The sequence below is a fragment of the Sylvia atricapilla genome, chromosome 28 (genome assembly GCF_009819655.1).
Source record: "Sylvia atricapilla isolate bSylAtr1 chromosome 28, bSylAtr1.pri, whole genome shotgun sequence".
NCBI lineage: Eukaryota > Metazoa > Chordata > Aves > Passeriformes > Sylviidae > Sylvia > Sylvia atricapilla.
Window position 1 is genome coordinate 842,064 of NC_089167.1, and position 121,896 is coordinate 963,959.

The 121,896-nt window shown below is 61.0% G+C and overlaps 9 protein-coding genes and 1 long non-coding RNA gene across 13 annotated transcripts in view; 6 read left to right on the top strand and 4 right to left on the bottom strand.

Moving 5' to 3' along the window:
• The window catches only part of STAMBP (STAM binding protein), a 13,731-nt gene extending 12,397 nt beyond the window's left edge, over positions 1 to 1,334 (top strand). For all 3 annotated transcript variants that reach the window (XM_066337132.1, XM_066337129.1, XM_066337131.1), the window contains 2 exons: positions 296 to 395; positions 825 to 1,334. In XM_066337132.1, coding sequence (XP_066193229.1) covers positions 296 to 395; positions 825 to 881 — 157 coding nt within the window. In that variant the 3' untranslated portion in view covers positions 882 to 1,334. The remainder of the gene's footprint in view (positions 1 to 295; positions 396 to 824) is intronic.
• Positions 1,335 to 5,893: 4,559 nt separating this feature from the next.
• ACTG2 (actin gamma 2, smooth muscle) lies at positions 5,894 to 8,857 on the top strand. Its single transcript, XM_066337133.1, has 8 exons — positions 5,894 to 6,066; positions 6,153 to 6,281; positions 6,363 to 6,473; positions 6,998 to 7,082; positions 7,164 to 7,325; positions 7,421 to 7,612; positions 8,335 to 8,516; positions 8,613 to 8,857. Exons 1-8 carry the CDS (start codon positions 5,941 to 5,943, stop codon positions 8,754 to 8,756), a joined length of 1,131 nt encoding a protein of 376 aa, XP_066193230.1. The 5' UTR covers positions 5,894 to 5,940; the 3' UTR covers positions 8,757 to 8,857.
• Positions 8,858 to 9,682: 825 nt separating this feature from the next.
• Positions 9,683 to 12,876, top strand: DGUOK (deoxyguanosine kinase). Its single transcript, XM_066337134.1, has 7 exons — positions 9,683 to 9,820; positions 10,503 to 10,615; positions 10,702 to 10,883; positions 11,274 to 11,421; positions 11,685 to 11,800; positions 11,881 to 11,980; positions 12,495 to 12,876. Exons 1-7 carry the CDS (start codon positions 9,742 to 9,744, stop codon positions 12,576 to 12,578), a joined length of 822 nt encoding a protein of 273 aa, XP_066193231.1. The 5' UTR covers positions 9,683 to 9,741; the 3' UTR covers positions 12,579 to 12,876.
• Positions 12,877 to 31,180: 18,304 nt separating this feature from the next.
• Positions 31,181 to 46,542, top strand: TET3 (tet methylcytosine dioxygenase 3). The gene is made up of 9 exons (XM_066337236.1): positions 31,181 to 33,468; positions 35,643 to 35,733; positions 36,009 to 36,102; positions 36,476 to 36,684; positions 36,810 to 36,960; positions 37,332 to 37,421; positions 37,524 to 37,661; positions 38,002 to 38,338; positions 38,656 to 46,542. The coding sequence occupies exons 1-9, from the start codon at positions 31,290 to 31,292 to the stop codon at positions 40,392 to 40,394; spliced, it is 5,028 nt and encodes a 1,675-aa protein (XP_066193333.1). The 5' UTR covers positions 31,181 to 31,289; the 3' UTR covers positions 40,395 to 46,542.
• Positions 46,543 to 47,450: 908 nt separating this feature from the next.
• On the top strand, positions 47,451 to 49,498 carry BOLA3 (bolA family member 3). Its single transcript, XM_066337316.1, has 4 exons — positions 47,451 to 47,544; positions 47,970 to 48,093; positions 48,258 to 48,346; positions 49,367 to 49,498. The coding sequence occupies exons 1-4, from the start codon at positions 47,515 to 47,517 to the stop codon at positions 49,430 to 49,432; spliced, it is 309 nt and encodes a 102-aa protein (XP_066193413.1). The 5' UTR covers positions 47,451 to 47,514; the 3' UTR covers positions 49,433 to 49,498.
• Positions 49,499 to 49,562: 64 nt separating this feature from the next.
• Positions 49,563 to 54,207, bottom strand: MOB1A (MOB kinase activator 1A). Its single transcript, XM_066337315.1, has 6 exons — positions 53,797 to 54,207; positions 53,327 to 53,493; positions 52,467 to 52,560; positions 50,852 to 50,985; positions 50,610 to 50,773; positions 49,563 to 50,151 (listed from the first exon to the last, which is right to left on the bottom strand). Exons 1-6 carry the CDS (start codon positions 53,808 to 53,810, stop codon positions 50,074 to 50,076), a joined length of 651 nt encoding a protein of 216 aa, XP_066193412.1. The 5' UTR covers positions 53,811 to 54,207; the 3' UTR covers positions 49,563 to 50,073.
• Positions 54,208 to 54,680: 473 nt separating this feature from the next.
• On the bottom strand, positions 54,681 to 55,185 carry LOC136372625 (uncharacterized). The gene is made up of 2 exons (XR_010745519.1): positions 54,948 to 55,185; positions 54,681 to 54,868 (listed from the first exon to the last, which is right to left on the bottom strand). It is a non-coding gene; the product is annotated as an uncharacterized lncRNA (long non-coding RNA).
• A 4,655-nt stretch (positions 55,186 to 59,840) lies between these two features.
• FER1L5 (fer-1 like family member 5) lies at positions 59,841 to 86,308 on the bottom strand. The gene is made up of 40 exons (XM_066337088.1): positions 86,224 to 86,308; positions 86,043 to 86,098; positions 85,873 to 85,964; positions 85,685 to 85,793; positions 85,463 to 85,594; positions 85,003 to 85,377; positions 84,685 to 84,735; positions 84,347 to 84,377; positions 83,858 to 83,973; positions 83,643 to 83,754; positions 82,884 to 82,963; positions 82,728 to 82,796; positions 82,580 to 82,623; positions 81,913 to 81,983; positions 81,742 to 81,818; positions 81,086 to 81,199; positions 80,860 to 81,004; positions 80,066 to 80,190; positions 79,179 to 79,270; positions 77,185 to 77,383; positions 76,577 to 76,753; positions 76,083 to 76,196; positions 74,987 to 75,089; positions 74,532 to 74,689; positions 72,983 to 73,218; positions 71,787 to 72,003; positions 71,226 to 71,384; positions 71,008 to 71,145; positions 69,313 to 70,502; positions 68,621 to 68,882; positions 67,616 to 67,975; positions 67,433 to 67,524; positions 66,822 to 66,992; positions 66,057 to 66,205; positions 65,388 to 65,527; positions 63,496 to 63,584; positions 62,546 to 62,641; positions 61,351 to 61,492; positions 61,174 to 61,273; positions 59,841 to 60,323 (listed from the first exon to the last, which is right to left on the bottom strand). The coding sequence occupies exons 1-40, from the start codon at positions 86,306 to 86,308 to the stop codon at positions 59,860 to 59,862; spliced, it is 6,732 nt and encodes a 2,243-aa protein (XP_066193185.1). The 3' UTR covers positions 59,841 to 59,859.
• Positions 86,309 to 87,160: 852 nt separating this feature from the next.
• On the top strand, positions 87,161 to 116,044 carry KANSL3 (KAT8 regulatory NSL complex subunit 3). Of its 2 annotated transcripts, XM_066337238.1 has the most exons (21): positions 87,161 to 87,437; positions 88,742 to 88,912; positions 90,802 to 90,892; positions 91,470 to 91,655; positions 91,793 to 91,924; positions 92,719 to 92,835; positions 94,360 to 94,461; positions 94,584 to 94,655; positions 95,371 to 95,445; positions 96,545 to 96,702; positions 97,120 to 97,183; positions 98,248 to 98,448; positions 99,349 to 99,499; positions 101,524 to 101,601; positions 103,799 to 103,981; positions 106,415 to 106,487; positions 107,360 to 107,493; positions 108,328 to 108,434; positions 111,148 to 111,337; positions 112,712 to 112,836; positions 115,894 to 116,042. In XM_066337238.1, the coding sequence occupies exons 1-21, from the start codon at positions 87,205 to 87,207 to the stop codon at positions 115,894 to 115,896; spliced, it is 2,646 nt and encodes an 881-aa protein (XP_066193335.1). In that variant the 5' UTR covers positions 87,161 to 87,204; the 3' UTR covers positions 115,897 to 116,042. The 2 variants fall into 2 exon arrangements, with proteins under 2 accessions (XP_066193335.1, XP_066193336.1); XM_066337239.1 differs by lacking the exon at positions 107,360 to 107,493 and having other exon boundaries at positions 115,894 to 116,044.
• A 1,369-nt stretch (positions 116,045 to 117,413) lies between these two features.
• On the bottom strand, positions 117,414 to 121,095 carry ARID5A (AT-rich interaction domain 5A). The gene is made up of 7 exons (XM_066337104.1): positions 121,057 to 121,095; positions 120,784 to 120,883; positions 119,287 to 119,482; positions 119,136 to 119,188; positions 118,950 to 119,047; positions 118,740 to 118,875; positions 117,414 to 118,655 (listed from the first exon to the last, which is right to left on the bottom strand). Exons 2-7 carry the CDS (start codon positions 120,844 to 120,846, stop codon positions 117,573 to 117,575), a joined length of 1,629 nt encoding a protein of 542 aa, XP_066193201.1. The 5' UTR covers positions 120,847 to 120,883; positions 121,057 to 121,095; the 3' UTR covers positions 117,414 to 117,572.
• Positions 121,096 to 121,896: the final 801 nt, after the last annotated feature.

Sequence of the window (121,896 nt, forward strand, 5' to 3'; positions counted from 1 at the left end):
CCTGGCCTGTCAGCCACCCCCTTCCTCTCTCAGATTCCTGGCCTGGGGGTGGAATGTCACACGTGGGAGTGGACAGTGGGAGTGGACAGCTCAGTGAGCGGGTTCCAGGGGCTGTGGGGTTGCCCACCCCTGAGGGGAGGTTCAGAGCTGGGGAGAGCATTTTCCCTGCAGTTGGGGTGTCCCTTAGCCTCAGTCTCTGCTCCTGCTGGAGATGAGCAGCCCCAAACATGCCCCAGGGGAATGTGGCTGGGCCTGCAGAGGCTCAAACTACAGAGCTGCTGTTCCTCTGCTGCAGGACAGGGTTTTTCAAGCTGACAGAGCACGGCCTGGAGGAGATCTCATCCTGCCGGCAGAAGGGGTTCCACCCACACCCCAAAGACCCCCCTCTCTTCACGGTGAGCGCCCTGGGGGCTGTGGGGAGGGGAGTTGGTGTGTTGGACACTGCTCTTGAATTAAATCCACCCCGAGGTGCTGGGCTGTGACCGGGAGGCTCAGCCTGACAGAGGCTGTTCTCCAGCCCCCAGAGTGGAGGTGCAGGAGCTTCCCAAGATTTTTTCCAGGTGTTGGGAGCGTGATGCAGAGCTCCTGGCTGCAGGAGCAGGGTGAGGCAGCTGCCCAGGACTGTTTGAAGGGGGAATTTGTGTTTTGGGGCTGCCCTGGTCGCTGTGTGGCACTGGGCAGGGCCAGCAGTTGGGGTGATCAAGGAGCTGCACCCAAGGGCTGCTCTGGGACAACCCTGGCTGCTGAGCAGGAGCTGGAGGAGACTCACCTGAGCTGTGGGAGCATCTAAATAACCCCCTGTCCCCTCTTCTGCTCTCTTCCAGACCTGCAATCACGTGTCAATAGTGGAGAGAGACGTGGTGGTGATGGATCTCCGATAAAGCCTCTTGCCTTGTCCCTTCACAGGAACCACCCACCTTCCTTTAGGCCTAGGGAATGGGTTTTCTCCTCCTGTGGCAGATGATTTCTGCCGTGTAGTGTGATCCCTCCCCTCCCTCCCCTGCGGTGGAATCGGATCCCTGCCCTCAGTGGAAACCCCTGGAACCTCAGTGCCTGGGGCTGGCAGGGGCTCCAGCTCTGGGGAGAAGCCAGCTGGGAGCTCAGAGACAGAAGCCAACACTAAAAGCAGTTGTTTGACTCTAATCCACGGCTTGAACGACCTCCTGGGGAAGTTTCCTCGTGACTTGCTGCAACACTGAGGTGTGGAAACCTCTTCAAGTGCTTTTGGGACTTGCCCAGTTTAACCCATGCCCCATTTTGTCCCTTGTTCCGGGCTGCTCGGTCTCAGCACAGCTTCCAGGAGCAGATAAATCTTTCCTACATTTTAAAATCAATCCTTGCTGACCACTCTGACCCCCACACGAGCTCAGTGCTGCTTCCTGGTACTCAGGTGTCTGCCTGGGGAGGGAAGGGGGCCCAACCTCCTTTGGGATCCCTCTTCCAGCATTTCAGGGCTGAAGATCCTGGATGGGGCCCCGCTTTGCATCCCAGCAGTGTTCAGGGGGTGTCTGGGCGCTCCATCCCCTTTCCTGGCTGGGGGATGCTGCCCTGGTGTTCCCAGAGGAGCTCAGTCTCCTGTCGGAGCCGTCGCCACTCCGGGATGGAATTCCAGCAGCTCTGACCGCTTCCATCCCGCTCCCAAGATGGGATTTCCAGCAGCTTTGACCACTTCCACCCTGCCAGCTGCCCGTGCCTCGATGGCCTCTGCACGTCCCAGAGCGGCAGGAAGCCTGTCCCTGCCAAACCCGAGCGCTGTGACGCCGCGGTCGTGCGGGGACCCTCCTCGAGGTGCTTTAGTCGGGTGCCAAGCCAAGATTTTCCTTCCCCCGTGCTCCAGGCCTCGGTGGGGAGGGAAGCAGCAGCATTCCAAGGTGGAGAGCAGCTGTGCCGAGGGCTGCGCATCCCCGCGGCGGGGCGGGATGGTCGGCACATGGCCCGGGGCCGCCTTTCCCACCTGGCATGCAAAATCCTCCCCGTGCTCATGTCGTGTGCTTGTACAGCCAGCGGCACCCCGCGGCTTTCCCTTTGACAGCACACGGATGGCATTATCCGGGCCCTCCTGTGCCACTCGTTGTCTTGGAGCTCTCTCTCTCTCTCTCTGGGTCGGGATCCGTTTCTTTGCCGCGTTTGTGACAGCCCCTGCGTGACAAGTGCTGCTCCCAGCTCTTCCCCAGTCACTTTTGGGAACAGGCTGGCCCCTGGGAGTGGAGGGGCCTTCGGGGCGTCTCTGGGAACTCGTTTTCATCCCTAATTAATTGAAGCCATGCTCGGGAGGAGGGTGCAGTTTCCACACAGGGTTTGTTCATCCCGAAGCTCTCCGCAGCTCCTCACCCCGAGGAAAATCACGGAGTGGAGCGTCACATCCTGCAAAGCAGCAGTTCCTTCAGGTCTGTGGGGAATGTCCCCAGGGATTGATCCCAGCTCCACGTCCCTGCAGGTCTCAGGTGTGAGCTGGCTCCAGAGAGGAGCACGTCACCAATTCTGTGTTTGTCCCAGTGACTGAGAAACCTTTCCAGGGAATTTTCCACGTTCCTTGGAGCAGGGAGTTCCTCAGGTCAGGGCCCAGCTGCCACCTCCATCCCAGCGCTGAGCTCCCAGCTTTTTCATCCCGTTTTTTCACCCCAAGTCCCCGAGTCCTGCCTTGGTGTGTCAATGAATGTCCCACCCTGCCTCTCCCACCCAGCGCCAGATGTGACTGTCACACCTTCACACCACCCAAAATCGGGCTGGGTTTGGGAGGAGCTGAACCCGAGCACAAACTGCACTCGGCAGGAATGATTTATTATTCGCTGTAACAACGTGGGCTGCGTGTTTTGGGGGATGCTCCCGCAGGCAGAGAGCGATGCTTCTCTCCACCTCAGCAAAGGGAACGGACCGAAATGCCTCTTCGCGGGGCTTTGCCCATCCTCAGCGGCATCCCCAGAGGCTGCGGGCGTGAACATTCCCCTCCCGAGGGCGGTGCTCGGGGCTGGGCAGCGCCGGGAGTTTTGAAACGCCGAGCAGGGCTGGTCTGTGCCGTGGGATGCCTGGCGTTCCTGGAGCATCCCGGGCCCGCCGCCGGCTGGATTGGCTGCGGGGGCCAAACCTTGCCTTTTTAGGCTGCGCCCGGGCTCCTGCTGTGCTCCGGCCCCGCCGAGGGCCGGGATGTGCCCGGGATCCCCCCAGGGATGGGGCAGCCCGGAGCTGAGCGGCCCCACCGACAGGGATGAGTCCTGGAGCTGCTGAGGCGGGTCTGGGGGTTTGCTGGGAGCAGCCCAGGCTTCGGGGATGTCTCTGGGCTTTGGGAATGTCCCCAAAGCCCGTGTTGGGATGGGATCCTGCCACCGCCTCCGTGCGAGTGCTGCCACAGCCGTGCTCCCTCCACATGGGGCTCTGCAGCCGCTGCCAACATCAAGCCCCTTTCCCCACTCTGCCGGGGTTGGGGAGTCATTTATTTTAAAGTTTTTTGGTGGTTTTTTGGGGGTTTTTCTCAGCATGTCCTAGATGGCAGCCTTTCCCCTCGGTGACCTCATGTTGGGCAGGGACCCAGCCAGGCTGGGCTCGGAGGTGGCAGCAGGACCCCGGGGCTGCGGGGGGACACCAAGGGCAGGGCCAGGGGACAAACCCAGCCCCTGTGAGCTGTTCCACAGGGAAAGGGAACAGCCTGGCACAGCCATCCCTGGGGGCGCTGGGATTGGCAGTGCTGGGGGACACCACGTCCCCGTCCTGCTCTGGGGGGTGACAGTCCAGGTGGGACAGAGCCATCCCTGGGGCAGTGTTGGGGACACACTGTCCCTGTCCTGCACTGGGGGGTGACAGTCCAGGTGGGACAGAGCCATCCCTGGGGCAGTGTTGGGGACACACTGTCCCTGTCCTGCTCTGGGGGGTGACAGTCCAGGTGGGACAGAGCCATCCCTGGGGCAGTGTTGGGGGCACACTGTCCCTGTCCTGCTCTGGGAGGTGACAGCTCAGAGCCCATTCCCTCCCTCTGAAGTCACGGGGAACACCAGGACCTTTGGGTCCCTTGCTTGTGGTGGCACCCTGCAGCTCCGTGTCCCTGCTCCAGGGTGGGGATGTCCCTGCCCCGGGCACAGCTCGGGGTCAGCCTGGGCTCCCCGTGCCTCAGTTTCCCTCAAGCCCCTCCAGCTCCAGGGGGGGACTCCGGGGCATTTCTGCTGCCTCCCCCAGGTGCTCCGGGACACTCCATGGTGAGGGCCCGTTGTCCTTAAAAAGGCAGCCAGGAGTTTGGGAGCTGCTGGTTTGCCTCTGCCAGGGCCAGGGGCCTCTGCAGCTCTGCTCCCTGTGCCACGGCTCAGCCACAGCCCTGGGGGTGCAGGACGGGCAGGGGGACTTGGGGACGGCACCCACCGTGTCCCATGGGGGGTCTGAGCTCACCCCACCTCCAAAATCCCCCCAGCAGGGATCAGAACTAGGCTCACCCTCAGTGCAGGGATTTGGACCCACAACCCCTGGCCTGGCTCAGGCCGAGGGTTTTTTTTTGGGGCACGAGGGGCTTCGGGATAGCAAAAACCCAAAACTGGGGGCGGAGAGAGAAAAGCACAGGGAGAGGCATCCCAGCAGTGCAGGATGCCAGGGCTGCAGGGGGGAAGCGAGGCCGGGAGGAGGCGACGCACCAGCCCGGAGTGTCTCCAGCATCTCAGCCACGCCACATTCCCACCCTGGCTGCGGGGTGTCCCCACGGCAGAGCCCCAACACCACCTCCACCCAGGCTCCCCAGCAACTGGAACCACTTCCACCTCCTTTTTTTTTTTTTTTTTTTTTTTTTTACCCAGCCCGTCGCTTATAAGGACTTGTGTCTCACTTGTTTATGGGAGCGGAGCGTAAAAGGAACAGACTCACGGCTGGGCCGTTGCCTCCCAAGCATCCCTACCACACATTTTCCTACAATAATTAACCGTGCCGGGTCCTACCACCAGCCCAAGGTCAATTTAATGAAATAAAACACCTTATATGGCCATATGGCCAACACACCATCACTGAGCCTATTTAGGGTCTTTGTTTAGAGAGGATCCGCCTCTGAGGTTCCTCGGGCTCGCTGGTATTTATACCCTCGGCACATCGGGGCTCGGTCCCAGAGGAAAGGAGCTCCCGCCTGTGTGGTGAGTACTGCACTGCCCAGCTCTGCTTCCCTTCTTCCTCCGAGGAGAGCAGGCAGGAAAAAAAAAACCCATCCTGGTGGGGTTTTCAGGGTGCCCCAGCGTTTATGGGGTGCTCCTAGCTCGGTTTGCGTGGCACAGAGGGGATGCCAACCTCGGCACGACCTCGCGGCTGGGGGCCTCGCTGGAGGTGATGAGAGCTGGGCTGAGGGCAAAGCAGGTTGTGCTCTTGCAGAAATCCCTGTGATTTGGGGTTTTTTTTGGTGTTTTTTTTTTTGCTTTTTGGGTTCCTGCAATGTTTTGGCTGTTTCCCTCTGGATTTGGGAGCTCATCCTCTGGCGCAGGGGGCACCGCCTGGGAAGGGCAGTTCTTTTTTTTTTCGCCCTGTTTTTGGGAGTGGATGCGAGGTCAGAGCAGCAAAAGGCTGCTGAGACACAAGTGGAGAAGAGGGCATCACCTGGCACCCCTCTGCCCGCTTTTGGGGGGCACCAGCTGGGCATGGAGCACCGGAGCCCCCAGGGAGCACAGGCAGGAGGCTTTGGCACCAATTTCGGGCAGCGGCTGGAGAAGGATGGAGAAGCAGCAGCAGCGTGGAGCAGCACCCCGGGGAAACAAGCTTCACCCTCTCTCAGCATCACCACACCGGGGTCAGGCCGTCCCTGGAGGGCAGAGCCCACGGAGGATTTTGCAGGGCCGCCCATCCCCGAGGACTCTGACGCTTCTGAGCTCGGCCGCAGCGGCGCGGGACAAACCCCGTCCCCCGGCTGCTCTTTAACACCGCTTTCCCCCCTCACCAGCTTTTCCCCCAGGTCCCCCTGAGCACCAAAGCCCTGCCAGCTCCACCATGTGCGACGAGGAAACCACTGCCCTGGTGTGTGACAATGGCTCCGGCCTCTGCAAGGCCGGCTTCGCCGGCGACGACGCCCCTCGAGCCGTCTTCCCCTCCATCGTGGGGCGGCCCCGGCACCAGGTGGGTACCAGGGGGGGCCAGGGGCAGCCCCCACCCGGCTCTAATCACCAAAACGTGGCTAACGAGGCCTCTGTCACCGGCGTTAGGGTGTCATGGTAGGCATGGGGCAGAAGGACAGCTACGTGGGCGACGAGGCGCAGAGCAAGAGGGGGATCCTCACGCTCAAGTACCCCATCGAGCACGGCATCATCACCAACTGGGATGACATGGAGAAGGTGAGACCCTCCCGGGGCGGGCAGTGGGCGTCAGCCCTGCCTTCAGTTTGGGCTGACCTCCCGGTGCTTTGCCTGCCCTAGATCTGGCACCACTCCTTCTACAACGAGCTGCGTGTGGCCCCCGAGGAGCACCCGACCCTGCTCACCGAGGCGCCCCTCAACCCCAAGGCCAACCGGGAGAAGATGACCCAGGTACGGCACTGCGGGACCCCCGCGGATGGGGCTGGACCCCCCAAACCTGCGGGAAGGACTGGGGGATTTGGGGCTTTTGTGGGGTGGCTGAGTGAGGGGTGCAGTGCAGGATAAGGGCAGAGATCCCAGCGGGAAGCTCCTGTGCCTGATGGCCCCGGAGGTGTCTGGGCAGCTCCTGCAGGGTTTGTCCCACCACGTGTTCCCCACTCTGTGCACGGCCCCGTGTGGATCTGTGTGATGTGCCTCACGTTTCTGTGCCATCCCTTGACCCACGTGTCTCCCAGAGCGGCCAGCTTTCCTCATCCTCCTCTGTGCCCTGCACTGCCCCTCGTGTCCGTGCAACGCCATCATCCACGTGTTTATTCCGTGCCCTGCAACCATCCGTGTGTTTTTCCGTGCAGTGCCCCGGCCCCAGGAGGGCACAGCCCCCAGGGGTTGGGGTGGGGTGTTCTGGAGACCCCCATGCCCACCCCTAACCCCCTGTCCCTGTCCCTGTCCCTGTCCCTGTCCCTTTCCCCCCCCAGATCATGTTTGAAACCTTCAACGTCCCCGCCATGTACGTCGCCATCCAAGCCGTGCTCTCCCTCTACGCCTCCGGCCGCACCACCGGTGAGTAGGGGACAAGGTGACATCGGTGACGGGGACCAAGCCAGCCTGGAGTGTCCCGCCTCACCTCCTCCCCTCTCCCAGGCATTGTCCTGGACTCCGGCGACGGTGTCACCCACAACGTGCCCATCTACGAGGGCTACGCCCTGCCCCACGCCATCATGCGTCTGGACCTGGCCGGCCGCGACCTCACCGACTACCTCATGAAGATCCTCACCGAGAGGGGCTACTCCTTCGTCACCACCGGTAACGGGGCCGGGGAGGCGGCCTGGGGGACGGGGACCTCGCGGTGCCACCCTGGTGCCACCGGCTCGAGCCTCACCCGCCGTGGTGTCCCGCAGCCGAGCGGGAAATCGTGCGTGACATCAAGGAGAAGCTGTGCTACGTGGCCCTGGACTTCGAGAACGAGATGGCCACGGCCGCCTCCTCCTCCTCGCTGGAGAAGAGCTACGAGCTGCCTGATGGACAGGTCATCACCATCGGCAACGAGCGCTTCCGCTGCCCCGAGACCCTGTTCCAGCCCTCCTTCATCGGTGAGCCCTCCCCCAGTGCCCCCAGACCCTGTTCCTGCCTTCCTCCATCAGTGAGCCCTCCCCCAGTGCCCCCAGACCCTGTTCCTGCCTTCCTCCATCAGTGAGCCCACCCCCAGTGCCCCCAGACCCTGTTCCTGCTTTCCTCCATCAGTGAGCCCACCCCCAGTGCCCCCAGACCCTGTTCCTGCCTTCCTCCATCAGTGAGCCCACCCCCAGTGCCCCCAGACCCTGTTCCAGCCCTCCTTCATCGGTGAGCCCACCCCCAGTGCCCCCAGACCCTGTTCCTGCCTTCCTGCATCAGTGAGCCCACCCCCAGTGCCCCCAGACCCTGTTCCTGCCTTCCTCCATCAGTGAGCCCACCCCCAGTGCCCCCAGACCCTGTTCCTGCCTTCCTCCATCAGTGAGCCCTCCCCCAGTGCCCCCAGACCCTGTTCCTGCCTTCCTCCATCAGTGAGCCCACCCCAAACGCTCCCTGGGAGGGGTTGGCCCATCCCCTCCAGTGGGCAGACAAAAAATGGCCCTTTGTGATGGGCCATTTACCAGCTCCCGTGGGTGCCCCATGGAGATGTTTTGGGGCTCCCCCATGGAGATGTTTCGGGGCTCCCCCGAGCCCTTTGCACCATGAATGGTGGGACAGACCCACGGGTGTCCCTGTGGCTCTTTTGGGGAGCCCTGAGGAGGCAGAGGTTGGGCAGGGAGGTGACAGCCCCATCCCACCCCAGGCATGGAGTCCGCTGGGATCCACGAGACGACCTACAACTCCATCATGAAGTGTGACATCGACATCCGCAAGGATCTGTACGCCAACAACGTCCTGTCCGGGGGCACCACCATGTACCCCGGCATCGCCGACCGCATGCAGAAGGAGATCACCGCGCTGGCTCCCAGCACCATGAAGATCAAAGTAGGTCTTGGGTGACCCAACCGTGGCCACCAGCACCCCTAAAATCCCCTCCCGGGTTTTTTGGGGGGCCGATCCCACAGGCCGGTGTCTCCGCAGATCATCGCCCCGCCGGAGAGGAAGTACTCGGTGTGGATCGGCGGCTCCATCCTGGCGTCCCTCTCCACCTTCCAGCAGATGTGGATCAGCAAACCCGAGTACGACGAGGCTGGGCCCTCCATCGTCCACCGAAAATGCTTCTAAGCCCCTTCCCCGCCCCGTGCTCAGGCTGGGGGGTCCCGCTCCTCCTCGGACCCCGCTGCTCCTCCCCGCTGCCCACCGCGCAATAAAAAGCCTTTTCTCCAGGCTCTGCCCCTTTCCTGAGAGTCCTGGGGCTGGCAGGGGCTGGGGGGACTCGGGGGGACTCTGGGGAGAAGGGTGGAGGAGTCCTGACCTCCTCACATTAGTGCCGTGTCCTGCTGGTGGCCTTGACTCTGCCCCGATGCCTCCAGCCCCATGGCAATGCCCTTGACCCCACGTTGGTGACCCCAACCCCACACTTCCCACCCTCAGGGGAAGCCTCCAACCCCATTTCAGTGCCCTTGACCCTGAGCTGGTGACCCCAATCCCAACCCCCTGTTGGGAGACCCTGGTGTGGTTTTGTGTCCCCAACCCCACATCGATGTCCTTGGCCCCCTGCTGAGGACCCCAATGTGGTTTTGGTGACCCCAATGTGGGTTTGGTGACCCCAATGTGGGTTTGGTGACCCAAACCCCACGTCGATGTCCTTGGCCCCATGCTGGGGACCCCAATGTGTTTTTGGTGACCCCAATGTCAGTTTGGTGACCCCAGTGTGGGTTTAGTGACCCTGGTGTGGTTTTGGTGTCCCCAACCCCATATCGATGTCCTTGGCCCCCTGCTGAGGACCCCAATGTGGGTTTGGGGACCCCAATGTGGGTTTGCTGACCCCAGTGTGGGTTTGGTGACCCCGATGTGGGTCTGGTGACCCAAACCCCACTTTGACGCCCTTGTTTGTGTCCCCGACCCCCCTTTTTGTGCCTCACCCTCTCTCCTCTGCCCCCCTCATTCCCTGGCCGTGCTGTGGACAGCGTCTCATTTGCATAAATTACCATATCCCCCCAGTCCCCCCCCCCCGTTCCGCCCCCCCGCTGTTTCCGCCTTCTCCCCCGCCCACTCCCCGCGCGTTGACGTCACGGGACGGTGGCGCTCATTTCCATGTCATTAGCATATGACGCGGGAAGGCGGAAGCGGTGGCGGGATGGGGCGGTGCGGGGCCGCCCTGCGCCTGGCCCTGGAGGGGAACATCGGTACCGGGGGGACACGGGGGACACGGGGGACACGGGGGGATTTGGGGGGCCGTGGAAGGGAGCGGGCGGCGCAGGCTGCAGCATCGCGGGGTGCCGGCTAATGTCTGTAATTATCTTAATTATCGCTGCTGGGGGGGGGGCACGCCGAGACCCCGAGCTCCTGGGAGTTGGGAGGGGGGGACACAAAGGCTGGCCCTGGGTCACGGACACCCAGGGACACCCCACGTTCCCAGGAGCCGGGGCGGGGGGGCTCAAGCTCACCCCAAATTCCTGGGAGCCAGAACAGGGTGAGCTCACCCCACATTCCTAGGGCCAGGGACGGAGACACACAGATTTACCCCGTGTTTTCAGTAGCCGCAGTGGGGAAACTCGAGGCTCACCCCAATATTTCCGAGATTTGGAATGGGGGGGACGCCCAGACTCACCCCGTGATCCTGGGATTTGGAGCAGGGAGATGCTCAGGCTCATCCCACGTTCCTGGAAGCAGGGATGGACACCCGGGCTCCCCCTGGGATTTGGAGCAGGAGGGCGCCCAGGCTCACCCCGTGTTACTGGGCTTGGGGTGGGGGGACACCCAGGCTCACCCCACCTTGCTGCGATTTGGGGAGGGGACATCCCCCATTCCCAGAGTCCAGAGCTGGGGCACACCCAGGCTCACGCTGCTCTCCCTCCGCTCCCACAGCCGTGGGGAAATCGACCTTCCTGAAGCTGCTGGGTGCCACCTTCCCGCGATGGCACCTGGTGACGGAGCCGGTGGCACAGTGGCGCAAGGTGCCCGCCGGTGGCACTGCCCAGGTAATGGCGATTCCGGCCACGCCCCGGCCCCGGGGACCCCCCATCGCCACCCCGGGACCCCCCTCATCCCTCCTGTCCCTCCACAGGCGGCTGTGGGCTCTGCCAACCTGCTGCAGATGATGTACCAGGAGCCCGCCCGCTGGTCCTACACCTTCCAGACCTTCTCCTGCATCAGCCGGCTCAAGGCCATGCTGGAGCCACCGGACGAGGGTCCCCCCGAGACCCCCCAGGCCGTGAGGGTCTTTGAGCGCTCGGTGTTCAGTGACAGGTACCCCAAAAAGGGGGGTGAAGGGATTGGATGGCGTTGGGAGCGTCCCCAGCAGCTGGGTTGTGGTGTTTTGGGTCCTCAGAGTGAGCAGAGCCTCTGTCCCCCAGCGACACCAAGAGTGATGATTAATTACAGGGATGGGATTTTGGGGTGATTTGGGGGCTGCCCCACCCTCACCTGTGTCCAGTGTGGCAGCCTGAAGCCCTTGGGGTGATGCCAGGCTTGGTGGGCACTGCACGTGCCCCACGTGAGGGATTTTTGCCTTAATTTAACCACCAGCAGTTCCTCGTCGGTGCAAAAACGAAAAAGCCCAAACCAAAATGTCCTCGAGGCCACCTGGGCGTGGGGAGTGCCAGAGCTGCCCGGTGCCCTCTCTCCATCCCTCCTCAGGTATGTCTTTGCCAAGAACCTCTTTGAGGCCGGGCACCTGCAGCCCCTGGAATGGGCCATTTACCAGGACTGGCACGACTTCCTGCTGCGGCACCTGGGGCCCCGTGCCACCCTCCACGGCTTCCTCTACCTGCAGGCCAGGCCCCAGGTGGGTGCCAGGTGCAGGAGGCCTCCAGGCCCAGCCTGGATCCCGGCAGAGTCGGTGGAACGTTGGGATTTCAGCAGCAATCACCGCCCCGGGGGAGCAGGGCCTGCTGCTGTCCCCGTGGGAACGCGGGCGGGAGTCTCGCCTCGGATGCCAGGGTGGGGTTTGGAGAGAAGGGGCTGCAGCACACCCATCTCCTGGGTTTGTGCTTCCCACATTCCTTCCCTGCCACTGACCTTCTCCTTCATCCCCCCGTGTGTCCCCAGACGTGCCTGGAGCGCCTGCGGCGCAGGGCCAGGAGCGAGGAGGGCGGGATCCAGCTCGGCTACCTGCAGCAGCTCCACGCCCAGCACGAGCACTGGCTGGTGGACAGGAGCACGGAGTGAGTCCCAGCTTTGGGGTGAGCCCCTGGTTCGCTTTGGGGGTGGTTCTTTGGGGTTAATCCCTCTCTCCCTCCTGCAGGATCCACTCTGCGGCTGCACGGAACGCGCCCGTCCTGGTGCTGGACGTGGACAAGGACTTTGAGCACGATGTGGCCGTGCAGGACGTCCTCATGGCACAGGTGGGATGGCACTGCCTGGTGGCCCCCGGTGCCATCAGAGCCACCACCTCTGTGCAGTGTCCCTTGGAAACAAATCACTTCCACGCCGTGGGTCCAAGGGGGTTTAAACCTCAGCTGTCCCACGGCCGTCCTGGTGCCACCTCGGCACAGTCCTGGTGCCACCCCAAGTCCGTTCCTGCACCATCCCAGTGCCACCCCAGTGCCATCCCAGTGCCATCCTGATCCCACCCCAGTGCATTCCCACACTGTTCCAGTGCCATCCCAGTGCCATCCCAGTGCATTCCCACACTGTTCCAGTGCCATCCCAGTGCCACCCCAGTGCCACCCCAGTGCCATCCCAGTGCCATCCTGATCCCACCCCAGTGCATTCCCACACCATCCCAGTGCCATCCCAGTGCCATCTCAGGTATCATCCCAGTGCATTCCCACACTGTCCCAGTGCCATCCCGGTGCCATCCTGGTGCCATCCCAGTGCCATCCCAGTGCCACCCCTTCAGGGAGGTTGTCCTTGCAGGTGGAGGCCTTTGTGACATCCCTGAGTGCCGACACTTTGCCGTCACATCCCGACCCTCTCGGAGCCGAGGCAGCATCTCCCTGAAGATCCCAAAGGACAAGGGACACATCCTGGTCCCCAGCTGCTCCCTCAGCCCGTTTGTCCCGGTGTAGGGGGCAATTTGAGGTGGATCCTCAGAGTTTTGGGGGGCAGGTCCTTGCTGTGACCCCTCCCAAGGGGATCTTGAGGGATCCCTCAGCTGGGGACAATCCCGGAGGTGGATCCCAAGCGCTGGCTGAGTTCTGATGGAAAATCCCCGTGGTAGGGGTGACACCCAAACCCCCATATTTTGTTATTTTGTATCTGATTTTTTGTTTTTCCCCCTTAAATTAAGAGCAAAGCCCCGCGGAGCCGCTCAGTGTCTGGAGCCGGGGCGCGGAGGGTCGGGGCGGCTCTAGGGGAGACACGGGGTGACATTGTTCCATTATTGCCCCGGTTTGGGGGTGTTGTGCCGGGGGGACGGCAGTGCCCTGGGGCTCTGCCAGGCTGGGCTGGACTGGAGGGAAAACCACGGGGATTTGGCACCTTGAGCGGCTGTGAGACCCTACATAAACACGGGTGGGGCAGTGCCCCGTGGGGAGGGCGGGATCGGGGCGGGGATTTGGGAGGCTGTGGGGTGGCAGATGGGGCAGGGAGCGGGGCGTTTGGGGGGGCAGTGGAACGGGAGATCGGAGGTGGGCACAGGAGCCGTGCCGCCACCCCTCGGGATTTTCTCCGGAGACCCTACAACAACAACACGGAGCGAGACCTGCGCAGCCCCTGCTGCCGACCCTACAAAAACAACAACGGCGGAGTCACAGCTGACGACCCTACAAAGCCAACACCCCCCAAACCCTCCCCTCGACAGTCCTATACACACGACCCGCACTCGGCGACCCTACAACAACAACAATCACACCAAACCCCCTCTCCGCTGAGCTCCGGCTCGCCCCCAGCCCCAGCGCAGCCCCCGGCCCGTTCTGGCCGCGGCTCCCCGGGGGCGGGCGCTGGCCCGGAGTCCCCCGGCCGCCCGGCGGGTCCCCCCGAGCGGGCGCTGCAGAACAAAGGAAAGCAGCAGAGCAGGAGCGGCGGCGGCAGCAACAACGTGCGGCAGCTCCGCGGGTCCCCTCGGGGTGCCGGCGACATCCAGAGCCACCCCCCGGCCCCTCCCGGCTCCCCCCTGCCGCCGGCAGCGCGCCCAGCCCCGGGCCGAGCCCCCGCAGCCCCCCGCTCCCGAGGAGGGGAGCCCGGAGGTTTTATTTCATTTTTCCGGTAAATGGTTTTTTGTTTTTTTTTTTTTTTTTCTGTCGAAATTTGGGGAGCGGGGAGCGGGGGAGGTGGAAAAGTTGCCGGTGCGCGGCTGAAGTTGTGAAGTTGTGTGCGAAGTTTCGGGGTTGAGGCGGGTGGGGGGGGTGAAAAAAAAAAAAAAAAAAAAAAGAAAAAAAAGAGAGAGAGAAAAGGAAAATGGGGTTGGGAGAAAGAAGGGGTGGGGATTAAAAGCGGCGAGGCAGCACCCCGGGTTTTGGGACGGGGGGGTTCGGGGCCACCAGGGGCAGGGGTGGGGAGTCAGAGCGGCCGCCCCCGGCCCGGGGTGGAATCGCCGTGGAAATTTAAAGTCGCGGTCACTCGAGGCTCGGCGCTGTCCCCGCAGAACTCCGCCGTGTCCCCAGGGCGGGGGACACGGTGACCCCGGGATGTCCCTGTCGCCGGGCGCAGCGCTCGGCCAGCCCGGGCCAGCCGCAGCCCCGGCGGGGGGAAAACCCTAAAATCTGACTCTGCCCCCCGGGATGGAGATGGAGAGGCGCGAGGGGCTCGGCAGGGAGGTGAGCGATCCCCAAACTCGTCCGTCCCCGCTCTCATCGCCGCTTCTCCGCCTTGTCGGGGTGATTTGGGGCCCCTTTGGAACGTCCCCGGCACTTGGAGGGGGGCTCGTGGCCGTGGGCAGGGAAAGCCCCTCCTTGGCTGGAGGACGGGGTTGGTTTTGAAAGGGTATTTGCGTGGGAAATGGGACTTTCTGCTGCCTCAAAGGCCACTTTGATGCCTTAATTCACCCCCAAAAAAAGCATTTCAGCTCGTCCCTGGGGCATCCCCAAAGCAGCGCCGCGGGACGGGTGGAACAAAACCCACCTTTAAACCGAATTCCTTGGAATTTCTTGGCGTGAAAGAGCAAAAGGCTGCACGAAACCCACCCGGGTGCTGTCCCGAGGGGGTTTCCCCAAAAAGAAGGGGGTGGCAAGGAAGGGGAAGGCAGAGCCGTGCCCGGGACGAGCATCTCGGAGTTAACAAGTCGCGGCATTTTTCTTCACCCAAAAAATCCCGACGCTTTTCCTTTGGCACTTCTGGTTTTACCGGCCGGGGTTGTTGTAACCGGGATCTCGCGTTTTGTGCCCACGCAGGAGCCAAGGAAAAAAAGGGGGAATTGCTCCAGCTGGGAGGGGTCTCCAACGTGGGAGGGAGAAACATCTGCTTGGCGTTGGTTTTTGGTGCTTCTCACGGCCCTCCTCCCCCCCCCCCCAAAAATATATATAAAAATTGGCGCTGCTTTGCTTATTTTTGTGGTATCGGGGGGTGATGGGCTGCCCTGCCCATCTGAGCTGCTTCCAGCGGGTTTTCCCCTTGGAATGGCTGCGGGAGGGTGGCATGGGGACGTTGGCACAGGTGGCCTCGGCGAGGCACGGGAAGGACTTTGCCCTTGGCAAAACGCCGGTGAAAAGTGAAAACTGACGGCGAGGAGGGGTCGGTGGTGCCCGGCGCTTTATCCAGGCGGGATATAAAGGGGAAAAAGCTGATTTAGTGGGATGATTTCAGGGCAGGGCAGGCGGCGGTGGGATGCTCAGGAGACCCCCGGGGATGGTGCCGGGGGCCCGGGCCGGGCTGTGCGGCAATTCCCACGTCCCGCCGCCTCTCCCGGCGTGCCTTGGCAGCAGGAGGCGGCCGGGCAGTTCTCAGCCCTTGCCCAGCACCAGTTCCACCAGTTCCTCCGGCTGGGCCAGGCCCGGCAGAGGCGGCTCCGCCTGCAGCTCGGGGTGGCCCTTGGGGGCTGATTTCCTGCCGTGTCCCCATCCCCGAGGGGCCGCGAGAGGAGGATGAAGGTCTCAGAGGTCAAGGTTTAGCTCTGTGCTGCCGTGCTGCGGCTCTGGCAGACCCTCTGCTGCCTTCCCCGGCGGCTCTGGGTGTCTTTTCCCCCTTCATTTGCATAACTAATTAACGTCTTGGGAAGCCGCTCATTAGCGCGGAGCTCCGCACGGGGTGTCCACCCTGACCAAAGCAAGGACGCTCCCCCTCGGCTCTGAGGAACAAATCCTAAATAAACCCCGCAGAAAACCCCGTTCCCAGCAGGGATGGACACACCAGGCCCCCGAACCGCTCCGTTGGGTGGTGGGGATGGGACACGGCCCGGCTCAAGGTGTCCCTGGTGTGTCCCCGGGGCATTCCCGGCGTTCAAAAATTCACGTTCATCCTCGAAATTAGAGCCCCGAACTGAATTTGGCAGCCAGGCTCGGGGCCGAGCGCCGGCGATTAGGGATAATCTCATTTAAAGCATTACTAATAAAAGTTACTAAATTTGTCCATCTCTCAGCCTTTCCCTGGAGGGTTGAGGTGGGATTTTTTTTTTTTTTTTTTCCCCCACCACCATCAGCGTGAAATCGCTCCAAAACGTGCCAGGCATCTCCCAGAAAATAAAATAAAATCATGGGGCTGAAGGACAGGCTGGGGTTTGGTTCGTTGTCGCTCAGCACGTGCCGGTGTCACCTGCGGGATGTCACCCGCCTGCCGGGGGCTGTCCCCGCCTGAGCCGGAGGGATTCTCACCGTGTCCACGCCTGGAAAATGGAAATATTCCCAGCCTTGGCTGTGATGTGAACGGCTCAAAGGGCTCCAGAGCAAATCCCATGGATGCTGGCGCGGGAGGGAAGAGGAGTCTGTCGGAATTAAATCCTCGCCGAGCCGAGCTGGGCTGGGCAAAGAGGGTTTGTAACCCGCCGTGCGTGGCTGGGAATTTGGGGAAAACCCAGTTCCCGGCACGGGGGATCCCATTGATTCCCGTGGGAGTTGCGTCTCTCGGAGCAAAAGGTCGGCTCCCGGAGGGCTCTTGGCTCACGCGTGGCGTTTTCGGGAAGAAAAAGGGAATGTTGCTCCGGGGAATGTCGCGGGGATGGGGATGTCAGGTCGGGGCTTGCACTTCCACCTGGACTCGGGTTTATCCAACGCAGTGGGCACTTCGTGGGCTCCTCAGATCCCCGCGGAAAGCAGCTTTCCCGGGAAACCTTCGGGAATTTTGAGTTTGTAGCCGTTTTGGTGGTGATTTAGGTGAGAATCGGCTTGGAAAACTCTTCCAGGAGCATCACCTCCAAGCCCCAGATGAAAAAGTTTTGGGGGGAATTTGGTTTTTCCTTCTCTCTCTCCTCCCCCAAAGTACGCCGGTGCATCACCGGGAGATCTGCCAGCTCCAACAGGGCTTGGAAAAGCTGGAGCTGAATTCCACCAGGACTTTTTCAAGGATCCAGCCCCACCCTAACCCTTTCCAATTCCCACGGGACGGTGCCTGCATTCCCGCTTTCTTCAGCAGGGCCTGGATTTTGGGGAAAAGGGGCAGTCAGATGATGTGCATGGGTTTGTTTTTTTTTTTTTTTTTTGTGGAGGATTTAAAGGTTTCAAAGGTCTGATGTCCCCAAATCCATTAAGGGACCTAGATTAGTGATGTCCCCAAATTAATGATGTCCCCAAGTCGATGAGGGCCCCAAATGATCAATGCTCCCGAATTAACCCAACCAAATCAATGTGCCCAAATTAATGGACGAAAATTAACGAGGTTGCCAGGGGTTTAATGGCACACAAATATTGGGGATGAGGGGGAGGTGTAAAGAGCATTTTGGGGGCTCTCACACCCCTGTGGCCTCAGTTTCTTGGGGGACAATGACACAGCGACCAGGGTTTGGGGTCCCGTGACCCCGTTTTGGGGTTGTGGGGTCGCGTGTCTGCGACCCTGCCCACGCCCCCCTTGTGTGCCCTCGTGTCCCCACATCCACCTTGTGTCCCTTTCTGTGTCCCCGCTGGGGGTCCCCTCTTGTGTCTCCCTTTGTCCCCCCTCGTGTCCCCTCCCGTGTCCCCCCTGTTTCTCCCCAGATCCACGCCGTGTCCCCTGTGTCCCTCGTGCCCCCATGTCGCTCGTGTCCCCTGTGTCCCCCGTGTCCCCCATGTCGCCCGTGTGGCCGTGGTCCCCCCCCGTGTCTCCCTGTCCCCTGTGTCCCCCGTGTCCCCCTGTGCCCCCCGTATCCCTCTGTGTCCCCGTGTCCCCCGTGTCCCCTGTGTCCCCCGTCCCCTGTGTCCCCCGTGTCCCCCGTGTCCCCTGTGTCCCCCGTGTCCCCCGTGTCCCCTGTGTCCCCTATGTCCCCTGTGTCCCCCTGTGTCCCCCGTGTCCCCTGTGTCCCCCCGTGTCCCCTGTGTCCCCCGTGTCCCCCCGTGTCCCCCGTGTCCCCTGTGTCCCCCGTGTCCCCTGTGTCCCCCGTGTCCCCGTGTCCCCCGTGTCGCCGTGTGGCCGCGGTCCCCCCCCGTGTCCCCTGTGTCCCCCTGTGTCCCCCGTGTCCCCCCGTGTCCCCGTGTCCCCCGTGTCGCCGTGTGGCCGCGGTCCCCCCCCGTGTCCCCTGTGTCCCCCTGTGTCCCCCGTGTCCCCCCGTGTCCCCGTGTCCCCCGTGTCGCCGTGTGGCCGCGGTCCCCCCCCGTGTCCCCCGATGTCCCCGCTCCTGCGCAGCGCCGGGAGCGGGCGGGCGGTGCCACTGCGTGGGGAAGGGGGGGGGCTGCGCGTGGGGGGAGAGGAGGAGGAGGAGGAGGAGGAGGAGGAAGGAGGAGGAGGAGGAAGGAGGAGGAGGAAGGAGGGGGGAAGAAGAAGAAGAAGAAGAAGAGGAGGAGGAGAGGAGGAGGCGGGGGCGCAGGGATGCGGCGCTCCTTCCCCCCGCGGGCGGCGGCGGGGCGGCGGTGAGGGAGCGAGCGGAGAGGGAGACAAGATGGCTTCCTCCTGAGGGCCGGAGCGTGCGGGGCGCCGGGGGCTGCGGGGGCAGCGCGGGGCAGCGGCGAGGTAAGCGCACCCCTTCTGCTCTCAAGCGTCCCCTCGGAACCCCCCCAAAACCTTCCCCAAACAAAAAACACCCACCCCAAACAGCGCCGCCCGGGTTTGCGGGGCGCTGCGGGGGCGGCTCAGGCCCCCCCCAGGCCGCGGCGCTGGCGGCCCCGCGGGGCCGAGAGGACAAAGCGGCGGGGCCTGGGGAGGGCCGCACGGCCCGCGCCCCCCTTTGGGGCTCTTTTCCTCCTTTTCTCCCTTCGCTTTCCCTCCAGCATCGTTTCGCGGTGGGGGGCAGGGAGGAGGGGGGGAAACGGTATCGGGGATAAGGGTGGGAGGGCGATAAGTCGTAAGGTGCAGCCCCCCCGCCGCCGCCCGCCCTACACACACACACACACACACACACACACACGCGTCCTTCTTCCCCCGTGTGCTTTTCGCCTTTTATTAGTCATTATTTGTGTCAACGGATGCCGGCCGACCCCAAAATGTGCTGAGCTCAGAGGTGCCGCGGGGTGATGCGAACAAGGGCGATGAGGCTCCCCGCCGTGACGTCACGGTGACGTCACCCGGCCGGTGGCAGCTGTCATCCCTCGCCGTGACGAGGACCCGCGGTCCCCCCCGCTTTTCGTCACGGCGCCACCAAGGTGGGCAGAAAAAGCAGCTGATCCTCCTCAGGGGCGCCTCGCTCGCCCGCCCAGGCGGCGGGTTCGGTTATCCCGGTGCCAAAGAGCGGCGAGGTTCGGCAGGTTTGGCGTCCGAGCGGCTGCGGGCGCCGGTGGCTCCAAGGGACGTCGCCCCAGGTCGAGGGGGAAGAGCGTTGCCGAAAACGCGCGGCCGCCCTGAAGTTTGGAGCCGGCGGTGAGCGGCTTTTGGCACCACGTGTTTTTCGCAGGGATGGGGAGATGCTTCGGAGCTCGCAGCCGGGGATGCGCCGGCGCCTACACCCGCCAACGCCGGAGCTGCCTCCGGAGCGGCGGATGCCGTGCAAAGGGGAAAAAAAAAAAAGATATAAATTAAGAAATCGTAGATAGAGCCGGTGGCAGGTGCCGGGGCGGTGGGTTCGGCGCCGTGCCGGGATGCGGTGAGCGGCCCCGAGGTTGCATCATGCTGGGAAGGGCTGGGCAGAGAAGGAGCAGAGTCCTCGCAGGTAGTTACGGTGGGCCCATAAACCAGCCCCGCTCTTGGCCTTTGGCACCTCGTTAGCTGTGAGGAGGTTTGTTTTAAGGATTGCCCGGCATGGATTCTTTCTCACAGGTAATTAAGGGGGAAGGTGGCTCTGGATCTGGGGAAGGCAAAATGTGTGTGTTTCCCCAGCATTTTGGCCTTTTCTTTGAGGGGCTTTGCTGACCCAGCTGGGAATGGGGATGGCAAAGTGGTGGCACGCTAGCTCTGGGACACATGGTTGTGCTTTGGGTCTGTGTCCCAAAAAGCTCTTGTTGAGGTGTCCCTGGTGCTGGCACACTGGCAGTGAGCTGTCCCCATGGCATTGAGGTCCCCAGTCCCCTGCCTGCATGTGCTGAAGTCCCCAGTCCCTGTCCCCATGGCACCAGGGTCCTTGGTCTTGGTTCTGCATGTGCTGCAGTCACCCATTCTTGTCCCCATGGCATCAAGGTCCCCAATCGCCTTCCTGCATGTGTTGCAGTCCCCAAATCTTGTTCTCATGGGGTCCCCGGTGGCCTGTCTGCATGTGCTGGGGTGCCTGGTCCCCATCTCCACGCCGTTGGTGTATTCAGACTCCTTCCCACGTGTACCGGTGTTCCCAGTGTCCATTCCCACATTACCAGGGTCCCTGGTCCTTTGCCTCTGTGTCCTGGGATCCCTGGTCCCCATCAGTGTGACACTGGCATGCTCAGTCCCCTGCCTGTGTGTGCCAGGGTCCCCTGGCCCTGTGGCAGTGTGGATCCTTGTCCCCATGGCGTTGGAGTTTCCTGTGGGAGTTTCCCAGTCCCTATCCCTGTTGCATCAGCATCCTTGGTCCCCTGCTTCTGTGTGCCAGTGTCCCCCATCCCTATGGCAGTGGTGTCCCTTGTCCCCCACCTGTGCATGCTTGGCTCCCTGCTCCCTGTTTCTGCAGCGTTGGCATTCCTAATCCCTTCCCTGCATGGGCAGGGTCCCTTGTCCCCATTCCCACGCCATTGGTGTCCCCAGTCCCTTCCCTGCCTGGACAGGGCTCCCTTGTCCCCATTCCCCTGGGGTCCCTCCTGCCTGTGCTGGGCTCCCTTGTTCCTGTGACATTGGGCTCCTTGGTCCCAGCACATGCCAGCTTTCCCTGTCCCTGTGGCGCTGGGGTCCCCATTCCCTGTCCCTGCCATGTCCCTGGCTCCATGTGTGCTCAGGGGGTCCTCCCAAGGGGACGTCATGGAGGAGCCAGCACCAAGCCCCACTGTCCCCTCGCTGTCCCCACTGCGGCTGGGGGTGTGGGCTGGGCTGAGGGAGATGCCCCCACACCCCTCCTGGGGACAGCCCCCTGCTCCCTCCTCTGCCAGCACTTTAATCTCGGTGCTTTGAGCTCTGTGTAAAAGGGTGCCAGACCATTTCTGAGGATGAAAGAGCTTTTTTTATTTATCCCCCTGCTCCCCGGGCCAGCGTCCAAGGGGAGATGAAATAAAAACGGGAAGAGGCTGGAGGTGAAACAGCTGCGATCGGCTCCATCCCCGCTTCACATCTGCCCGCCACACCACTGCCAGCCCCGCAAACCCAGCTCAGCCCCGATTGTCTCCTCTGTCCCAGGGCCAGAATCCCCTTTTCCTGGGCGGCAGGGTGGCCTGGGATGTGCAGGCGGGGCTGTCGGAGGGAGCCGTGTCACGGGGACAATGCAGCATGTTTGTTTGCTACAGCTAGAATGGCAGTTCTTAGGAGGAGAGAAAGAGAGCGTGAGCGAAGTGCTTCTGCACATCCAGTCGCCGCATCTTTTGATTAAATGAGATTTTGCTGTCGAAGGGGGGAGCTGGGGACCACGAGCTCCTGAGCCTGCAGTTCCTATCGCAGCCAAATGAGGGGAAAAAAATATTCCGAAGTGCCCCGAGCCCTGAAAATGCTGTTAAAAAAAAAAAAAATGGATCGGAGGAAGTTGTAAATGCTGCAGTTGTCAGCGAGGAGGCCGGGGATGCCGTGGGGTGGCCGGAGGGTTTGTTGCCGCAGGGCTGGAAAGGATGGAAAGGATGGAAAGGATGGATGGAAAGGATGGCTCTGCTTCCCAGCCTGGCTGGAAAGGATGGAGAATCATCCTGGGAGCTGCAGCCTGACGTGCTGGGATGGAGCAGGGAATGGGGAGCAGGATGAGGAGCAACGGAGTGACGGGCTCCAAAGACCCTGAGCTCTGAGGAACCTGGTGGTGTTGCAATTAGAACCTCTGCATTTAAGGCTGTTGCATCGAAGCCACTGCAGTTAAAGCTCAGGCGCCTAAATCTGCACCAATTAACACCGTTGCAATTAAGGCTCTGGCACCTGGTGGCAGTGCTGGTGTGTCCCAGCCATGCCAGGCATCTCCATGAGCCTCCCTGGTTGGCACGGTTGGTGTTGGAGCACACTGGGAAGGCATTGCTGGCCTACTGGGGCGCACTGGGAACAGCCTGTCTGCCAGCTGGAGCACACTGGGAGTGCAGTGGGAGCATCCTGCCTGTCCTCTGGAGCCCACTGGAAGCATTGGTGCCTGCCCTGTGGATCACACTGCTCACTGGATCACTCTGGGATCACACTGGGATGACACTGGGAGCACACTGGGAGCACACTGGGAGCACACTGGGAGCACACTGGGAGCACGCCGCCTGCCCTCTGGATCACGCTGCCTCCCCTCCTGGCTCACGCTGCCGGCCGGAGCACGCTGCCTGCCCGCACATGGCTTTTTTTAGGTTTACAAACATGACAGCCCCGTGCACGCTTCTCCCCCTCCTTTCCCCGTGAGTCATCATCAACCCCGTCACCGGGGCCGGGGAAGCCGGAGGCGGCGTCGGCGCTGTCCCCAGTGCTACTGCTGACCCCAGCCAGGGGGGGAAAACAAAAGCCAAAACCAGACCTCGTTTTTCCGTCCTTTTACTGTTCCTATTTTATGCTTCTGGCGAGCAAGATGGGCAGGATGCGGGCGGTGACCGTGGCTCTGCCATCCCGGCTCGTGGGTGGTCTGTGGTGATGTGTTTTTGGAGAGGACCACGGCGCCGGTTGGAGGGTGGGAAGAGTTGAAATGTCGCTCCTTCTCTGGCTTCCTCACCCTTTGTTGGTTGTGTTTCTGGAGTGTTGGATTTAGATCGGTTTGGGGTTTTTTTGGGGGGGGAATGGGTGAGATAAAGCTGGCGAGGCCCCCAGATGTTGGCAGAGGTGTTGGCAAAAGGCCACTGAGGGCCCGGCGATGCCGGTGAGCGTGGAGATGCCAAACCCCCGCGCTGAGCTCATCGGCTGAGGTGGCCCTGGTGACTCAGCAGTGCCAGTGCTGACTCAGCAGCCCCGGCCCCCGGGGAGGCAGTGGGATAGCGGGAGAGCTTGAAATTTTTGGGTAGAAAAGGGAACTTCTTTGTACAGAGCACTTCAAGCCAGTATCCGTGCTGCCGACGCCTTTTCCTCCCCGTGCGCCTTCCTCCAGCTTTGGAAACGGATTTTATCCCAAGGGGTCGCGTCTCCCACTTGCCACAAGATGCTTTTCCCCCACGGGCAATGGGTTGTGGCGGCGAAATCGGCTTCCAGGTTTGGCAGGGGCGGCGTTTTCCCTGCTCCCAGCTGGGGCAGGGCCCGGCTCCCACTCGTCTTCTCCCGGCTCCTGCCCGCCGGCCGCCGACTTGCCCGTGCTTGCCGGGTGGGAGGGCGGCGGCACGCTCACTTCTCCTCCTCCTCCTCCTCCTTCTCTGCTGAATGCCGGCGTGAGGAGCCCCACGTCCCGGCCAGGGGGGGCACGGCACCATCCCCAGGTATGACGGGATGGGAATGACCTGGAGGGGAGCCAAGCACCTTTGGGTGCTGCCTGGCACATCCCTGACTTGCACCTGGGCACCAGGAGGGTGCAAGGAGTCCTCCTCTGTTCAAAGCCGGGGAGAAAGCCTTGAAAGCTGGGGTGCAGTTTGGTCAGTGCATGGCTGTGGGAAACCTGTCCTCCTTGCTCCTCAAAATCTGTGTTTTCCCCCTGATTCGCAGTGCAAAACAACTGGCAGGGTGGAAATGCCCCCACTGGAGACCATGGGGGCTGGAGTGGCTGAGAGTGACAGAGCCTGGTCAGTCCTTTAGGGAATGCTGGCATTGGGGATGTGGAATTGGGCTGGAGTGGGATGGGAAATGCAGCTGGGCCACGTGAGGTGGGGAGAAGTCCCAGGCCTTTCCCACACAGCCCATGCGCTTCCACTTCCTTCCCATATGGATCCTCTTCCTTCCCTGCCCCTGTCGCTTTTCTCCTTGCCCCTTCCCCATTCTTCCCCTTGTCTCTCTTTGTCCTCATCCCCATCTTCCTTTCCTATCCCTGCTTTCCCTCCTTGCCCATCCCCTTTCTCCTGTTCCTTCTCTTTTTCACCTTTCTCCCTATTTCTCTTCATTCCCTTCTCTTTCCCTATCCTCCTTTCCCCATCCCCTTCTTTCCCTTCCCCTTCCCCTTGCCTTTCTCCTCCTTTCCCTTCATCTCTCTCTCCTCATCTCCTTCCTCTTTGCCTTAATCTCCTTCCCCTTATTCTCCTTCCACTTCCCTCTTCTCCTTCCTCTTTCCCTTCCTCTGCCTCCTCCCCTTCCTCTTTCCCTTCTTCACCTTCCTATTACCTCCTTCCTCTTCCCTTTCTCCCCTTCCTCTTCCCCTTTCTCTCCATCCCTCCTTTCCCTTCCCCAGGGAGGGAGCAGCCGCGGTGATTCAGCCCTGCCAAGCCGGCCCCGGTGCCAATCTGGGAGCTGGCACGAGGGGAGCCAGCTGTGTTTAAGGAAAAAAAACCGCTTCAAGAAACAAAAATAGTCCCGTGGGGTTTTTCGTTGATTTTTTTTTTCCCTCCTTCTTTTCCCTTTCAAGAGCTCGGCTCCCTCCCTGCCGAGGCTCCGTGCTGTGCCAAGCCTTTCCCCCTGCCCGCGCCAACTGGCGGCTCCCGGCTCGGCTCCACGCCGCGCTGGGAAGGCTCAGAGGGCTGGGAGCACACGCCGTGGCTTGGCCGCGGCATCTGCCTTCCCAAAAACTGCTCCGCTGGGAGCAGCTGCTGAGGCAGTGCTGGCCTGTCCGCAGGGCTGAGCATCCCCGGGTGTCCCTGCTCCAGAGTGTCCCTGCTCCAAATATCCCTGCTCTGGGTGTCCCTTCTCCAAAGTGTCGCTGCTCTGAGTGTCCCTGCTCCAAATATCCTGCTCCAAATGTCCCTGCTCCAAATGTCCCTGCTCCAAATGTCCCTGCTCCAGAGTGTCCCTGCTCCAAATATCCCTGCTCTGGGTGTCCCTTCTCCAAAGTGTCGCTGCTCTGAGTGGCCCTGCTCCAAATATCCTGCTCCAAATGTCCCTGCTCCAAAGTGTCGCTGCTCTGAAGTGTCCCTGCTTCGAGTGTCCCTGCCCCGAGTGTCCCTACTCCAAATACCCCTGCTCCAAAGTGTCCCTGCTCCGAGTGTCCCTGCTCTGAAGTGTCCCTACTCCAAATATCCCTGCTCCAAATGTCCCTGCTCCAAATGTCCCTGCTCCAAAGTGTTGCTGCTCTGAAATGTCCCTGCTCCGAGTGTCCCTGCCCCGAGTGTCCCTGCCCCGAGTGTCCCTACTCCAAATATCCCTGCTCTGAGTGTCGCTGCTCCAAATGTCCCTACTCCGATTGTCCCTGCTCCAAGTGTCCCTGCTCCAAATATCCCTGCCCCAAGTGTCCCCGCCCCGAGTGTCCTGACCCCAAGCATCTCCACTCTGAGCATCCCCCTCCCAAACATTCCAGCCCCAAGCCTTCTCCAAGCATTCCTGCTTCGAACATCCCCTTGCTGAGCCCTCCTGATCCCCAGAACCCCAACCCCAAGCATCCCCACTCTTTGAGTATTCCCACCCTGAGCATCCATTCCCCAACCGTCCTGACCCCAAATATCCCCACTCAAGCATCCCTTCCAAAAGGGAAAATACTTTTCCTGGAGGAAACGAGGCGGTTGGAGGTGGGAACAAATTTTTTTTTTCTACCTTGAAAAAAATCCTCCATCTCCCTTGGAAACCCCCAGTAGTCGTGGGATGCCAGTGCAGGAGCTGGGAGTGGGACTACATCACGTTTGGCCGGCTCATCATCCCCCAAAGGAGGAGGAAATGGGGATGGAAATGTTGCTCCCGTGCCGTGCAGAGAGGGGTTGTGGCCATGGGGGTTCTCCAGAGCGCTCCTGGGACTGGAGTAAAGCAGAGCCGGGCTTCCCTCAGCGTAAATCGGCTCAGCTCCCTCAGCATCACCGTTATTCCGGCTTTTCTCCAGGCTAAATGAGGACAGGAGCGAGCAGCTCAGCCCCAGCGCCGGGGTCAGCCGAGGCCATGGAAACAGCTTGGAAAACAAGGCGGGAGAGGCGGCCGCGGGGGAGGCAGCGGGACCACGAGCTGGAGCCGGGGGTGCCCCAGCCAGGGGGAGCCGGAGGGGAACTGGGGGGCTCTCAGCTCTCACTCGGCACTTGGCCTTCCCAGAGTTCCTCGATTTTCCCTTTTCAGGGGCGTCAAGTTGGATTTAGGTCATCTGCTCCTCTCCGGCCTGCCTCCCGCTGGCAGCTGGGGACTGTGGTGGTGGGTTGGGACTGGGGAGGGGTTTCCCCATCTCTTGGGGTGTGGCGGTGCTCCCCAGGAGCGTCAGTCCTGGTGGGAATGTGTGTGTGATCCCGGCAGCGTTCCTGTCCCTGGCACAGCCCTTTGGCGGCACCAGCTGAGCGGGTTGTTATTGTAGGGTCTCCAGCGCTCAGGGATGCTTAGGGCTTCCCCCGGCGGTGCCCCCAAGCCACCATCCCAATGGAGGATCCCCCGGGGTTGTTGCCAGAGGAGGAAAACCACAATCCGAGTGCCGGGGCTGGCCGGGCTCCACCGGAGTGGGGCTGGCAGCCAAGCTCCCTCTTGGCCGGGCCGTGCCGCCGGCTGGCAGCGGCTCCCGCTGACCTTCGCGGCTCCTGGCCGTGCCCTCGCTGCACACGGTGTCCCCACAGCCACCCCGCTGCTGCTGGGCAGGGCTCAGCATTCCCACCGAGCTTCCTCTGGCCCCCAAATGCCCCGGTTTTATTCAAATTGCCTGGGTTTTGCAGCGGGATGGCATCAAGTGTCTGCTCTGTGTGTGTGTGTTGATTTGCTCTGTTCTCTGCAGCTCCTGACCCGTTTGGCTCCTGCTGAGGGGTTTAACAAGCTCCCAAAACGTTTATTTTGGGGACTCTTTGGGGCTCTTGTGTAGAGAACCAGGTGTTTTGAGAGGATGAGGAATTTTAAATCTGTTTCCCTGATGGCTTCGGGTGGGTTTAGTTTGGTTTTTATACCGGCAGAGGGTTGAAAGGAGTAATCTGAAAAAGTGAAAAAGGGGGGAAATAAAGGGGGAAAAGCAGGTTTGGAACTTGGGCTGGAAGGAGGATGGATGGATGGATGGATGGATGGATGGATGGATGGACGGATGGACAGGGTGTCTGTCTGTCCCACCAGGCACCCAGCTTCTTACTGGTTTTTGGGTCAGTTTGTGGCTGCTTAGGGCTTTGGATGTATAGGACTATAGAATAGCCAGGTTCCTGGCCATATAAGGCTATTGGATGTGTAGGTCACTGGATATATAGAGTTGCTGGGTACATAGGACTCAGGAATTTAGGGTTGTTTAAGACTGGTGGATATTTGGGAATGTGGAATATCTGTGCTGCTGGATATATTGGGTTCCTGGATTGCTGGATGTATAAGATTGCTGATTTTATAGGGCTGCTGGATGTATAGGGATGCTGGATAGATGAGGCTGCTGGATGTGTAGAGCTGCTGAATATATGGACTGCTGACCATATAGGATTGTCAGATGTGTAGGTCCCATGCTTGGGTATATAGGACTCGGATTTTTAGGATTGCTGAGTGGATATGTGGGACTGTGGAACAATTTTAGGTGCTGAATGTATATTAAGTTGCTAGATGTGCAGGTTGGTGGAGGTGTAAGAGATTGCTGATTATATAGGGCCGCTGGATGTATGGTTGCTGGATGTACAGGTTGTATAGGTTATATAGGGCGGGGAGATATATAGGATTGCTGGATATATGGGTCACTGGATCTATAGGGAAGCAGGACCTACAGGCCATTGGGATCTATGGGGCAATAGGATCTGTAGGGGAGTGCAACCAATAGGGCAGAGGAATCCTTAGGGCAGAGGGATCTATAGGGAAGTGGATCCATAGGGAAGAGGGATCCCTAGGGCAGAGGGATCTCTAGGGCAGTGGATCTCTGGGGCAGAGGAGTCTCTAGGGCCACTGCTCGTGCTGCGGCAGCCGGAGCTGTGGCTGTCCCTCCGCCGGGTCCCCCCCGTGCTCCCCGAGGGGGTCGAGGCGGCTCTCGGGGCCCAGCCAAGGCTGGCGGGGCTGGCGTGGGGCCTCTGCTGTCCCTTCATCTATCTGTCCCTCCATCCATCTGTCCCTCCATCCTTTCCTCCATCCCTCCATCCCTCCCTCCATCCCTCCCTCCATCCCTCTCTCCATCCATCCTTCCCTCCATCCATCCTTCCCTCCATCCCTCCATCCCTCCCTCCATCCCTCCATCCTTCCCTCCATCCATCCTTCCCTCCATCCCTCCATCCCTCCCTCCATCCATCCATCCTTCCCTCCATCCATCCTTCCCTCCATCCCTCCATCCCTCCATCAATCTGTCCCTCCATCCTTCCCTCCATCCCTCCATCCCTCTCTCCATCCATCCTTCCCTCCATCCCTCCATCCCTCCATCCATCCATCCCTCCGTCCCTCCATCCCTCCATCCCTCCATCCCTCTCTCCATCCATCCATCCCTCCATCCCTCTCTCCATCCCTCCATCCCTCCATCCCTCCATCCTTCCCTCCATCCCTCCATCCCTCTCTCCATCCATCCCTCCACCCCTCCATCCCTCCGTCCGTCTGTCCGCGCTCCGGTCCATACGTGCGCGCGGCGCCGGCGCTAATGGCTCCTGCGGCCGGTTTGGCGGGGGCGGGGAGTGCCGGGGCTCCCGGGGCCCCGCTGGGGCTTTTCCTCCCGGCCGGTCCCGCCGCCGCCCGCCGCCCCTCCGCGTGTCAGTGTCACGGCCGGTGGCGTCCCCGAGCCCCGGCACCGTGTCCCCGCCGCGCTCCCCGGCGCTCTGCCTTACAATCGGCTCCCGGCTGTTCCCAGGGAGCGCAGCCCAGGCTGGAAACGCTCCAAGCCGGGCTGAGACTGTGTGGTTATGTTTTTTTTTTTCCCCTTCCTTCCCTCTGTTTAAGGCATTTAAACTCGGGAGGACAAGTAAAAAAAAAAAATAAGGAGGAAAAACTGATTAAAAAAAAAAAAGGTTTTGATCTCACGGGGGATTTTCTCCCCTTTTATAGTGTCCAGAGCTGAGTTAACCCGCTTGGTTTTATCTTTATTTTAATTTGTTTCTTCCCCTCCCCTCCCGCCTCCCCTCCCCAGCTTTTATCCTTTCCCGGCGTGAATGGAAGGAAGTTTGGGAGGTTTGGGCAGGTAGCGCTTTTTTCGAGGAAAATCGGCGGAGGAATTGGTGCCCAAGGCAGTGAGGGGGGATTGCTGTGGATGCAGCCAGAGTGTGTCGGGGTGAGGAGAGGGGATCGATTTTTGGGGAGAAGCTGCGAGGTCTTTTCACCTCCCAGCCAACAGGACCAGGAACAAAAAGAGCTGGATGGGAGAGCCAGGAAAAAAAAGGTTTTCTATATCTCTGTCTGTCTGTCTATCTCTGTGCATGTGTGTGTGTGTGAAGTTTTTTTCCTCCACTGATTTGGGGAAGGTTGTGGCTTTCAGGTTAACTCTTTAGGAGCAGCGGGGGATGCTTGCTCCTTCCTTTAGTTCACACGATGGACTATTTTCCTACATTCCCAGCCCAGTTCCATAACCCAGTTTATGGGATGGAGCAGCCCAAGGTGCCTCCTTGGCCCTGCGGCTGATTTTGGGGCTTCCCCTGCGCTTTCCCAGCAGGTTCCTCCCTGGGGAAACCCTTGGGGCTGCTCCCCACGCGGAGCAAAGCAGGTTTGCCATAATTTCTCTGGGCTGGCATCACCGCTGCGACACTTCGGGCCACCAGCGTGTCCCCCCAGGCCCTTGACGGGGGCACTTGGGAAACTCCCCTTTGGCTGGGCAGGAGGAGGAGGAGGAGAGGGAGGAAGATGAGGGCGTAGGAAGGACGGGCGAGGCTGTTCCTTGCTGGGTTTGCAAAGGAGAGCGGAGGCGTGCTGTCCCCACCCTGCTGGGGCTGTGGGAGAAGCGGGTTCTCCCCAGACCTGCCGGACCGGTCCCTTCGCCCGCGGCGCCGCCGATGCCCCAGAGGCACCAGAGCCCCTCTGAAAACCCAAGGCAACATCGGGGTGAAGCCAGAGCGACCCACACCGGCACTGTGCTCCCCTGGGGGTTTTCACTGCTGGGGAAAAGGGGTTTTTTTGTTGAAAAGAGTCGTGCTGGGAGTGGTTCCTGCGAGGTTTCGCCGGAGTCAGCAGCCTCCTTATCTCTCCAGCGTAGCGTTCTTATCTCTCCAGCGTGGCTGTGCTCACGCTCTCACCGAGAAGGGTGAAGGACTCTTGTGTGGAAGCTGTGATGCCTGAAGGGTTAAAGGGTCCGTTCCACACACGGACACTTGGAACACGGGCTTAACTTGGAGCAATAACTTTGTATTTTGGGTCTCCCCATGAATCTGAGCTGCGGATCCTTCCCACAAGCCGCTGCCGGCACCGTCCAGAGGCAGGAAACTCTGCCCACAGCCTCTGCTTGCTTTGGCATGGTTTTTCCAGTGAACTTTGCTGTATTTTTAGCTTGCCGGAAGCTCCCCCTGGTTATTGGCAAACGGCTCGATGCACTGCCAGCACTCAACACTGAAATCCCCACTGCTGAGGTGGGACAGCTCCACGGGAAACAGAAAGCCCCCTCCATCCCTGGCAGAACCCCCTGGAGGATCTTAATCAGGGTGTCCAACGCAGAAGTGTTGGGTTGCCTGGGTGCCGTGGCGTGGCCATGTGGGTTTGGTGTGTCCCTGGCACGCCAGCGGTGCTGCCAGCACTGCTGCTCAGCGCTGGGCAGCCGTGTTGATACAGACGCCGGGTTATTTGAGGTGAAAGCAGCCCCTGGCACCAGCGTAGCCAACTCGTCAGCTTCCTGCTGTGCCGTGGCCCCCGGCGAAGGACGGCTGCTCCGGGCCGGGATGTTCTCTTCTGGCACGGCTCCAAAACCCCCCTCTCCTCCTTGTGCCGCTTCTTCCACCGGAGGCAAACCGTGTCACCGCAGCCAGGGACGCCCTCCCTGTCCCACCCCGTGCGTGTCGCCCTCGGCGGGTGATGGAAATCCCAAACAGTCCCATGAGCAATTTCGAAAGCGGGCCGTGGGGTGGGGACGTGGGTGGCACAGGGCCGGTGTGGTGGAAAGCTGCTGCCTTCTGAGCCTCACTCAGCCGGGCAGAGCCCGCGTGCCTTTGCCGGCGGCCATTAGTTTCTCACATGGCTGGTCTGCATCTTCATCCCTGGTTGGAGAAAGAGATGGGGAAAGGGAAACTAAACAAAACAGAGGGAAAAAATAGGGTTGGGGGCGATGACACGTGGGGATGCTCACATCTCTCTCCCTCCTAACAGACAGGTTCAGCAGGCGACACAGTTGATGGACCCAGCAGAAGCCAAATGGAAGAAGGGCCAATTAATTATGTGGAAGAAAGGCGGCTGAACGAGGGCAGCGGGCTCGGCCTGGCGAATGGGGGCCGGCCGGAGGCGGGGGGTACCGTGGTGATGGAGCCCAGCGGGTGGTCACCGGGCCAGCCGCCCACCACTGCCAAAGCCCACTTGGAAGACGTCCGGAACCTGGTGGCCTTTTCAGCGGTGGCCGAAGCCGTTTCCTCCTACCGGCTCCCTCCTCCAGGGTCGCCGTCGCTGCTGTACGAGAAGTTTGACTCGGAGATGAGCCGGGGCAGGCTGGGCACGGCAGACGGGGTGCCACGGGGAGAGGACCTGCACGCCCTCAAGACTGCCCTGGCTTTGGCCAAGCACGGTGTGAAACCCCCCAACTGCAACTGCGACGGCCCCGAGTGCCCCGACTACCTGGAATGGCTGGAGCAGAAGATCAAGACGGCTCTCGGAGAAGAGCTGGCGTCACCGCGGCCCCGCGCCGCCGCCATCCCCCCGCCTCCTCCCCCAGAAGGTGCTATCGACCCCCAGCCGGTGCCTGAGGCTGCCGAGCCGTGCCCGCCCGACGGCCTCCCCTTCTCGCAGAGCGCGTTGACCATCGCCAAGGAGAAGAACATCAGCCTGCAGACCGCCATAGCCATCGAAGCCCTGACGCAGCTCTCAGCCGCCCTGCCCCAGCCTGCTGGCGATGGGCAGCCCCCGCCACTGCCACCACCGCAGCCCCCCGCCGTCCCCTTCGGCCCCGGCCCCCTCGGCCCGCCGGGGGCCGCGTGGCAGCGAGGGGATGAGCCCCGTTACCCGCCGGAGCCGGGAGCAGCACGTGAGCCATTTTTTGGTGCGGCACCTCCGCGCGGGAACTTCTCGGCCACCTGGGGGTTGGAGGCCGAGGGAGCAGTGGGGGCTGGAGACCCCATGGCAGAGCTGGAGCAGCTGCTGGGTAATGCTGACGACTACATCAAGGCGGCTTTCAAGAGACCCGAAGCAACAGCCGGCAAAGCGACAGCCCCCAAAACTGAGCCCCCTGAGCAAGCACCCAGCAAAGAAGCACCGGGCTTGCCGCCGGCACCGCCGGAGCCCGACCTGCACAAGAAAACGCAGCTGGTCCTGCAGCAGCATCTCCACCACAAGCGCAGCCTCTTCCTCGAGCAAAGTCTGGCAGCGGCGGCGACACCCCCGGACCAGCTGAGTGGCTGGTGGGCTACCAACGCCCCGGCCGCGCCTCCCAAGCCCTTAGAAAAGCAGCCCAAAGAGAAGAAGAAGAAAACGCCGCCCGAAAAGCCCCCGCCGGCCAAACCTCTCCGCAAGCAAGTGCAGATCAAGAAGGCGAAGCAGAAGGACTCGCAGCCGCTCTTCCCTCCCCTCTGGCAGATCAGCCTGGAGGGGTTTCGGGCGCCCGCCGAGCCCCTCGCCGAGCCCCCCGCCGAAGCCCCCGCCGAAGAGATGCAAACAGAACCAGCGCTGGCCTTCCCGCACCAGCCTCTTGCACTACCCCTGCCTGCCGCATGCCCCCCGCCACCAAGCCCCCTGAATGGCGTCCCCCCGGCTTCCGACTCTCAGGAAAGGGGTGCCCCCGGGGGGGGCCCCCAAATTCACTCGGCGCCAGCGGGCTTGACTGGCTCGGAGGAAGCACCGGCTCCCCCGCCGCCGGCCACCTCAGCTCCCATCATGGTGGATGACAAGTTGGAAGAGCTCATCCGACAATTTGAAGCCGAATTTGGGGAGAATTTCAACCTGCCGCCCCCCGACACTCCTGCTCCGCTCGGCCCTGGGGCTGCCGAGGTGCCGGGGGGGCCAGCACCAGCCCCACAAGGGTCCCCCACCGCCGCCGCCACCACCCCAGCTCCGGGCAGCGCTCCCCAAACCAGACCCAAAAGCATCTCTCCAGGGAAAGGGCCGCTGTCAGAGCCACCCTTCACTGCCCGCTCCCCCAAACAGATCAAAATCGAGTCTTCTGGTGCTATCACTGTGGTGTCTACCACGTGTTTTTACTCTGAGGAAAGCCAAAACACAGATATGGGCAACGTCGACAGAACACCCACCAAGGACGAGGTGCCGCTGACGCCGACCTTGAGCGGCTTTTTGGAGTCTCCGCTAAAATACCTGGACACGCCGACCAAAAGCCTCCTGGACACCCCGGCCAAGAGGGCACAGGCAGAATTCCCCACCTGTGACTGTGTTGGTGAGCAAACAGCCGTGCTGGGGGGTGGCAGAGGGAGGAGGTGGCTTTGCAGAGTGGGATTGACCTGGGTGGATAATGGAGTGTGAAGAGGCTAGCAAAGTCCTGGTTTCTGGGGAGATAAAGCACTCATGTGGTGAAACCCCAGTGCTGTGGAGCTCCCTTTTGCTTTCTCTTCTCCTTTCTTATTTTTACAGTTGGATGGAAATCCCAAGTGCCTGCCTGTGTCACCGTGGGGGTGGCACTGGTGCCACTGGCTGTGCTGGGGGTGGGAGGTGTTGAATGAGCAGCAAAACCAAAGGACTGTTGGGTTTTCCTTTCATTTGACCTTAACCAGCTGAATCCCAGCAATCCATGGTGGCCCAAGTGCCAAAATGCACCTAAACCTCCCTCGCCTGGTTATTCTTGGTATTTTCAGCTAACTAAATTAGCTGGTTCAGGTTGCTTTGAGTAACTTAAACTTTGGCTTGATACTTATGCTTATCACTGGAGAAATACTTGCTGCTGGAATGCTGCCTTGTTTGCTGGCCAGACCCATCTGGATGCATTGAAAAATCACCAAACTCTTGGATTTGTGGGGTTTTTGGTGGTTTTTTTTGGTGTGTATTGGCATTTGTTAGACTTTGCAGCAAGCGCTAGAGAATTCCTACCCAGTCCTTTCAGTCCACCTCCAACTGGGTATGAGGAGCTGGATATTCCCTTCCCAGTATTTAGACTGGATCTGTGCGCTCCTCTGGGAGCAGCAGGGTGAGAATTTGAGGCATTCAGCTGGAAAAAAGACCCCTGCCACTGCTGGGAGAGGAGGCCTGGGCTAAGCACAAGCTGCACTTTACTAGTGGGGCTTATGATTATTTATTTACTTGCTTGTAAATGGCAGCAGGAATGACGCCCAAACTCCATAGAGAGGAGGAAAAGCTTTTCTGAAGCCACTCAAACCCAACCTAGGAGTTTGCCAGGAAAAGATTTGTTTAGGGGCTGGGAGAGGGGGGGATTCCCCCCCTCTTCCACTTCTATGTTTTCTCAAGGAAAAGCTGTGGGAGAAAGAAATGCAGCAGGGGCCAGGCTTGGTGCTTTATTGGGTGCGGGTGCTGCTGGAGGCTGTAATAAAATGAGCCTTTTCCACGCGTCCTGTATTGATCCCTGTCTGGACAGCTGCAGCCCAGCTGAGCCCTGCTTTCTCCTCGGCCTGGCTCCCGGCCAGCTGGACATGACAGGAATGAAAATCAGGGCAGTGAGAGCAGAGGGATGCAAAGACAGATCAGCCCTGGCCGTGGTGCCTGATGCATCCCACTCGGTGGCACTGGAACATCCCCGTGTGCTGGGGATCTGCCCTGCACTGTGGGGCTGCTTGGGGCATCCATCGCTTCCCACACTGACTCCTTTTGTGCCCTGAAAGCCCCCAGGGGTTTGTTGTGTGTTGGTGGTAGGGCTGTATCCCAGTGTCCTTCTCCTGCAGCCTCAGTGTACTTCTCCTGAAGCCCCAGGATCCTCTTCTTGCAGCCCCAGCATTTTTCTCTCATAGCCCAAATCCTTCTCCTGTAACCCAAATCCTTTTCCTGTAGCCCAAATCCTTTTCCTGTAACCCAAATCCTTTTCCTGTAGCCCTCTCATCCTTCTGCCTGTCCCCCATGCAGCAGTTCCTTCCACACCCGGGCTCAGCCAGCTCAGGGCATCCCATGAGCATCCCCAAATCCTCTGGGAAAGCCTGAAGCAGGCAGCAATAGTTTCTTGCCCCCAGATCATCCTGTGATGGCTTTGGCAGCGTCCAGCTGGGCTGGTGCCTGTGAGAGGTTCCAGGCAGGAGCCCTGGCTGGGTGCTGGTGGGGAGCAGTGGGTCCAGGATGAGGAGGGGGTTTGGAATTTGAATCTCCCACTCAGCAGAGCTCGAGTGGCCAGAGCAGATTCCCTGGCTGGAGCTATGGTCATTGCCAGGGTGCTTGGAAGGGCTGTGGCTTCTCAGGGGGGTTTTTGGGTCCCAAAAAGGGGTGTGTGTCAATGAGTGAGGGTCCATTCCCCAGCAGCATTTCAGTGCTGGCAGAATCTTCCAGAGAAGGGAATGAGGAGTTGCTGTTTAACAAGTCCTTGATTTTTAGTGCTTGGTTTGAGGGAATTCAGGTGTTTGGAATCCTTTGGCGCAGCCAGCAAAGATGCAAACCCCAAAATCTCTGTCTCCACAGAGCAAATCGTGGAGAAGGATGAGGGGCCATATTACACCCACCTGGGCTCGGGGCCCACCGTGGCCTCCATCCGGGAGCTCATGGAGGAGAGGTAAGAGCCCCTCACCACAGGGCCCAGCACAGGGGCTGTGAGGGCAGGAGGGGAGTGGGGACTCGAGAGAGGGAATGGGGTCCTGTCAGGCTGAGTGAGGTCCTGTCGAGAGAAGGGGGCCTGAGAGACTGAGTGTGGTCCTGTCAGGGGAACAGGGGCTTGAGAGAGTGAGTGGTGTCTGGTGAGGGTGACTGGGGGCTCCTGAGGGGCCCATGAAGGCCAGTGGGGCTCTCATGCGTGTGGGGGCTGTGGGGCTGATGGCTGTCCCTCGGCAGGTATGGTGAGAAGGGGAAGGCCATCCGCATCGAGAAGGTCATCTACACGGGCAAGGAAGGCAAGAGCTCCCGTGGCTGCCCCATTGCCAAGTGGGTGAGTGCCTCTCCCCCCTGCAGCCTCCCTGAGCTTGTGCCCTCCATGCCTGGGGACCCATAGCTCCCCTGCTGGTGTGGCCACGGTGGGCAGGGGAGGGATGCTCGATTTGTGTCTGGCAAGGAGGAATTGAGAGCTGCGTCCACCCCCAGGGAAGCTCCTTGGGGCTTCCCACCCTCAGCAGCTGTGGAATGACATGTCCAGTGCCAGCAGCTCCCCAATGCCCACGGGGTGAATGCAGCCGTGGGAACATGTCCAGCTCTGTCCCCCACACAGCACTGGGGAAGGCATCCAGGACATCCAGGACCCACTTGTGGGATTCTCCTGGGAGGTCTTCATCGGAGCGGTCTGACGTGGCCCCTCTGTTTCCCAGGTGATCCGCAGACACAACCAAGAGGAGAAACTGCTGTGCCTGGTGCGACACCGGGCTGGCCACCACTGCCAGAACGCCGTCATCATCATCCTCATCCTGGCCTGGGAGGGCATCCCCCGCACGCTGGGGGACACGCTGTACCAGGAGCTCACTGACACCCTCACCAAGTACGGCAACCCCACCAGCCGCCGCTGCGGCCTCAACGACGAGTAAGTGCCACCACCAGCACACCCTGGGCTGGGGACACAGGGTGGGAACGGGATGTGGGGCTCCCTGCTGTTCCCAGAGCTGCTGGCACCAGTGGCTGACACTTGTGTGCCATGTCCCCCTGCAGCCGGACCTGCGCATGCCAAGGCAAGGATCCCAACACCTGTGGTGCTTCCTTCTCCTTCGGCTGCTCCTGGAGCATGTACTTCAATGGCTGCAAATACGCCCGCAGCAAAACTCCCCGCAAGTTCAGGCTGGTTGGAGACAATCCCAAAGAGGTGGGTGATGCAGGTGGAGCGGGATGGTTCAGAGCTCCTTTCCTTTCAGGACTCTGGAAAAAAGGATTCTTAGGGTTTTTTTTTATGGACTAGAGAGATGAGGGAAAGAAAGGTGGCATGAATGGGTCGTCTGTAGAAATCCCAGGGAAGAGCCAGAGGGCTCTTTGGTCAAGTGAGTGAAAGCACAACAGACAGTGAGGCTGAAGGTTGAACAGCAAAATCCTCACGAGGAATTTAAGCCACATGGCTTTGTGCCATGGTGGGTATTGTGGGAAGGGTTGGGTGCTGTGCGGTGTCTGTGGGCTCAGTCCCCAATTCCATCCCTAGTGCCAAAACCCCTGGGTAACATCCTCCTCTTTTCCCTGCCACAGGAAGAGCTGCTCCGGAGAAGCTTTCAGGACTTGGCCACCGAGGTTGCTCCACTTTACAAGAGGCTGGCACCACAAGCCTACCAAAACCAGGTCCTGGTCATCCCATCCCTTGGCAACGGCAGCCACGCACCCGGCACGGCTGCAGGGTGGTGCTGTTGGGGGATTTGGGGTAACCAGCTCCTCCTTCCACAGGTCACCAACGAGGATGTAGCAATTGACTGCCGGCTGGGCTTGAAGGAGGGGAGGCCATTCTCGGGGGTGACAGCGTGCATGGACTTCTGTGCTCATGCTCACAAGGACCAGCATAACCTCTACAACGGCTGCACTGTGGTAAGCAGGCGTTGGGCAGGGCTTTTTGAGGTGCTCCCCCCAAATTTGCGATGCTCCTGTTTGGGGGGCTCCATCCCCAGTTGTCCCACCCTCTTGACTTCAGGTCTTTGGTGTGGGCACATCTCACATGAGCTGCTCAGGTCTAGCAGGGACCAGCACCTACTTTTGTCCAACCCAAACCCCATGGGAGGTTTCCAAATACTGTCTGGGGAGCAGAGCAGGCTGGGAGGATGCCAGGCTGGTGTGTCTTCATGTAGTGTGGGGAGGAAGTGGGAGGTTTGGCTTGCCCCGCACGGGCTACATCCATCAGCATCCCACTGACAGAACCTGCTCTGGCCAGGTCTGCACGCTGACGAAGGAAGACAATCGTGTGGTGGGGAAAATTCCTGAAGATGAGCAGCTGCACGTCCTCCCCCTCTACAAGATGTCCAGCACGGATGAGTTCGGCAGCGAGGAGAACCAAAACGCCAAGGTGGGCAGTGGGGCCATCCAGGTGCTCACGTCCTTCCCCCGTGAGGTCCGCAAACTGCCTGAGCCTGCCAAGTCCTGCCGGCAGCGGCAGCTGGAAGCCAGGAGAGCTGCTGCCGAGAGGAAGAAGCTGCAGAAAGAGAAGCTGATGACGCCAGAGAAGATCAAGCAGGAAGCGCTCGAGCTCCCCACGCTCCAGCCAAATGCAGGTAACGGGGGCACAGGTGAGGTCCTGCTGCCCCGAGCCTCCCAAAAAGCGCGTGAGGGGGTGGGGATGTGGCTGGGGATTTTCTTGGGCTGCTGCGTTGCGGTGCTGGATGGCATCTCTGTGCCACCTGGGTTTTCCCAAAGGTGTGAATCGATGTCGGTGCGCCAGGTGGTGGCAAGCGATGCCAGCCTCTGGAGCTGGCTGGCAAACCCATCACTGTGGGATTTCTGAGTCTGGCCAGCTGTTCTGGGGTCCTGGCTCCCCTCCGGTGGTTTCCTCGGCCGGCAGGTCATGGGGGCTGTGTGTGCTGTCCCACAGGTATGGCGTTGAAAGGCGGGATACCCCCGCAGCCACTGAAACCTTCCATCAAGGTGGAACCCCAGAGCCATTACAACGCCTTCAAGTACAACGGCAATGCGGTGGTGGAGAGCTACTCGGTGCTAGGCAGCTGCCGGCCCTCCGACCCCTACAGCATGAACAGTGTTTACTCTTACCATTCCTACTATGCACAGCCCAATCTGCCTTCCGTGAACGGGTTTCACTCCAAGTTCGCACTTCCCTCCTTTGGGTATTACGGCTTTTCCAGCAACCACGTGTTCCCCTCGCAGTTTCTCAATTACGGGGCGCCCGAGAGGAGTGGGAGCAGCTGGGTGAGCAACGGCTACGAGGAGAAGCCCGACATCTCAGCGTTGCAGGAGAACCTCAACCACACCTACGGGAACACCAATTTCCCCGAGCCCATCCCGCACAGCGTGCGGAGCAAAAACCATCACCAGCGCACCTACGAGCGAGCCAACCGCTTCGCCAGCCAGCAGAAAGCAGTGGCGGCAACAGCCGGGGTGCACAGGACTAGCTCGGGCTCAGAGGAGGCACCGTCGTTTGCACAGAACTGTTTTGACAGCCGGCCCATCAAGCAGGAGCCTCCAGACCCTCCGCCTGCCATCGAGCCCCTTCCCAGCGCTGCGGCCATGCCCAGCACCGGCTTAACGCTGCCGGCCGTCCCTGCGCACGGCACGGCACCGGAGCAGCGCTGGAGCCCCTTCAAGGCCCCCCAGGGCACGGCTTCCCCTGAGAGGACTAACGTGACCGAAGGCTCGTGGAGCACGCTGGCGCCGGGCTCGGGCGGCCGGGAGAAGCTGAGCGCCTTCGACGCCGCCGTGCGCTTGCCGCCGCCGGAGAAGCAGTGGTCCAACGTCCTGGCAGGAGAGCCAACGGTGGCAGCGACGCACGGCTCGGGTTTGCTGCCAAAACCGTGGAGCCCCTGCAAGCTGGGGGAGACGGCGCTGGCTGGCACAGGCAGCCCGAGCCTGCTGGGGTCACTGGGGTTCAGCTCGGCTCTGCCAGGGCTCCCCAGCTTCCCCGAGGAGCCGTGGGGCTCTGTGAAGGTGGAGGAGCGGAGGACACCGGCACCCAGCCCGGGGCTGCAGGAGAAGCCGTGGGAGGCAGCGGTGGGTGAGAAGGGGGTGACAGCACCCCGCCAGGAGAAGCCGTGGGACCCCTTTGGCCTGGAGGAGGATGTGCCAGAGAAGGCGGTGAAGGAGGAAGAGGAAGAGGAGCAGGAAGAGGAAGAAGAAGAGGAAGAGGAGTGGTCGGACAGTGAGCACAACTTCCTGGATGAGAACATCGGCGGCGTGGCCGTGGCGCCCGCCCACGGCTCCATCCTCATCGAGTGCGCCCGCCGCGAGCTCCACGCCACCACCCCCCTGAAGAAACCCAACCGCTGCCACCCCACCCGCATCTCCCTCGTCTTCTACCAACACAAGAACTTGAACCAGCCCAACCACGGCCTGGCGCTGTGGGAGGCCAAGGTGAAGCAGCTGGCGGAGCGGGCTCGGGCCCGGCAGGAGGAGGCGGCGCGTCTGGGGCTGCCGCCAGACGCCAAAGCCTTTGCCAAGAAGCGCAAGTGGGGCGGCGCGTTGGCGACCGAGACGCCCAGCAAGGAGAGGAGGGACTCGGTCCCCACGCGGCAGGCGGTGGCCATCCCCACCAACTCTGCCATCACTGTGTCCTCCTACGCCTACACCAAGGTGACAGGCCCCTACAGCCGCTGGATCTGAAACGGAAGCGACCGCCATGGCCCCATCTTACCTCAACCCTCGGCAGCGCCGGAGCCTGGCGTTGCTTTGTGGTGCTTTCTCCTCGGGTGCGGGGGAGAAGAAAACAAAAGTAAATAGACGAAACCGAAGCGAAACACAACAACCACAAAAAAAAAAAAAAAAATTCCAACCCATAGGAAATGAACCCAATGTGCACGCTCGGAGCAGCGGAGCTGGCGCGGGCTCACGCCATCGGAGAGCTGCGCCCAGCGAGGAGTTGGCAAACCAAGCAAAACTTGGTTAAAAAACCCAAGAGGAATGATGCTGTTTGATGATTTTAGGTAATCTCATATTTATATCTCCATGTTTTTTAATCTAACCTCAGATGAATTTCCTAGCGTCATTTCGCAAGGAGAGGTTTTTAATTCCGCTTAAAACGTCCTATTTGTTGGATTTGACTTTATTTTATTTTTTACTCCAATGACAACGACGAAGCCGATCTTCGAAAGAGCAGCCAACACAAAAAAAGCCACCCTAATCATGAATCCAAACCAACCTGAACACCAAACCAGCTAAAAGGCAAGAGGTGACTCCCTCCAGTTCCGCCACGTGGGCACTGGTGGGACCGTGTGCTTTACTGTCAGCCGGACACACTGAACATCCAATTTTTATTCCAAGGACCTAAAAATACCAATTTTGCAGCTCGAGGAGTCCTTTCTCACAGCAATGGGAAGCCCACGAGCAGGTGGGCTGTCCCGGGACGGCGCGTCTCCCCTCGGCTCCTCGCCTCCAGTGGGATCAGTTCTGTCGCCACGGAGTAAGCCGGCGTCTCTCCTGGTGCCGGAGACCTCAGGACATGTCCGGGCTGGGAAATGCCGCTGCCAGGGGGCTGCACTTGGGCTCGGACTTGGGGCTCCTTTGCCCACGGCCCCAGGGCGAGCGGCAGCGGCGGCATCTCCATAGGAGCCGACGGGACGAAAACAGAAGAAAAGAAAAAAAAAAAAATACGAAAAACAGGAAAAAAACCACAAACCAACCCCAAACTGTGAATAGCAAGTGTTGCTCTCTGTACATCACTGTTGCTAAAGTCTGGTGCTTTCCGTCTCTGGGGGACTTTCTCCGTGCAATCGGCTCTGGGAAGAGCAAATCCCAAGGCTTGGCTGGCCAAAACCCCGCCGGGTCTGCCTTCCCTTGCCGGTGCCAGCGAGCTGCGGCCAGTGCTGCCGGGGCTCGGTGCTCTTTCTCTCCCCGGGTGCCATCCCTCCTTCCTACGGATCACCGTTCTTCCCACAAAAAAAAAACAAACAAAAAACAACAAAAAAAAACCCAACCCAACCAATAACCCAGCAACGACGACAACTGCGTGGTGCTTTTCCAACACTCTCAGTTGAGACTTCCCACCCGGTACCGGGGCCGTGCCGGGATGGACGGGGTGCTCCCCGGGAGCACGGTGCGGCCAGAGCCGGGGGCCAGCGTCCCCCAGGGTGGGGTCGTTGCTTTTGCACTTTGAGGTGCCTTTTGGAGAGCCAGCAAGGCAGCGCCGACGCCGTCACCGTGCGGGATCACCTCGTGTTTACTGTCACCCTCCTTCCCTTGCGCACGGGCACGGATCAGCAGGATCTCGCTAAAACAGCCTGAACATTTACATGGTCAGATTTTAAACCTGTAAATAGGGAAAGAAATTTTTTTAAAAGCACTTTCACCTAGATTTAAAAAATGAAAGCGAATCTTAAAAAGCAAACAACTCCCCTCTTTCCTCTCCCTCCACTTCCCCCCCAACTTGAAGCAGTATGTTTTAAACAAGATTATCGTGGGAGAACTGTAAATACTGGCAGAATATTTAACATGCTTTGTCCGTCCTTCATCATTAATTAATTTTTTTTTTTTTTTTGGTTCGTTTTTTTTAACCATAATCTGTAAAGTCACGTATATTCGACAAGGAAACTCGATGAGCTATTCCCGCTTTTCTTATAAATACCCAATAGCATATCAGGATTGTAAGAGTCGACGGCAAGTCAGATTTTTAGGGATGCCCGCGGGGTGGTGCCGGGGACCCGCCGTGTGGCCGTGGTTTGGGAGAGGGGACCCGGCTGATCCGGGGCCGGATTCGGGTGCCGGCCTCGTTGGCGTTGCCCGGGGTCCCTGGCTGGCGTGACGGGGGTGCCTTGGAGCTCTGCCCGGCGGGGTGAGCGTCGGGAGAAGGAGCGTTCGGAGAAGCCGATGGTGGTCCGTGTAACCTGTCTAAGTCCTGCTTCCTCAGAGGTTTCTCGGTGCAGGGAGGGGTTGGTCCGGCGTGGCGTTGGCTCCGGCGGGTTCAGCCTGGGACAGCGGGGAGCTGCCGGGCGCCGCGGGTCGGGGAGCGAGAACTGCTGCAGTCTCACTTTTTTACACTACATAGATGTCTAACCTACCTCAACTCTCAGTCATTACAAATTCGCACGCTTCAGACTTCTACACAAACTCGAAATCTATGCACAGCTCTTTACCCCTTGCTGCTGAGAGGCTGTTTCCAAGCGAAATCTTTTCCCTTTACCCGTCCTGGCAGCCGCGCTCGTCCCGCCCGTGCCGAAGCCACGGGGGTCACGGAGCTCGGGGGGAGGGATGCTTTTAACGAGTGGGATGTGGGGACCTGATTTTGCAGCAGGTCGTGGCCACAATGGTGCTAGAACAACACCCACGATAGAAACCCCAGGGAGGGCTCGGCACGGGGAGCCCCGACCGGCTCCTTTGTCCCGCTTTGGTTTTTCTGGCCGCGATGCTTCGCCTCAGGCAGGAAACGGGGGATGCAATTTGGGTCCCCCCTCCCCATCTCAATGCTCTTGGGATGAGGCATGGGAAGGAGAAGGAAACCAGAATCCCTGAGGTGCCTCAATTGCTGATTTTTCCTTTTAATACTGGAATACGCTTTGTTGGCTCTATAAGGCATATTTTTATTAAATGAAATCTTGTAATACAAACGGTGCTATGGTGTTTTAACAAACTGTATCACGCTTCTGCCTGATTCCATCTCGCTGAGGTGCTACTAATGTATATATCAAATTAAGGAACCAAGCTTAAAAAAAAAAAAAAAAAAAAAAAAAGAAGAAAAAAATTAAGCAATGTCGTTGAGAAGGAAGTTTACTTTTCCGGAGCGACAGCTCGAGGCGTGCCGGGAGCCGGTTGGGTTTATGCAAACTGAAAGAGGCGCCGCGTCCGAGGTGTGCCGCCAGCCGGGTCATGGTGGAGCCGTTCCCTGTGGATCTGGGTGGGGCTGTGGTGCTGGGATGAGGTGCTCAGAGGTGAGGTCCAGGTGCGGGGCTTGGCCAGGTGCGCGGTCTCGGTGCTCAGATGTGGCGTGTGGACATAAGCGCTCGGCCACGGTGCTCGGCCACGCGTGGTGGGCGTGGTGCTTGGATGCGGTGCTCGGACACGGTGCTCGGTCACACATCGTAGACACAGGGTTCAGGCTCAGGCTCAGGCTCAGTGCTCAGCCACACATCATGGACATGGTGCTCAGTCGTGGTGCTCGGCCACAAGTCATGGACGCAGTGCTTGGACGTGGTGCTCAGGAACGGTGCTCGGCCACACCTTGAGAGTGTGGTGCTCAGGCATGGTGCTCAGGCACGGTGCTCGGCCACGCCTTGTGGACACAGTGCGGTGCTTGGACATGATTCTTGGCAGTGTGCTTGGGCACGGTGCCTGGACGTGGTGCTCAGTCCCAGTGCTTGGCCGCGTGTGATGGACGTGGTGCTCAGACGTGGTGCTTGGACACGGGTGCTTGGACATGGTGCTCGACCGTGGTGCTCGGACGTGGTGCTCGGACCTGGTGCTCGACCACGGTGCTTGGACATGGTGCTTGGATGTGGTGCTTGGACATGCATCATGGACACAGTGCTCGGACGTGGTGCTGTGTTTGGTGCTCGGACTTGGTGCATGGACGTGGTGCTCGGGCACGGTGCTCTGCTGTGGTGCTCGGACGTGGTGTGTGGACATGGTGCTTGACCGCAGCGCTCGGACACGGTGCGTGGACGTGGTGCACGGATGTGGTGCTCGGGCACGGTGCTCAGCCATGCACCATGGACACGGTGTTCAGCTGTGGTGCGTGAACAGGATGTGTGGACAGTGCTTGACCGCAGCGCTTGGACGTGGTGCGTGGACGTGGTGCTCGGGCACGGTGCTCAGCCATGCCACCGTGGTGCTCAGACACGATGTGTGGACACGGTGCTCAGCCAGGGTGTGTGGACACGGTGCTAGGACATGGTGCTTGGGCACGGTGCTCAGCCATGCGCTGTGGACATGGTGCTAGGACATGGTGAGTGGACACGGTGCTCAGATGTGGCACATGAACATGGGTGCTCTGCCATGGTGCTTGGACACGGTCCATGGCCGTGGTGCTTGGCCACAATGTGATTGACCACGTGTTGTGGACACGGTGCTCAGTGGTGGTGCTCAGGCACGGTGCGTGGACACGGCCTTTGGCCACGTGCCCCGGACACGGTGCTCGCTGTGTGAACCTGGTGCTCGGCCACAGTGCTGGGCCACGAGGTGTGGGCGTGGTGCTGAGCCAGGTGTGTGGACACAGTGCTTGGCCGTGGGCCTTGGACACGGCTTCTGGACATGGTGGTGGGGCACGGAGCGTGGACACGGTGGTTGGACATGGAGCATGGACACGGTGGTTGCCCACCCTGCACGGGCATGGGGCACAGCTCGGTGCTGCTTGGGCACCCCCATGGCACCATAGAGACCCCAGCACCGCCAGGCCAGGCCCAGTCCTGGCACTGTTCCCTCACCAATCCCACGTTCCTGGTGCTCAGCACCGTGCCAAGCCCATGTCCATCACCCCATCCATCGCCATGTCCATCCCCGTGCCCGTTTCTGTGTGCACATCTCTGTCCAGCCCGTGTCCATCACCACATCATCTCTGTGTCCATCCCACGTCCAGCCCAGCAGTGTCCAGGCTCAGCCCCACGTTCCCACAGCTCCTCGCTCTCATCCCCTCCCCGCCTCGCTCCTCCCGCTTCTGCCCGGCTCCTGCTTTTCCCCTTTTCCTCCCTTTTTTTTGGTTTGTTTTGTTGGTGTTTTTTTTTTTTATTTTACTTTTTTTGGGGTTTATTGGTGCTATTTCCTCCCCCCTGCGCCCCCACCCAGGCAAATACCTCAGCCCCCCGCAGCCCCCCACGAGCGAGTCCGGGGTGAAGCTTTTCCGAAATCAGGGATCCTTTCACAGCCGTGTTTCCTCCTTCATTTTCCCCCCCTCTTAGTTTTCACCCTCCTCTTTTTCCCTTTCCGCCCGGGTTTTTCCTCATTTCTCCGCATCCTTCAGGGATTTATAAAACCGCCGGAATTTCAGCCTCATTTTGATTCCGGGAGCGAGGAGGTTTTTTTTTTTTTGTGCTGGTGGGAATTTTTTAAAATTTTAGGTTTGTTTTTTTTTTGGTTTTTTTTTTTTTTTTTTTTTTTTTTTGCACTGCGGCGTTGAAGGAAAAAAGAGGTGGAAATTGCAAATTTAAAAAAAAACCAAGCGCCGTTTCTTCTTGGATCCGGGAATTCGGTCGGAGGCGGGGCGGGCGTTCTGGCGTTTTTGTTGGGCCTTTATTTTTGGTTTTGGCTATTGGAGATGGGGAGGTGGGACGGCGGCAGGTTGGGGGAGACACCGCAGCGGTGTCCCGGCGGCTCCGAAAAATTCTCACTTGAAGATTTCTTGGTCGGCTCGGGACTGTGGTTACTTGAAATGAAGTTTTGTTCCGGGGCGGATTGAGGACCGGTAGATTTTTTTCCCATGTCTCAAGGCAATAGGATTAATGTGTATTAAACTGTAGATACTTCTAGGACAGTAAATTTATGCTGATAATTTTATTTTGTATAATTTTCCCTTTTTTCTTTTCCCCCTCTTTGTGTTGTTTTTTTCCCCCCTTAACCTTCTTTTCTTTTCCCCTTCCCCCCCAGTGTTTCAGTAAATTTATTTTTTAGGATGCTAAAAATTGCAAGTTTGGATCCTCCCCCTCCCCTCTGGTTTTGGTTTTGTTTTTTTGTTTTCGGGTTTTTTTCTGTTGTTGTTCTTTTTTTTTTTTTTTAATTTGTATTTTATTCTGAGTTGGCGCGGCCGCGGGGCCGTGGGCTGTATTATTCCTGATATCTTTAAAATATTGTGGGTGTTTTAATAAATTTTATATTTATTTTTTGCACTCAACACGAGGCTCGCGTGGCTTTTTCTGCTGGAATTCCTGCTGGAATGGGCGAGGAGAGGGGCGGGATGAGGTGTGGGAATGGGGGACAGGGTTGGGGTTTTTTGGGGTTGAGGGGACAGGATTGGGGTTCTGAGGATGGGAAGGGCGGGGGCAAAGCAGAACGGGGACATTTTGGGATGAGGATGGGGCTCCAGGTGCGGGATGAGCCGTGGGATGGGATCCTTTAGGGGGTCGGGATGGGATCCTGGATATGGGAATAGTCCCAGGATGGGACCTTCCTTAAGGGCGCGGGGGGACAGGAGCTCTGCGGCGGTGGGGACAGGAGGGGCCCTTTGTGGGGTCAGGATGGGGCCCTTAGGGGTCGGGATGAGCCCTTTGTGGGGTCAGCAGGGGATCCTCTGAGGGGTCGGGATGGGGTCCTGTGGGGGTGTTCAGGAGGGGCCTTTTGTGGGGTCAAGAGGGGCCTTTTGTAGGGTCAGGGTGAGACCCTTTGTGGGGTCGGATGAGACCCTTTATGGGGTCAGGAGGGGCCTTTTGTGGCGTCAGGAGGAGACCCTTTGTGGGGTCAGGAGGAGACCCTTTATGGGGTCAGGGTGAGACCCTTTGTGGGGTCAGGAGGAGACCCTTTGTGGGGTCAGGAGGGGCCTTTTGTGGGGTCAGGGTGAGACCCTTTATGGGGTCAGGAGGTGCCTTTTGTGGGGTCGGATGAGACCCTTTGTGGGGTCGGGAGGGGACCCTTTATGGGGTCAGGAGGGGCCTTTTGTGGGGTCAGGAGGAGACCCTTTGTGGGGTCAGGAGAAGACCCTTTGTGGGGTCGGGAGGGGACCCCTCGGGGGCGGAGTCGGGGCCACTCCCAGGGTCCTCCACTCCGCCAGGGGGCGCTCGGGCGGCGCAGTGCTGGCCCCGCCCCCTGGCGCGAGCGGCGCGCGCTGATTGGCTGAGGCGGCAGGTGACCCCCCGGCGCGCGCCCCGGGATGGCGGCGGCGGGGCTGGGCCGGGGCCCGGTGAGTGTCCCTGTGTCCTTGTCCCCGTGTGTGCCGCCCTCTGCCCGTGCCCTCCCTGTGTCCCCCCGGCGCTGCTGAGCGCGGCCCCTCACGGTGAGCGTCCCCGGGCCCCTCACGGACGGTGACTCCTCCCCTCGGCCCGGGGAACGGCAGCTCCTCTTTCCATCCCTCCTCCATCCGGTTCACCTCCATCTGCCGGTTTTCCCCAGCTTCTTGTGCCCCGCTCCAGTGCCAGCGGCCTTCCCTTCCCCTTCCCCTTTCCCTTCCCTTCCCCTTTCCTTCCCCTTTCCCTTCCCTTCCCCTTTCCCTTCCCTTCCCCTTCCCCTTTCCCTTCCCTTCCCCTCCCCTCCCGGGGAGAGCGGCCCCCCAGCCCCGTGTGTGTTTTTGGGGTCCCCCCGGGTTCCTCAGGGCGCTTTCGCCCCCAGCTCTTGCTGCGCTGCCGCTCCTGGCGCAGCTTCGCCTCTCAGACGGACGGGGAGTCGCGCCTGGTGCGGGTGCTGCAGGAGAAGTTCCCGCGGGCATCGGCCATCAAGGTGGTGGATATCTCAGGTACAGGAAAAGCTCTTTATTGTCCTGAGGCACACCCGCGGTGACAGGGCGGGGAATGGAGTCATTCCCCAGCCGCCCCTGGGCCGCGGGGACCCCCAGAAGGGTCCGGGCTGTGAGGGCGGAGGCGCCTCGCTCGGGCTCAGGCTTCGACTTCAATTTGTCAGGAGGCTGCGGCGCCATGTACGAAATCCACATCGAGTCCGAGGAGTTCCGGGAGAAGCGCACGGTGCAGCAGCACCAGATGGTCAACCAGGTCAGGGGCTGCCCGGGGCGTGGGTGGGAGAGGGGACGGGAGCTGCACTCACAGCTGGAATGGGAGAGAGGGAATGGGAGCAGCACTCACAGCTGGAATGGGAGAGGGAATGGGAGCAGCACTCACAGCTGGAATGGGAGAGGGAATGGGAGCAGCACTCACAGCTGGAATGGGAGAGAGGACAGGAGCAGCACTCACAGCTGGAATGGGAGAGAGGGAATGGGAGCAGCACTCACAGCTGGAATGGGAGAGAGGGAATGGGAGCTGCACTCACAGCTGGAATGGGAGAGAGGGGACAGGAGCAGCACTCACAGCTGGAATGGGAGAGGGAATGGGAGCAGCACTCACAGCTGGAATGGGAGAGAGGGAATGGGAGCAGCACTCACAGCTGGAATGGGAGAGGGGACAGGAGCAGCACTCACAGCTGGAATGGGAGAGGGAATGGGAGCAGCACTCACAGCTGGAATGGGAGAGAGGGAATGGGAGCAGCAGTCACAGCTGGAATGGGAGAGAGGACAGGAGCAGCACTCACAGCTGGAATGGGAGAGAGGGAATGGGAGCAGCACTCACAGCTGGAATGGGAGAGGGAATGGGAGCTGCACTCACAGCTGGAATGGGAGAGAGGACAGGAGCAGCACTCACAGCTGGAATGGGAGAGGGGACGGGAGCAGCACTCACAGCTGGAATGGGTGTGAGGGACCATCAATCCAGCTCCTGGCCCTGCACAGACACCCCAAACCCCGCCCTGGGAGCAGTGTCCTGCAGCTCTGGTTCCCAGGGAGCCTGCTCAGTGTCTGAGCCCTTGCTGAGGCAGGCCATCGCTGGGGCTGTGCTGCAGCTTCCCAAACCACGTGGATTTCGTACAACAGCCCCGCAGGGTTCGGTTTGTGCACACGCAGCACCAGGAGCTGTGTGACTGCACAAGGGCCACGATTTTATCTGCTCCCAGCACCTCCAAAGCCGGGGGCTGAGGGAGCCCACGTGCCCCAGAGCTGCCCCAGAGCTGCCCTTGCCTTGCAGGCCCTGAGCGAGGAGATCAAGCAGATGCACGGCCTGCGCATCTTCACCTCGGCCCCCAAGCCCTGAGCTGCTCCCAGCACCAATAAAGAGCCCTGGGGGGGCCCAGAGCTGCCCCCCCGGGGGTAAATTCCACCCAGTGTTGTGTGTTCACTCAGGGCCCCGTGGGAACGGGGAAGAAGAGGAGAAGAAGCCCCTCTTTTTCTGAAAGAAGAGCAGGAAGAAACTTTATTATTATTGCCTTTGCCACGCAGGAGGGACCCCTGGGACATCCCAGAGCTGCTGCTGCTGCTCCCACCCAGGGCCAGCCCACCTGGGGCCAGGCACTTCTCCTCCTCACCCCTGACTGCTGCTGCCACGGGGAGATTAAGGCTCTGGGCCAAAGTGCACCTCATTGATCCTAAAAAGATAAACCAAACCAAAAAAAAAAAGCACTTCCAAAAATAAGCTGAGCCGCTCTGGGCGTGCTCTTGAGCTGGAGAGTCCAGAGAGGAGCTCTGGGAGCAGAAAGTGGCCGAGCAGCACCTGGAACGTCCAGTGCAGGACAGAACCTGCTCCACCTCTGCCCAGCCCATGGCAAGGAGAGCCCAGGAGGGGCTGCCCAGCAGCACCGGGGTCACTCGGTGCTGTTCAGTCACTGGAGCCAAGCACAGAGGTGGCTGAAGAAGAAGCAGAAAAGGAGCAGCCAGAAGGGTCCTCCCAGGGGAGTTTTATCTGTCCTTGGAGCCCAGCTTCTCAATCAGCTCGTGCAGAGGAGCCAGCTCCCGCCTGTCGATGAGGCTGAACTCCTGGGAAAAGGAGACACAAGAAGTGAAGGAAGCTGGAAAAAGTGTTTCCCTGCAGGTGCTGGGCCAGTCCTGGGACCAGCACCACTTGGGGAGAAATCCAGTTTGGGGGCAACAAAAGTTGTGCCACGTTGCTGTGCACAGCAAGCCACAGAACAGGCTGGAAAAGTAAACAAAACAAAAGGTGATGGTGCTGCTCCTTCTCAGTCAGTTCCCGAGCTACAAACCCTCTGAATTCTCCAGTTCTGGTTTTGTTGGCTGCAGACTGGTAATTAAAACCCGAGGGAGATTTGAGCAGTTACAGCCAACAAAAAAAACCTCCACAGAATCTCAGTGGAAAACACCACAAAGGGCTCACTTGGGTCTGAAGGGGGAGCTTGGGCGTTACCACCACAGATCCTTGTGGAGATCTCAATCCAAACCCTCCAAAAGAGGGAAGGCGAAGTCCCTCCTCAGCTCACCTGCACGAAGAAGATAAAGTGCTTGAAGGAGGTGTTGAGGTGAGCCTCCTCCTGCAGCCTCATCACCGAGTCGAAGTGCTGGTGGTAGATGTGGGCGTAGACCCGGAACAGCCGCTTCAGGATGGTCTTGGCCACCGACATGAAGTTCTTGGGGAAGGGGACACCTGGGAGGGAGGCAGGGACAGGCAGGGCTCAGGGCGTGCCTCAGCCAGGAGGGGCCATCCCAGGGCTGCTGCACCCACCGATCTTGGAGGGGAAGAGGGTCTCATCGTCCAGCTGGTCCTGCACCCACGTCATCAGGTAGTCGATGTATTTGGGCGCCGAGCACTTGATGGGCTTCTTGATGTTGGTGCCGTCGGCCCAGTGGTACTCGTACCTGTGGGGTGGGGGTTCAGGCCTGGCTGCCCCAGGAAAAAGGGCTCTCGGGGTGCTGGGAGGCCCCTCGTGACCCCAGGAGGAACACCCGAGTCGCTCAGGGCACGGCTTGGCCCGTTTGGGTTTCCTGGCCGGAGCTGGGCTCAGGGCTGGCCCCTCCAGTTTCACCCTCCAAAATCACAGATTATGGAATGTCCAAACACACTGGGATCATCAGCCCAGCCCTGGCCCTGCACAGACCCCCAGCAATCCCTGGGAGCAGTGTCCAAATGCTCCCGGAGCTCTGGCAGACTCGGGGCTGTGCCCATTCCCTGAGGAACCTCTGGGGGAAGAACCTTTCCCTGATCTCCATCCCAAAATTCTCCTGGAACGGCTCCAGCCACTCCACTGGATGCTGTCCCTGCTCCCAGAGATCAGCAGTGGCACTCAGGTGTTAAAAGTGACCCTCAGCTCTGTGGCAGCCTCCTCTGACATCCTCCTTAAAACCAGCCAAAAACTGACCAAAGGAGCATTGGGGCCATAAACCCTCCCTCCGTTAATTCCCCTCTGTGGCTTTCAGGTCCAGGAATTTGGGTCACACGAGACTTCTCCCACAGGGCTGGACATGAGCCAAAGGCCTCTGGAGCCTCTGGATGCCAGGGCAGACCCTGCTATCAGCCCACAACACCACAGTCCCCTTTCCTCTGAGATGTTTTCCAGCATCCCTGAAAAGCAGAGAAACCCTCTCTGTTTTTCACCCGACCACAAAAGGCAAGCGAGTTCTGCCACTCAGGCAGGAAGCTGTGACAGGAAACAGCCCCAAAAATAGAACTGGCAGAGCACATTCTGTGGGGCAGGAGAGCAGGGCAGGAGGTTCTGAGGGTGCTGGGCTCACAAACTGAGAGCTTTGGTGACCTCCCCAGTTGGGTTCTCTGCTGTGGCTTTGCCCTGGCAAAATACCCGAGTGCAGAACCGACCCCTGGCATCCCTGCAGGAATTCACACCTAAAATCAACCAGGTGGCCCCAAAAAAGGGCTTCACTCTCTTCTTTCCACCTCCCCCGAGGCCCCAAACCTCTTACGGAGCAGTGCCACCACATGACACAATTAAATTATTAAAATTAAATTATTGAATTAAAAGCTGATTAAATGTGCCTCCTGAAAATTCACCATATCCTTGGAAAGTGTCCCAGGCCAGCTTGGATGGGGCTTGGAGCAGTCTGGGACACTGGAGAGCGTCCTGCCCATGGGACTGGATGAGATTTCAGGTCTCTTCCAAACCAAAGCATTCCATGATTCCCTCAGGCTCTGACAGCAAGACCAGTCCCTGCCAGTCAAATCTCACGAGCTCCCAAACACAGGGAAGGACGAGGACAAGAGACTCACAGCTGGTGTGACCATAAATGACACCAGAGGAACAGAATGTGGCAGCTGGATGGCACCTGGATCCCATCCAGCCTTTTCCCAGCTCCTCTCCCTGCCCCAGCTGGGGCTGTCCTCTCACCTGGGCCCTGCAGACATCACGGGGCAGCTGCTCTCCGTGCAGAACTCCGTGATGGTCCCGTACAACATGTTGATCTGGTTGAAGAAATCCACGGCTGCAAAGGAAACACCCCGAGGTGAGAGCCAGCTGTGAGCACAAGGAGGCCTGCAGCACCTTCCTGGGAGCATCCACGTCCCACAGAAGTCTGGGCAAAATCAAACCTTTCCCTAAAAACGTCACCTGACTTCCAGACGTTTCAGCCATCCAGGGATTTGGATTGATTCCTCAATTTTTCAACCTGTAGCTCCACTTAGCATTCCATGGAATAAGCAGATTTAGCTTCCAGGCTCCTCAAAAGCCTGATGGATTTGGTGATATGAGAGAGACCTTCCCCAGGCTGAGCATTCCTGGCCTGAATCTCTACATTCCTTGCTTAAAATTACTTTTTGTTTCCCCTCTCTAACCTCCAAACAAGCAAAGGTCAAGGCCAGGGGGAGCAGCTGCTCAAACCAAACTGGATTTGCAAACAGAAAACAAAAAAAAAAAAACCAACTCCACAATCCTGGAGTTCAGGGGAAAGAGCGACCTCTACTTTCTCCCAGGATCACTCCTGCTGCAGCTTTAACAGCCAACGGTGCTGATTTTCTAACTCAAAAAATAACCATCCACAGACCAAAATCCCCCTCTGCGAGCGCGAAAAGATAAAAAAACCCACCCCCAAACCACAGCAGTGCAGCTTCGGTGCAGCTTTGTCTCTTCCTCCTCACACAACAACCCCCTGCTTCTGCTGCTTTTAATCCTCCTTCAGCCTGGGGCACTCAGGGGTTGGTTTGAGGAGAAACCCCGGCGTTTTGGGGCTTTCCCCTCCTCAGAGGACTCACTGTTGACAGCGATCCACTCGTTGAGGTCCTCGCCGTCGGGCAGCATCACGGCCTGCCGCAGGTTGCCGCTGCCCAGCGTGGCCTCGGCGTGTTTCAGGAGCTCGTACTGGTGCGATCCTTCCGGGATGTTCTTCTTCGGCTTGAACGTTTTCGAAGACCGGCTCCCGCTGCGAAGGGCAGAAGCGTTCCCGGTTTAATCGGTAAGGGTGGAAAAGATCCCCCAGATTATCGAGGCCGGCGCGGCGCCATCCCCACGGTGACCGCGGCCCACCCGTGTTCGGGACAGCCCAAGGGACGGCGGCTCCACCGCTGCCCCGGGCAGCCTTCCCAACCCCTGCAGCCAGCCAATTTCCCCGAAAATCCAATCTAAACCACCCCCGGTGCAACTTGAGGCCACATCCTCCGGTGCGCTCAGGGTCCCCCCAGCTGAGGACGCCCCTCGTACGGTCCTAAGGATTCTTTTCACTCACAAGAGGAAGCTCATGGTGAGAGAGAGCAGGCCGGCTGAGGGACACCGAACGGGGAAAGGGGAGCTGGAAGGGGCTGAGAGCAGCGGGAAGGGCTGAGGGAGCGAGGAGAGCTGCGGGAATGCACTGAGAGACTCGGAACCGGGCTGAGGGAGAGGGAAGGGCACAGGGAGCGGGCGGAAGGAGAGTGGCCGGGATGGGGCAGCGGAGAGGGCTGAGGAAACAGAGCGAGGGAGACGAAAGCGGGCTGAGCGAGAGAGAATAGCAGAAGGAGCGGAACCCTGCTGAGAGACAGGGAAATGCTGAAGGAAGCGGGACCGGGAAGCGGCTCCGGGAGGACGGAGCGGACCGAGCCGGGCCGGGCCGGGCTGCGCTGAGGGAGCGGCGGCGCCTCCTGGCGGGACCCGCCCGCGCCGCCAAATCTCGCGAGAGCTCCGGGAACGGGGCGGCCCCATCGGGCTCAGGGGGCGTGGCCCCGCCTTGGGCCTTCGAGCGGCCCTCAGAGAGCACTTCCGGTGCGCCCGGGCACCCAGAGAACGGCACCGGGACCCCCCGAGACCCCTCCCGGTGCGCCCGGGCACCCAGAGAACCGCACCGAGACCCCCTGAGACCCCTCCCGGTGCGCCCGGGCACCCAGAGAACGGCACCGGGACCCCCCGAGACCCCTCCCGGTGCGCCCGGGCACCCAGAGAACGGCACCGGGATCCCCGGAGACACCTCCCGGTGCGCCCGGGCACCCCCAGAACACCGGGGCGAAGATCCCCGGCGATTATGGAACGACGGAGAGCCAGAGAACATCCCCCGGGCCGGCCCCGCTCCTCAGCCCGGGACCGCTGGGGGATGTCACAAGAGCACACGGAATAAAGACGCTCGACTCCAGGCAGGAGGCGGCAGAAAGCAGCAGCTTTATTTCCAATGCATGGAGCTCTTTGATAAGACGCTGCGCTAAGGAGACACGTTATTGCCCCAGGGCACTGACACCTCACCGCGGGCTGAGGCTGGGCTCTGTGGAGCCGAGGCTGCGCTGGGCTCTCCGCAGCCCTCGCTGCTGCTCCTCGCCCGGGAACACGTTTTCCTGTGGGAATGAGGGGATCGGCTCGTGTCCATCCTCCTCCCGCACAGCGATGGGGCCGGTGGGTTCTGCCCCCGCTCACCTTGGGCTAGGGGAAGGGTGGACGGTGTGGAGCGGAGTTTCCCTGCTGGGGCCTCCGCACCCTTGGCTGCAGCTCTTCGGCTAGGATCAAGGCTCCTGTGGGGACAAGGGGACACGGGTCAGGCCACGGCCACCCTCCTCCCCTCAGGACGAGGCCCAGGGGCTCTCTCCTCTCCTGCTCACCTTGAGGCCGGGCTGGAGGCGGTCGCTGTGTGTGGAGCGGAGTTTCTGCCGGGGTCTCCGCACCCCGGTCCTTATCGTTTGGCTGTGCCAAGGTTTTCTGTGGGAATGAGGGGCTCAGGTCACGGCCCAGCTCCCCCCTTCATGGGGGTGCTCACCTGGGCTGGGCTGGAGCTGGGCTCGCTGGGGCCGAGGCGCTGCGGCCGCTGGTGGCGGGCGGAAAGCGCCGAGAGAAAGGGAGAGGAGAGAGGGAAGGGCCGGGAAGGGGAGAGGAGGAAAAGGGGCTGAGAGGGGCAGCGAGAAGTGGAGAGGAGGGGAACGGGACGGGAGCTGAGGGGACAGGAGAACAAGGGCATTGGAGGGGAAAGGAGGAGTGCAGGGGAGTGGGATGGAAGGGGAGGGAGGGTGGGAGAGCAGGGGAAAGGAGGAGAAGGGAAGGGGGAAAGGAGAAAGGGAGAAAGGGGGAAAGGGGAAAAAGGGGTAAGGGGAGGGAAGGGGAAAGGGGAAAAGGGAGAAAGGGAAAAGGGGAAAGGAAAGGGAAGGGAAAAAGGGGAAAGGGGCCAATTAGGGGAGAAGGAGAAAAAAATATGGGAGAAGGAAAGGGGGAAAAGGGGAAGGAAGAAAAGGGGAAGGGGGAAGGGGCAGGGCAAAGGGAAAGGGAAGGGGAAAGGGAAGGGAAGGGGAAAGGGAAATGGAAGACAGGGGCGGGGAGAAGCTGCACAGGGCAGAGAGAAGCAGAGCGTAGGGGAGCAGAGCCAAGAGAAGAGGAAAGGACAGGACAGGAGCGCAGCTGCACGGAGAGGACAGGACAGGACAGGACAGGACAGGAGCAGTGCAGGTGCCCAGAGCTGCGCAGAGCAGAGAGGAGCTCAGCGAAGAGGAGCGACCAGAGAGGACACAAGAGAGGAGAGGAAAGGAGCGAAGCAGAGAGGATTGGAGAGGAGCAGAGCTGAGAGGAGAGGAGAGCACAGGACAGGAGAGGACAGGAGAGGAGAGGACAGGAGAGGACAGGACAGGACAGGACAGGAGAGGAGTGCAGCTGCGTGGAGAAAAGAGGAGAGGACAGAACAGGACAGGAGCTGCGCAAAGCAGAGCAAAGCGGAGAGGAGAGAGCAGGAGAGAGGAGAGGAGATGGAGAGGAGATGGAGAGGAGATGGAGAGGAGATGGAGAGGAGATGGAGAGGAGATGGAGAGGAGATGGAGAGGAGATGGAGAGGAGATGGAGAGGAGATGGAGAGGAGATGGAGAGGAGATGGAGATGGAGATGGAGAGGAGATGGAGATGGAGATGGAGATGGAGATGGAGATGGAGATGGAGATGGAGATGGAGATGGAGATGGAGAGGAGATGGAGATGGGATGGAGATGAGATGGAGATGGAGATGGAGATGGAGATGGAGATGGAGATGGAGAGGAGATGGAGATGGAGATGGAGAGGAGATGGAGAGGAGATGGAGAGGAGATGGAGAGGAGATGGAGAGGAGATGGAGAGGAGATGGAGAGGAGATGGAGAGGAGATGGAGAGGAGATGGAGAGGAGATGGAGAGGAGATGGAGAGGAGATGGAGAGGAGATGGAGAGGAGATGGAGAGGAGATGGAGAGGAGATGGAGAGGAGATGGAGATGGAGATGGAGATGGAGATGGAGGAGATGGAGATGGAGATGGAGATGGAGATGGAGATGGAGATGGAGATGGAGATGGAGATGGAGATGGAGGAGATGGAGAGGAGATGGAGATGGAGATGGAGATGGAGATGGAGAGGAGATGGAGAGGAGATGGAGAGGAGATGGAGAGGAGATGGAGAGGAGATGGAGAGGAGATGGAGAGGAGATGGAGAGGAGATGGAGAGGAGATGGAGAGGAGATGGCACAGGACACAAGACAGACGAGGACAGGACAGGGAACAACAGGAGAGGAGAAGAAAGGACAGGAGAAAACAGGAGAGGACAGAACAGCACAGAATAAGACAGAACAGGACAGGAGCTGCACAGAGCGAAGCAAAGCAGAGAGGAGAGGGAAGGGGAAGGGATGGGGGGAAAGGAGGGGAGGGGATGGGAGGATAAGAGAGGGGAACGAAAAAGAGGGAAAAGGAGGGGAGGTAAAAAGGAGGGAGTGGAGGGTAGGAGAGGGGAGGGTAGAGGGGAAAGGGAGGAGAATGGAAAGGAGGGGAGGGGAGGGGAGGTAAAAGGGGATGGGAGGGTAAGAGAGGGAAGGAGAAGGGAGGGGAGGGAATGGGCGGGGAGGGAAGGGGAGGTGGGGAGAGGAGAGTGGAGGGGACGGGAGTAGAAGGGAGAGGAGGGAAAGGGATCGGAGGGGAGAGGAAGGGAGGAGATGAGAGGATGGGATGGGAGGGTAGGAGAGGGGAGAGGAAGGGAGGAGATGAGGGAAGGGGAAGTGAAGGGAGGAGATGAGCAGAGGGAACTGGAAGCGCGGAGATGAGGGCAGGGCAGGGGCATTGCGGAGATGAGCAGAGGCAGGCGCAGCCGGAGGAGCCCGGCCCAGCCCGGCCCAGCCGCTCGCAGCTCCGTGGCTCTCCGCCCGCTCCGTTCCGCCGCCGCCGCTCACGGCCGCTTCAGCCCCTGGCCCCGCCCCGCTGCCCTTGGCGACAGCCAATGGGCGTCGAGAATCAGCCGGAGGGGCGGAGCAAGGCACGTTCCACATTGTGACCTCACGGAGGGGGCGTGCCCAGAACGTGTCCGAGCGATCTGATTGGCCAGAGGCGGAGCGCTCGAAAAGGGGCGGGGCTCGGGTCGGGCTGGGGGCGGGGCCGGGGTCACACCGGGAGTTTGGCGGCAGCAATAACGTGTCTCCTTAGCGCAGCGTCTTATCAAAGAGCTCCATGCATTGGAAATAAAGCTGCTGCTTTCTCCTGCCTGGAGTCGAGCGTCTTTATTCCGTGTGCTCTTGTGACATCTCCCAGCGGTCCCGGGCTGAGGAGCGGGGCCGGCCCGGGGTTGTTTTCAATTGTTCAATTGTTCCATGGGTTGCGTCGCGACTGACTCGTTGGGCAAGCAAAGATCAGACCCAGCACTCGATGTGATTTTTATTTATTTTATTTTATTTTGTACTTACCTATTATACTTACCTGTTATACTTACCTTGCCTCGGTGGACGACCGGCTCCATCCTCCTCACCCGGGGGGGGATCCTGCATTGCGTCCACCGTCATCAGCGCCCGATCCCGGCACCGCCATCCTCGCCCCGGGGATGCCTCTCTCGCTGTCCGTCGTCGTCGCCCCGGGTGAAATCTCCGTCGTCGTTGCCCCCGGGGTGTCTCCGCCATCCTCGCCCCGGGGATGCCTCTCTCGGTGTCCGTCGTCGTCGCCCCGGGTGAAATCTCCGTCGTCGTTGCCCCCGGGGTGTCTCCGCCATCCTCGCCCCGGGGATGCCTCTCTCGGTGTCCGTCGTCGTCGCCCCGGGGGATGCTCCGCCGGCGGCTGTCCACCCCTCCCGTCTCACATCTCGGGATGGGATCGGGCGCACAGGGGCGCTCCCTCCTCCCGCTCGCCGCCGGGCCGCTGCCATCGCGGTGCCGCCCATCCCCGGAGCTCCGGCCGCCGCCGCCCCCGCAGGATCCCGCAGTGAGCGCTGAGGGCGGCCGCGCCCCTTTTATACCCCCCCAAAGCCCCGCCCTCTCACCGCCAGCCAATGGGAGCTTAGGAGGTACCCGAGCGCATCATCTCTGCCTTTATGGTGTCACAATGAGGGGGCGGAGCTCGGAAGAAACACCCATGTGATTGGTCAGTGTGGGTTCCCGCGGTCAGCTGGCGGCAGCGCTGATTGGTCACTGAGGGTGGCCTAAGGCGGGGAGTGGGCGTGTCTCACGTGCGGGGGTCCCCGCCCCATTGTGGGGGACCCCAGCCCCACTTTTGGGGTGCCCGGGCTCATTTCTTAGAGGGTCCCATGAGGGGCAGGGCTCAGGGCCAGGGGCGGTGTCAGGTGTGAGGGCGGGGTGGGAAAGGGGCCGATGTCCAACCAGGATTTGGGGTGAGTTCGGGTGGATTGGGGCCAAGGCGTCTCAAAGGTGGTGCCGGGGTCAGTGTGGGGTGTGGGGTGCGGCTTAGGGCTGGATTTGGGATCGGGGATCTGCTCCACGAGTGGTGTCCGTGCCCCTCCCCGGCCCACAGAGACGAGGACGACGCTTTGTTGGACGTGACTTCGTTAATGAGGGAACATCGATGGGCAGCTCCCTCGGCATTCCCGCCGGGATCGCGGCTCCGGAGCCGGGCAATGAGAACCTCCCGGCTGGAGAACCCACTGAGGAGAGGGAGAGCGGCTGGGGAAGCGGCTCCAGAGGCAGGAGAGCAGGAACTGGCGGGGCTCCTCAGGGTTTCATCCTCCTCTCGCCCAGGGGACGCTCCGTGCCCGGCTGCTCCTCGCCGGGGGGACGCAGGAGCTGGCGGGGGTCAGCCACCTTCACCGTGAGGGAGCCCTGCAGAGGGACACAGGGCGCTCGGGGACGGGAACCCAGCCAGCTCCCAGCTCCAGGGACAGGATCGGGGCGCTGGTGGGGCCGCACTGACCGGGAAGAAGGAGCGGAGCCCCAGGAGCAGCAGCAGCACGGCCGCCAGCGCCAGGCCGATCCAAAGGAACACGTGCCAGCGGATGCCGTAGCGCAGGAGGCTCAGCGGGGACTGCAGCCACAGGAACGAGGACTTGGGCCGCCTGCGGGGACACCGGGCTCAGCCACCGCCGTGTCCCCTCCCCGGTGCCCCCTCCTCGTCCCCCTGCCGGGGCTCACTTGGGCTCGGGCAGCGTCGGGTGTTTGTTGGGCTCGTCCCGACCCTTCCCCACCGGCCGCTCCTCGGCCTCCTGCGCCGTCAGCAGCTCCAGGCTGAGCTCCAGCTTCCCCTGCGGAACCCACGGGGCAGGTTTGGGTGCAGCGCCTGTCCCCTGCTGTCCCCCAGCCCCCGTGTCACCCCCATGTCCCCAGCCTACTGAGAGCCGCTGGCCGCTGTCCTCCTGCAGGGTGCAGGGCCACCAGCCCCGCGCCCTCCTCCTGCGGAACAGGTTCAGGGGGGAGCGTGTCAGCGCCGGGGCCCGGCACCGGGAGAACCAGCGCCGGGAGAACCAGCGCCGGGAGAACCAGAACCGGGAGAACCAGAGCCGGGAGAACCAGGGCAGGTCCCGCGGCGTGGCCCAGCACAGGCGGGCGCTGCGGGCCGGCCGGCGCAGCCGGGTCAGCTCCAGCTCCACGACCCCTGTCCGGAGAGCTCTGTCACCTCTGCGTGCTCCCTGTCACCCCTGGGAGCTTCTGTCACCCCTGGGAGCTTCTGGTCACCTCTGCGTGCTCCCTGTCACCCGTGGGAGCTTCTGGTCACCACTGGGTGCTCCCTGTCACCCCTGGGAGCTTCTTATCACCCCTGAGAGCTTCTGGTCACCACTGGGAGCTTCTGGTCACCTCTGCATGCTCCCTGTCACCCCTGGGAGCTTCTGTCACCCCTGGGAGCTTCTGGTCACCTCTGCGTGCTCCCTGTCACCCCTGGGAGCTTCTGTCACCCCTGGGAGCTTCTGGTCACCTCTGCGTGCACCCTGTCACCCCTGGGAGCTTCTGTCACCCCTAGGAGCTTCTTATCACCCCTGGGAGCTTCTTGTCACCACTTGGAGCTTCTTGTCACCACTGGGAGCTTCTGGTCACCACTGTGTGCTCCCCGTCACCCCAGGGAGCTTCTTGTCACCTGCGAGAGCTTCTTATCACCTCTGGGAGCTTCTTGTCACCAGTGAGTGCTCCTTTGTCACCGATGGCTGTTCCTTATCGCCAGTGGGTGCTTCCCGCCACTTGTGGCTGCTCCCCTGTCCTCAGTGGCTGTCCCCTGTCCCCAGTGGGTCCCCCCTGCACTGTCCCTTGTCCCCAGTGGTTGTCCCTTGTCCCCTGCTTTGTCCCCAGTGGCTGTCCCCAGTCTCCAGTGGCTGTCCCCTGCACTGTCCCTTGTCCCCTGCTCTGTCCCCAGTGGCTGTCCCCTGTCCCCATTGGCTGCTCCCCTGTCCCCTGCACTGTCCCCAGTGGCTGTCCCTTGTCCCCTGCACCAGGGGACTCGGGCTCTCTCTCACCCAGCAGATCGTCCGCCTTGAACTTGTCATTGTCCCACACCTGGAGGATGAGTTTGGGCGGCACCTTCAGCAGCGTCTCGTCCAAACTCCACACGTGCTCCTGCCGAGGGACCGGGGAGGGTCGCGGTGTCCCCTGGGCGTGTCCCCGCCCCGTCCCCGCCCCGGCTGTCCCCTGACCTTGCGGCGGATGGCGCAGAGCTTCTCGGCCGCCAGGAACTCGAAGGGGAACACGAAGCGCCAGTTGAAGGCGCCGTTCCCGTCCAGGGAGCGATAGTGGATGTCTGTCTGCTGCCGCTGCTCCGGGAGCCCGTCCAGCCACCTGCGGGGACACCGCTGTCACCGCTGTGCCACACCGCAGGGGACACTGCTGTGCCACCCCAGCCACCTGCGGGGACACCGCTGTCACCGCTGTGCCACAGCGCAGGGGACACCACTGTGCCACCCCAGCCAGCTGCGGGGACACCGCTGTCACCGCTGTGCCACAGCGCAGGGGACACCGCTGTCACCGCTGTGCCACAGTGCAGGGGACACTGCTGTCACTGCAGTGTCACAGCGCAGGGGACACCGCTGTCACCTCTGTGCCACAGCGCAGGGGACACTGCTGTCACTGCAGTGTCACAGCGCAGGGGACACCGCTGTCACCGCTGTGCCACACCACAGGGGACACCGCTGTCACCGCTGTGCCACAGCGCAGGGGACACTGCTGTGCCACCCCAGACACATGTGGGGACACTGCTGTCACCGCTGTGCCACAGCGCAGGGGACACCGCTGTCACCGCTGTGCCACAGTGCAGGGGACACCGCTGTCACTGCAGTGCCACAGCGCAGGGGACACCGCTGTCACCGCTGTGCCACAGCGCAGGGGACACTGCTGTGCCACCCCAGACACGTGTGGGGACACTGCTGTCACTGCTGTGCCACAGCGCAGGGGACACTGCTGTCACTGCAGTGCTGCCCCAGACACGTGTGGGGACATTGATGTCACCTCCGTGCCACCCTGCAGAGGACACCGCTGTCCCTGCTGTCACCCCTAAGCATGCCAGACACCTGTGGGGACACTGCTGTCACCAGACACCTGCGGGGACCCTGCTGTCACTGCTGTGCCACCTCGGAGGGGACACCACTGTCACTGCTGTCACTGCTGTGCCACCCCAGCCATCCACACGTGCCCAGAGGGGACACTGATGGCACCCCTGTGCCCACATGGATGGGGACACCCCGGGGTGACAGACAACCTGGGGACAGGGACCCTGGGGTGACAAAGACCCTGGTGGTGGGTGACAGAGTCTCTGGGTGACCAGGACGGATGCTGGGGGGTGACAGGGACGCTGCAGTGTTGGGGACAGGATGGGGACACACGGGGGTGGCTCACCCGGACACGTAGATGTCACTCATGCGCTGGCCCAGCAGGTTGGTGTCCCCCAGGTCCGTGTCCTGCACCCTCCACACCACACAGCGCAGCTCGTACCTCGGCAGGGGACAGGGACGTGTCACCTCCCGCCAGGGATGGCTCTGTGACGGCTGGGGGTGGCCCTGTCCCCAGCAGAGATGGCCCTGTCCCTGCCAGGATGGCTCTGTCCCCATCGGGGATGGTGCTGTCTCCCCCGGGGGTGTCCCTGTCCCCTTGGTGCTGTCCCTGACCTCCCATCCCCGGCGGTGTTCCTGTCACCCCAGAGCTGTCCCTGTCCCCCTGGGGATGGCCCTGTCCCCTCAGTGGTGCCCCTGTCCCCTCGGTGGTGCCCCTGTCCCCTCAGTGGTGGCCCTGTCCCCTCGGTGGTGGCCCTGTCCCCTCGGTGGTGGCCCTGTCCCCCTGGGGATGGCCCTGTCCCTGGGGGTGTCCCTGTCCCCTCGGTGGTGGCCCTGTCCCCTCAGTGGTGGCCCTGTCCCCCTGTCCCTGGGGGTGTCCCTGTCCCCTCGGTGGTGGCCCTGTCCCCTCAGTGGTGGCCCTGTCCCCCTGTCCCTGGGGGTGTCCCTGTCCCCTCGGTGCTGTCCCTGTCCCCTTGGTGCTGTCCCTGTTTCCTCAGTGGTGGCCCTGTCCCCTTGGTGCTGTCCCTGACCTCCCATCCCCGGCAGTGTCCCTGTCACCCCGGAGCTGTCCCTGTCCCCCTGGGGGTGCCCCTGTCCCTGGGGGTGCCCCTGTCCCCTCAGTGGTGGCCCTGTCCCCTCGGTGGTGGCCCTGTCCCCTCAGTGGTGGCCCTGTCCCCCTGTCCCTGGGGGTGTCCCTGTCCCCTCGGTGGTGGCCCTGTCCCCCTGTCGTCCCCCTGTCCCTGGGGGTGTCCCTGTCCCCTCGGTGGTGGCCCTGTCCCCGGGGTCACTGCTCACCCCTCGGCCTTGCGGGGGTCGATGTTGACGGGGGGCCCGGGGGGGCCGAGGCTGGTGGGGAAAATGTCCACCCACATCTGCACCTTGCCCTGGGGACACGCAGAGGGGCTGGCACTGGGCCCTCGTGTCCCCTCGTGTCCCCTCAATGTCCCTTGGTCCCCCCAGTACCTGTCCTTGTCACCCCCCCTGGTGTCCCTGTCACCCCAGGGTCCCCAAAGTCGCCCTGGCACATGCTACACCATCCCATGGTCCCTGTCACCCCGGGGTCCCTCCTTGGCCACATCCCTGTCACCCCAAGGTCCCCATCACTCCCCCCTCAGTGTCACTGTCCCCGCGGTGTCCCCATCACTCCCTCTCAGTGTCACTGTCCCCGCGGTGTCCCCATCGCCCTCCCCATGGTGTCACTGTCCCCACGGTGTCCCCATCACTCCCTTTCAGTGTCACTGTCCCCGCGGTGTCCCCATCACTCCCCTCTCAGTGTCACTGTCCCCGCGGTGTCCCCATCACTCCCCCCTCAGTGTCGCTGTCCCCGCGGTGTCCCCATCATTCCCCCATGGTGTCACTGTCCCCGCGGTGTCCCCATCATTCCCCCCTCAGTGTCGCTGTCCCCGCGGTGTCCCCATCACTCCCCCCTCAGTGTCACTGTCCCTGCGGTGTCCCCATCATTCCCCCATGGTGTCGCTGTCCCTGCGGTGTCCCCATCACTCCCTCTCAGTGTCGCTGTCCCCGCGGTGTCCCCATCACTCCCCTCTCAGTGTCACTGTCCCCACGGTGTCCCCATCACTCCCCTCTCAGTGTCACTGTCCCTGCGGTGTCCCCATCACTCCCCTCTCAGTGTCGCTGTCCCCGCGGTGTCCCCATTGCCCTCCCCATGGTGTCACTGTCCCCACGGTGTCCCCATCACTCCCCTCTCAGTGTCACTGTCCCTGCAGTGTCCCCATCATTCCCCTCTCAGTGTCCCTGTCCCCGCGGTGTCCCCATTGCCCTCCCCATGGTGTCACTGTCCCCACGGTGTCCCCATCACTCCCCTCTCAGTGTCACTGTCCCTGCAGTGTCCCCATCATTCCCCTCTCAGTGTCCCTGTCCCCACGGTGTCCCCATCACCCTCCCCATGGTGTCACTGTCCCTGCGGTGTCCCCATCACTCCCTTTCAGTGTCACTGTCCCCGTGGTGTCCCCATCACTCCCCTCTCAGTGTCACTGTCCCTGCAGTGTCCCCATCATTCCCCTCTAAGTGTCACTGTCCCCGCGGTGTCCCCATCACTCCCCCATGGTGTCACTGTCCCCGTGGTGTCCCCATCACTCCCTCTCAGTGTCACTGTCCCCGCAGTGTCCCCATCACTCCCCCCCTCAGTGTCACTGTCCCCGCAGTGTCCCCATCACTCCCCTCTCAGTGTCACTGTCCCCGTGGTGTCCCCATCATTCCCCCATGGTGTCACTGTCCCCACGGTGTCCCCATCACTCCCTCTCAGTGTCCCTGTCCCCGTGGTGTCCCCATCATTCCCCCATGGTGTCACTGTCCCCGCGGTGTCCCCATCACTCCCCTCTCAGTGTCGCTGTCCCCGCAGTGTCCCCATCACACCCCCCTCAGTGTCACTGTCCCTGCAGTGTCCCCATCACTCCCCTCTCAGTGTCACTGTCCCCGCGGTGTCCCCATCGCCCTCCCCATGGTGTCACTGTCCCCGCGGTGTCCCCATCACTGCCTCTCAGTGTCACTGTCCCCGCGGTGTCCCCATCACTCCCTCTCAGTGTCACTGTCCCCGCGGTGTCCCCATCACTCCCCTCTCAGTGTCGCTGTCCCCGCGGTGTCCCCATCACTCCCTCTCAGTGTCACTGTCCCCGCGGTGTCCCCATCACTCCCTCTCAGTGTCACTGTCCCCGCGGTGTCCCCACCTGCTCCAGCCCGGGCCGGGCGCTGCTCTGGAGGCTCCTGGTCTCCAGGTGCTCGGGGACCAGCTGGCACAGGTTCAGCACGTGCAGGGCCAGGCGCTCCCGGGCCACCCCGGGGTGCCGCCATGGAGGGTGGCCCCGCTCTGTGACACCGGCGTGTCACCCACCCGGCACAGAGCCCCCGAACCTCCCCCCGACAGCCCCAATTTCCCCCAGACCAACCCAGAACTCCCTCTAGACCCCCCCCCAGAACACCCAGATCCCCCCAAAATCCCCCCCAGACTCGCCTCTGACACCCCCAGACCCCCAACCAGGCCCCCCAACCCTCCATCCCCCCCAGTCTCCCTCACAGCAACCCCGGACCCCCGCCCAAACCCCCACCTGACCCTCCCCAGACCCCCCAAACCCCCACCAGACCCCCCAACCTCTGCCAGACCCACTGCAGACCCCCCAAACCTCCACCAGCCCCTCCCCAGACCCCTCAAACCCGCCCCAGACCCTCCCCAAATGCCCCAAAACCCCCACCAGACCCCCCCAAACCCCCACCAGCCCCACCCCAGATCCCTCAAACCTCCACCAGACCCACTGCAGACCCCCCAAACCTCCTCCAGACCCACCCCAGACCCCCCGAGCCCCCCCGAACCCCCCCAGCCCCCGGCGGCTCCCGCTGACCGAAGTGCCGCAGCTCGAAGCTGTGCCCGCCCAGGGTCAGGGCGGTGCCCTGCGGGTTGAAGAGCGGCGTGGGCAGCCCCCGGCGGGCGCTGAGCAGCTCCAGGGCCCGGCTGGGGCACAGCTGGTCCCGCCAGCCCGAGGGGCCCGCGCTGGGGACAGCGACACGGTCACCTGTGCTGGCCGTGTCCCCAAGGCCCTGTGTCCTTGTGTCCCCCGTGCACCCCGTGTCCCTGTGCCCTCGTGTCCCCGAGTCCCCTCCCTGTGTCCCTGTGACCCCCATGTCCCCTGTGCCCCTGTGTCCCCCATGTCCTCTCCCCGTGTCCCCTCCCCGTGTCCCCTCCCCGTGTCCCCTCCCTGTGCCCTTGTGTCCCTGTGTCCCCTGTGCCCCCTGTGTCCCCTATGTTCCCTCCCCATGTCCCCTCCCCGTGTCCCCTCCCTGTGCCCTCGTGTCCCTGTGTCCCCGGTGCCCCTGTGTCCCCTCCCTGTGTCCCTGTGTCCCTGTGTCCCCGGTGCCCCTGTGTCCCCTGTGTCCCCGTGACCCCCATGTCCCCTGTGTCCCCTCCCTGTGGCCCCGTGTCCCCGTGTCCCTGTGTCCCCTCCCTGTGTCCCCCGTGTCTCGGTGTCCCTGTGTCCCCTCCCAGTGTCCCCCGTGTCCCTGTGTCCCTGTGTCCCTGTGACCCCCATGTCCCCTGTGTCCCCGGTGCCCCTGTGTCCCCTCCCAGTGTCCCCGTGTCCCCCGCGGTGTCCCTGGCCAGGGACACTCACGGGCGGTAGCGGGCGGGCAGCCCGCAGTGGGCGCGGCAGTGGGACATCAGCCGGTCCTCCAGGTCGATGGTGGTGCTGCCGATCTCCTGGTCAGGTGGCACCTTGTCGTGGTCCATGATTGTCACCCGCAGGTCCTTCTCCAGCGGGATGGTGGCCGTCAGCTCGAACATCCTGGTGGCAGGAGTGTCACCGGCTCCAGGACTGGCACTGGGGACAGGGGACTCAGGGGACAGGGAGAGCTGGGGACACAGGGACATGCCAGGAGAGGGAATGGCACAGGTGGTGGCACAGGGAATGGCACAGGTGGTGGCACAGGAATGGGATATCTGGTGCATGGAACACACCAGGACGTCTGGTGGTGGCACAGGGATCTGGTGGCACACCAGCACAGGGGACCTGGTGACACCAGGCCAGGCTGGCCCAGGGCCACGCTGCCATCTGGAGTGACTCCCCCAGCACCCCCTGTCAGCAGCAGGGACCCCCAGGCCAGGCCCACCCCGGGGGTGACACTGCCATGGGCCACCTGCCCCAGGGGTGACATTGCCACACGCCACTCACCCGCTGTGACACTGCCAGGGGCCACCCACCCCGGAGGTGACACCGGGCCCTACCTGCCGAAAACGGGCTCCAGGCTGTTGGGCACGTACTGGTCCCGCTGTCCCAGTGTCCTCTTGCCCAGTGACACCCGCACGTAGGGATCGCTCTGGGGCAGGGAGGGGACACCGGGGTGACACCGCGGCCGGGAGCCCCCGCCCGACCCCCGGGGGCAGGGAGGAGTCCCGCGGTGTCCTCACCAGCCCGGTGACATCGCGGGGGGACAGCTCCAAGGCTCGCACCACGTAGACCCTCACCAGGCACTCCTGCGGCCGGCTGGGCGGCAGCTGCTGGAAGCAGCGGGGTGCAGGGGCCACCCCCGGCTCCTCGGGCTCGGGGTAGATACAGAACAGCCCCTGAGAGACCCCTCGGTGTCCCCCGGGGGTCCCGCCCCGCTGCCGGGGTCCCGCGGGGACAGGGCTGTCACCCACCTTGAAGCTGCCCACGGGCTCGGGGCGGTGGCCGGGCAGGGAGCGGCCGGGTTTGTACAGGGGGAAGGTTTGGCAGAAATCCTGCAGCCCCTCGAACTCGGGCACCGCCTCCAGCTCGCAGCCGTAGATCTGCGGGGCCGGGCCGGGTCAGCCCCGTGTCCCCCCTGCTGCTGTCCCCAGGGCTGGCCTGGGGCTTCTCCCCAGCCCCTTCGTCATCCTTGTCCCTGCCCCAGCTTCATCATCATCATCCCTGTCGCCACTCCTTCCTCATCCTCATCCTTGTCCCTGCCCCAGCTTCATCCTCATCCCTGTCCCCACTCCTTCCTCATCCTCATCCTTGTCCCTGCCCCAGCTTCATCCTCATCCCTGTCCCCACTCCTTCCTCATCCTCATCCCTGTCCCCTTCCCCAGCTTCATCCCCATCCCTGTCCCCACTCCCTCCTCATCCCTGTCTCCATTTCAGCTTCATCCCCGTCCTTGTCCCCTCCTCTGCTTCATTCCCTCTCAGCTTCATCATCATCCCAATCCCTGTTCATCCCCATCCCTGTCCCCATTCCCTCCTCATCCCTGTCCTTGTCCCATCACAGCTTCATCCCCATCCTTTGTCCTCATCTTCAGTCCTGTCCTTCTCCTCACCCCCACCTTCATCCTCCCTGTCCCCAGCCCGTTTCCATCCCCATCCTGTCCCTGTCACCATTTCATCCCTGTCCCTGTCCCCATCCTGTCCCCAGCTGTCCCTGTCCCCACCCCTGCAGCCCCCAGGCTCTGCCTCACCTTCATTCTGTCCCTGTTGGTTCCCCGCCGAGACCGGGGCTCCTTGTCCTCCATGGACATGTAGAATTTGCTCCACCAGTCCCTCTCCTGTTCCTCCTCATCCTCCTCCTCCTCCTCCTCCTCTTCCTCATCCTGGTGGGGAGCAGAAGCAGGAGGGGACAGGTGGCCCTGGTGGCCCTGGTGGCCCTGGTGGCCCTGGTGGCCCCGTTCCTGTGCCCACCTTGTCCTCAGCCCCGTTGTTCCTGAGGTAGTTGAGCAGGTCCTGGAAGGAGCAAAGGGCTCTTGGGGAAACTGAGGCACGGGGCCAGGCGGTGCCAGGGCTGGTGGCAGGTGAGCAGGGGGGACTCACCTGAGCCACCCTGGCCGGGGCTGTGCAGGGGGGACTCACCTGAGCCATCCTGGCCGGGGCTGTGCAGGGGGGACTCACTTGAGCCACCCTGCCCAGGGCTGTGCAGGGGGGACTCACCTGAGCCACCCTGGCCGGGACTGTGCAGGGGGGACTCACCTGAGCCACCCTGCCCAGGGCTGTGGCCAGGAAACGGGAACAGCAGCGATTCCAGAGGCTGGAGGAGACGGGCAGGGACAGGAGCTCCTCTGTGGGAGAGAGGGACAGGCAGGGCTGAGGGAGGGGACAGCTGGGATGGGGACACCTGGGGCAGGGCAGGGGACACCAGAGGTGGGTCAGGGGACACCGGGAGGGGTCAGGGGACACCTGGGGCAGGTCAGGGGACACCAGGGGCGGGTCAGGGGACACCAGGGGCGGGTCAGGGGACACCTTGGGCAGGGTAGGGGACACCTGGGGCAGGTCAGAGGACACCAGGGGCAGGTCAGAGGACACCTTGGGCAGGTCAGGGGACACCAGGGACAGGTCAGGGGACACCAGGGGCGGGTCAGGGGACACCAGGGGCGGGTCAGGGGACACCTTGGGCAGGTCAGGGGACACCTTGGGCAGGGTAGGGGACACCTGGGGCAGGGCAGAGGACACCAGGGGCGGGTCAGGGGACACCTTGGGCAGGGTAGGGGACACCTGGGGCAGGGCAGAGGACACCAGGGGCGGGTCAGGGGACACCTGGGGTAGGGCAGGGGACACCAGGGGCAGGTCAGGGGACACCTTGGGCAGGTCAGGGGACACCAGGGGCGGGTCAGGGGACACCTTAGGCAGGGTAGGGGACACCTGGGGTAGGGCAGAGGACACCAGGGGCAGGTCAGGGGACACCTGGGGTAGGGCAGAGGACACCAGAGGTGGGTCAGGGGACACCTGAGATGGGGCAGGGGACACCAGGGGCAGGTCAGGGGACACCAGAGGCAGGGCAGAGGACACCAGGGGCAGGTCAGGGGACACCAGGGGCGGGTCAGGGGACACCTGGGGTAGGGCAGAGGACACCAGGGGCAGGTCAGGGGACACCTGGGGCAGGTCAGGGGACACCAGGGGCGGGTCAGGGGCGGGACAGGCAGTACCTGGCATTGCCACCACGGTGTGAGAGCCACTCCCGGCGCTGCCGGAGGCCAGCAGCCGGCCCCGGCGGGGCGGGGGACAGCGGTACCGGCCCAGGGCCCTGACGCTGGCCCAGCCCAGCAGCCGCCGCCGCTCCGTGTCCGCCCGCTCCCAGAGGCGCAGGCGGATGGGCGGCACGAACTGCTCCTCCTCGGGCAGCGCCTGCCGGGGACACGGCCGGGTCACCCGCGGTGTCACCCGCGGCGTCACCCACACGTGAGGCTCCCTCCAGCTCACCAGGGTGAGCGCGAAGGCGTTGCTGGGGAAGTTGGGGTTGGTGGCCATGTCCTCGATGGCGGGGGTCCACAGGCTCTGGCCGCCCCAGTGCAGCTCCAGCCGCGGCTCCCGCACGGCCCCGCGCAGCCCCCGCAGCCCCCAGGCCAGCACCTGGCCGCAGGGAGCTCCTGTCACCCCGCAGGGCTCCCGGGGCCCTGTCCCCATCCCTGTCCCCAGGGAATCCCCGCCACATCAGCTCTGCCCACAGCCTGCCCCACTCCATCCCAGTGTCCATCTCTGACTTTGTCCCCAGCCCAACCTTTATCCCCGTCCCATTCTTGTCTCCATCCCTGTCTCATTCTTGTCCCCATCCCTGTCCCCATCCCGCCTTTAACCCTGTCCCATTCCTGTCCCCATCCCACCTTTATCCCTGTCCCCATCCCGCCTTTAACCCTGTCCCATTCTTGTCCCCATCCCTGTCCCCATCCCTGTCCCATTCTTGTCCCCATCCCTGTCCCCACCCCACTTTTATCCCTGACCCAACCCTGTCCCCTCCCTGTCCCCAGCCAGCCCGGTCTCCATCCCACTCCCCGTTCCCCCCTTGTCCCCACCACGTTGCCTGCGCTGTCCCCACCCTGTCCCGCGCTGTCCCCACCCTGTCCCACACTGTCCCCACCCTGTCCCGCGCTGTCCCCACCCCGGCGGTGGCTCCCACCTCCAGTGTCACCCTGTGCAGGCGCGGCCGCAGCTCCGGGGGGATGCCGAACTCGTCCTTCCTCAGGGGCGGGGGCCTGAGCGGAGCCGGGGACCCGTCCTGCCGCGGGAGGGGACACGGCGACAGTGGCACCAACCCCAGCCCTGGGTGCCCTGTGGCGCCCCGTGCCAGCCCCTCACCTCGGGCTCTTGCAGGAGCTCGAAGGCGGCCAGCAGCTCCCCGGCCGGGCCCCGCGGGCCCTGCAGAGGGTGAGGCTGCAGCCGCGGCAGCTGCCGCTGTCCCACGTCCAGCCACACCCGCGGGAAGCACACGCACCGCCCCAGGAAAACACCGGCGCCCTGCGAGGCACAGCCTGAGCGTGGGGCTGCCCCACCCGTGGGTGTGGGTGTCCTTGTCCCTCCATCCCCGACCCTCTGTCCTCCATCCCTGACCCCCATCCTTCCATCCCCGACCCTCTGTCCTTCCATCCCCGACCCTCTGTCCTTCCATCCCTGATCCCCATCCTTCCATCCCTGACACTCCCTGTCCCTCCATCCCCGACCCTCCATCCTTCCATCCCTGACCTCCCATGTCCTTCTGTCCCTGACCCTTCCATCCCTGAGCCCCTGTCCCTGTCCCTCCATCCCTCCTGCCAACCCTCCATCCATGTCCCGTCCATCCATCCCTCCCTCTGCTCCCATCCTTCCCTCCATCCCTGATCCCCCCCCCATCCATCCCTCCATCCCTCGGTGTCCCCAAACCTGTCCCCTCTGGTCGAACACCTCCACCACCACGGCGGGGGGCTCATCCCGGACCCCTCGGGGGTCCCCGAAGAGCGGCACCCGGGGGAACAGCAGCGTCTGCTCCCAGCGCGGGTCCGGCGCCCCTCGCACCGCCCGTGTGCGCTGGCTCCGCCACACGAACGACACGTGCGCGGTGGCATCTGGCGACAGCGACACCCCGTCAGCGCCCCCGCGGCTGCCGCAGGGGCGGGGGCCGGGGCTGGAGTCGGGGGGTCCCACCTAAGGAGGTCCTGGCGCTGGTGGGGGTCAGATCCAGCGCCTGGAAGATGTAACAGCGCAGCTGGAAGTGGCTGGGTCCTGCGGATGGGCGGGGGGTCAGGGGCGGCTGGGTTCCTTCCGACCCTTCCCTGGTCCCTCCCAATCTATCCCTGGCCTCTCCCGGCTCCTCCCGGTCCTTCCCGGACTCTCCTGGCTCCTCCCGGTCCTTCCCCGGCTCCTCCCGGTCCTTCCCGGACCCTCCCGGCTCCTCCCGGTCCTTCCCGGCTCCTCCCGGTCCTTCCCGGACTCTCCCGGGTCCTCCCGGTCCCCGGCTCACGTTGGAAGGTGCAGACGATGAAGGGCTGCGGCTGCTGCAGGGGTGTCGGGGACGAGCCCCCCGGCAGCTGTGAGGCCACAGCTGGATTGTCCCGGGCCGAGTCCTCGGTGTCCTGGGAGAGGACAGGGGTGGGCTGGGGGACGCTGCTGTCCCCTGGCCCTGCGGCCTCCTGTGCCATGTGCCACTGTGCCATCATGGCCCAACCCTGCGTCCTTCCATCCCTCATCCCCCATCCTCATCCATCCTCACCCATCCTCATCCATCCTCACCCATCCTCATCCATCCTAATCCATCCTCATCCATCCTTATCCATCCTAATCCATCCTCATCCATCCTCACCCATCCTCACCCATCCTCACCCATCCTCGTCCATCCTCGTCCATCCTCATCCATCCTCACCCATCCTCACCCATCCTCACCCATCCTCATCCATCCTCATCCATCCTCACCCATCCTCATCCATCCTCATCCATCCTCATCCATCCTCATCCATCCTCACCCATCCTCATCCATCCTCGTCCATCCTCATCCATCCTCATCCATCCTCATCCATCCTCACCCATCCTCACCCATCCTCATCCATCCTCACCCATCCTCATCCATCCTCACCCATCCTCACCCATCCTCATCCATCCTCACCCATCCTAATCCATCCTCACCCATCCTCCCCTCTCCTACCGGGGCTCCCTGCAGCAGGAAGAGCGGGGCCACGGCGGTGGGCTGGGCGGGCACCAGGCTGCGCTGCCAGCGCCGGCGACGGCACCGCGGCCCCACCGGGACCTTGGGCTGGAAGGAGCAGCCCCAGAAACACTCGGGCTGCCAGGCCTCGTCCTCCCACAGCTCCTCGGGGTCCTGCTGCGGGGACAGCGTCGTAAGGGGACAGTGGCCCTGTCGCCCCCCGGCCTGTCACCCTTATCTCCATCACCCTGTCATCATCGTCCCTGTCACCCCCATCCTGCCTCCCCATCTCTGTCACCCCATCCCTGTCACCTCCATCCCTGTCACCCCATCGCTGTCACCCCCATCACTGCCACTCCATCCCTGTCACTCCATCCTTGTCACCCTATCTCTGTCATCTCCATCCCTGCTACCCCATCCCTGTCACCCCCATCACTGTCACTCCATCCCTGTCACCCCATCCCTGTCATCTCCATCCCTGCCACCTCCATCCCTGTCACCCCCATCGCTGTCACCCCATCCCTGTCACCTCCATCCCTGCTACCCCATACCTGCCTCCCCATCCTTGTCACCTCCATCTCTGTCACTCTATCCCTGCCACCCCATCCCTGTCACCCTATCCCTGTCACCCCATCCCTGCCACCTCCATCCCTGTCACCCCATCCCTGCCACCCCATCCCTGCCACCTCCATCCCTGCCACCCCCATCACTGTTACTCCATCCCTGTCACCTCCATCCCTGTCACCTCCATCCCTGCCACCCCATACCTGCCTCCCCATCCCTGTCACCCCATCCCTGTCATCCCATCCCTGTCACCCCCATCCCTGCCACCTCCATCCCTGCCACCTCCATCCCTGTCACCTCCATCCCTGTCACCCCATCCCTGCCACCCCATCCCTGTCACCTCCATCCCTGTCACCCCATCGCTGTCACCCCCATCACTGCCACTCCATCCCTGTCACTCCATCCTTGTCACCCTATCTCTGTCACCTCCATCCCTGCTACCCCATCCCTGTCACCCCCATCACTGTCACTCCATCCCCGTCACCTCCATCCCTGTCATCTCCATCCCTGCCACCTCCATCCCTGTCACCCCCATCGCTGTCACCCCATCCCTGTCACCTCCATCCCTGCTACCCCATACCTGCCTCCCCATCCTTGTCACCTCCATCTCTGTCACTCTATCCCTGCCACCCCATCACTGTCACCCCATCCCTGCCACCTCCATCCCTGTCACCCCCATCCCTGTCACCCCATACCTGTCACCCCATCCCTGTCACCCCCATCACTGTCACTCCATCCCTGTCACCTCCATCCCTGTCACCCCCATCCCTGTCACCCCATCCCTGTCACCCCATCCTTGTCACCCTATCCCTGTCACCTCCATCCCTGTCACCCCATCCCTGTCACCCCATCCCTGTCACCTCCATCCCTGCCACCTCCATCCCTGTCACCCTATCCCCACTGCCCCATTGCTGTCCCTGTGTCACCAGGGTGCTCAGGGTGTCCGTGTCCTGCTCCCGTGTCCCGCTGTCCCTGTGGCGGACCCGGAGCCAGCGCCGGCGCCGCAGGGTGTGACAGCTCTGTCCCTCGCTGTGCCACGCTGCCGGGGGGCTGCCATCCTCTGTGCCCACCCCGTACTGCCAGCCTGCACACGGGGGTCAGCTCCTTCCCTGCCGCCCTGTCCCTGCCACCCTGTCCCCGTCACCTCCATCCCTGTCCCTGTCACCCTGTCCCTGGCACCCCATCCCTGTCACCATCTCCATCCCCTCTGTCCCTTGTCACCCCCATCCCCGTCACCCTCACCGCTGCCAACCCTATTCCGATCGCCTTCATCCTCGTCACTTCCATCCCCATCCCGTCACCCCTATTCCTGTCACCCACCACCCCCGTCCCTGTCACCCCATGTCCTCCATCCCTGTCCCCACCGGGAACCTGCTCTCACCGTCCTCATCCACGGCCCCCTCCATGTCCACGTGCCAGTCACCGGTGACATGCCAGCCCTGGGGACACGCCACCTCCTCCTTGGGTGGCACCGCCACCTCCTCCTGTGAAACCAGGCGAGAGCTGAGCCCCGACGCTCCGGTGTCACCGGCGCTGTCCCCGCGCTGTCCCCCACTCACGGAGGGGCTCCAGCCGCCGCCGGGCTCCCGCCTCTGCTTCTCGTACAGCTCCTCCAGCACCGCGCCCGCCGCGGGCTCCGGCCGTGGCAGCGCCCTGGGGACACCGAGGGGACAGCGAGGGGACACCGAGGCTGGCGTCGCCGAGCTCCCCGCAGGGGCACGGCCGCTGGGTGGCTGTCCCCTCCCGCTCACCGCCGCGGCCGCTCCACGCTCCAGGGGCCGTCCCAGCGCCACCCCCGCGGGGGCTGGATGTCACCCGGGGGGACCCCGGCCCGGCCCCGGCTGTCGGAGAACGCGGGGCGCCCCCAAACCTTCCGGGGCCCCCATCTGCCCCACAGCCGCGTCTGCTTCTCGGACTGCGGGGACACGGGGCCGCGCGTCAGGCGACACTGGGGGGTGTCGGTGCTGTCCCCTCCCGCTGCTGTCCCCTCCCGGTGCTGTCCCCTTCTAGAGCTGTCCCTTTCTAGAGCTGTCCCCCCTCACTGTCCCCTTCCAGTGCTGTCCCCTCTCCGTCCCCTCCCTGTCCCGGTGCTGTCCCCTTCCAGGTGCTGTCCCCTCCCAGGTGCTGTCCCCTCTCCGTCCCCTCCCTGTCCCGGTGCTGTCCCCTTCCAGGTGCTGTCCCCTCCCAGGTGCTGTCCCCTCTCGCTGTCCCCTCTCCTCCCCTCGTTGTCCCCTCTCACTGTCCCCTCTCCCTGTCCTGTCTCCCTCTCCCCTCGCTGTCCGCTCTCGCTCCCCACTCCTTGTCCCCTCTCCCTGTCCGCTGCTGTCCCCCTGCTGTCCCCTCGCTGTCCCCCCGCTGTCCCCCTGCTGTCCCCCCGCTGTCCCCCTGCTGTCCCCTCTCCCTGTCCGCTGCTGTCCCCCTGCTGTCCCCCTCACTGTCCCCCTGCTGTCCCCCCGCTGTCCCCTCGCTGTCCCCACCATCTCGCAGTAGAAGCGCAGGGTCCCCTCGAGCAGCCGGGCCAGGTCCCCGCTCTCGGCCACTCGTCCCAGCCACAGCCGGACCCGCACCTGCGCCTGGATGTCCCCGCGACCCTGCGACACAGAGTGTCACCGAGGGGCGGGGACACGCCGGGGGACAGCGAGGGGACAGGGACACAGAGCCGGGACGGAGGGGACATGGAGGGGACAGGGAGGGGACAGGGAGGGGACAGGGAGCAGGCACCAAGGGGTCTTGGAGGAGCGATGCGGTGGCAATTTGGAGAAGGACATGGAACAGGGACAGAGGGGACACGGAGGGACACAGAGACGCTGTGGGGGGCACAAAGAGGGTGTGGAGGGACACCAAGGACTGTGGGGACAGCAAGGGGACATGGAGACACACAAAGGGACACAGAGGGGCTGTGGGGACAGCAAGGGGACATGGAGACACACAAGGGGGACATGGAGGGACACAAGGGGACACAGGGGGACACGGAGGGACACGAGGGGACACCCACCAGGAACAGGGTGAGGACCCTCCCGCAGAGGGGCCCGCAGGCGCCGGGGCCACGGGGGGAGTGCAGGACATCGGTGGCAGTGACACGAGCCGAGGCCACCCGGAGCTGTCCCCTCAACAGCCACAGCTGCACGTCGGGGACACCGGCCTGGGGCTGCGGGGACACACGGGGGACACACACAGGGGACATTATGGGGGGTTTGATTTGCCCCATTTGGGGGAATTTTGATTCATCCCATTTTGTGTGTGGGGGGGGAGGGTGGGGTGATTTTTTGCCATTTTGGAGGGATTTTGATTCCTGCCGTTTTAGGGAGTTCAAATTGTCCCATTTTAGGGAGTTTGAATTATCCCATTTTGGGGGACTTTGATTTATCCCATTTTGGGGGACTTTGATTTATCCCATTTGGGGGAATTTTGATTTGTCCCATTTCAGGTTTTTTTTTTTTTTTGATTTGTCCCATTTTGGGGGAATTTTGATTTATCCCATTTTGGGGGAATTTTGATTTGTCCCATTTTGGGGGGTTTTTGATTTGTCACATTTTGTGTGTCGGGGGTGGACTTGATTTGTCCCATTTTGGGTCCCACCTCGACGGCCAGCGCCGCCACACGCCGCAGCCAGCCCTGTGCCATTGTCCCCAGCGTGTCCCGACGTGTCCCCGGCGTTTTTTGGGGTTCAGCCTCGGCCAGGCGCCGGAGCCGCCGCAGGAGGAGCCGCCGGGAGCTGCGGAGCTGCTGGTCCAGGGCTGTGACTGTGGGCTGCACCTCCAGCCAGGCCAGGGTGTCCCTGCGGCACCCAAAACGGCCCAAAATCACCCCAAAATCACCCCAAAATCACCTACAAACACCCCGGCCCAGAGTGTCCCTGCATGTCCCCAAAACGGCCCAAAATCACCCCAAAATCACCTACAAACCGCCCAGCCCAGAGCGTCCCTGCATGTCCCCAAACAGGCCCAAAATCACCCCAAAATCACCCCAAAATCACCTACAAACACCCTGGCCCAGAGCATCCCTGCATGTCCCCAAAATGGCCCCAAATCACCCCAAAATCACCCCAAAATCACCTACAAACACCCCAGCCCAGAGCGTCCCTGCATGTCCCCAAACAGGCCCAAAATCACCCCAAAATCACCCCAAAATCACCCCAAAATCACCTACAAACACCCCGGCCCAGAGCGTCCCTGCATGTCCCCAAAACGGCCCAAAATCACCCCAAAATCACCCCAAAATCACCTACAAACTCCCCGGCCCAGAGCGTCTCTGCATGTCCCCAAAATGGCCCAAAATCACCCCAAAATCATCCCAAAATCACCTACAAACCCCCCAGCCCAGAGCGTCCCTGCACGTCCCCAAAATGGCCTCAAATCACCCCAAAATCACCCCAAAATCACCTACAAACCGCCCAGCCCAGAGCGTCTCTGCATGTCCCCAAAATGGCCTCAAATCACCCCAAAATCACCTAAAAACCCCCCAGCCTAGAGCGTCCCTGCACGTCCCCAAAATGGCCTCAAATCACCCCAAAATCACCTCAAAATCACCTACAAACACCCCAGCCCAGAGCGTCCCTGCACGTCCCCAAAATGGCCCCAAATCACCCCAAAATCACCTCAAAAAACCTCAGCCCAGAGGGTCCTTGTAGTGTCCCCAAACAGGCCCAAAATCACCCCAAAATCACCCCACCCAGGTCAGGGCGTCCCTGCAGCGCCCAAAACAGCCCAAAACCACCCCAAAATCACCTCAAAAATCACCTCAAAACACTCCAACCCACAGCATCCCTGTGGTGCCCCAAAACGGCCCAAAATCACCCCCAAATCACCCCAAAACCACACCCAAATCATCCCCAAATCACCTCAAAACCACCCCCAAATCACCCCCAAATTACCCCAAAACCACCCCCAAATCATCCCCAAATCACCTCAAAACACCCCAGTCCAGAGCATCCCTGTGGTGCCCCAAAATGGCCCAAAATCAACCAAAAATCACCCCTAAATCACCCCAAAATCACTTCAAAACACCCCAGGCCAGGGCGTCCCTGTGGTGCCCCAAAACACCCCAAAATCACCCCAAAATCACCCCAAAATAATCCCAAAGTCACCCCAGCCCAGAGTGTCCCTGCTGTGTCCCAAAATCACCCCAAAACACACCAAAACCACCCCCAAATCACCCCAGCCCAGGGCATCTCTGCAGCACCCCAAAACACCCCCCAAAACTGGCAGGGTCATCCCAAACCCCCACAGGGTCACCCCAAAATCCCCCCAAAACCCCCCAGGATTCCCCCAAAACGAACCAGTTTCAGCCTTGGCCAGGGTCTGCCTAAAACACTCCCAAAACCTCAGAGGGCCACCCCAAAATCCCCACCTTCACCCCAAAACTTCTTCCTTTGCCCCTCAAACCCTCCATTCTTCCCCCCAAAAATCCCTATTTCCACCCCAACGCCCCACATCCCATTTCCACCCCAAATTGTCCCCCAAAGTGTCCCAAAGGATGTCCCCAAAGCCCGACTGCCAGCCCCAGATTCCCCATCCCTGGTTTGGGGATTTGGGATCAGCCAAAGGCCGGGTTTGGGATTTGGGATCCCTCACGTGCAGTCCTGGGCCAGCTCCCGCAGCAGCCTGGCCCCGATGTCCCCCGCGGTGTCCCCGTGCTGTCCCCGCAGCGCGGCCAGGTTCTTCTCCTGGGAATGAGACCGTTCCCACATGGATTTGGGGTCAATCCCATCCCACCCCAGCTGGATTTGGGGTCAATCCCCACCCAGATTTGGGGTCAGTTCCCACCAGGATTTGGGATCAATCTCCACTGGGATTTGGGTTCCATCCCCACCGGGATTTGGGGTCAGTCCCCTCCCAGCTTTGGGATCCATCCCCATCTGGATTTGGGATCCATTCCCACCGGGATTTGGGATCCATCCCCACCGGGATTTGGGGTCAGTCCCACCAGTTTTGGGGTCAGCCCCTCCCAGATTTGGGGTCAATTCCCACCAGGATTTGGGATCAATTCCCACCAATGATTTGGGGTCAGACCCCACCGGGATTTGGGGTCAGTCCCTCCCAGCTTTGGGATCCATCCCCACCTGGATTTGGGATCCATCCCCACTGGGATTTGGGATCAATCCCCACCCAGATTTGGGATTAATCCCCACCAATGATTTGGGGTCAATCCCACCGGGATTTGGGGTCAGTCCCCACCAATGATTTGGGGTCAGTCCCCTGCCAGATTTGGGATCAGTCCATCCCAGATTTGGGATCAATCCCCACCGGGATTTGGGATCAATCCCCTCCCAGATTTGGGATCAATCCCCACCAATGATTTGGGGTCAGTCCCCACAGGGATTTGGGGTCAGTCCCCTCCCAGATTTGGGGTCAGGCCCTCCGGGATTTGGGGTCAATCCCCACCAATGATTTGGGGTCAGTCCCACCGGGATTTGGGGTCAATCCCACCAGGTTTGGGGTCAGCCCCTCCGGGGTCTCACCAGGCGCTGTCCCAGCGCTCGCAGGCGGTTCAGGCTGTCCCAGCGGTGCTCGGCGTCCTCACACTGCCAGGTGACAGCGGCCACCGGTTTGTCCCCAAACCACAGCAGGTGGTGGTAGAGGTTCCCTGAATTCGGGGAATTCGGGAAAATCAGAAAAAAACGGGAGAATTGGGGTCGGAGCAGACTCGGCCGCGCTGGTGAGGGGCAGCTGTGGCTTCCAGGGGGTGTCACGGGGTCACCCAAGGGTCCTAAAATGTCCCCTGCCCCACAGGGTGACAGCAGTGAGGGTGACACTCCCCGGGGTCACCCAAGGGTCCTAAAATGTCCCCTGCCCCACAGGGTGACAGCAGTGAGGGTGACACTCCCCGGGGTCACCCAAGGGTCCTAAACTGTTCCCTGCCCCACAGGGTGACAGCGCTGAGGGTGACACTCCCCGGGGTCACCCAAGGGTCCCCAAACTGTCCCCTGACCCACAGGGTGACAGCGCTGAGGGTGACACTCCCCAGGATCACCCAAGGGTCCCCAAAATGTCCCCTGACCCACAGGGTGACAGCGCTGAGGGTGACACTCCCCGGGGTCACCCAAGGGTCCTAAAATGTCCCCTGCCCCACAGGGTGACACCATCCAGCTGCCACCCCAATCCCAACCCCAAGGCACCTCCCGGCCCCTCGCGGTCGTGGTGATCAACCACCCCAACAATCACCCTAATTAACAACTCCCCAACATTTCCCCGTTGCCCGTCCCCTCCCAGGGGTGGTGGCAGTGTCCCCAAGGCCGTGGTGTCCCCAGCTCACCGTCCCACACGGGCTGTCCCTGCGCCGTGGTGGCCGCGGTGTCCCCGACGCCCAGCTCCAGCCGCAGGGGCTCGTCCCCACGGGGCACCATGGTGGCCGAGTAGAAAACCCCACAGAGCCCCAGCTGGCAGCGGGGCAGGCGGCTCTGCGGGGAGGAGAAACCCCAAAAAAATGCCCGGCTGTCCTCTCGGGGAGGAGGTGGCACCGTTGTCCCCCGTGTCCCCACCTGGGCCCGCTCGGCGTCCACGGGGGCGATGGCATCGCGCTGGCGCCCGGGTGGGGTTCCCAGGTGGGTGCAGAGCTCCAGCAGCACCCGGCCCCGATAGACCGGCCCCGAATCCTGGGAAAGCAGGCCGGGCTCTGGGGGGTCCCATTTCACCCCAAATGTCCCATTGTCACCTCAAGCCTGGCCCCAGGAATTCCCCTTTTTCCCTCAAATGCTCCATTCTCCGTTTCCCCCATCCCATTTCACCCCAAATGTCCCATTGTCACCTCAAACTCGGCCCCAGGAATTCCCCTTTTTCCCTCAAATGCTCCATTCTCCGTTTCCCCCATCCCATTTCACCCCAAATGTCCCATTGTCACCTCAAGCCTGGCCCCAGGAATTCCCTTTTCCCTCAAATGCTCCATTCTCTGTTGCCTCCACGCCATTTCACCCCAAATGTCCCATGAGCCCTGTTCCCCCAAACCCTCACTGCCAAATCCCAGAACCTCATTTCCCCTTTCCCAACACCCTGTTTTCTCCTCCACAGCCCTGTTCTCACCCCGAACATCCCGCCGCCCTCAGAAACTCTTCCTTTGCCCCAACAATCCCCCGTTTTCCCCACAGACGTCCTCTCCCCAGACACCCCGATCCCAAATCCCCCAAATCCCGCTCCGTACCCGGGCAGAGTCCGGCCGGGGGCCGTAAAAGGGCAGGAAGCTGGGCCCAAAGCAGGGCAAGAACCCGGGGGTCCCCTCTGGGGGGCAGAGAAAAGGGGCTTCAGAGTTGGGGTTTGGGGAAGGGGATTCTGGGCTAATGGGGACCCCAAAAAGGGACAAAACCCTGCTCACCTTCGTCGGGATCCTGGGAGATCTGGGACAGCCTCAGGGTGGCTCTGGCCAGGACTTTGCTGGGGCACGACCTGGCAGGGGGACAGTCAGGGGTCCCCCGACCCAAGGGAGTGTCCCCCAAACCCGCAGAGGTGTCCCCCAAACCCGGGGCTGTCCCCAAACCCACAGAGATGTCCCCAAACCCGCAGAGGTGTCCCCCAAACCCGGGGCTGTTCCCAAACCCAGGGATGTCCCCAAACCCACAGAGGTGTCCCCCAAACCCGGGGCTGTTCCCAAACCCACAGGGATGTCCCCAAACCCACAGAGGTGTCCCCCAAACCCGAGGCTGTTCCCAAACCCGCAGGGATGTCCCCAAACCCGCAGAGGTGTCCCCCAAACCCGGGGCTGTTCCCAAACCCACAGGACTGTGGCCCAAACCTGCAGGATTGTGCCCCAACCTGGGGGATGTCCCCCAAATCCAAGGGAGTGTTCCCCAAATCCGGAGCTGTTCCCACACCCACGGGGATGTCCCCAAACCCCCGGGGTGTCCCCAAACCCGGGACTGTTCCCAACCCGGGGATTGTTCCCAAACAGGGGATTGTCCCCAAACTCAGGACTGTTCCCAAACCCGGAGCTGTCCCCAAACCCACAGGGATGTCCCCCAAACCCGCGGGGTGTCCCCTCTCACCCCCGCAGGATTTCCAGCAGGATCTCGTCACAGATCCGCGGCAGCTGCGGGCAGAGAACAGTGCCAACGGGTGGGCTCCCCCTTTTTGGGGTGCCGCAGTTTGGGGCGGGGGACACGGGACGTGTGCGGGGCTGGCTCCGCTCCTCACCCGCAGCGGGAAGAACAAAACCTCGTTCCACTCGGGGCCGGCCTCGGGGGGCACCCCGCGGGTGCAGAGCTGCGGTGGGGGACAGCGGTGAGCCCCCGAAAGGAGCCGGCACCCCCCAGAGCCCCCGGGTACCCCAAATTCCCTGCCCGTGCTCACCGTCCTGCCCGCAAAGCCGACCCGCACCGACACCTTCGCCGAGCCCCCGGGGCCGCCCAGGCTCGGCCGCGCTGGCTCCGCTGGCGGAGATTTGGGGGGTCCCCGAATCCATCCTCACCCCAAATCACCCCCGGTTCCCACCCCGCAGGGGGCAGGGCGTCCCCAAACCCACCCTTCACCCCGAATTCCCCGTGTCCCCACCGTGTGGTGAGCAGGGGGGATCCCCAAAACGACCCGCACCCTAAATCCCGGTGTCCTCACCCCAAATCCCTGTGTCCCCATCCCAAATCCCGGTGTCCCCACCCCGGTCCCGGTGTCCTCGCCCCAAATCCTGATGTCCCCACCCCAAATCCCTGTGTCCCCACCCCAAATCTCGATGTCCCCACCCCAGTCTCAGTGTCCCCACCCCAGTCCCGGTGTCCCCACCCCAAATCCCGGTGTCCCCACCCCAAATCTCGATGTCCCCACCCCAAATCCCGGTGTCCCCATCCCAGTTCCAGTGTCCCCACCCCAAATCTCGATGTCCCCACCCCAGTCTTGGTGTCCCCACCCCAAATCCCTGTGTCCCCACCCCAAATCTCGGTGTCCCCACCCCAGTTCCCGGCGTCCGCATCCTCAAATCCCAGTGTCCCCGCCCCAAATCCCTGTGTCCCCACCCCGGTCCCGGTGTCCCCACCCCAAATCTCGGTGTCCCCACCCCAAATCCCTGTGTCCCCACCCCAAATCCCGGTGTCCCCACCCCGGTCCCGGTGTCCCCACCCCGCGGCAGGTCCTCGGCGCGGAACACGCGGATCTGCAGGGTGGTGGCGCAGGGCGGTGGTCGCAGCAGGTTGGCCTCCACATCCTCGTCCCCCGCCGGCATCCCCTGCTCCTTGGGGCCGGCGGAGGGCAGTGTGACACCTTGGGGCCGGCGGAGGGCAGTGTGACACCTTGGGGACCCCCCGGGGCGGGTTTTTGGGGGGCGGGGCGCTCACCTGGGCGCGCTCCCCGGCGCGGCGCACGGCCAGGTTCACCTGCAGCAAACCCCGGGCGCGGCCGTCGCGGTGCCGCGGGTGCTGCAGCCTCAGCCACTTCCAGCTCAGGCTGCGTCCTGTGGCACGGCGGGGACACCGCTGGCACCCGGCTGGCAGCCCCCAAAACGCACCGTGTTCCCCCCAAAATGAGCCTGAAATATCGCCACCCCAGGGTCACCCCCGGGCCCGCCTAAACCCGCCCCAAAATCTCACAGGGGTCCCCAAAAAGAGCCCTGAAACAGCCCTGAAAGGTCACAGGGTTCACCCCAAAGTCACTGGTTTGAGCCCAGGTCAGGGCCCGCCAGAAACACCCCCCAAAATGTGTCACTTCAAAATGTGTCACCCCAAAATGTGTCACCTCCAAATGTGTCACCTCAAAATGTGCCACCCCAAAATGTGCCACCCCAAAATGTGTCACCCCAAAATGTGTCACCCCAACCCTCTCCTCACCTGGGGCAGAGTAGACAGTGCCGATGTCGAGCTGTGGGGACGGCAAAGGGGGTGAGAGTGCTCTGACAGCCCGTTCCCAAACCCCATTTACAATTTCCCATTCCCAATCCCCATTCCCAAACCCCCATTCCCAATCCCCATTCCCAATCCCCATTCCCAATCCCCCATTCCCAATCCCCATTCCCAATCCCCCATTCCCAATCCCCATTCCCAATCCCATTCCCAATCCCATTCCCAATCCCATTCCCAATCCCCATTCCCAATCCCCATTCCCAATCCCCATTCCCAAAATCCCATTCCCAATCCCATTCCCAATTCCCATTCCCTGCACTCCTCACCTCGAAGACTCCGATGACGCCTTTGGTGCAGATGTTTGGTGAACGGAGCACCTGTCATGGGAAAGGGGACACGGCTGTTCCCGTGTCCTTGTCCCTGTCCCTTTGTCCCTGTGTCCGTGTCCCTGTCCCTTTGTCCCTGTCCTTGTGTCCCTATGTCCCTGTCCCTTTCCCTATGTCCCCGTGTCCCTGTGTCTCTCTGTCCCTGTGTCCCTGTCCTTGTGTCTGTCCCTGTGTCTCTGTCCCTGTCCCTTTCCCTATGTCCCTGTGTCCCTGTATCTCTCTGTCCCTGTGTCCCTGGCCCTGCCACTGGGTCTGTGCCTGTGTCCCTCTTTCTGCGTCCCTGTTGGGGTGTCCCTGTGTCCCTGTCCCCGTGTCCCTGCCCACCCCTGTGTCCCCTGTCCCTCGGTGCCACCGACGCTCCCACCTGGATGAGGATGGGCTGTGCCACCAGCTGCTCTGGCGTCTGGCGGAAATCCTGACAAAACACCTGCAAACCCGGAGAGAAGGGCAGTGAGGGCGGGCCGGGGGACAGCGGCCGTCCCCGCGTCCCCTCGGCGGTGTCACCTCATTGAAGTAGGGGTTGTTCCCGCTGCGGCTGCGGGTGCGGAAGCTGCGCTTCCCGATCTGCACCTTCACCAGCGGCCGGATGTTCCTGCCCCGCAGCTGCCGCCCCTTGACGACCCTCACCCGCACCTGCGGGGTGGTGGCGGTGACGCGACATCGTGGTGGCCCGAGGGGACGTCACCCCCGCGTGTCACCGCGCCCGCGGGTGCCATACCTGGAAATGCTCTTTCCTCTCTGCGGGGGCCACCCCCGGTGGCTCCGGTGCCACCTGTCCCTGCGCGCTGGTGACAAGGACATCCCCGGCCGCGCCGTGCGGGTCGTAGTAGCAGTGGCAGGTGACCGTGCGCTGCAAAGGGACAGTGACACGGGGACAGAGCCCCGCTGGCACCCTGGGGTGCTGTGGGGTGCCGTGGGGTGCTGTGGGGTGCGGGCTCACCCCCGTGGGCCGTTCCCGGTGGTCCAGCAGCGGGATGTCCCTGACGGCCATCGGCAGGCTGGGGTTGGCCACCAACTCGCTCAGTGACACCGTGGTGGCACCCAGGTCCCTGCGGGAGCGGGGGGACGCGGTGAGTGAGGGTGGCCGCGGCGGTGTCCCCGCGGTGTCCCCCCGGAGCTGTCACTCACCCCGGGGGCAGTGAGCACTCCCAGCGCCGCAGGCGCAGGCTCAGCGTGTCCCTGGCGCTCAGGGGACACGTGTCCAGCGGCCACACCAGCTCCTGACGGGGGTGACACGGGTCAGGGGGGGGTGACCCGATGTGCCTGTGTCACCACGGGTCACCCCGGGGCCACCGCACCTCATTCCAGGTCTGGCTGTGCTCCTCGGGCACCACCCGCGTTCTCCTGGGGACGCCTGTGTGGGGACAAGGAGGGGTGGTGGCACCTCGGGCTGGGGACGTTGGGGCGCCAGGGGAAGCCGGGCCGGTGCCACTCGGTGCCACAGGGACAGCCCCCGCGGTGTCCCCAAGCCCAGGGTACCTCGGAAGCACACGGACAGCAGGACACCGGGACCGACGCCGGTGGCCCCGGGAATGTGGACGGCGAGCACGTGGCACCGCAGCATGGCCACAGAGCGCTGGCACCGGGGACGGAGCTGTCACCAGGGGGCTGCCACCAACGGGCCACCCCCGGGCTGCTGTCCCTGCTGAGGGCTGCAGCTTTGTCACCAAGGGGGTGTCCCCAATGGGCCACCCCCGAAGTGCGGACAGCGGCTGCAGCTTTGTCACCGAGGGGCTGCCACCACCGTGCCACCCCCAGGTGCCACCTCCCCTCCGGGGACAGCACGGCAGTTAAGTTCCCGTCTTGCAGAGCGCCAACGGCGGGGGGCGGCACCCGGTTAACTGCGTCCCCGTGTCCCCACGCGGGACGCTCCGTGACCCCAAGGGCCCGCGGGAGCGCGCAGTGTCCTGTGCGGGGCTGGAAGAGCCTGGAGTGTCCCTTAACACGGGGACATTCCCCGAGCCCCGAGGTAGCGCAGCCCGCGAAAAATGCGCGGAGGAGCGGTGGGCGTGGCGATGGGCGTGGCCTGAGCACGGCCCGCGCAGGCGCGCTGAGGGGCGGTGGGCGTGGCCTGAGCGCGGCCCGCGCAGGCGCGCTGAGGGGCGGTGGGCGTGGCCTGAGCACGGCCCGCGCAGGCGCGCTGAGGGCCGATGGGCGTGACCTACTCGCGGCCCGCGCACGCGCACTGAGGGCCGATGGGCGTGACCTACTCGCGGCCCGCGCACGCGCACTGAGGGCGGTGAGCGTGGCCTGAGCGCGGCCCGCGCAGGCGCGCTGAGGGCGGTGGGCGTGGCCTGAGCGCGGCCCGCGCACGCGCACTGAGGGGCGGTGGGCGTGGCCTGAGCGCGGCCCGCGCAGGCTCACTGAGGGCTGTGGGCGTGGCCTGAGCGCGGCCCGCGCAGGCGCACTGAGGGGCAGGCGGTGCCGTGAGGGCGGGGCCCAGGGGGCGGGGCTCCCGCCATGTCGCAGCGCGCCGGCGACCGCGATCGCGACAGGGAGCGGGAGCTGCAGTGGTCGGCCCGCAGGATGGGCACGTCGCTGCTGCTGCAGCTGTCGGCGCACGAGCGAGAGCTCGACCTGGTGTGCCTCGACCACAGCTACGCCAAGCCCTGGAGCGCGCACCCCGACGCCAGCGCCGCCCGGCCCGCCCGGCTCCTCTTCCTCACCCCGCGGAGACACCTCGGCAGCGCCCCGTGAGAGCCCGGGCGGCGGAGGGGGAAAGCGGCGGGCTCCTGTGGGGCTGTGAGGGGATCTTGTGGGGCCGAGGGGGAAATTGGGGGTTATCGTGTGGGGCTAAGGGGGCTGTGAGGGGAAAGGAGGGGGTATTGGGCTGTGAGGGGCTGTGATGGCGAAATTTGGAGGGTCGTGGGGGCTGTGGGGGGAAAGGTTGGGATCCTGGGGGCTGCAGGGGTCCTGAGGGGCGCGGAGGGGCTGTGAAGGAGGAATTGGGGGGTCCTGTGAGGCTGGGGCCCGTAAGGGCGAGTGGGGGAGTTGTGAGGGGGAAACTGGGGTCCCTGAAGGCCTGGAGGGGTCCTGATGGGTGAGGGGGCACGAGGAGTCACAGTTTGGGGTGTCCAGGGGCCGTGGTATTGGGGGTCCGGGGGCTTGGTTTGGGGTGTCCAGGGGTCTCGGTTAGGGGTGTCCAAGGGGTTGAGGGGTATAGGATTGTCCAGTGGCTTTGGTTTGGGGGGGGTCCATGGGGCTTAGTTTGGGGTGTCCAGGGGCCGTGGTTTAGGGTGTCCAGGGGCTTTGGTTTGGGGGGTCCATGGGTGTCCAGTGGCTTTGGTTTGCAGGTGTCCATGGGGCTCAGATTGGGGTGCCCAGGGATGTCCAGGGGCCGTGGTTTAGGGTGTCCAGGGCATCTGTTTTGCAGGTGTCCAGGGGGCTCAGTTTGGAGTGTCCAGGGGCCGTGGATTTGGGTGTCCAGGGGGTTTGCTTTGGGGTGTCCAGAGGTGTCCAGGGGCCGTGGTTTAGGGTGTCCAGGGCATCTGTTTTGCAGGTGTCCAGGGGGCTCAGTTTGGGGTGTCCAGGGATGTCCAGGGGCCGTGGATTTGGGTGTCCAGCGGGTTTGGTTTGAGGTGTCCAGGGATGTCCAGGGGCCGTGGATTTGGGTGTCCAGCGGGTTTGAGGTGTCCAGGGATGTCCAGGGGCCGTGGATTTGGGTGTCCAGGGGGTTTGGTTTGCAGGTGTCCAGGGGGTTTGGTGTGAGGTGTCCAGGGATGTCCAGGGGCCGTGGTTTGGTGGGTCCGGGGAGGTCTAAGGGCAGTTGTTTGTAGGCTCCAGGTGTCTCAGTCTTGAGGCTCTAGATTTGGTGGTCCAAGAAGCTTGGTTTACGGCTTCAGGGCGCTCAGTTTGGGGCTCCAGAATAGGTTTGGTTTGGGGCTCTGGAGGTCTCAGTTTGGGGTGTCCGAGGCCCCTGGGTCAGTCCCACCCTGCCCATCTCCGTGGGCTCCCCCAAAGCCCCACCTCGGAGCTGTGACACCCGTGTGGGTGGCAGGGAGGCCGATGTCCCCATCGACGTGGAGACGGTGACGCCCACGCCGGTGCCGCTGTACGACAACCAGAAGGCTCGGAGCGTGATGAACGAGTGCGAGCGGCACGTCATGTTCGCCCGCACCGACGCCGACGCGCCGCCGCCGCCCGACGACTGGGAGGAGCACGTCAACAGGTGGGGACGGGGCTGGGGAGGTGGGAATGTGGGCTGGGAATATGGGAATGTGGGCTGGGAGTATGGGGATGTGGGCTGGGAGTATGGGAATGTGGGCTGGGAATATGGGAATGTGGGCTGGGGATACGGGAGTGTGGGCTGGGGATACGGGAGTGTGGGCTGGGGATATGGGGATGTGGGCTGGGAGTATGGGAATGTGGGCTGGGGATACGGGAATGTGGGCTGGGAATATGGGGATGGGGCTGGGGATGTGGGAATGTGGGCTGGGGATGTGGGAATGTGGGCTGGGGATACGGGAATGTGGGCTGGGGATGTGGGAGTGTGGGCTGGGGATGTGGGAATGTGGGCTGGGGATGTGGGGATGGGGCTGGGGATACGGGAATGTGGGCTGGGAATGGGAGTGTGGGCTGGGAGTATGGGAATGTGGGCTGGGGATACGGGAGTGTGGGCTGGGGATATGGGAGTGTGGGCTGGGAGTATGGGAATGTGGGCTGGGGATGTGGGGATGGGGCTGGGGATACGGGAATGTGGGCTGGGAATATGGGGATGGGGCTGGGAATATGGGAATGTGGGCTGGGGATACGGGAGTGTGGGCTGGGGATATGGGAGTGTGGGCTGGGAGTATGGGAATGTGGGCTGGGGATGTGGGGATGGGGCTGGGGATACGGGAATGTGGGCTGGGGATACGGGAATGTGGGCTGGGGATACGGGAATGTGGGCTGGGGATACGGGAATGTGGGCTGGGGATACGGGAGTGTGGGCTGGGGATGTGGGAATGTGGGCTGGGGATGTGGGAATGTGGGCTGGGGATATGGGGATGGGGCTGGGAGTATGGGAATGTGGGCTGGGGATACGGGAATGTGGGCTGGGGATACGGGAGTGTGGGCTGGGGATGTGGGAATGTGGGCTGGGGATGTGGGAATGTGGGCTGGGGATGTGGGAATGTGGGCTGGGGATATGGGGATGGGGCTGGGAGTATGGGAATGTGGGCTGGGGATACGGGGATGTGGGCTGGGGATACAGGAATGTGGGCTGGGAATGGCAGGGCTGGGAATGTGGTGATGTGGGCTGGGAGGAGCACATCAACAGGTGGAGATGGGGCTGGGGAGGTGGGAGTGTGGGCTGGGGATACAGGAATGTGGGCTGGGAATGGGAATTTGGGCTAGGGATATGGGAATGTGGGCTGGGGATACGGGAATGTGGGCTGGGAATGGCAGGGCTGGGAATGGGAACGTGGGCTGGGAATATGGGGATGTGGGCTGGGAGTGGGATTGGGAGGAGCATGTCAACAGATGGGGATGTGGGAATGTGGGCTGGGAATATGGGGATGTGGCCTGGGAGGAGCACGTCAGCAGGTGGGGATGGGGCTGGGGATGTGGGAGTGTGGGCTGGGGATAGGGGAATGTGGGCTGGGGAGGTGGGAATGTGGGCTGGGAATGAGAATGGCAGGGCTGGGAATGGGGGGATGTGGGCTGGGAGGAGCACGTCAACAGGTGGGAATGGCAGGGCTGGGAATGGGAATATGGACTGGGAATATGGGAATGGCAGGGCTGGGAATGGGAATATGGACTGGGAATATGGGAATGGCAGGGCTGGGAATGGGAATATGGATTGGGAGGAGCACATCAGCAGGTGGGGATGGGAATATGGGTTGGGATTGGGAATATGGACTGGGAGGAGCATGCCAGCAGGTGGGAATGGCAGGGCTGGGAATGCCAGAGGGTCTGGGCTGGGAATGGCTAGGAATGGGAGTCTGGGCTGGGAATGGGAATCTGGGCTGGGAATGGGAATCTGGGCTGGGAGGAGCACGTCAGCAGGTGGGGTGGCAATTCCAGAGAAGAGGAATGGTTTGGTCGCTCTGTGGGTGACGGCTGTGTGTGTCCCTGCAGGACGGGCTGGACCATGGCCCAGAACAAGCTGTTCAACAAGATCCACAAAGCGCTGCAGTCGGACAGACTGGCCCGCCTGGCCAACGAGGGGGTGAGAGGGGCTGGGCTCCCTCCTCCCCACAGACCCTGGGGCAGTCAGGAGGGGAGCTGTGGCCCGTGAGGAGCAGGCAGCTCTGGGCTCCTCTGAGCCGTGATTTTTGTGGGATTGTAGAATGTCCTGGACTGGAGAGACCCACGTGGATCATCAGTGCAGCCCCTGGTTCTGCACAGACACCCCAAATCCCCACCCTGGGGCCCTGCAGACACCCCAAATCCCCACCCTGGAGCCCTGGGGTGAAGAACCTTTCCCCAAACCCATCCTGAGCCTGCCCTGGTTCATCCAGCCCTTCCCTGGCTCCTGTCCCTGTCACAGGGAGCAGAGATCAGAGCTTCCCCTTGGAAATTTTGGATTACTGTGAGGGCTTTCCTCAGCCTGCTCCTGGGAATGTCAGGGAGAGGAAATCCAGACTGGGGATGGGAATGTGGGCTGGGGATGGGAATCTGGCTGGGGCTGGGAATATGGGCAGGGAGTGCTCAGACAGACACCGTCCCCACGGGTATTTGGCCAGCCCACACCGGCATTTCCATGGAGGATGGGGCTGATCCTTTGGGAATTCCCTGCTTCCCAGGCGTGCAACGAGCCCGTGCTGAGGAGGATTGCCGTGGATAAATGCGCCCGCAGGGTGCGCCAGGCTCTGGCCAGCGTCAGCTGGGACACCAAACTCATCCAGTGGCTGCACACCACGCTGGTGGAGACCCTCAGCCTGCCCGTGCTGGCTGCCTACCTGGACGCCCTGCAGACCCTGAAGGGAAAGGTGAGGAAAGCCGTGGGAGGCTCGGCTCTCCTCCCAGGGGCTGTTCTGCCTGGGCACAGCTGGCACAGGGAGAGGCTGGGAGTGTCACCTCGTGTCCTGGGTGGGTTTTCTCAGCTCCTCTTGGCCTCTGTGTGCAGATCCCCGCGCTGATCGACAGGATGCTGCTCTCCTCCACGGCCAAGACGGGAGCAGCAGGGGCTGAGGCGTTGTCCCTGCTGCTCAAGAGACCCTGGGACCCAGCAGTGGGTGTCCTGTCCCATAATAAACCCGTGAGTTTAACCTGGGAGTTGTGGGGGCTTCCGTGTCAGCTTTAGGTTTCCCGTCCTCTGCCTCTGTCCTCTCCCTGGGCTCTTCTGTCCTGGCTTTAGACCTGCTCCAGGAATGGAAGGGTTCCTCCAGGATCATCAATCCAGCCCCTGGAGCTGCACAGACACCCCAAATCCCACCCTGGGGCTGCACAGACACCCCAAATCCCACCCTGGGTCTGCACAGACACCCCAAATCCACACCCTGGGGCTGCACAGACACCCCAAATCCCCACCCTGGGTCTGCACACACACCCCAAATCCCACCCTGGAGCTGCACAGACACCCCAAATCCCCACCCTGGGTCTGCACACACACCCCAAATCCCACCCTGGGGCCCTACAGACACCCCAAATCCCACCCTGGGGCCCTGCAGACACCCCAAATCCCACCCTGGGCCCTGGCAGTGCTGTCCAAAGGCTCCTGGAGCTCTGGCAGCCTCGGGGCCTTGCCCATTCCCTGGGCAGTGCCCAGCACCTTCTGGGGGAAGAACCTTTCCCCAAACCCACCCTGAGCCTGCCCTGGCTCCTCCAGCCCTTCCCTGCCTCCTGTCCCTGTCACAGGGAGCAGAGCTGTCCCTCAGGGTGGAGAATCCCTTCTGTTGGAGAAATTCTCCTGAGCGTCCTGAGGGACCTCACGCTTGGGAAAACATCAATTAAAGAACTGTGCAAGATCCTTCCCTCTTCCTTGTGAGGCGAGGCAGGCCTTTTTTTGGGAAAACCTGCTGTCCCTGACACATCTCCTGTTGAACTTTGCAGAGCAAACTGCCCGGATCCCCCCTGATCCTCATCGCTTCCTCGGGCCCTGCCAACTCCATGTTCCCCACGTCCCGACGGCACCGCTTCTGGCAGTCCCAGCTCTCCTGCCTGGGCAAGGTCTGTGGGGACCCCCAGAGCAGGGCAGGGCTGTGGAGCAAACCCCTGCAGCCCCCCGGGGCTCCTTGGCCAGCTCAGTTCTTTTTTGGGGGAATATCTCAGAGAAAAGATTCCAAAAGAGGTTCTTACCACCCCCGGGGTTGGTCCAAGATGTTTGTTCTCTGTTTATTCCCAGAGGTGCAAGAAGGGGAAAGGGGAAGAGCAGAGGCTTATTTAGCCTGCTCAGGGAATGATAGCTGGAATTCAGCCAGTTGGGTCAAGAAAGGAAGGTTACAGGCTTCAGAGGTCCTGGGGTAAAACCATTCCCCAGAGAAATACAGCAGGGCTGCTGAGCTTTGTTTGCAGAAACTTTTGGTGATGCTCCAAAATCTCGTGCTCCCCTAAAAGCAGAGGCTGGCACCTGCCACCTGCAGGCCCTTCACAGGGGATGGAGTTGCCCGAATGTGATGTGTCTGGGGGACTCCTGATGCTGGGGTTATGGTTTGCTGAGGGTTCTGGTAGGAAAAGGGGTCCTGGAGATGGTAGAAGAGGGGTTCTGCCTGGCTCTGGAGCTGCTCACACACCTCCCAGTGACTGGGGTTGCTGTGGGGCAGGAGCTGAGCTGGTTCTGCTGGGAGCCTGAGGAATTCTCTGTCTCCTCTGGTTTTGGAAGTTGGGAGAGAATCCCATGGGAGAGGAGGAGAGAACGCACAAGTTTGTGCACGGCCTGGGCTCCAGGCTGTGCTGGTGGTTGTCCTCAGCAGTGTGTCCCCAGCCCTGCTGGCTGTCCCTGTCGTTGTCCCCAGCCTGCTGGTTGTTTCTAGCACTGTCCCTGATGTCCCCAGCCCTGCTGGCTGTCCCTGATGTCCCCAGCCCTGCTGGCTGTCCCTGTCGTTGTCCCCAGCCCTGCTGGCTGTCCCTGATGTCCCCAGCCCTGCTGGCTGTCCCTGTCGTTGTCCCCAGCCCTGCTGGCTGTCCCTGATGTCCCCAGCCCTGCTGATCGTTTCTAACACTGTCCCTGTCATTGTCACCAGCCCTGCTGGTTGTTTCTAACACTGTCCCTGATGTCCCCAGCCCTGCTGGCTGTCCCTGTCGCTGTCCCCAGCCCTGCTGGCTGTCCCTGGTGCTGTCCCCAGCCCTGCTGGCTGTCCCTGTCGCTGTCCCCAGCCCTGCTGGCTGTGCCTGTCGTTGTCCCCAGCCCTGCTGGCTGTCCCTGTCGTTGTCCCCAGCCCTGCTGGCTGTCCCTGTCGCTGTCCCCAGCCCTGCTGGCTGTCCCTGTCGTTGTCCCCAGCCCTGCTGGCTGTCCCTGTCGCTGTCCCCAGCCCTGCTGGCTGTCCCTGTCGTTGTCCCCAGCCCTGCTGGCTGTCCCTGGTGCTCTCCCCAGCCCTGCTGGCTGTCCCTGGTGCTGTCCCCAGCCCTGCTGGCTGTCCCTGTCGTTGTCCCCAGCCCTGCTGGCTGTCCCTGGTGCTCTCCCCAGCCCTGCTGGCTGTCCCTGTCGCTGTCCCCAGCCCTGCTGGCTGTCCCTGACGTCCCTGTCCCCCGCAGGTGATCCCCATCTCCACGTCCCTGCTCAACAACGGCAGCGGGGTGGGCGTGCTGCAGTGCCTGGAGCACATGATCGGCGCCGTCAGGGGCAAGGTGGCCGAGGTGAGGGACAGGGACAGTGCCCCTGTGACCCTGCCCCGTGCCCGGGGCCGCTGTGGCACCCTGGGCCTTGTCCCAGTGCCTGTCCCCCGTGCCCAGGCGTGCCTTTGCTTTGTGCCCCGCAGATCCACAACCACTTCTCGCACAAGCAGATCATCCTCATCGGCTGGAACACGGGTGCCTTGGTGGCCTGTCACGTGAGTGTCCCGCTCCTGTGGCCTCAGGGGGGCGCGGGGAGGGTGTGGGGGTGTTAGAGCAGGGCCAGAGGAGGCCACAGAGAGCTGGGAATGTTCACCTGGAGAAGGGAGAGCTCAGAGCGTCTCAGAGGGCCCAAAGGGGCTCCAGGAGAGGTGCAGAGGGACAGGGGACAAGGCTTGGAGGGACATTCAGGCAGGGATGGATGGCAGATTGGGAAGGAATTCCTGGCTGGGATGGAATTCCTAGAGGAGCTGTGGCTGTTCCACCCTGGGACGTGTCCAAGGCCAGGCTGGACAGGGTTTGGAGCACCCTGGGGTAGTGGAAGGTGTCTGTGCCATGGCAGGAGTGAGATGGGCTCCAAGGCCCTTCCCAAACCATTCCAAGGGTTCTGTGATTGTCCTGGAGCCTCACTGGCAGCCTCAGCTCAGAGCTGGATTTTAGTGAGGTTCTCTTTGTCCCTGTGCTCATTCCAGGGCCTGGCTTTGACCTCTGTGGTCATGGGCCCTTGGCAATTTGAGTCATTTAATGTTTTTAATCACTGTGTTCATCACCAAGGTGTTGCTATTTGGGTGTTTCTGTGCCTGGCAGGAGCCTGGCAAAGCAGCCTCAGTTCCTGGGATGTGCTGGGCTCTGGGAATGCTGACTGCCCGGGTTTCCCTGAGGGAATTTGTCATGCTGGGCTCTGGGAATGCTGACTGCTCTCTCCCTGCCCAGGTTTCTGTCATGGAATACGTCACTGCTGTCGTGTGCCTTGGCTTCCCACTGCTCACTGTGGATGGCCCCAGAGGGGTAAGGACCAGATGGAGCTGCCTAAAGAACTCTGCTTGTTTTTAAAGCTCCCTGGGTGGTTTTGTGGAATTGTTCTTGGAAGTCCAGCGATAACTGGCTGATTTTGTGGGGGAATGTGTGGGATTGCTGTTTGGAGGGGCTGGAGCAGCCCTGGTGGGGTTCCTGGTGCCCTGCTGGTGTCAGGAGTGCCCTCAGCCTGTCTCTGCTGTGGGGTGGCTTTGGAGCTCCTTGCTGGGCTCCTGTGTCCCTTGTCATCCCTGTCACATGTCCCTCATCAGCCCTGTCCCGTGTCCCTCGTTACCTGTATCCCCCATTATCCCTGTCCCATGTCCTCTGTTATCTCTATCCCTTGTTATCCATGTCCCCTGTCATCCCTGTCCCTCGTCCTCTCTGTCCCACGTTATCCTATGTCCCTTGTCATTTCTGTCCCGTGTCCCCCATTCTCCCTGTCCCCCATTCTCCCTGTCCCCCATTCTCCCTGTCCCCCATTCTCCCTGTCCCCCATTATCCCTGTCCCTCGTCGTCCCATATCCCCCATTTTCCCTGTCTCTTGTTTTCCCTGTCCCTCATCATCCCTGTCCCGTGTCCCTCGTTATCCCTGTCCCTCGTTATCCCTGTCCCTCGTTATCCCTGTCCCTCATTATCCCTGTCCCTCATTCTCTCTGTCCCTCGTTATCCCTGTCCCTCATTATCCCTGTCCCTCGTTGTCCCGTGTCCCCCATTATCTCTGTCTCTTGTTTTCCCTGTCCCTCATTGTCCCGTGTCCCTCGTTATCCCTGTCCCCCATTATCCCTATCCCTCATTATCCCTGTCCCCCGTTCTCCCTGTCCCCCATTATCCCTGTCCCCTGCCCCTCACTTTCTGTGCCATCAGCAGCCCAGATTTCTCCCTTGTGAGCCGTGGCCAGGGGATGATGATGATGATGATGATGATGATGATGATGATGGGCACACCTCGCTGTGGAATTCCGTGGGAAAGGCGTTTTCCCGGAGCACGGTGCAGCTCCAGCAGTTCCCCTCTGGCCTTAGCAAACCCCGTGGGGAGTCCCCAGCCTCCTGCTGGGATCACAGCCCCATGGCAGCCCCCATTGCTCCTGCAGGACGTGGACGATCCCCTCCTGGAGATGAAGACCCCGGTGCTCTTCGTCATCGGGCAGAATTCCCTGCAGTGCAACGTGGAGGCCATGGAGGATTTCCGGGAGAAGATCCGGGCGGATAACAGCATGGTGGTGGTGGGAGGGGCAGATGACAACCTCAGGTGAGCCTCTGCCAGGTGGGCTCTCTCTCTCTCTCTCCTTGGGAATTCTTGGGGGACATCAGCCCCCCAAATTCGGGGCTGGAACGAGGTGGGAATTGCATGGAAATGCTCCAGACTGGTCTGTGTTGGGAAGAACTGCAGGAAGAACCTGTATGGGAATGGGCCTGAGCTCTAGGGCTGGAGCCAGCAGCACAGAGGAGATTTTGGAGCAGGGATCCCTAGGAGTGAAAATCAGTGAAGAAGGAAACCTAAAATTGGCACTGGGTGTGAGGACAGCTCTGAAATGTCGGATTGGCTTCGCAAAATGCTTTGGGGAGTCACAAAAAGGATCTTTTTCCTCCTCAGGTGAAGAGTGATGGGAGTGTGCTGATGGAAAAGTGTGAATTTTCACCTGATCTGGTTCTTTTTTACCCCTAGGATAAGCAAAGCCAAAAAGAAGTCAGAAGGCCTGACCCAGAGCATGGTGGACAGGTGCATCCAGGTAACCACAGGGATCTTCCCTTTGCACCTCAAAAAGGAAAGAATCTGTGCCGGAATGTTCTGGGATGGGTTGGATTGGAGGGAATCATCTCCTGATTTTTGGTTTGGGAGGGAGATGTGAGATCCCTGGGAGTGCACCTTAACCAGGGAGCAGCTTCCTGAGTGTCCCAACACATCTGCCTGGGGACACAGCAGCATTTTGGGTGAAACCATGGTGGGTTTTTTTCCCCCCACGTGTCCTAAATCAGTGATTTGCTGAGAAATCCACATCCTGTCCACAAGGATTTTCTGTAAAATGCCAAACCCCCGGATCCTGATCCGTGTATCCCCTTGGGAATGCTCAGAGATGTGCCTGTTGGGGAAGGTGAATCAGAGAAACCTTATAAATATGATTGTTTAGCAAAAGATTCTGAAAATATGAAACCTCTAATGGAAATAGAAATGAAAGCTGACTGTGAGTTGTAGGATACTGAGTCTTAGTTACTATAGAACCTGAAAACAGCCTGAAGGAGAATCCCTTTGGATTGAACAACCCCTTTCTGCTGGCTGAGGGATCCAAAGGTCAATGCAGCAAAACAGAAAAGTCTAAGAGAGAAGTTTTTAGAGTTTAAAATATAACACAGTATGGTGGTGTAGTAGTTCTTACAGGCTGGATGTAGCTTCTATAGGATTTTGTGTCTTGTGTTGGTTGGTCACTGTAAATCAGAATATTCATCACAAAAGGAGATATGATGGATTGTAGCAAGGACCTCGCTCTCTTAACTCTTCTCTTAACTCCTCACTCTCTTCCCTCTGCTCTGAATCCTCTCTCCCCTTCCTCTGCCCCCTGCCCTTTGCTCTCTCTCAGCTCTCACCCTGCTGCTCTCTCCCCCTCTCTCTTTGGGGTTTCCCTTCAGCAGAAGCTGGTGGCTGAAGGCAGGACCCTTTTACCCCAACCCCTGCAATAAACCCCCGTGTTGTGTCCTGGAACATCTCACATCAGCAGAATTCCTTGTCCCAGCCATCCGTGGATCCTCCTACACGTGCCCAGCCCTGAATGCCACTGTTTGTCCCCCAAATTGGCAGGATGAGATTGCAGACTTCCTCACGGGGGTGCTGACCCGGGCCGAGAGCCACTCGGGCTCTGAACCCCGAGACCTGGACGCTGAGAAGAAGAGGAAACCCCGTGAGTGCAGCAGGAGGGATCTGTCCTTCGAGCTGCCCGAGAGGAGCAGCAGACCCACCTCCCCTGCAGCCAAAGTGCCAGCCTCACCCTCAGGCTCCGAGGTGGGAGATCCTCCCGGGCTCATTCCAGCTCAGGGGGTGGAAACAGAGGGGTTTGTGCCACCCAGAATCTGTTGGGGAGAGGGAGGTGAGAGGATACTCGGTCTCAAGGAAGGTTTAGCTGAGAGATTTGGGAAAATATTATCTCCTGGGAAGGGTTGTAAGGGTTGGGAGATCCTCCTGGGCTCATTCCAGCTGAGGGGGTGGAAACAGAGGGGTTTGTGCCACCCAAAATCTGCTGGGGAGAGGATACTCGGGGGATGTGGTCTCAGGGAAGGTTTAGCTGAGAGATTTGGGAAAATATTATCTCCTGGGAAGGGTTGTAAGGGTTTGGAGTTCTTCCAAGGGGGAGCTCTTCCCGGGGTCATTCCAGCTGGGGGTGTGGAAACAGAGGGGTTTGTGCCACTCAGAATCTGCTGGGGAGAGGATACTCGGGGGATGTGGCCTTAGTGAAGGTTTAGGTGAGAGATTTGGAAAAATATTATCTCCTGGGAAGGGTTGTAAGGGTTGGGAGATCCTCCTGGGCTCATTCCAGCTCAAGGTGTGGAAACAGAGACGTTTGTGCCACCCAGAATCTGCTGGGGAGAGGGAGGTGAGAGGATACTCGGGGGATGTGGCCTTAGGGAAGATTTAGCTGAGAGATTTGGGAAAATATTATCTCCTGGGAAGGGTTATAAGGGGTTGGAGCAGGCTGGTGGAGTCCCCAGCCCTGGAGTGTTCAAACACAGAGGGATTTGGGGGACAGGGCTCAGCGGTGACCGTGCTGCTGACAACAGCACTCGATGATCCTGATGATCTTTTCCAGCTTTAAAACCCCCAGGATTCTCCTGGTGAGGGAGATGAAGCCTCAGGCAGACAGAGGCTTGGTGCTGCCGCAGGCTGAGTGTCCCTCTGTCCCAGCAGGACCTGTCCAGCGTGTCCAGCAGCCCCACGTCCAGCCCCAAGGCCAAGGTGGCCGCCCTGGCCCTGCCCAAGCCCAGCCAGGTGGGCACACAGCTGCAGAGGAGGCAGGTGCCAAGACCAGAAGCTGTCCTGACCCACAAGCAGGCACAAGGTAATTCCCTGCAGCTCCCCTCACCCTGCCAGCAGCTGCAATTTGGGTTTTGCTCTGGCTGGACCTGTGTAGGTTTTTATTTTCTGCGTCCTGTCTTGAACTCCCAGCTCCCTGTGGCAGCTCAGCCCTTGGAGGGCTGGGATTAGGTTGGAAATGGTGTTTCTGCAGCTTCTGGAGCCTTCCTGCTGTTGGAAGTGGGAAGGGTTTTCTCTCTGGCTGACCAAACCCCCCTGTAGCCGTGCTCTGATCATTTTTGGGACACCCTGCTCTGGTGTCTCCTTCGTGTGGCTGCTTGGGGAGGCACTGGAGGTGCTCAGGGGATGGTTGAGGTTGTTGAATTGAGGTGGGAATCGCAGGATTTGGTGAATGAATGAAGCATCCTGCAGCAAATGGCCTGTGGAAAACCTGCTGTGGGTAAGGAGCCAGCTCGAGCTGTGGTGGTTTGTGTCCTGTTAGAGGCTGGTGGAAAACCCTCAGTCTGGTGGTGAACTTTGGGGCTTCAGGGAGTGGCTGAGAATCCCTCCTGGCAAATTCCAGCAGCACCTGGGGGATGATTCTCCATCCTCCCTTCTGTCCTTGCCCGGCTCTGGACAGCCACCCGTGGGTGTCACCTGCAGCTGTGACCCTGCACAGCCACCCGTGGATGTCACCTGCAGCTGTGACCCTGCACAGCCACCCAGGTTCCTGGTGGCTGCTTCTCTCAGGAATGCTGCGGTGGTTCCTGGTGCCTGGTTTCTTTGGGAATGCCATGGGGATTTCTGGTTTTCTCAGGAGTGCTGTGGTAGATTCCTGGTTCTCTTGGAAATGCTGTGCTGGTTCCTGGTTTCTTTGGGAATGCTGTGGTGATTCCTGGTTGTCAGGAATGCCATGGTGGTTCCTGGTTCTGTCAGGAATGCTGTGGTGATTCCAGGTTCTCTCAGGAATGCTGTGGTGATCCTGGTTCTCTCAGGAGTGCTGTGGTGGTTCCTGGTGATTCCTGGTTCTCTCAGGAATGCCGTGGTGGTTCCTGGTGCCTGGTTTCTTTGGGAATGCTGTGGTGATCCTGGTTCTGTCAGGAATGCCTGGTGGTTCCTGGTTCTGTCAGGAATGCCTGGTGGTTCCTGGTTCTCTCAGGAATGCTGTGGTGGTTCCTGGTTCTCTCAGGAATGCTGTGGTGATCCTGGTTCTCTCAGGAATGCTGTGGTGATCCTGGTTCTCTCAGGAGTGCTGTGGTGGTTCCTGGTTCTGTCAGGAATGCCGTGGTGGTTCCTGGTTCTGTCAGGAATGCTGTGGTGATTCCAGGTTCTCTCAGGAATGCCGTGGTGGTTCCTGGTGCCTGGTTTCTTTGGGAATGCCTGGTGGTTCCTGGTTCAGTCAGGAATGCCGTGGTGGTTCCTGGTTCTGTCAGGAATGCCGTGGTGGTTCCTGGTTCTCTCAGGAATGCCGTGGTGGTTCCTGATGCCTGGTTTCTTTGGGAATGCCGTGGGGATTCCTGGTTCTGTCAGGAATGCTGTGGTGGTTCCTGGTTCTCTCAGGAATGCCATGGTGGTTCCTGGTGCCTGGTTTCTTTGGGAATGCCTGGTGGTTCCTGGTTCTGTCAGGAGTGCTGTGGTGGTTCCTGGTGATTCCTGGTTCTCTCAGGAATGCTGTGGTGATTCCTGGTTCTCTCAGGAATGCTGTGGTGGTTCCTGGTTCTGTCAGGAATGCCGTGGTGGTTCCTGGTGCCTGGTTTCTTTGGGAATGCCGTGAGGATTCCCAGCTGGAGCTGCTCAGGAGGTGCTGGCTGCCTTGTCCCAGCTCTCTCGGGGTCCTGGCACAGCCCAGCCCTGCTCTCCTGCCCTGGAGCTGCCCTGGAGCCTGGGGAGGGCTCTTTGGTGGCCAGGAGCTGTGCCCGGGCCGTGGCGTGCTCCTTGCCGTGTCTCCCGTGCCTGGGTCAGTGGTGTCCTGCCCCGAGGTCCCCCCGGGGGTCACAGCAGTGTCCCCAGAGCCCCTGTCCCCTGCAGAGCCAGGCTGTGATTCTGTAATTCTCTCTTGATTCATTTCAGCTCAGTTTGCTGCTTTTCTGAAACAAAACATGCTGGTGAGGAAAGCTCTTCCTCCTGGCACCTCCTCATGTCTCTTTGGTGAGTATCTCCTCACTCCTCGCTGTCCCTGTCCCTGTCTCCTCCTCCTCTCTGCCTCTGCTGCCTTCCTCCATCCTCCTCCTCTTCCCCTGCCCTGCTCTGGGGCCGTGGCCTGGCTGTGTCCCCTTGTCCCCTGCTTTGTGCTGCCGCGTGCTGTGTCTGGAGCTCAGGCCCAGGGGACATCCCAGGCTCTGCTGGATCACTGCTGGAGTGGGGATTGCTCCGTGGGCTGGAGCTTGGTGGGGCTGGGTGAAACCCTTCCCCGTGCTGGGGGCGTGGACACCACTGTCACCCACCTGGGGACACGTGGGACAGCAGCTGGGGACGGCCAGGGGACACACAGCAGCACGGCTTGGCCTGAGGGACTGGGGGAGCAGAGAGCTCAGGGACAGAGGGGTGCCTTGGGAGAGTGGTGATGGAGCAGGGGAGGCTCTGATGGAGCAGGGATGGCTCTGGGAAATTTGTGATGGATCAGGGATGGCTCTGGGAACGCTCTGATGGATCAAGGATGGCTCTGGGAAGGTTCTGATGGATCAGGGATGGCTTTGGGAAGGTTCTGATGGATCAGGGACAGGGGACACTGATGGATCAGGGATGGCTTTGGGAAGGCTCTGATGGATCAGGGATGGCTTTGGGAAGGCTCTGATGGATCAGGGACAGGGGACACTGATGGATCAGGGATGGCCTTGGGAAATTTGTGATGGATCAGGGATGGCTCTGGAAAAGCTCTGATGGATCAGGGATGGCTCTGGAAAAGCTCTGATGGATCAGGGATGGCTCTGATGGATCAGGGATGGCTCTGATGGATCAGGGACAGGGGACACTGATGGATCAGGGATGGCTCTGGGAAATTTGTGATGGATCAGGGATGGCTCTGGGAAGGCTCTGATGGATCAGGGACAGGGGGACACTGATGGATCAGGGATGGCTCTGGGAAGGCTCTGATGGATCAGGGACAGGGGGACACTGATGGGTCAGGGACAGGGGACACAGCTGGGTCACGGGGCTCCCAGGGGACACAAGGGGACACAGCTGGTGCCCGTGCATGTGCCCCTGGCTGTCCTGCTTGGCTGCTGGCCCTGTGGGGGCTCCCCTGGGTGCTTTGGCTGCACGTTGGGAACGCTGCACCAGGGGACAGGCTGGAGGGGACAGCACAGCCCTGCCCTGGGGGGCAGCAAACCCCAAAATACCCGGGGTGGGCTGAGATTCGGGGCTTTGGCCGCAGCCAGGCGTGTAGGGGACACCCAGGGTGTAAATATGTACACCCCTGTATTGATTTTATGTCACTGATGTGTATCCACACCCTCAGCAGTGCCCCTTCAGAAGGGACATTTGGCCTCTGGGGTGTTCAGCCCCTGGCTGGGATGCCCCAGGGCCTTTGGAAGGAGGGAATTCTCAGCGTTCCAGGCTGGGGCAGGGGCACTGTGCCCCGCTGCTGGCCGATGTGTGTGTTTGGGCAGCTCCTGGCCCTGGGCTGTGCATGTGGCTCCTTCTGTGCGTTTTGGGGTGTCCCCAGCCCTTGGGGAGGTCGTGCTTTGGGGTGTGACAGAGCAAGGGAAGGCTGCTGTGGAGGAGAGCTCTGCTCCTCTGGGGTTTTGCAGTGCGGGGTGTGTGGGCTTGGCTTTGCTGCATCGCCTCCTCTGCTCCCCTTGGTCTCTCTCAGCCCCTGCCCAGCTCCTGGAGGGGCTGCTGGGGGTCCTGTGGCTGTGCTGGAGCAGCAGCTGGCCTCAGCTCTGTCCCTCTGTGCCTGCAAGCCCTGTCTCCTGTCCCTCGGGGCTGCTGCAGGGGCCTGATGCCGGGATTTTGGGATGAAAAGGTCCCTTTGGGGTGGTGGCATCACTGCCCACGGCTGCTGCAGAGCCAGGTGCTGCCAGCAGGACACCGAGGGACTGCAGTGTGTTCAGGGAAGGGTCTGGAGCATACCTGTGAGGAGGAGCAGCTGAGGGAGCTGGGGGTGTTTATCCCAGAGAAAAAGAGCCTCAGGGGGAACTTCCTCCCTCTCTCCAACTCCCTGAAGGCAGGCTGCAGCGAGCAGGACTCAATCCCTTCTCCCAGACCGCAAGAGGAGCGGCCTCAGCTCTCCCCTGGGAGCAGCAGGGGGGTGTCTGCAGGGCAGGCAGGGCTCAGGGCACGGCAGCCTGGCGCCGAGGCAGTCAGCACGTTTGGGCACTCAGACAGCTCCTTCTGTGTCCCCCAGTTCCCGTGTCCTCAGAGCCCTCGGAAGGGGCTGACAGAGATGATGTGCGAGTGCAGCTGAAGAGGCAGCAGAGCCCCAGCCCGACCCCGTGCACCAAAGCCTCCAAACGAGCCAAAATCAAGGTGACCATTGTGTCCTCGCACGGAGAGGGCCCCGGAGCAGCCCTGGGCACTCCGGCAGAAAGTGAGTGCTGGCTGCAGCTGCCCGCGGGCCGGGGCGGGGAGGGAGCCGCCTGGGAGCCCTCATTCCCTCCTTTGTGCAGGATCCAGCTGCAGGGACAGGGGCAGCTCCATGGTGTGAGTGGCAGCGGGGTTGGGCAGCAGCTTGTTCTTCTCCACTGTGCTTGGAATTGCTCACAGCAGTGAAACAGCACGGAGCTGGGAGGGGACCCTGGAGCTCCCTGTGGCCCTGCAGCTCCCTGGAGGCCTGGAGCTGCTGCTGGGGGCAGGCTGCTGGTGCTACTGGTGCTGCTGGTGCTACTGGTGCTGCTGGTGCTACTGGTGCTGCTGGTGCTACTGGTGCTGCTGGGAGCAGGCTGCTGGTGCTGCTGGTGCTGCTGGGAGCAGGCTGCTGGTGCTACTGGTGCTACTGGTGCTGCTGGGAGCAGGCTGCTGGTGCTGCTGGTGCTGCTGGGGGCAGGCTGCTGGTGCTACTGGTGCTGCTGGGAGCAGGCTGCTGGTGCTACTGGTGCTACTGGTGCTGCTGGGAGCAGGCTGCTGGTGCTACTGGTGCTACTGGTGCTGCTGGGAGCAGGCTGCTGGTGCTGCTGGTGCTGCTGGTGCTACTGGTGCTACTGGTGCTGCTGGGGGCAGGATAGATGTTAAACCTATTGGGAGCACGGTGCTGGTGCTACTGGTGCTGCTGGGAGCAGGGTACTGGTGCTACTGGTGCTACTGGTGCTGCTAGGAGCAGGGTACTGGTGCTACTGGTGCTGCTAGGGGCAGGAGAGATGTTGAACCTGTTGGGAGCAAGATGCTGCTGGTGCTGGGGGCAGGCTGCTGGCGCTACTGGTGCTGCTGGTGCTGCTGGGAGCAGGGTACTGGTGCTACTGGTGCTGCTGGTGCTGCTGGGGGCAGGATGGATGTTGATCCCATTGTAAGCAGGGTGCTGGTGCTACTGGGAGCAAGGTGCTGCTGGTGCTGGGAACAGGCTGCTGGTGCTGGGGGCAGGCTACTGGTGCTGCTGGTGCTACTGGTGCTGCTGGTGCTACTGGGGGCAGGATGGATGTTAAACCTATTGGGAGCAGGGTGCTGGTGCTACTGGGAGCAAGGTGCTGGTGCTGGGGGCAGGCTACTGGTGCTACTGGTGCTGCTGGGAGCAGGCTGCTGGTGCTACTGGGAGGAGAGTGCTGGTGCTGCTGGGAGCAGGGTACTGGTGCTGCTGGTGCTGGGAGTGGGCTGCTGGTGGTGCTGGGAGCAGGATACTGGTGCTACTGGTGCTGCTCTTGCTGGGAGCAGTGTGCTGGTGCTGCTGGGAGCAGTGTACTGGTGCTGCTGGTCCTGCTGGACCCTTGCTCCCTGCATCCCTCCCTCCTGGAACCCGCTGCTGCTTGGGGGCCCTGGGTGAAGTTTCCCCCTCTGGAAGGGTTTTGTGGGGCTCCAGATGTCCCATCCAGCTGTGCTGCTCCCCCTGGAGCCTGGCACAGCACACCTGGGGGCTCACACCTGAGCAAATCCCAGAACACGCCCAAGGAGGGGTGACGGGCTCCATCTTCCTGCCCTGAGCCTTCAGAGGAGAGGCCAGAAGCTGTGGCTGCTGTCCCCTGTGTCCCTCAGGGCCCAGCACCTTGCAGAGAGCTGCACAGAGCTTCCCTGCTTCTGGAATTTGTGGAGTCAGAGGTCAGCGGCGCCGTTCTGCTCAGAAACACGAGGTTTTCAAAGCTGGGAAATAACTCTGCTCCTTTCCAATCCAAGCACCTCTGCCAGTTCAGCAGCTCTGAGCTGGGACAAAACACAAATCCACATCCTTCTGGAAGGTTTCACTCCATCTTCTGGCAGCTTTGAAAACCTCTGGTTTCCGGAATCTTTTCTCTTTTTGTTTTCTTTTTTTTTTTTTTTTTTTAATTTTCCAAACTTTACTTCTTTTCACAGAAAGGAAATGAATTGCAGAAGTAAACATGAACCCAAACGAGAATTGCCTCTTTCTTTGCCGGGTGTGAGCAGGAGGAATGCACGAGGAAGGAATGCACTTGTATCCCTCAGTGCTGCAATAAACAAATTCCGTGACTTGTTGCATCCCTGTGTATTTTGTAAAGTGTCTTTAACTAAGAATCCTTACAAAATCACCCAGATCCCAGCAATTCATGGAGAGGCAGGGATGGAACAGGAGGGGATTTTAGTGGAGACAGATTTGCATTTGGTGGCGAGGGCCTGAGATTCCTCACGCAGAAGGATTTGGGGCTTTTCCCTCCGTCCTGGCTGCCGTAATTCCACGAGTGTTTAACTGGATTTTGCTCCTCCCGGTCTCCAGCGCGGTGCCTCGGGCTGGGATTCCTGGAGAAGATGCTCTGGGAGCTGGATGAGCCCCTGTGGGTACCTGCAGAGAGGGGGAATCCCTGAGGAATCCCAGAGGATTTGTGGGGGAGAGGAACTGAGGATTCTCCTTTTTGTTTTGCAGTTGTCTCCGGGAAGCCGCTGCCCCTGGGCCAGTCCAGCACCAAGGAGTTCTCAGGGCTGCTCTCCACCCCCAAGTGAGTGGGAATCGGGAATTTTGGGGGGTTTTTCCTGCCAGGGTGATCCCTGCACCTGCAGCTTTCTGGTGCTTTGCTCCCCACTGGGATTTTCTGCTGTGGGGGAGACTCTGGAGCTCCTGAAAACTCGGTGCCAGCTGGGAATTGAGGTGGTGTGTTTGTGCCCCGTGTGTTTGCCCAAACTCAGGTTTGTTCACCTCTGTCTTTGTGGTGGCTCTGGCAGAAATTCCGTGTTGGAGCTTCACCTTTGCTTCCCTCTGGCATCTTTGCAGTAAAAATAACATTTTTATTGCGAGGACAAGGGAAGGGAGCCTCAGAGCAGCTCGTGAAAGGGCCTGAACTGTGCACAGGGATTCCTGGTGGGGAGTAAATCTCACATTGACACATTTTTTCCCTTCCTGATCCAAGCTTTGGGGAGCTGGGCTCTGGCTGATGCCATTCCCAGAGGAGCCATGCCTGCCCCTGGATCCCTGGAAGTGCTGGGGTGTCCTGGGACAGTGTCACCCCAGTTGGGTTTTAAGGCCCTCTCCAACCCAAACCACCCCAGGACTCCGTGATCTGGGATAGGAGAGGAAGAAGAGCTGCTTTTTATTCAAAAGTGGATTTTTTTTATGCATGCTGACCCCGGGAGGTGCACACAGGCACCAAGCCCTCTCCCAGTTAGGAAACCCTTGGATTTCTGAGTGCTCTGTGCACGGGGGAAAACTCCTCTTGGAGCTGATGGTTTTTTAAGGCTTTTCCCAACTTTCCCAAACGCGGAGATTTCCTGGCCGTGCTGGTGCGGCTCAGCTCCCTCCTCCCTCAGCCCAGAGCTGTCCCTGGGCACTCCCAGCCCTCACTATCCCTTCTCTTTCTCTCTCCCTCCTCTCCAGGCTGAGCTCAGGTGCTGAGGCCTCTCTGAGCCCGGCTCAGCCCGGCGTCCCCAGCGCCTTCCACGCCCTGCAGAGCCGGCTGGTGGCCAGCAGCAGCCACAGCCTGCCAGCCCAGGCAGCCCCTGCCCTGCCAGGTACTGCCCCTGCCCCTGCACACAGCCAGGGGACAGGTGACAGCACGGGGAGAGCCTCTGCTCGCCTGCCCCGCCTGGAGGTGTGGGGGATTTCTTACGGGGGCAGTTGTGGCTGTGGGGTGTGGGGTGAGGGCTCAGAACACCCACAGCTCCTGTGTTCCACAGTCAGCTTCTGTGGCTGCAGCAGGGAAATGGGGCTGTGCCCCAAAGAGGGGCTTTGGGGTGGGTTTGGGGAAAGGTTTTTCACCCAGAGGGAGTGGGCACGGCCCCGAGGCTGACAGAGCTCCAGGAGCCTTTGGACAGCACTGCCAGGGCCCCAGGGTGGGATTTGGGGTGTCTGCAGGGCCCCAGGGTGGGATTTGGGGTGTCTGTGCAGACCCAGGGTGGGATTTGGGGTGTGTACAGCTCCAGGGTGGGATTTGGGGTGTCTGTACAGCTCCAGGGTGGGATTTGGGGTGTCTGTGCAGACCCAGGGTGGGGATTTGGGGTGTCTGTAGGGCCCCAGGGTGGGATTTGGGGTGTCTGTAGGGCCCCAGGGTGGGATTTGGGGTGTCTGTGCAGCTCCAGGGTGGGATTTGGGGTGTCTGTGCAGATCCAGGATGGGATTTGGGGTGTGTACAGCTCCAGGGTGGGATTTGGGGTGTCTATGGGACTCCAGGGGCTGGATTAGATGATCCCAGTGGGTCCCTTTCCACTGAGGATATTCCACAATCCCATTAAACCCATGGGAAGATCCTCAGGGTGCTGCTCTTTGGAAGAACAACCCTCCAGCCCCAGAATTTGCTGCTGGTGGATCCTCCCAGCCTGAGGCTCTGTCGTTGTCTGTGTTTTCAGGAGCAGCCTCTGCCAGCAGCCTGCTCCAGGGGCTGAGCTTCAGCCTGCAGGACATGGGCTCCAAAACCTCCAGCCTCCCTGCCACTGCTGTCACCTCACCTGGCCAGGTGAGCTGCCCCTGGGGCAGGGGCTTTGGGGAGGCACAGGGGACCTGGATAGAATCCCTCTGGAGCACAGGAGATAAGGGCTGGGCTCCTGGTGTGTCCTGAGGACTGGGAGAAGCTGTTGGTGTGCAGGTGATGCCTTGGGGAGAGACTGGACAGAGGTGGGGAATAAAGCTGGGATTTATTGAGAAGCCTTTAAGGCAGGGCAGGGCCTGACCAGGCTCACACCCGAGGTAGTCACAAAATGGACCCAAAATGGGCACAAAATGGGCACAAAATGGACCCAAAATGGTCACAAAATGGTCACAAAATGAACCCAAAATGGGCACAAAATGGGCACAAAATGGGCACAAAATGGGCACAAAATGGACCCAAAATGGGCACAAAATGGACCCAAAATGGTCACAAAATGGTCACAAAATGGTCACAAAATGGTCACAAAATGGTCACAAAATGGGCACAAAATGGGCACAAAATGAACCCAAAATGGTCACAAAATGAACCCAAAATGGGCACAAAATGAACCCAAAATGGACCCAAAAAGGGCACAAAATGAACCCAAAATGGTCACAAAATGGCCAACCGGTCACAAGGTCTCACACTTTTATAAGTTTTGGTCCATTTGCACCTTGGGGTTGAATTGTCCCATTCCAGCTCCAGGCTGTGAGGTCCCATCCTTCTTGTCCCTCCCTCCAGCCCACCCTTGTTTGTGCTTTGGGGCTGAAAGTTGTCCTTGGTGTGCAGCAGGAGAAGGATTTGTTTTGTGTCCCTGCTGTGTGCAGAGCTGAGTGACACTGACTGTGAGCTCAGAGCTGAGCCCTGGGCACCACAGAACAGGAAAATACACCAAATTAAAACTGAAGGCACCAAATTAAAACTGAAGGCACCAAATTAAAACTGAAGCCGTCACAGCCACCCCCAAAGTGCTGAGCTGGAGAACAGGTTGAGGGAGGGATCAGGGATTGTTCCTGTGACATCCTGGGAAAAGCCACACCTGGTGCCCCCAGCGAGGTCACTTTGTGAAAAACACCGTTTGGTTTTATTGGTAAATTTAAAAAAAAAAATATAGGTTTAATAAAAAAAGAAGTTAACGAGGAGACAGAATTAAAGCAAGGATTGACAGCTGGGTGAGGTGGCACTGAGCTGAGAGCACAGCTCACTATTTCACAGGCATTCCTTAAATCCTTCTTTCATTGCATCAGTTCGTTGCCTACTCATAAATCATCCTGTCTGTTCAAACTACAATTTGTATTTTTAGGAACTGTTTAGCTTGGCCTCTGGGTTTGCTTTTTTTAGAGCAGGGGTGTTTCTTGGCTGGGGTTTTATTGTTCCTTTTAGTTTGGGCTTTGGTCTTTTATTTTTTTACAGACAGGTGTTGGTGGTGTGTCAGCAGCAGGGTTTTTATCATGCTGTGATAAAAATGGCTCTGGTTCTAACTGGGTGTTATTCTAACTGAACAGGCCATTCAATTCCAACATTTCGTATCAGCTGTCTTACTACTGTGTTTAGGTTTTGCTGATATTAGAGTAAAAACTGTATTTTTACAGCAAAGTCATTATACATACAGTATTCATCTGAATATTTGCAAAAAGCCAACTTTATAACACACATTTATAACAGTTCTACTCTTTATAACACACATTTATAACAGTTCTATCCTTTATAAACACACATTTATAACACCCCCACTCTATAACACACATTTATAACAGTTCTGCTCTTTATAAATATGCATTTATAACAGTTCTACTCTTTATAACACACATTTATAACAGTTCTACTCTTTATAACACACATTTATAACAGTCCCACTCTTTATAACACACATTTATAACACCCTGCTCTATAACACATATTTATAACAGTCCTACTCTTTATAACACACATTTATAACAGCCCCATTCTATAACACACATTTATTTTATAACAGTTCTGCTCTCAATCTTGCGAAAAGCCAACTTTATAATGGTGATTTATGACATTTATTCTATGTCTGTGTCCCCAGGGCTCGGCCAAGGCCCCCCAGCCCTGCAGAGCCTGGCAGGATGGTGTCACTGGGGTTATCCTGACCAAACAGACAGTTTAAGCAATTACTATATCACTACTACACTGTGCCTGATTTCCTTTACCAACAGCAGAAAGTTAGTATGGTACATCCTTACCACAAAATTACCAATCCTACAGCACACACCTTGCAAAAAGCTGACTTTTTAATGGTGATTTATGACATTTATTCTATGTGTGTGTCCCCAGGGCTCGGCCAAGGCCCCCCCAGCCCTGCAGAGCCTGGCAGGATCTTATCACTGGATGTTATCCTAGCCAAAGAGACAGTTTAATCATATTATATCACTATTACACTCTGCCTGATTTCCTTTACCAACCGCAGAAAACAAAAACATCTTTATGACAAAATTACTAATCCTGTAGTGCACACCTTGCAAAAAGCTGACTTTTAAAAAGTCATTTATGACATTTATTCTATGTCTGTGTCCCCAGGGCTCGGCCAAGGCCCCCCCAGCCCTGCAGAGCCTGGCAGGATCTTATCACTGGGGTTATCCCAACCACTACTACCACTCTGCCTAACTTCCTTTACCAACCGCAGAAAACAAAAATTTACATCTTTACCACAAAATTACCAATCCTACAGCACACACCTTGCGAAAAGCCAACTTTATAATGGTGATTTATGACATTTATCACACGTGTGTTCTCACAGGGCTCGGCCAAGGCCCCCCCAGCCCTGCAGAGCCTGGCCGAGGCGGGCGCCGTGCTCCGCGCCGTGCCCACGCCCCTGACCCTGGGCGCCTCCAAACCCGCTGCCATCCACCAGCTGCTGGCCAACGGTGGCCTGGCCAAGCTGGCCAGCAGCCTCCCGGGGCTGGCACACATCTCCAGCCCTGCCTCAGGTGAGCTCTGCTTCCCCTGCTGCTCCCCTCAAGGTGCGGGGTTTCCTCGCCCGAGATGGAGGTGGTTTATTTGGTCTTTAAAAAAAAAAAGTCTTGGGTTGTGTTGGTATAAAAAAAAAAGCAGGTTTTTAAGGTTTGTTTTTAGGTTTTTTGTGGTGGTTGTTGTTTGATGTTTTAGGGTTTTCTCTGGTCCCAGGTGAGGTTTGGACAGCAGCTGGGACACAAAGGGACTGCCCACAATGTTCCCTGACATTTATACAGATTTATACGTGTTGGTTATTTATTATTTTGTGCCAACACTCAGTGCCCACACTAAAAATGTCATTTCTACTTTGCTCCAATCCACTCTGACTCCTTTGTGCCATCACCACTTTAAAAGATGGAGCAGGAGGAAGAAGGACACGAGGTGCCACCCAAATTCCACCATCTTGTCCCCGTTTACCTCTATCCTACAAACTCAAAAACGACTGAATTTTGTATTTTCTACTGTGCTAAACCACTGTTTTCACATCCCAGTGGTTTGTAATTCCTCTCTCTGTGTCAGGAGCCTCTCCCATGGATTAAAATCAAACCTGGTGTTTTCCTGGGCTCTGTGCCAAGGTCTCTGAGCCCTGGAGCAGCTCCACACCCCCTCCAGGGCTCCAATTCCCTTCCTGGGGTCCCAGCCCATCCCAGGGGATGTCCTGGCCTCCAGCACTGCTCCTCCACCATCCCCATCCCATCCCATCCACCTGTCTTGTGGAGAAAAACACGCTTCACTCGTGCTAAAATCATAAAAATTTAATTATGTAAATTAAAACAATGAGAGAAGTGAAGCCAAAATCACACATGTCCCAGTGCCTGGTATTTCCACTCCAAGGTGTGGCTTGCTGACAAAGGATTTTCCTTTAAAAACCATAAATTTCACACGTGATTTAAATGTTCCTTTTGGCTTCAGGTGTTACAGGTTAATGGCAGCTTTTCTCCCCCTCTGTTCTTTCTTGAAAATAAATGTTCTTGTGGCTGCACAAAGTCACAAGTCCTTTGATAACAGAGGAAGTAAATTCTTCCTCTTGGAGCCTTTGGTGTCCTTGCTATTGTCTTTATCCAGATAGGATGATATCAGGAATTTCTTAATTGTTTTTCCCTTTCCTTGAGCTGGTTCAGATATTACTGAAAAGCATTTTACATCACCTAGTTTCCATTTTAATATTATGCTATAGCCTATAAAATACTTATCAAATTATTGTTTTAAAAAAAAACTTCAGGATTAATACAGCATGACTTTCCAACACAACACACACCCAGTATTCATTTCAATATTTGCACATGGAAATGATATCGTTATAATATATTTCTAAAGGGTCTCAGGGGTGTTTGGTGTGTGCTCTGCAGGCCTCAAGGCCCCCACCACCATCACGGTGACACTGAGGGGACAGCCCGGCCGTGTGGGCAGCCTGAGCCAGGCAGGGCTGGGGACAGCACAGCCCCAGCTGGAGGAGCAGCCCCAGGGCCCTCAGGTAAGGGACACTTCTGTCCTTGGGGAGTGTGGCCCTGCCTGCTCACCTGGGCTGCTCCAGGGGGACCTGTGCTGGGTTTGTGTTTGTCATCTGCGGGGTGGGAGGTGGGTCCTGTGTCTGTGCTGGGGGCCTGTCCCATCTCTGAGGTGTGTCCTGTTCCATCTCTGAGGTGTGTCCTGTTCCATCCCTGGGCTCTGAGGTGTGTCCTGTCCCACCTCTGAGGTTGTCCCTGTCCCATCCCTGGGCCCTGAGGTTGTCCCTGTTCCACCTCTGAGCCCTGAGGTTGTCCCTGTTCCACCTCTGAGCCCTGAGGTTGTCCCTGTCCCACCTCTGGGCTCTGAGGTTGTCCCTGTCCCATCTCTGAGCTCTGAGATGTGTCCTGTCCCATCCCTGGGCTCTGAGGTTTTCCCTGTGCCATCCCTGGGCTCTGAGGTGTGTCCTGTCCCATCCCTGGGCCCTGAGGCTGTCCCTGTCCCACCTCTGAGGCTGTCCCTGTCCCACCTCTGAGGTTGTCCCTGTTCTATCTCTGAGGTTGTCCCCGTCCCACCTCTGGGCCCTGAGGTTGTCCCTGTTCTATCTCTGAGGTTGTCCCTCTCCCATCCCTGGGCTCTGAGGTGTGTCCTGTCCCACCTCTGATGTTGTCCCTGTCCCATCCCTGGGCCCTGAGGTTGTCCCTGTCCCATCTCTGAGGCTGTCCCTGTCCCATCCCTGGCCTCTCAGGCTGTGCTGGGTGCTCAGGAGGGGCTGACAGCAGCCAGGGGTTTGTCGTGGTTGTGTCTGCTCCGGTCTGATTGTCCCTGCTCCCGTGGGATCGGGGTGAAAGGGTCCTTCATTCCCACCCACAGCAGGGACACCTCCCCGTGTGCCAGGCTGAATTCTCTCCTGCTGCCTCAGAGCACTGCCAAGATGCCAAATCTTGGGATTTGGGAGCATCCACATCCTCCTCCCCTTGGCTCTCCCGAGTTTCCTGCAGCCCCTGGGCTCAGGCAGAGCTGGGGACCCTGAGCTGGTGACCCTCAGGGCGCTGGGGACAGTCACTTGTGCAGCTCTGAAATGGTGTGTGTGACGGAGCTTTGGTGCTTTTCCATCCCCCCGAGAGCTGCTGTGTCCCTGCCACCCTCAAACCCCTGAGCACCCCGGGCCAAGGGCTGGGCACAGGGCTCCAGGAGCACGGGGTGGTTTTTCCAGGTGGAGCTGGATGTGGATCCTGCTTCTCCCTCCCAACGCTGAGCTCCTGTCTTCAAGGCAAGGCTTTGGTGCCAAAAAAAAAAAGCTCCAAAAGCAAACTGAAAGCTGTGCTGGCAGGAAATGAGGGAGCTGCTGCTTGGGTTGCCAGTTATAGCCCTGACATCAGCAGGGTTATGTAACCCCTGGAGCCCGTCACATGCAGCCCCCAGGGCTTCAGCCCTGCTCAGCAGCAGTCAGAGCTGAGATTCCCTCTGGAATTCCAGCCGAGGGCTCTGCTGGGGCTGGGAGTTCAATCTGGGGCTGAGCTTTGGGCTGGGCACTTCCCTTTCCTTCCCCCGTGGGCATCACACCAGGAATCTCCCCCCGGCTTTGGTGAGGGGAAACCTGAGACTTGCTGTGGCTGGGAGGTGACAATCAGCCAAATCAATGGGTTTGTCTTCTCCAGAAACTGCTCCACGTTGGGGTTTGGACCTGGTGGGGTGTCCCCTGCGGTGTGGGGACAGCCACACCTCTGTGTCCCCTGCAGGTTGTCACAGCAAGGGCTGGGGCTGACTGTTGGCTGAGGATGGTTTGGGAAGAGCTCTGCCCTTGGGATTCCTGGAGTCTCTCCCTCTCCAGGGACACAAGTTTCAGTCCCAGCCCGTCCAGTTCTGAGCTGGGGAAAGGCACAGGAGCCTGGAGGGCACTTGGATGCCCATCAGTCCCACCAGGGGCAGGGACACCTCCCCCTGTGCCAGGGGGCAGCCCTGAGGTGTCCCAGGCCAGGCTGGGCAGGGACCCCCAGCCCCCTGCCCTGAGCAGGGAGACCCCTCCCAGGGGGGCTCTGGGCTGGATCCTGGGGTCTGAGCAGGGAAACACGTGCCAGGGCACCTGGGAATGGAGCTGAGGTGGTTTTGGGGTTTGGAGCTGTGCTGGTTTTGGAGCTGTGCTGGTTTTGGAGCTGTTCTGGTTCTGGTTTTTGGAGCTGTTCTGGTTTTGGAGCTGTGCTGGTTCTGGTTTTTGGAGCTGTTCTGGTTCTGGTTTTGGAGCTGTGCTGGTTTTGGAGCTGTTCTGGGTTTGGAGCTGTTCTGGGTTTGGAGCTGTGGTAGTTTTGGAGCTGTGCTGGTTTTGGGTTTGGAGCTGTTCTGGTTCTGGTTTTGGAGCTGTGCTGGTTTTGGAGCTGTGCTGGTTTTGAAGTTGGTTCTGGTTTTGGAGCTGTGCTGGGTTTGGAGCTGTGGTAGTTTTGGAGCTGTTCTGGTTTTGGAGCTGTTCTGGTTCTGGTTTTGGAGCTGTGCTGGTTTTGGAGCTGTTCTGGTTCTGGTTTTGGAGCTGTGCTGGTTTGGAGCTGTGCTGGTTTGGAGCTGTTCTGGGTTTGGAGCTGTGGTAGTTTTGGAGCTGTTCTGGTTTTGGAGCTGTGCTGGTTTTGGAGCTGTGGTAGTTTTGGAGCTGTGGTAGTTTTGGAGCTGTGGTAGTTTTGGAGCTGTTCTGGGTTTGGAGCTGTGGTAGTTTTGGAGCTGTGCTGGTTTTGGAGCTGTGCTGGTTTTGGAGCTGTGGTAGTTTTGGAGCTGTGGTAGTTTTGGAGCTGTGCTGTTTGGAGCTGTGCTGGTTTTAGGTTTGGAGCTGTGCTGGTTCTGGTTTTGGAGCTGTACTGGTTTTGGAGCTGTTCTGGGTTTGGAGCTGTGCTGGTTTTGGAGCTGTGGTAGTTTTGGAGCTGTTCTGGGTTTGGAGCTGTGCCGGTTTGGGTGGTCTCCCTGCCTGGGCTGTGCCAGCAGCAGGTCGGTGTTGGGGTCTCTCTCCCTGGGGAATATTCCGGGCTCAGGGTGGAGGTTCTGCAGCCCAGGGTGGCACCATCATGTCCCCAGGGCACTGACCCTGTCCCCTTCTCTGCAGTGACCTCCCTGTGCCGTGGGACTGCTGAGGCTGTGGCTGTCCCTGGAGCCTCCTGTGGCTGTCCCTGGAGCCTGGGCACCCCGAGGTGACTCCTGTCCCGCAAGGCACCTCCAGGACACTCATCCCGACCCCCCAGGGACACTGTGGGGACAAGGTGGGGCTGGCCAGCAGCAGCCACGCTCTCCTGGGGGCTCTGGGGACCCCCAAATTCCTGGGGGTGGGCACAGGAGGGTGGGAAGGGGAGGAGGTGTTTTTTTTTCTGGGTTTGTTGCTGTTTAATAAAAACTTCCTTTTTTTATTATTATTTTTTAATTTATTTCGTTGTGCTTTTGGAGTGAGTTCGTGGCCGAGGGTGGCTTTTGTTGAGGGTGGCTTTTGGGGAGTGGGGAAGGGACAGAGCAGGGGAGGATCCAGGCTGAGCAGCGCCCTGGAATCATCAGAGAATCCTGGAATCTCCTGAGTGACAAGGGGCCCCCAGGGATCATCGATCCAGCAGCCAGCCCCTGGCCCTGCACAGACACCCCAAAATCCAAAGGCTGCTGGAGCTCAGGGCCCTGGGCAGGTTCCTGGGGGGGAAGAACCTTTCCCCAAACCCAGCCTGGCCCTCGGGGGGAAGCTGCAGACCCCAAGGATTCCCTCCTCAGTTTCTTCTCCTCCTCTGGACAGAAAAGACTCAGCTCATTCCTCCTCCTCTCTGGGACTGTCCCTGTCCCTCTGTCACCTGGGAGGATGCTGAGGGCAGATTTTGCTTTGCCGGGGCTCTGGGCTCAGCCCAGCAGGGAGAGCTGTGCTCTGGGGTCACCTCGAGCTCCTGATGGGATCCCACCAACCAAGGAACCTCCTTTGGGGACTGGAGGTGACAACAGCCGCGATGAGCTGGGGACATTGCTCCAGCATCCCACGGGGACAGCGAGGGCTGGAGCTCCCCCAGAGCCTTGGGATCAGCTGGAGCAGCTCCAGTGGAGCCGCTGGAATCCCAGAGCTCCTGGAGGCAGGAATCACCCGGAGCTGCTGGAATCGGGAATCACCTGGAGGCAGGAATCACCCGGAGCTGCTGGAATCGGGAATCACCTGGAGGCAGGAATCACCTGCAGCTGTTCCCTGGGCTGGTCCCACTTGGCCACGCCGCTGTTCCATTTAATTGCTGCAATTCCCCCAACACTTGACATGGAAAAGCTCCTCCTTCCCCCTTTTCCCTTTTCTTTCTCCTTTCTCCTTTCTCCTTTCTCCTTTCCTTTTCTTTTCTTTCCTTTCCCTCCCCACAGGATGAGTTCTCAGCCCTGCAGCTCCATGTTCAGGGAGAAGACCCCTCCGCACCCTGATCCCAGAAATCAAGGACGCCCCAAACTCTGCCAGGTCGGCACCAGCCAGGCAGGTTTATTCCCGTTAATTCCCTTTCCCAGGCTCCTGAGAACCGCGGGAGCCCGGGATGGAGGCGACACAACCCCCAGATTTGAGCCGGGGGCGCCCCAGGGCACGGCAGGATGCTCCCCGGCACCAACAGAAACCTCCAGCACTGCTTTTACTCTCTTTTTTTATATAGATTTGTGCGCGGATATATAGAAAATATAGAGAACCGTGCTCAGGAACAAACAGCCCCGAGCTGAGGAATAAAAAGGGCCCTGCCCGGCTTGTCCCCGGCGTGTCCCCGGCGTGTCCCCGGCGTGTCCCCGGCAGCGCTAGGGCCGGTGCGGGAATGCGGGGACGTGCGGGGAGCTGCGGGAGCGCTGCCACGGCTCCGCGGGGAACGGCGAGCTCCCGTAGGACGCGGGGAAGCGGCCGGCGGCCAGCAGCAGCGGGCTGGGGAAAGCCGGGATCAGCAGCGGGTTCAGCGGCAGCGCCTTCGGCCCCGCGCCGCCCGGGAAGCGCAGCGCGGCTCCCGGGAAAGCGGCGGGCGGCGGCGGGGCCACGGCCGGAGCGGCCACCACGGCCCGGGGCTTGGGCAGCCCCCGGTGGGCGCCCGGCAGGCGGCTCCCGCCGGCGCTGCGCTCCTCGGCCCGGGGGGACACGCTGCGTGACTTGGCGGTGAGGCCGTAAGGATCCTCGTCTTCCTCCTCATCATCCTCATCATCTTCGTCCTCCCGCTGCTGCCGGCGGCCGGCCCGGGCCCCGGGGGACGCCCAGCTCGGCCGCACAGGACCCTGCCGGGGCCGCCCCGCTCCGCTCCGCAGCTCCTGCGGCCGCTCGGGCTCCTCGGGCCGCGCCGGGAGCGGCTCCAGAAAATCCTTCAGGTTGGGGAAGCAGCCCCAGAGCGGGGGGCAGCCGCCGGCCGCCAGCCCCTCGCTGCGGTACGCGTGGAAATACCCGGTGAAGACGGCGGGGCCCGGGCTGTCTGTGCCCGCAGGGGAGGCGCTGCGGGCCGGGGCCGCCTCGCTCCCCGCGCTCGGAGCTCTGTCCGCGGTTCCCGGCGCCTCCGGACTGCTCTGCTCGGCCGGCCGGGGGCCGCTGCTCGGCCGGGGCGGCTCGGGGCCGCTGTCGCTCGGTGCCCGCCGAGCCTCGGGACAGTGGCGTTTGTGACAGCGCAAGGACTCGGCCTCGCTCACCTGCGCCAGCAGCTTCTTCTTGGCCAGCGGGGACATGATGGGGTGGTTCCCTTTGGAGTAGAAGCTGGAGAAGAGGCGCTCGTAGGTCTCGCCGTGGCTCCTGCAGGCGCCGGGACACTCCGCCGAGGGGCTGGGGGCCGCGCTGGGGCTGCAGCGTCCGTCCGTCCCCCGGCGCCGCTCCTCCGCCGCCGGCTCCGGCTGCCCCTTGTCCGGAGCCACCTGCGGGCGGAGGCGGCGGGCTGTGGCTGGGGCTCCCGGTTCCCCCGGCCCCCAGCTCCCGGCGGCTGCTCCGGCCCCTCGCACCTGCTCACGACCCTTCTCCTTCCTGCCCCTCTTGCTCTTGTCGTCCCTGGAGACCTTGTACTGCCGCCGGGGTTTGCTGGGCGGCAGCGGTTTGTCCTCCTCGCCCTTGAGGTGGCGCACGTAGGGAAGGACGAGTCTGCGGGCGGGGAGCGCCGTGAGCGCCGGGGGAAACTGAGGCAGGACACAGCGCCCGGCCCGGCCCGGCCTCACCTCTCGTAGTGGCGCCGGGTGCAGGTGGCGGCGCTGGTGCTGCCGGGGCTGCCCCCGAGCTCGTCGTAGACGTTCTTCCAGAGGCGGCGGCCCGTCACCTGCCGGGAGACGGGAGTGAGCCCCGGGGACACCCAGAGGACACCCCGGCACCCAAGGGACACCGCGGCTCCCGCGGCCACCGCTCACCAGCTCGTAGGCTCCCAGCTTTTCCACGGCCTTGTAGATCTTCCAGAGGTTAACTGGGAACAAAGGGGAGGTCAGGAGGGGCAGGAGGACACGGGGGCTGCGTGCGGCCACCTCCCCCTGTCCCCTGTCCCTGTCCCCGGCGGGGACATACTCTGCTTGAAGCCGAGGTGCGGGATCCTCTCGATGGGCGTGCGCCGCTCCTTCATGAACTTGTAGAGGCTGACGAGGAAAGCCTCCTCCTCCTCCTTCTCTTTCTCCTTGTCCTCCTTGTCCTTGTCCGTGTCCACGTCCCCACCTTTTCCCACCGCCTCGTCCCTCTCGGCGCCATCCCCGGCCCCCGGCGCGTCCTGCGGGACACGGGGCTGAGTTTTGGGGGAGCTGCCGCCGCTCCACCCGCATCCCCCGCACCCCGAGAGCTCCGGGATCGTTCCCCGAGAGCTCCGGGATCATTCCCCGCACCCCGGGGAGCTCCGGGATCGTTCCCCGAGAGCTCCGGGATCGTTCCCCGAGAGCTCCGGGATCATTCCCCGCACCCCGGGGAGCTCCGGGATCGTTCCCCGAGAGCTCCGGGATCGTTCCCCGAGAGCTCCGGGATCGTTCCCCGAGAGCTCCGGGATCATTCCCCGGGGAGCTCCGGGATCGTTCCCCGAGAGCTCCGGGATCGTTCCCCGGGGAGCTCCGGGATCATTCTGTGGGGAGCTCCGGGATCATTCCCCGGGGAGCTCCGGGATCGTTCCCCGAGAGCTCCGGGATCATTCCCCGGGGAGCTCCGGGATCGTTCCCCGAGAGCTCCGGGATCATTCCCCCGAGAGCTCCGGGATCATTCCCCGGGGAGCTCCGGGATCATTCCCCGGGGAGCTCCGGGATCGTTCCCCGGCAGCCCCGGGCCCGAGGCCAAGTTGGTCAAAGCGCTGGATGCGGGCGAGAACACGAGGAGCGGCTTCCAGGAAAACAGACGGGCAGAAATTCAGCAATTCAGCTCCCCCCGCCGCCGCCTTTCTCAGCTAAAAATGTTCCTCGTTTGTTTGTTCTACATTTTCCGGAGTTATAAAACTTGTTGCTATTTTTGGGCAAAGAAGCCGCTCGCCTCCCAAGTCCGTCCTTTTTCTGCTTTTTTTTTTTTTTTAGTCTTTCTATTTTTTCCTATTTTTTTTTCCTGGTGGTTCTTTCTATTCATTTAACGGCTTGTGACAGACACCAGATTTTAACGGCTGAAAGAGTTCAAAGCTTTTTTTTTTTTTTTCTTTTTCTTTTTTCCTTTCTTGGGTGTTTTTTTTTTTTTTTTTTTTTTTTTGAGGGGGGGTTTGGTTTGGTTTTTCTTCTTTTTTTTTTTTTTGGTGAAACAAAAAGCTGCTGGAGGGAGAGAAAAGCTCCAGCGCCACAAAATCCAACCCCCTTTTTTCCTTACGAGGCTAAAAACGAATTACAGAAATGATCCTATTTACACAGGACCGCTCACTTCTCTTCCCCCAAAATGCCATTTTTCGGTCCATTCTCCCCCTCGCCCCTTACCCAAAGCTGAGAATTTCACATTTCTCTGCCCCATCCTCGCTCCCACCGCCGGCCAAAGCGCTGCGCTCCCTCCTCCCTCCCTCCCCCCAATTCCGGGGCGCTCCGCAGCCCCCCAAAAGCCGCGGGGTGCACTCACGGCGGGCCGGGCGCTGCCGGACGGCTCTCGGGGCTCCTCTGCCGGCTCTTGCTCCTTCTCCATGGGGACAAAGGCTCCGGCCTCGGCTTCGGGAAAGCTCCTGGACGGGAAAAACAAGGCGGGGCGCGGTGAGAGCCCCAGACCGCGGGTAAACCGGGGGGATCCGGTGGGGCACCGAACCGAACCGGGCCGAGGCTGCTCCGCCCGCCCCCAAACTCCCCCCGAAGTGGTTTTTTTGGGGGGGGAAACCCCCGGGAAAGCGGCGGTGCCCACCTGGGGAAGGCGCGGGGGTCCCCAGGTGCTGCCCACGGCCCCGGCCACGCCCGCGCCGCGTGACGAGGGGCGGGGCCGCCACGCCCCCTCGCTGCTCATTGGCTGGAGCAAACACGCCCCTTCTCCTATTGGACAGCCGCGCGGGATGTCCCCGCCCCCGCGAGGGGCACGATGGGAGTTGTAGTCGGGGAGCCGCGGGGAGCGCACCTGAGCACAGGTGTGTGCGTGTGTCAGGTACAGGTGTGCAACAGGTGACAGGTGACACACACACACACACACAGAGGTGTGCAGTAGGTCACTGGTCCAGGTGTCACACACAGGTCCAGGTGTCACAGGTGTCGCACACAGGCGTCACACACAGGTGTTTATCATGTCCAGGTGTCACAGGTCCAGATGTCTCACACACACACAGGTCCAGGTGTCACACACACACACACACGTCCAGGTGTCGCAGGTGTCACACACAGCTGTTGATCATGTCCAGGTGTCACACACCACACAGGTGTCACAGGTCCAGGTGTCGCACACAGGTGTCGCACACAGGTGTTGCAGTGTCACACACAGGTCCAGGTGTCACAGGTGTCACACACAGCTGTTGATCATGTCCAGGTGTCACACACAGGTGTCGCACACAGGTGTCACACACAGGTGTCACAGGTCCAGGTGTCGCACACAGGTGTCGCACACAGGTGTCGCACACAGGTGTGTCATCCCGTCCAGGTGTCACAGCCCCACCCGTGTGTGCAGGTCGGGGTGTCCCCCCCGCGGTGGCCCGGGTTCGGTTCCCGGCCCCGCTGACGCGATTTCCTCCCTCCGGTTGTGGCAGCGCAGGAAACCGCC

What these genes read in the sequence shown, in the direction of transcription:
- MOB1A (XM_066337315.1), bottom strand. An exon ending in GTGATGTCTGCAGGGCCCAG is followed by an intron (nt 50,986 to 52,466) that starts GTGAGAGGACAG and finishes CCCACCCCACAG; the next exon opens with GTACGAGTACCACTGGGCCG. An exon ending in CCTCTTCCCCTCCAAGATCG is followed by an intron (nt 50,774 to 50,851) that starts GTGGGTGCAGCA and finishes CCTCCCTCCCAG; the next exon opens with GTGTCCCCTTCCCCAAGAAC.
- KANSL3 (XM_066337238.1), top strand. Translation starts at nt 87,205, where the DNA reads ATGTCGCAGCGCGCCGGCGACCGCGATCGCGACAGGGAGCGGGAGCTG. An exon ending in CCCGCCTGGCCAACGAGGGG is followed by an intron (nt 90,893 to 91,469) that starts GTGAGAGGGGCT and finishes CCTGCTTCCCAG; the next exon opens with GCGTGCAACGAGCCCGTGCT. An exon ending in GGGGCAGATGACAACCTCAG is followed by an intron (nt 96,703 to 97,119) that starts GTGAGCCTCTGC and finishes TTTTACCCCTAG; the next exon opens with GATAAGCAAAGCCAAAAAGA.
- BOLA3 (XM_066337316.1), top strand. Translation starts at nt 47,515, where the DNA reads ATGGCGGCGGCGGGGCTGGGCCGGGGCCCG. An exon ending in CGGGGCTGGGCCGGGGCCCG is followed by an intron (nt 47,545 to 47,969) that starts GTGAGTGTCCCT and finishes TTTCGCCCCCAG; the next exon opens with CTCTTGCTGCGCTGCCGCTC. An exon ending in AGCACCAGATGGTCAACCAG is followed by an intron (nt 48,347 to 49,366) that starts GTCAGGGGCTGC and finishes CTTGCCTTGCAG; the next exon opens with GCCCTGAGCGAGGAGATCAA.
- TET3 (XM_066337236.1), top strand. Translation starts at nt 31,290, where the DNA reads ATGGAAGAAGGGCCAATTAATTATGTGGAAGAAAGGCGGCTGAACGAG. An exon ending in GCTGCCCCATTGCCAAGTGG is followed by an intron (nt 36,103 to 36,475) that starts GTGAGTGCCTCT and finishes TCTGTTTCCCAG; the next exon opens with GTGATCCGCAGACACAACCA. An exon ending in TCTACAACGGCTGCACTGTG is followed by an intron (nt 37,662 to 38,001) that starts GTAAGCAGGCGT and finishes TGCTCTGGCCAG; the next exon opens with GTCTGCACGCTGACGAAGGA.
- DGUOK (XM_066337134.1), top strand. Translation starts at nt 9,742, where the DNA reads ATGACGCGGGAAGGCGGAAGCGGTGGCGGGATGGGGCGGTGCGGGGCC. An exon ending in GGCCCTGGAGGGGAACATCG is followed by an intron (nt 9,821 to 10,502) that starts GTACCGGGGGGA and finishes CCGCTCCCACAG; the next exon opens with CCGTGGGGAAATCGACCTTC. An exon ending in AGGACGTCCTCATGGCACAG is followed by an intron (nt 11,981 to 12,494) that starts GTGGGATGGCAC and finishes TTGTCCTTGCAG; the next exon opens with GTGGAGGCCTTTGTGACATC.
- ARID5A (XM_066337104.1), bottom strand. Translation starts at nt 120,846, where the DNA reads ATGGAGAAGGAGCAAGAGCCGGCAGAGGAGCCCCGAGAGCCGTCCGGC. An exon ending in GCACCTCGGCTTCAAGCAGA is followed by an intron (nt 119,189 to 119,286) that starts GTATGTCCCCGC and finishes CTTTGTTCCCAG; the next exon opens with TTAACCTCTGGAAGATCTAC. An exon ending in AGCTGGGAGCCTACGAGCTG is followed by an intron (nt 119,048 to 119,135) that starts GTGAGCGGTGGC and finishes GTCTCCCGGCAG; the next exon opens with GTGACGGGCCGCCGCCTCTG.
- ACTG2 (XM_066337133.1), top strand. Translation starts at nt 5,941, where the DNA reads ATGTGCGACGAGGAAACCACTGCCCTGGTGTGTGACAATGGCTCCGGC. An exon ending in ACCGGGAGAAGATGACCCAG is followed by an intron (nt 6,474 to 6,997) that starts GTACGGCACTGC and finishes TTCCCCCCCCAG; the next exon opens with ATCATGTTTGAAACCTTCAA. An exon ending in GTTCCAGCCCTCCTTCATCG is followed by an intron (nt 7,613 to 8,334) that starts GTGAGCCCTCCC and finishes ATCCCACCCCAG; the next exon opens with GCATGGAGTCCGCTGGGATC.
- FER1L5 (XM_066337088.1), bottom strand. Translation starts at nt 86,308, where the DNA reads ATGCTGCGGTGCCACGTGCTCGCCGTCCACATTCCCGGGGCCACCGGC. An exon ending in TCTGCGCCATCCGCCGCAAG is followed by an intron (nt 61,274 to 61,350) that starts GTCAGGGGACAG and finishes GTCCCTCGGCAG; the next exon opens with GAGCACGTGTGGAGTTTGGA. An exon ending in CAAGGCGGACGATCTGCTGG is followed by an intron (nt 60,324 to 61,173) that starts GTGAGAGAGAGC and finishes CTCTCCGGACAG; the next exon opens with GGGTCGTGGAGCTGGAGCTG.